Genomic DNA, 144,179 nt, shown 5'->3' with positions numbered 1-144,179 from the left:
GTCATTCAGTCACTTAGGCTTTTATATATATATAGACTAGAGGCCCGGTACATGAAATTAGTGCACGGAGGGGGGGGTGTGTCCCTCAGCCCAGCCTGCACCCTCTCCAATCTGGGACCCCTTGAGGGATCGGGCCTAAATGGGCAATCGGACATCCCTCTCACAATCCAGGACTGCTGGCTCCCAACCACTTGCCTGCCTGCCTGCCTGATTCCCCCAAACCACTTCTGCCTGCCATCCTGATCACCCCCTAACCACTCCCCTGCCAGCCTGATCAACGCCTAACTGCTCCCCTGCCAGCCCGGTCACCCCTAACTGCCCTCCCCTGCAGGCCTGGTTGCCCCCAACTGCCCTCCCATGCTGGCCTGATTGCCCACACCTGCCCTCCCCTGCTGGCCATATTGTGGTGGCCATCTTGTGGTGGCCATCTTGTGTCCACCTGGGGGTAGCCATCTTGTGTGTGGAGTGATGGTCAATTTGCATATTACCTCTTTATTATATAGGATACTGAATAATTATGTTGTATACCTGAAACTAATATAATGCTATATATCAATTATACCTCAATAAAAATAATTATTAATAAGGAGGCACAAAGCAGTTCCTATCTGTCTATTCAATGCAGTGGCAGCTCTGCACCCTTTTAGGTATTTGTGCTCAGACCACCATGTGCATGAACGTTTCAGTTCAGGTAGACAGAACCACATTCCAGAGGCAGATTCTGTCAGCCTTTGAGTTGGCATCAGGCCACTATAAATCCTCCTAAGCCAAACAGCTGGACCTGGGATCATTTAGGAATTCAGCCCCAAGTGCCATCCCAACAAATGTAAACCATAGGCTTCCTAATTCTTACACCCTGTGTATGCAAGAGTGAAAAGTGTCTCTGAAATATTTTAACCACTCCACATTTCTTTAATGCCTTTCATATTACCCATGAAAGTTCCCTTTAAATATTCCTCTTGCTGTTTAAGAAGCCATCAGTTTCACCAATGGGAAAAAAATGTTGGATATTCACTATTCTGATTTACACAGTTTCAAGTATAGATCAAGATCTAGCTACTAGGAGCACTTGCGGCAAACCCTCTAGAACTGTACTTTCCAATATGGTAGCCACTAGTCACATGGGGCTTTGGAGCCCTCCAGCTAGGTCAAACTGGGATGTTCCATAAGATACACACCAGAATTGGAAGACTTAGTGCAAAACAAAAAAAAACAAAATATTTCAATAATATTATATTGTTATATGTTAAAATAATATGTTGTATATATAAGTAAAAACTTTGAGTTAACTAAAAGTTATTACACAAGTTAATTTCACTTGTTTGTTAACTCTTTACAGGTGACTATTAGCAAAGTTAATATTAAATATGTTGCTTACATTATATTTCTATTGGAAAGTGCTGCTCTCGAGTATAGAATATGAAAGTCCAAACTAGAGTGCTTGCTGGTCTTCCCTGGACTGTATGTAGTTTAACTTAAATAGTATGTCCATCACATCAAACTATATATGGCAAATGTTTTCAAGTATATTGATTGACAGATTGCCTAACAAGACAAATAAAGTCTGTACTGACATGGGAATTTATATTCTCTCTGGGGTAGACAGAAAGTAAAAATCAGAAAATCACAAATGCTGTGCAGAGAGTCGAAATGGTGTGCTGTGTTAAAGAGTGACTAGGCGCTACTTTAAATTGGATAGTCAGAGAAGGTCTCTAAAATCACATCTGAATGACACCAAGGGGCCAGACATGCAAAGATGGGGATGTGCAGAGGGGCAGGGGGTGTTTCAGGCTGAGGAGACAGCTAACGCACAAGTTCAAATGTGAGAATGAGCTTGGCTTGAGGAGAAAGTGAATAATGCATAAAGATAGTATTATGGCCATGGTATTCCATAAGATCTGAGATCTCTCCCTAGGAGACCTAATGAAATACCACGGACCCAATAGATGGAGAAGGAGAGGGGCCCTGGAGAGCTCTTATATTTAGATATGGACTGGAGAAGGAGACATCCACAAAAGGGGAGAAGAATCAGGGGATTTGAAGGAAAAACTAGGAGTGTGTGATATCATAGAGGCCATGAGCTGGACTATTTCAAGAGGAGCAAGCAGTTGTGTTAAAGGGTTAGGTCAGCCAAGAACAGTGACTACTGAATGCTATCGCATGGAAGCCATTGGGCATGTTACAAAAGCAGTCTCATGGGCACTGAGTTCTAGTCAGCCCTTGCAAGCATTTTCTTCTGTGATGAGAACAATGTTGGGTCTGAGAAACAGTAGACGTGGTTCAATGTAGGTAAAGTTGAGCATGCTGTTGCTGGCAAGGGAGGGAGCGAAAGTAGATGGACAAGGTCACATGGCAAAGGGTATCTTGTGCTATAATAGAGGGGAGGGAAACTATGAAGGGTAAGGAGCAGAAGAGCATAATGATCAGAGATAAGAAGAAAGAGAGGGATGAGGAAGACCAATAGGACAGCAGGTGTATTTCATGATAAGAGGCAGGTATACATTCTCCCCATCACAGACCTCGTGGAAAGTTCTCAAGAAAGGATGCTATGGAGAGTCAGTAGTGCAGAAATCCTTTGTAGATGTAGACCAACTTAACAAAAAACAATTTACTTAATGTCCAATTCAACAAAATTTAATTCACCAAATGACCAATTCATTTAATTCACCAAATTTTTCAAAAAAGCCAAAAAGTTTTTATGTAATCCACTAAAAGCTAATTTGCTGAAAGCCAAATTGCTAAAATGAAACTGCTGAATGGCCAGCTCATAAAATTATCAATTCATCAACAATTCTATATTATACAATTTATAGTATCAATGATAAAATTGGCAAAGGATATGGATAGGTGACTCATACAAAGTAAAACCCTAATTGACTAAAAGACATATAAAGAGATGTTCAAATTCACTAATAATCAAAACAATGCAAATTTAAAGAACACGGAGATTCTACTTTAAATATAGCGGGATGGTAAATACTATACAAGCAACAGACTCTCAGCTTAAGGTTAACTTACAAGACAATTATTTGAAAGTACTGCTGAGACCAACATCTGTGGAAGGGAGTGGGGAGGGAGCAGGAGACATGAGCTACATTGCTCTCTCCCCAAAAAGCCTCAGCCATCCCCAGAGAGAACACAAAAGCTGGGGTCTCCTCAGAGTTGACCTAGGATGGGGCTAGAAGGTCCAGTCATCTATCTATATCCCCTCAGTTGGACAATTGGTAGTTGTTGTTTTTTCCAGCTGAGAATATTCCAGTACTATTCCCAGCAGCTGGAGGAATAAGTTCTGAAGGGGGATCTGAGAGTCATGCAATTGTAGGTTGGACATTGTCTTTATTTTTAAAATTTTGATAATTTGTACATCATGGATTTTTTGGCATTAATATTGATTTTTAAACTATTGCATTAAAATATTATTTTAATTACTAAACTTTTTGGCATTCCCTTAAATGTTGCCTCTCTCCCCTCACCTTAATCCCAGCCCTGCTTCTGATGGTTGTGCCAACTAGTTAGCCATGCACAAAAGCAAGCTGGCAGTACTGAGTGACATTGCACGTGCACATGCTGTATGTGGCAGTAACCTGCCTCCTGGGTGTGTACCCCAGGAAAATGGTCTCATCCCTCTCCAAGGTCACATGTATAAGGATGTGCATCAGAAAATTGTTTTATGGTAGAGGAGAGCTGGAGACAACCTGGAGGTCCATCACTAAGGACTAGTTAGTAAAGTGGGCTGGATACATCCTATGGAATACTAAGCAGCAGTTGTATGCAATGATGTACAAATATCAACCTGGATAGATCTTTAAAACATAGAGTAAGAAAGAGAAGATTGTATGTGTATGAGTAAAAAATAAATATGAAAAACACTACTGAGACTACGTACATTTTAAGGACATAGAGCAAACACATTAGAGTGAGTCCCCATGGAAGCAGGGAATGTAAATGGTACTGGGAATGAAGGCGGACTATATAAAATAAAATAAAATGTGACAGTGACTTTGTATGGGTCAATGATGACACTATTTTATGAAGTAATCAGAATGATTAACTCAATTGACTATACTGTAGGGACTAAAATAAATATAATTGATTTTTAAAATTTAATAGCAAATTATGTTATACTAGAGGCCTGGTGCATGAAAATTCATGCACTGGAGAGGGATCCCTCAGCCCGGCCTCCCCCCTCTCACAGTCTGGGAGCCCTCAGGGGCAGGAGGCAACCCAGCGGTCAAGGGAAGGCAACTCCCCCATCACACTCCTGCTGCTGCCACTGCTGGTAGCGCAAGCCTCAGCTGGCTCTGGTTACCTGAGCCTCAGGCGGCCCTGGGCGGCTGGGCAGCCACCACCTGAGGCTTGCCTGCACCTCAGGCCAGCCCTGGGCAGCTGGGCAGCCGCCATCTGAGGCTTGCCTGCGCCTCGGGCCAGCCCTGGGCAGCTGGGGCGCTGAAGGGACTGGGGGACTCTGGAGGCAGGTGCATGGCAAGGCCAGGCCTGCCTGGGGGTGGGCCCAGCCTTGCCACATGCCTGCCACCCTGGCGGGGCTGAGGGGACTGGGCACTGCCATCTTGTGGCTGTGGGCCCTGCCATCTTTGAGGGTGGGGCAGCAATTAGCATATTCCCTCCTTATTGGCTGTGGGCAATGCCATCTTTGTGATGGCGTGAGGGTCAATTAGCATATTCCCTCTTTATTAGATAGGATGAAATGGTTTCAAATGCCTTCAAGGATTGTCTGCTTGCTGTTACATAAAATTGTAGTTTAGAATTAGTTTTAGGTGTGTCACAACTGGTTCACCCCAACTGTTTTGCAACAAGTTTGTCAATACAGCTCAACTGAATTTCAATTCTGTGTGTGATGCACATTTCAGACACTAATGATTTCTCAAGTGCTTGAAATACAGGCAAAATATATTGAATTAGCTGATTCACATATCTGTGAATTAAGAGATATACAAAAGGCAATAAACTGGGATAAGATGTATTGGGGTGGAGAAACCTGTTCTAGCATTCATAAAAATCCTTGTCATTAAAAATGCATGCAATCTAATTTGAAATACCAATGAAAATTCTCATTCTCCAAAGTCATTGACACAGAATGTAGAAAAGTCTGGAATATACTGAACTTTGGTCACAGAAATACAATTAGACTGAACTAAAATGAAGTTAAACCTAAAACAAAGTTAAATTTCAAACTCAACTAATATTTCATGAAAATCTTTTAAATCTGCTAAAAATAACTAAATCAAAAAATCAATGAACAATTATGAAAAGAAACAGGTTCATTGACAAATAAGGCAAATTTATTTGAAAAGCTGGCTCATCGTTTGGAGATTTGATCTTCAGTGAATTGACCTGGAGTATAAGGAATTAATCATTTCCTCTTCCCTCTTCACATCTGCCTTTGACATTCATTGCAATTGTGGGTGCCTGGATCAAAATGCTGGGGCGGGGGCGGGATTGGGGGAAGGGCAGTGAGATTGGCCCCAGATCTCTTCATTTTCCAGGGCAGCCCAAACTACCAACTGGCAGAATTTCAATACAGCCCCATCTCCCTGAACCTGATTGCAGGAAACCAAGTGGAAAAAATTAACCTTGGGATGAATCCAGTCCGCTCGCAGCTGCAGCCCGAGTGGCCCTTTTAAAAGCACACATTTGATCATGCCACTCCCAGCTTAAATCATTTCAAGGACTCGGGATCAAGTTCCAACGGCATCTCAGGGCTTACAAGGCCCCTAAAGACCAGCCTGCATCTCCGACCACAACAGAAGGCCCCTCCTTTCCCTCACTCTCCTATTCCCTATGCTCCAGCTGTACTTGGCTCTTAGTATTTCTCAGGTGCTCCAAGGCTGCTGGGTTTTTCTTCATCGGTGCTGTTCCCTCTGCAAGGAACACTCTCTTCCTATACCTCCAGCTCCCACATGCCTGCCTAGCTAGCCTTCTACCCCCAGGCGCCTGCTAGCTAATCTTCATGGCTTTTGTTAGAATGGTTTCCTCCAGGAGGACCTAAATTAAGAAAACTGCAACCAGTACTATGGTACTGGGAGACAGTTAACCCTGGGTCTCTCACACTGATGTACGTCCTGCAAGCAGAGGGACTCATTGCCCTCTGTTCCAGACTAACTTTTCAAAAATGTTTATATAGCAAACAATCTAGGAAGATTGTATCTGCCTCAAAAGCAAATGGCAAGGATGCTTACAGCCCACTATAAAATATCGGAGTTCCTTAAGAAACCCACTACTCAGGCTTGCAATAATCTGGGCCTATCCATGTTGCCCCCATCGAACCTGGAGGCAAGAGAAACCGACAAAAATACTTTGTTCATACCGTGTACTGAGCAATGAGTAGTAACAAGGTCCTTTGTCTCTGACCCAGGGGCCTCATGACTTCTGCCAGCATCCATGAAAATGTGAAACTTGTTGGCTTGTGAGTAGCATAAAAACTCAGGCCCTTCTTAGTTCTTGGCAGTAAAATATGAATGTTAATTTTTTGGTGTAGATGGTTGTATTGTAGTTTACCAGGATTATGTCTTTGTTTGAAGGGAGTAGACACTGAAGTGTTTACAGGTAATGGGGTACCATGTGGACAAGTTACTGTTAAGGAACAAACTTGAGACTTTTCTGTATGTTTAAGATTGTGAGTTTTTTTTTAAAGATTGATCACTGGGTTCAAGTGATATTAGCCTGATCCATCCAGTAAAAAGTTCCCCATTAACACTTTTTTAAAAGAGACTTTTTAGAGCAGTTTTAGGTTCACAGCAAAATTGAGCAGAGTTCCAATTAAGCCCCTGCCTCCACATACACAATCTCCCCTGTTACCAATATCCTGCGCCAGAGTGGTACATTTACCACAAACAATGAACCTACATTGATACATCATAATCATAAAAGTCCATATTTTACATTAGGGCTCACTCTTGGTGTTGTACATTCTATGGATATAGACAAATATATAAAGACATGCATCCACCATGATGGTATCACACAGAGGTGTTTCACTGCCTTAAAAGTCCTGTGTTCCACCTCTTCATCCCTCTCCCAGCAACCACTGATCCTAACCCCTAGCAACCACTGATTCTTTTATTGCCTCCATAGTTTTTCCTTTTCCAACATGTTATATAGGTGGAATCATACAGTAAGTAGCCTTTTCAGATTGACTTCTTTTACTTAGTAATATGCATTTAAATTTCCTCCAGGTCTTTTCATGACTTGATAGCTCATTTCCTTTTAACATTGACTGAATAGATTACAGTTTATCTATTCACCTACTTGGTTGCAATTATTAATAAAGCTGCAATAAACATCACTGTGCAGGTTCTTGTGTGGATGTGTTTTTGAATAAGCAATTGTTGGATCATATGGTAAGAGTATGTTTGGTTTTGAAAGAAACTACAAAAGTGTCTTCCAAAGTGACTGTATCATTTTTGCATTTCCAACATAGCAAATGAGTGTTTCTTTCTCCTCATCATCTCCAGTAGTTGATGTTGTCAGTGTTTTGAGTCTTGACCATTCTAATAGGTGTGTGGTGGTATCTCATGTTGTTTTCATTTTCAACTCCCTAAGGACATATGACTTTGAGCATCTTTTCATATGCTTCCTTGCCATCTGAGGTGTCTGTCAGGTCTTTTGCTCATTTTTAATCAGGTTATTCATTTTCTGTTGTGCAGGCGTGGTCTCCAGTTGTTTTCTGTTCTTCCTTGACCTAAGTCTCCTCCTCAGCTGGGCCTCAGTTGGTAATTCCTGATGAATGTTCCCCGAGTTAGTTGTATTTCCAGTCTGGCCCTAGGAGGAGGCACAAGAAAGAAAGGTCTGCCTATTTGGCTGCCATCTTCCTGTCGTCCCTATGCGTTTTCAGGTTATTCATTTTCTTATTGTTGAGTTTTAAGAGTTCTTGGTGTATTTTGGATAACAATCCTTTATCTTTTGCAAATATATATATTTTGCAAATATTTTCTCCCAACCTGGGGTTTATCTTATTCTCTTGACCATTAACTTTTTATTTAATTGTTGTGGCATCCATTGACTATTATTGCCTAGATCTAGTATTTCAATAGAGATTCCAAAAACGCTGATTTTCTAATTCAATCATTCTTTCTGAATTTATTTTGTTATTCTTCTGTAAAGAAGAATTTTCCCTCATGAACTGTTTGGTTGCCCTGAAATGAAGTTTATACAGGCAAAGCAGGAAACAATATTTGATCCTTTCAAAGTATTGATTTGTTGCCCTAGGAGTGACCAAATAAATTTGTTTAGATTGTTTGTTCACTTTAGATGAGCTCATAATATTTATACTGTTTTCGACCCATTGCCATCATTATTCCTTTTGATGCTCAAATACCCACCTCAGACCAGTGTAAGCCTTTCAAGATAAATCAAGTGTCTTTTTGTCATGATTTTATTAGTCTTTGATTGCTTCCTTGCTTTGGGCATAAGAAGATGTTACAGGTTCATCTTGGACATTTCTTGCCCAGGTCTGAAACCAGCCATTTCTCTAAGGAATTTTGATGTCTTTTAGTAGAAAATTGTACTTAATATTAAGAGGCTGCAATCTAAAAGCTAGTGGTGTTTATTGATACTGGGTTGTCATTAATTCCAGCCTTTTCAACAGTTAGGGCTAGAGCATATGCATCCAATCACGAGTTCATGCTGGTATTTACAAGGTTTATATAACTTTGATTTTTATCCTTTTTCCCATATACTGAAAACATCAGTTCCTAACAATTTTAACACAATTATTTATTTATCATACACCCCACTATACCATACTTATAATATACAACATGTATATTATAATGGTTTTAGAATAGCAGTACTTCAATAAAACACTTAGTAACACTAAATTTACTGAATGCTGTTAAACATTTATTTGTGGTTCTTATTTGTCCTTAGAATAGACCTCACTAGGGCTGTACAGTTAGAATAGTGGATTTGTCATATTTTTTTAGGGTGATCAACTGCCTTGGTTTGCACGGGACTGAGGGATTTCACCAAATCTATGCTGAAAACAGAACAGTTCTGGCCATACCAGGAAGGTTGGTCACCCTACTTAAAGTGATTCTACTGTGTGTGGTTAGCTACCAACTTGACATAGAGTTAAGTCCATTTGTTTCAGATTGCTTTAAAAAAATGTTTTCATTGATTTCAGAGAGAGGGAGAGATAGAAACATCAATGTGAAAGAAACATTGATCATGTGAGAGAAACATTGATCGCCTGCCTCCTGCATGCCCCCACTGGGGATTGAGCCTGCAATCTGGGCATGTTCCCTGCCTGGGAATCGAACTGGAGACCTCCTGGTGCATGGGATGAGGATGCTCGGCCATCTGAGCCACACCGGCTGGGCTGTTTATGATGGCTTTTCATTTTTGAGGACTTTATTTTTAAATTAGTTTCTTATGTAAAGCATTTACACTGTTCCAAAGCCAAAATTACATGATTAGGCTCATTTGGAGAAGTCTAATTTTCATTTCAATCTCCTTTTCATTCCTTGTCTCCCCCTAGAGGTATAATTTTCATTAGTTTTTAAATTTGTTTGTTTATACTACCTCTTTTTGAAAATATAAGCAAGTACCTGTAGTGATATCTCCCTTCCTTACACAGAAAATAACATTCTGTGAATACTATTTCCATACACTGTTTTTTAAAAAATTTTTTGTATACCTAAGTAATCACACTTGCCGTCCTCAGAATGGCCCTAAAACTATAATTCCAAAATCGCGTTTGGGGGGCCGGGGAGGGATCCAACAAGCCAAGGACAGAATGATATGAATATGCCAGGTTAAGTGGGAAGAAAATTCCTAATTTTCTCTGCACAGCACACCCCTAGCATTACCTACTCAACCCCAAATAGCTTTTAGAAATTATTGCTGAGCTCAGACCCAGGGCATGTAGAGATTTAATAAAATGATGAGTCTCAGATGGTGAGAGGAATTGCTTTCAGCTTCCAGCTGCTGAGGATGGGAAACGGGTGATGAGAGGGCAGCAGTAAGGACCCTCTCGTCGGTTCAATGTCGCAGTACCAGAGCACAAAGTGCAATGCATGTGCACTGCTCAGCCTTCTGGTGGGCTGGGGCACATGCAGGAGTCAGGAGCATGTGTGAGCCGCTTGCTTGGTTGTGTGACATTCTACCCGGGAGCTCTGCATACAAGGTGTGCCCAGTAGCATCATAGGAGGAAGCTCTTAGGGGCTGGAAGGTGTGATTTATGAGATCCAATGATTTTCTCGTGAGACACCAAGCTCACCTCTCAGAAAACCGAACCCTGCAGCGTGCAGACTGAGCACAGGCCATCCGTGACTGCCAGAGTGTTCTAGGCAGGTCTGCCCTGACATGAGGCTCACACTGATGGCTGTCTACCTGGTACAACTTAAGGAGAGCCACAAAGTCCCCCTGCCCTCCCACACTTCCCTCTTATAGGACCTGCCAACCACCCCTGTCCTTCCACTTGGAAGGACATAGTCTCTTAAGCTCTCTTTGACAGCAAAGAAGGACATCATCTCTTGAAGGTCACCCTGTAATGCACTTTTGCCAGGAGAGAGGAGATAGGGAAACTCTAACCATATCCAGTAGATTGCATGTGGAGGTAGAAGGAGCAAGTGGTTAGAGCACAGCTCCAGGAGACGGGTTTGCATCCTGGCTCTGCTATCCTCTATAGCAGTGGTTCTCAACCTTTCTAATGCCTCGACCCTTTAATACAGTTCCTCATGCTGTGGTGACCCCCAACCATAAAATTATTTTCGTTGCTACTTCATAACTGTAATTTTGCTACTGTTATGAATCGTAATGTAAATATCTGTGTTTTCTGATGGTCTTAGGCGACCCTGCTAGCAGTTCTCAACCTGTGGGTTCCTTACAAGAGGAAGAGGGAGATCTGAGACACAGAGATACAACAGAGAGCCATGTGAAGATGAAGTTAGAGGTTGTAGTGATATATCTGTAAGTTATTGCCAGCAACCAAGAGAATCTAAGAGGAAGGCACAGAAATGATGCCTGGATTTTGGATTACTGGCCTCTAGAACTGTGAGAAAATAATTTTTGTTGTTTTAAGTCAAGCCGATGGTAATTTGTTACAGCAGCCACAGTAAACTAATACAGAACATTAAGAGCAACAAAGCTGGTAAGCAGTATACATAGCAGGAGCTCCATAATCGCTAGCACAGATCACTTAACTCTTTTAGAACAAGAGAGACAGGCAGAGAATAGGGTATATCATCTGAATGAAAATGGTGGGGGCGGGGGGGGGGGGGGTGCGGAGCAAGAACCAGGGAGGGAAGACAAACTTCCACAGCTTTACAAGTTTTTCTAAGATCATCCATTCATTATCTACTGCTGTTTAAGTATGCAAAAGGGAATACAAGCTGATTCTTGGCTTTAAAGAGCTTATTATCTAACAGCAAAAGCAGATAAACAGAAAATCTCCCTGAAGTATGGCTGTCATCTATGTACTGGTGACTCTAGGTGGACTTGATTACCTCCAGAGCTACAGAATCACATAAAGTTGGGTTCGAGCTTCGCATCCTCACCTTTCTAGCTAATGAGCTTGAGTAAATGACTCACATCCATGAATGCCTATTTTCTTATGTGTAAAGTAAGCTGAGGAGTATTTGCTTTTCAGGTTTTTAAATGAGAACACGTACTTAAGGCACCCAGCCTTGTGCTTGACACGTGGAAGTGTTCAGAAACATTAGTTCCTTTGCCTCCCCAGGTGTTCTTGCCAGGATACCTAATAGGAGCTTCAAACTGAACATGTTCCAAAGCGACCTCCCTTCAAAACCTGGTCCCCCGACCCCCTTAATTTTCTGATTTAATTAATGGCATTACCACCCTACTCATTCTTCCAAGTTCAAACTTAGAAATGATCTTAAATGCTTCCCTTTTTTGGCCCTTGCATCCAGATACTCACAGATCTTGCTGATTCGACCTCCCTAGAGCTCTTAAATTTATCACATTCTTGCCAGCTCTGCTGCCACCGACTTCATGTGGGCAGGTATCATTTCTCAGCGTCCTCCCATGCATCGCTCTGCTCGAGGCTAACAACTGTGCCCCAGCCCCCAGCCCCCACCCCCCAGTCCTTTCTCTGCTTTACCACTGGAGCTATGCTCTTCAAATCTGATCTTGCTATACTGATGTTTTATATCTTCCAATTGTTCCTGATAACCAAGATGGAGCAGAAGTCAGGACCAGCATGCACTCTGAGAACATGGGAAACCCAGGAGTCTTAAAGATAGGCTAAATCCCAGACACCCACATGCCCGATGAGGCGGAAATAAGGGACCAAAGGTAGAACAGAGAGCCAGACTCAGACAGATTCCCTGTCCCACCTGTCTCCTTCCTGCGGGGCCGAGTCTTGAAGTAATTGTAGGAAATGGTGCTGTAGGAGAGTTCAAGCAAGATTATCCTCCGCTCTCTGAATTCGAGACTGGAACCACAGAGTCAGGTTTAAGTAAAAGGAGCAGGGGAGTTTTCCAAGGTTAGGAAGCTGCTGTGATCTTCCCGATTTTCTGAAGCCTTAGGTTTCAGGACAAGCTTTTGGGAGTTGTCAGCTGCAACAGCTGTACATGCAGTGAGAAGTAAGAACATATTTTCCCACCTGCCCTAAGCAGGACACTCCAGCCACAATTCTTGCAGTTTTCCAAACACATCCCAGTATTTCATACCTCAGGGTATTTGCATGTGCTATTTCCATATTATTTTTTAAAATTGTTACTGTCTTTCTCCATTAGAACAAAAGCTTCAATGAAAACCATGCCTGGTGCATAGTAGGTGCCCAATAATTATGCGCTGACAGAATGATGCTGCTCCCTGTCTTTGGAATACACTTCCTCCTTGTCCGCCTGGGAAACTCCTGTCTGCTCTTCATGACTCAGGCTCCCCTTTGCCTCTGACAAAGTTCCCTGATGGTGCCTCACCCAGCCTCTCCTAGCCCACTGCCTCCTGTGGATGCTGTCGGTTTCCTCCACGTTCTCCTAGGATTGCTCGTCTTGCCATTTATAATGGCGTCTTCACAAGCCCTTCTCCTCTGGACCATGAATCCCAGAGGGCAGGGGCCACGTCCTGCTGTCTGAGGGCCCAAGTTCCTAGCACAGGGACAGCCGCGAGCACCTTCCCTAATGCAAGCTGGGAAACAGACAGGAAAGCCCTGGAGAGTGTGGGGAGATAAGATCAGAGAAGCATTGCCAGGAGAGGGAAGGCTGACAGGAGAGATTGAAGATGAGCCTTTAAAAGGGACAAGAGGACATTCCAAGAAAGAATAAGACATTCCAAGCCCGACTCCAGCGAGTCTTTGGAGAAATGTCCTACTCCTAAGTACTGGGCTGGCCAACCTGGGTCCAAAATCAGGCAGGTGGGAGGATGATAGCACCACCTAAGGACCCTTCTGTGTTCTCCACCTGCTGCCCGCAGCCACCCCACAGGCCCTCCTCAAAGCCTGGGCCCGGAGGGTGGAGGAAGCGCATGCAAATTGCTATTCCAGGGGCAGTTTTGCCTGCCAGCAATTTCGGAAACCGCACAATGGAAGTTTTCAAATAGATGGTTTCAAGTATTCACAGTGTAATGAGATCAAGACTCCAAGACTTCCAGCATGTAGCACAACAGGAAAAATATCACTTATGGCAGGCTCACGAATGCTATTTGCATAAAACTTGAGACCTGGAATCACACACTCCCTATGCAGTGAAAACCAAAAAGGCCTGTCCTAGTTTTTGTTTTTTCTGGATGGTTGGCATCAGGTGAGTGAGCCTTCATGAGGAGAGATTTCTCTCAAGCTAGAGAAAGCTACCATAATGGATTCCTAACTACATGAATGCATTCACTCAGACATTCCCTTTATTGCGCTTATAAATAGGAAATGAAGCCTTTACTCGGGAAATACAGCCTTTCCACTGAAACTCTTTTACAAACCTTAAATCTCTGCACACCCACTGACACACCCTTCACACCCCACCTTCATAGCCACCCACCCAGCCAGGCACAAAACATGGCACACATATGTGCCCAGGAGTACATGCAGAGTGTGTGCGCAGAGCCAGCTGGGGTGCTGGGAATGCCTGCAACACTCATTCCCGGCTGATCTTTAGGCTCCCAGGGGTACAACTCTGCTGTTCATTTAGAGGAAAAACTCCCCTAAAGAGTAAACTTTTCATTAGTAAATTGCACGAGTTGGATTAGATGAAGTTTGAAGTCCCTTCCAACATTGTAGAATTGGCCATTTCCTTCCTTCTGCTGCCTCCACCTTCCCTAACCTCACAACAGGGCGAACAGTTTGGTAAAAAGCAGGTGTAGCGTTTACTGTGTAAGGACCTTCCAGGGCTTTGGCGAGGCGCTCGCTGTCTTTTCTGCTAGAGCCCTCCAAGCCTTGCTCTCCATGGGTGCCAATTGCCCCTGCACTCACGGAGTTGGATAAATATAAAATAAATTGAAATCCTATTCTGGACGCTTAATTCCCTTCCTAAGTGTTTCTGGAGGCAATGGGTTTTCAAACCCCTCGGTTTGACTCACTAATGGTAAAGGCAACTCAAGGTGGGGCCACACTTCTGGACCTCAGAGGTGGTCAGGACCCCTGCAAACTGCGTGACTGATGGGGGTTGGGGACAAAGCGGGTGGGTGGGGACTTGCAGAAGGTGAGAGGGCTGCAGATTGCTCAGGAAGGAGCCAGGGAAGGTGGTGTTAGGCTGCGAGGAGCATGGGGACCTGAACATAGGCTCCTTCAGGGCTGCGGTTGCCAATGCCACATGGCCTAAAAATCCCTAACCTAGTGGGGGCCAGACAGGGGTTGTAGATTCAAAAGCCTGCCAAGGACAGTGGCATACTTGTGTGAGGCCTTGTTCCTTGGTGCTGGGGAAAGAGCAGGGGGAGGCCTAAACTGTGGACAGCAGGTGCCTGGCTCCAGCCAACTGTTGATTTTAATGCACAAGGACTCAGCCCTGCACAGTCGTGAAACTAGCTCATTTAAAATATTAGCAACTAAATTAAACTTAGAATAGTGTGCATTAGGAACAAAACTCCTTGGTGGGCCAGATTTGGGCCTCCAGTGGGATTTGTGCACAAGACCAGCGTAATTAAGGACATTTCACCAGGGGTGGGAGAGAAGGGCCTGGCCTGGGAAAGCGATGTGGGGAGCTGTTGGAAGACAAGTCATAAAACTCAAAGAAAAAAAAATACACACCGAAAAGGGAGGGAGACCAAGAATATTTGGAATAATGGAAAGGCTTGGCTTCTTCAGGAAAATTGTATGGTCAGGGTCCAGGGACACATGCTATCCCAGGGTATACGTCCCTCTCTGTGATCAAATATGATCCACTATGAGCGACTCAGGGGAAAAACTCCCTTCTTCAGGAATCATGAGGCTTAAAAGAAATTACTGCTAATTTATAGCATAAGAGAGAAATTAACTCAGAGAAAGACGAGAATAAATCAAAATACTGAGTTATAGAAAGAGCTAGCCCAGCTGTTTCAGGATTGCAAGAAACTGAACAATGCTTTCAGGAGACCAGACTGAAAACGCAAACCTGGTTAGCCACAACTTGATTCACTACAGAGGGCAATTCACTCCCTCTGTAGTTAAAAAAAAAAAACTCTTTTAAATGGTGGGCTGATGTGTTGTCTAATCATGGGTGGGTGAGGGATATTACAAATGAAGTTGGCTGGGAAATCAATATTTTTTGAGCATCTACTATCTGCCAGACCCTGTGTGGGTGCTTCACATATGACAACTGCTTTTGCTACACACAGCATCCTTATGAAGTAGGTAATTCTTATCACCCGATTTTACAAATGAGGACACTGAGGTATGGAGTTATCCAATGTCGGGAGCTAATATTAAGTGAAAGAACTTCTATTTAAGCGAATCTATAATAATAAAAGTGTAATATGCTAATTAGACCAGATGACCTGCCAGATGAAGCTGCAGAGGTGGGGGGGAGTGGGGGGGGAGCCCCTTGCAGAAATTTTGTGCATCAGGACTCTAGTTCTGTATAATAATAACAGCAGCCAATACTTCTTTCCTCTTCCCAAGGATCTTTGTATGACCTCTGACCTATCACCTTTTATTATTAGCTCCAGCCCGTTTCAAAAGGATTGTGAATATTAAATGAGATAGTGTGTACAAGCACATAGCACACTGACCTGCTCAATAAGTGCAATTACGAGTTGTCATTAATAGAAGTAACTGGGTCTGGCATTCAGAAGGCTCTGGTGACTGTAAGGGTGATAGACACGAGGAAGGGCCACAGACTGCAATGGATTGAGAAGTGACTGGGAGATAAAAAAGAGGAGGGTAGACTACTCCACAGAAAAGTTTGGTGCTGTGGTCTTGTTCCTAAGTACAGTGTTTATGCACAACTGTAAGCCCCAAATAAATAGTAGGTTGGAGGAGGACATATGGAAGCTTAGGAACCAGACTGGAAGTAGCACACAGCCCTTCGACACCACTCCCATTGGCCAGAGCTCAGTCACATGGCCACAGGAGATAATGAGAAACGAAGTCAGCTTTGAATATATTTTATTGATTTTTTTTTTTAACAGAGAGGAAGGGTGAGGGATAGAGAGTTAGAAACATCGACGGGAGAGAAACATCGATGAGCTGCCTCCTGCACACCCCCTACTGGGGATGTGCCCGCAACCAAGGTACATGCCCTTGACTGGAATCGAACCTGGGACCCTTCAGTCCGCAGGCCGACGCTCTATCCACTGAGCCAAACCAGTTAGGGTGCGAAGTTAGCTTTGAAATAAGGAAAGAGAAGAAAGACATTTTGGAGAACAGATCCTTCGACCGTCATCCTCCCATAAACGTATGAAGTGTGGGGATTTAAGACATTAGCCTCTCCATCTGTCACGGTGTGGATAAAATAGAAAGACGTGACAATTGGGTTCATTGGTGTCTTTTTGTCTTTTTCACTTCCAGTGTTTCTGGTAGGCTGGTTTGTACTTACGATCAAAACTGATAAATGCTGATAGTTAATTTAGAGTTCTTTACAGGTTCCTGTAGACCTCTCTCCTTCCCCTCAACTTTATGATTGAAAGACAGGTGCTGAAAACTAGAAAGCCAGACAGAGGTATGGATTCAAACTCTTTCACTTCCTCACTCTATGGCCTAGGGCCACATGCGGCTCTCCAGCCGAAGTTTGCCGACCACTGGCCTAGGGCACGTCAGTTAACCTCTTGGAGCCCCAGTGACGGGTTCTTAATTATAAATTAAAAGTGCACACATCAACTCCACTGGGACATCTATCCCCCAAAAGTAAAAGTCATTTCCTACATACAATCCAGGAGGATTCATTTCAGAGATGAATTGACATTGTTTACACAGGTTGACAGGGTTCTGTTTGGGGGCTGGAGGTGAGGAGGAAGGAAGGCTAACTCAAACAGGCCATCAAAGCGTCACACTTGAATAGGGCCATTTTAGTGAGCCATCTATCTTTCCTTGAAAGTTGATGGAAAGACCAATGTATCTACAAACATTGTATTTTTTCACAATTTCCAAGTTACTGGTAGTCTGTCTAAATTTATACTCATTTTGTGTTTGAGTCAGTTCTTAAATTAAGGTGCAAGGCAGGGCATAGACTTGGAGAACTGGATTATGTACAGAAGAAAATCAGTGAAACTAGTGAAATATGAACTTGGGGTATATTTTTATTTTCCAAGTCACAGCAAGTTCAGTGATTTATTTTTCATTAACGATATAGCACTGATTTAATAAGAATGCAAATAAATACTTCAAATATTTTTTATGTCCTCAATCATTCTGCGTATTGAGAGCAAAGGGAGTGGTAAAATTGCCTACACTACTACAGTTCTTTTCTCCCAAGAGATTCTAACATTGTACTAATAATGCAATTTGTCCTGGACAAAGTGAGGTGATACTGAAAACATCCCAATAACTGAAAACACTGAGGCCAGAAGAGGTACATTCCCAGCTTGTCAAATATTAGGTACAAATATTAGCTACATCAGGTCGACTAGGATTTTCTGACTTCCATCCTGTAGTTTCATGTGTTCATTCACACACTCATTCATTCACTCATTCACTTACTCTTTCATTCACTCAGAGAACACTAAGGACATAGCAGTCCTAGGGGCTGTGAAGAACACCAAAGAAATGGGAGACAATTGTCAGAGTCAAAGATCATAATCAGTTTGAAGAGACAAAACCAATACAGCAAAAGCAAAAAGCAACAAATCCTAGTCCAAATGATTAAGTGCCTGGAACCTTAGTCAGAGAAGTGCTTCAAGAGCTCAGAGGGCATCCACTTCAGTGTGAGGTGACCTGTCAAAGGAGGTTTTGCAAAGAAGGTGGAACTTGATCTTGGAAGTGAAGACAAGTTTCGTTTTGTTTCTAACTGGGTGGGGGGTGAGGTTGAAGTGCGTAGAGGTTAATAATGGTTAAATTTGTCAAAGAGGAAAATTGTGAGCAAAATAGCAGGAAGGCAGAAATGAACACAATTTAGTCCATTTTATTATTTTTGTGTTAATCCTCACCTAAGGATATTTTTTTTCATTGATTTTTTTTTTTTTTTTAGAAAGAATGGAAGGGAGGGTGAGAGACGGAGAAAGAGAGAAACATCGAGGGGTTGCCTCTCACACCGACGGGTGCTGGGGATTGACCCTGCAACTGAGGTACGTGCCCTTGACCGAAATCAAACCCGCAACCCTTCACTCGGCAGGCCGATGCTCTAACCACTGAACGAACTGTCTAGGGCTGAACACAAGTGATTAAGAGACAATGAGAACTGGTTTGATTAATGAACATGTCTTTTGTAAAGGAAGTAGACAAGAAAAGGGAAAGAAAAGCTAGGAGAAAGGAGATGAGGGTCGGTTGCACAGCCACTCACTTGGCATTCAGAACCCATTTCTATTGCCTCCTAGCATATATGTGCACTGCAGAAGCCAGAAAGCTCGGGGGGGGGGGGGGGGGGGGTTGTGGATGATAATTGGGTTCCTCCACCAGCTGGGCCAGCTTCTGGGCATGCAACCCGTGCAGTTGCATAGGGACCCTGGCTCAGAAGGATGCCAGGCTTGGTTTAATGCTCTGCTGTCATGGTCTTGAAACCCTGAGTAATTTTAGCTGCGAACTTGTGCTTTATAAGTAAAGGCCAATGGAATGATGGAGCATGTGTATGAGCAGCGTAGATACACACAATATGGGCGTCCTCGCTGTTTCTTGCTGCTTCATCCCATGAACACAGAATCTGGAGGACCTACAACGTGTGGGAGTTCAAGGAAACTCAAACTAGTACACAGTTAGTGTCTGACTTACACAACTGAATAAGCAGGGCTGCTCTCCGCCCTGAGAGGCCACACTTGCCACTCGAGACAGAACTTCCTTGGAACACAGAAGGTCAAGGCATTCTAAGAAACACGAAGTACCAAGCACCCTTATATCACCTCCTTTCTCCTGTCATTAGCCAACCACTTATGCTGAAAACGAACGTGTGCGAGGGAAGGCAACCCAAAGTTCCTTTTCTTTTCTGTTCTTTCTTACTCACCAGTAAGCTGAAGGCACAGAATTTTAGTGGGATGTGTGCATGTCAAAGAGTGAAATAAAAACAGCTGAGTTCGTCGTGTGCAGTATTTTCATTGTTCTGATAAGAACAAAATGCATATGCATGCACAAGCTACGAAATACAAATTGTGTGATTTTGGTGGTTCTACTTGCAAATTAAAGGCTGTTGTATTTGTATTTGAAACTGGCATTCCACAATGTAAAATGGTAAAACTCGTGCTAATAATTTAAAATTTTAATTTTGCCTTTCTGAGAAAGATATTAAGTAGCAAATAAAAAAAAATACTGAAAGTTGAGAGAAGGACTGCAGAAGAAAGGAAAAGGCTTTATATTTTAGTACCTTTAGCAGCACTTTTTTCCTTCTTTCTGAACAGGATCCTGCATTTTCACTTTGCCCTGGGTCCCACATATTATACAGCAGGCCCTACCCACCGCTGTGATTTCCTGGTGTGAGATCTGGAAGGCAAAACTGGTGTAGACGCCATCCTTCTTCCGTCTCCTGCTTTCACGACTTACCTGCCACTGCCTGAGGCCAGCCATGGCTGGCGGTTTGTGTTACTGATGGATAAAGAAGTACAAATTGGGCCCTAACTGGCTTGGCTCAGTGGATAGAGTGTTGGCCTGCGGACTGAAAGGTCCCAGGTTCGATTCTGGTCAAGGGCATGTACCTTAGTTGTAGGCACATTCCCAGTAGGAGGTGTGCGCAGGAGGCAGCTGATCGATGTTTCTAAATCTCTATCCCTCTCCCTTCCTCTCTGTAAAAAGCCAATAAAGTATATATTTTTTTAAAAAGAAAAAGGAGTACAATTTGGTTGTTACACCATAGTCATGGGGATGTAAAGTACAGCATAGGGAATATAGTCAATGACATCATAGTAACTACGTATGGTGCCAGGTGGGTGCTGGAAATACAGGGGGGAAACGCTATGCAAAGTATATGACTGTCTAACCACTATGCTGTAAGCCTGAAACTAATACAGAATAATATTAAATGTAAACTATAATTGAAAAATAAGAGTAATTTTTTAAAAAGGCAAATAATAATAGTAATAATGGGAATCTTAGAGTAAGGTTTAAATTATTTGTGGTTCCTTACCTATTGCAAAGGTAATTCAGGGTTTTGAGTTTAATACTTTTAAAAATTAATTTTTATTGAGGTTAATACTTCAGTATAATTTAATGTTTCAAATAGTGTATGCCTTTTATTTTATTCCTCACTCTGATGAGAGAGAGAGAGAGAGAGAGAGAGAGAGAGAGAGAGAGAGAGAGAGAGAAAAGACATCCACGTGAGAGAGAAACATCAATTGGTTGCCTCCGTACACACCTGACCAGGGATCAAACACGCAACCTAGGTATGTGCCCTGATCAGGAATGGAACCCACGACCGTTTTGGTGCATGAGACAACACTCCAACCAACCGAGCCACCTGGCCAGAGCTAGTGTATGCTTCTTAAACAATGAAGATATAATCACAAGCCATAAAATTCACCTGTGCAAAGTGAACAACTCAGCAGTTTTTAGTATATTCACAAGGTTGTACAACCATTACCATTATCTAATTCCAGAATATTTTTATCTTTCCAAAAAGAAACTCTATAGCTCTTGGCAGTCACTCCACATTTCCTCCTCCTCCAATCCTTTGGCAACCATTATCTATTTCCTCTCTATGGATTTGTCTATTCTGGACATTTTATAGAAATGAAACCACACAATATATGCTGTTTTGTGACTGGCTTATTTTACTTAGCATAATGTTTTCAAGGGTCATTCTTTTTTAAAAAAATTATTAAAGTACAGTTAACAAACAATATTATCTGAGTTTCAGGTATACAATGTAGTTATTCAACATTTGCATACCAAGGCTCATTTTTCTTGTAGCAGGTATTAATACTTTATTCTTTTTTAGGCTGAATAAGATTCCATTGTATGGCTAGACCACATTTTGTTTATTCATTTACCCATTGAAGTATAAAGTTTAAATGAAAAGAATAATCCCTTGCTCCATTCTCTTATTCTCCACCCCCACCCCCTTTCTCCCCAGAGGAAGCCACTTTCTACTCTTTTACTTATTTCTCCTGCTATGTACCTCCCTGTTTCCATATATCATCTTTATACTGCTATTTATATATAATTTTGTTATTTATTATATTCCTACTTTAGAAGATAATCGTGTGTCATTTTGACACCTCCACACATACCTATTCTTTCTCCTTCCTTTTTTAAAAAATATAATGGACAATTTTTGGTTAAATCAACATTAGCAGTTAGATTGCTGTGACCATGTACATTACTGTTCACTGCTGAGCCAAGAGTTATATCATCATTACTCTTGCTTTTCTGAACCAGGAGAATCAACTCTCTTCTTGATCTCCACATGCTGGAGTGCCACAGGGCCTAGGCCTTGGACCACTTCTTTTCTCTGTTTATACTCATGCCCTAGCCATCCCAGTGGTTTTAAATATTACCCAAATGCTTATGACTCCCAAATACACATTGCCATCCTCGTCTTCACTTGAATTCCAGACTCATGTTGCCCACTGCTTACTTGACATTTCCACTGGTTGTCCAATGGGCCCCATATACTTAACTTGTCCAAAATAGAACTCCTACTTCCCTTCCTCTGGAGCCACAACCTTCCCATCTCAGGAAATAGCACTCCATTTTTCCAGTGGGTTAGGCCTCAAAACTTGGAATTATCCTTCTCTTTCATACCTTATATCCAAACCACAGAAAATTCAGTCAACCCTACCATCACAACATATCCATAATCCAACCACTTCTCACCACCTCTGCTTTTACCATCCCACATCCAGGACACCATCATCTGTCACCTGTACTGTTGCAATAACACCCTGACTGGCTTCCCTACTGCCATCATTGCCCCATTACAGATAATTGTTCACAGAATCATCTGTGGCCAGAATCAGCAACCAGAGTCATCCTTTTAAAACATGGATCATATCCCATCAGTCCTCTGCTCAAATCTCTCTAATGGTTTCCTGTCTCACTCAGATAAAAGGTGCTGTAAGATCTGGCCCTGCAGTGTTTTTGACCTCTCCTTCAGCTCTCCCCTGCTTGCTCTGTTCCATCAGCATTGGACCCCTTGCTATATATGGAACTCTTTAAGTTCATTTCAACCTCAGGGCCCTTGCAATTGCTATTTCCTTACCCAGAATGCTTTGCTCTTCTATAGCAGTAAGGTGCCTCCTACAATTCTTGTAGGAAGCATACTTCCATGATTTCATCTTCATAAAAAAGAAACAGCATGTGGCCAGTTGGTTTCTGAATTTCCCCTAGGCAAACAGGATGTGAGGAGGGTGAGGATGGGGCAAGGGTATGAGAACTGTGCACGTGACTAGTAGCACATTTTCCAGGAAGATTCCCCTAGACCAGTGATGGCGAACCTATGACACGCGTGTTAGCACTGACACGTGTAGCCATTTCTGATGACATGCGGCCGCATGCTGAGGATGAAACATTTGCTGCTCCTGAAGATGAAACATTTGCGACTAGAGTCTTGGAGTTAGTTTTTTCCTCAAAGTGACACACTACCCGAGTTATGCTCAGTTTTTTGGCGAAGTTTGACACACCAAGCTCAAAAGGTTGCCCATCACTGCCCTAGACAAAGGGAGGTGGAGACAACTAGAAAAGGCCTCAGCCCATTTTTAAAAATAATCCAATAGGAGACAATAAGACCTAGTCAACATATAGGATAAAATGTAAACTCCATAGTACTCAGCCAATGAGGAACTGGAGCAGGGACTCTCACGTAATAGGATAAATATTGCCTGTGCTAGCTAATTCAGGTGTGCCTGTACCAACGGACACCCACTTTGAGAATGTATTAAAAGTCTCGTTTTCGCCATACTTCTGTCTCTGAGTCCATTATTTGAATTCGGACAGGTGAGCATTTCTCACAATTCTCTAATGACGTCCCTGCTCAAATGTCATGTTATTGGATTGGCTGTTCCTGACTAGTCCTTATAAATTAACATCCTGCTATGACTCTCTCTATACACCTTGTCTTGCTTTATTTCTCCTCACAGTATTATCTTCGCCTGTCACATTATATATTTACTTGTTTGTTGTCTATTATTTTCCCCTAGAAGGCAGGGATTGTCTGTATCTCCTCTGCCTAAAATGTGCTTGGAATACAAGAGGCATTCAGTACATATTTGATGAGTGAATTAATTAATTAAAAACTCAATAAATGCATGTATTCAATCTACAGGTTGAATTTGGAAGCAGAACTTTATATTCTGCATTTAAAATTTTATGTAATTTTCTCTCATACATGTTTCCCTAGTTGGTACAACTCTACGTTTAAGCCTCATTCTCTTCCACTAGACTGAAGGTCTTCAGAGGAATTCTCTGGAAAAGAGGAGACCCTCAATAAAATGTCTGTGGGACTGTAACATCTTAAGAATTTAAAGAACTAATGGGTATAGCTACTCATCCAGGTAACATGTTGCTCATCTCTCAGATACAGTACACCAATGACAGAAAATTCTACAACATCTTTCATCTATTTATTCATTTAACCCAGTGGTCGGCAAACTCATTAGTCAACAGAGCCAAATATCAACAGTACAACGACTGAAATTTCTTTTGAGAGCCAAATTTTTCAAACTTAAACTTCTTCTAACGCCACTTCTTCAAAATAGACTCGCCCAGGCCGTGGTATTTTGTGGAAGAGCCACACTCAAGGGGCCAAAGAGCCGCATGTGGCTCGCGAGCCACAGTTTGCCGACCACAGATTTAACCATTCGATCTGGTAAGTATTAGGCACCATCTCTGTGAAGGTTTCTAGATCCTAAATACTTTCTATTCTTGTATCTAAACTACCTGCCCTCCCACTTACTAATCTAAAATGTTCTTTCTTGTTCTGACCTCAGTGGAGCTGACAAATAGCTGAGTACCAGCATCTTTCTAATCCATCCTCATCCCTTGGCAACTATTAAGACATTCCAAGATGCTCCTTGCTGATGTCTCTCAAATTTAAAATGAGGGCACATAGGTATTCAAAATAGAGGCCCTTGACATTTAGAATACAATAGTTCCCCTTATCTGTGGGGGATACATTCCAAGATTCCCAGTGGGCCTAAAATTTCTGGTAGAATCAAATCCTATATATACTATGATTTTTTACTATACATACACACATTTTCAATTAGAGGAAGAACTTTATGGCTTCTCTTTGGAATATTCAAATTGCCAGCATCACTACTCTTGCATTTAGGGTCATTATTAAATAAAATAAGAGTTATGTAAATACAAGTGTAGTAGGAAGTTAGACAGACATGAACAGAGCAAGGATGACAGGCTAGGCACAAAAAGTCACCAGAGTGGAAAGCTCTAGGTACCTAGCAAGGGTGGGACCTCACTGTTAGGGTGAGGTTTCCTCCCCTAACATATCACTGGTCATGCAGTTTGGACCCCCTGACCTTTCCTTCCTAGAGATCACATATAGCCTCAGTTGTATTTCAGCTCCAGGTCCAGAAAAGCAGCAAATCCAAATAATACCAAGGCTGACCTCAGGAAGAGCTGCATTGGATAATGACCCCCTGCCCTGGTGCTGACCAATCAATCAGTGGAGGCCTAGACCCTGAAAAGACATACCTGGGAAACTACTGAATAGTCTATTGAAGTCTTCCCCAAGGACCTCCCCTAAAATCTCCACCCTTAAAACTCTTAGCCCAGGGCGCTCTCCCTCCCGGGAGCATGGCTATACCTCCTCCTTCCCCGCCTCCCAGAAGCATTACTCTTACCTTTCTCACTCCCAAGCTCCAGGGGCCCTTCCTTTAGATCTATAACTTGTTTCCTAAGCCCATTTCTTCTACAGATTACTTCTGTCTCTGTGATTTTCCAAATAAATGTTCTCTTATAGTTTGAGACTTGGCTCTGAATTCTTTCTTAGCCTAAGATGACCAGATTTTAACATTGGTAAAGCGGGACACCATTGACCTGGGGGGGGAGGGGAGGGCGGGAGGGTCTTTTTTTTTTTTTAAATATATTTTATTGATTTTTTACAGAGAGGAAGAGAGAGGGACAGAGAGTTAGAAACATCGATGAGAGAGAAACATCGATCAGCTGCCTCTTGCACACCCCCTGCTAGGGATGTGCCCGCAACCAAGGTACATGCCCTTGACCAGAATCGAACCTGGGACTCTTGAGTCCACAGGCCGACACTCTATCCACTGAGCCAAACCGGTTTCGGCCTGGGGGGGCGGGGTTCTTGATTAAAAATTTGGTCTATATTGTAATCGCTTTTGGTTTTCTTGAGAACCCGCAACCCTTGACCGGAATCGAACCTGGGACTCTTGAGTCCGCAGGCCGACGCTCTATCCACTGAGCCAAACCGGTTTCGGCGCTTTTGGTTTTCTTAATAAAAGGAAATTCACTTCTTAGATCATCATTGAATTTGCATCCTCTTTTCTTACTCATTATGTTAAAAATCTAAAAAAAATGATTTAAAATTATATTATAAATTATTATATACATATTGCTTAAAAACACAGTAAGTAGGTACATAATTACATAAACATATTTTATTGTTAGTTTATAAATTAAATTAATTTGATTGTTATAAAGTAACTATATTTTAAAAATTATTTTAATCCTATATTTCTTTCTAAATAATAACAATACTAACTTGTATTATTTTTCCTCTGAATTTGCCGTAACGTAAGTCGTAAGTGTCACTTTCAAGGCCGGCGCTAGACTTTTTGCCACCACTATAAAATATAAATAATACGAGTGCTGTCTGCTAAATTCAAGAAAATTTATGTATTTATGAAATAAATAAATAAATTACTTACCTAAATTATCTGAATAGCTGATTTGTAATGACATCACTTGTTTAACTAGCTTACTAGCACGCAGTACGATGTGTATCGTCTGAGAGACAGTTACAAAATGTTTTTGTTGTTGCCAATCCCAAAAAATGCCATTGTTCATTAAGTCCAAACAATGGTGGTCGAATTCTAACAACTGATCAACAATGCGAACTTTGATAAACAGTTCTCGATAATCAGTTCTCAACAATTATTTGTTATTATTAAAGATTAACATTATAAAATTAACAAAAATAATATAAAATTCATATCCTGGCTAAATAGCCACGTGGCCGCCGAAAACCGTATATTCCCTTCCCGTTCTCCCACCGTTCCCTAGCTTGTCGTGCATTCTTTCCAAAAATCGGGACTTTTTTAAAATGCCGCGGGACTCGGGACAAATTGTTAAAAATCGGGACTGTCCCGCCAAAAGCGGGACGTCTGGTCACATTATCTTAGCCAGAACTCAAGTGCCGAGGTTCTGAACCCAGGTCCTGTCTCACCCCATTGGCCTTGTGCAGGGTAGGGAAGGATGGTGACAGATTTCATCATACTGCTCAGAACGATGCACAATTTAAAACATGAATTGTATAGTTCTTTAATTTTCCATTTAATGTTTTCCGATGGCTGTTTATCGTGGAAAATGAAGCCGCAGGCAGCGGAGGAACATGGCACCTTCCCCACCATTTTCTTGGTGAGTGACATGCCTGGTTGTTGGCTTCAGGTTAGGCATGCGCCAGCCATCCTTCTGCAGGGCTGAAGTTCGGATTGGTGGACTGGTTTTGTAGACAATGGGCACGTTTTTATAAGTCACGACACCCGAAGAAACTCACATACTTGGAAGCAATGTGTGGTAGTGTGATAAAAGAGGGGTAATATTTTATGTGGGGAATTTGAATTCTATTCAGCTGGTAGGGAGCAATTTTAAAAATGTGGGGAAAGAGATGAAGCCAAGTTGGAAACAATGCCCCCAAGTCATACAGAGGGTGCTTTGTAGTCAGGTCTTTAGAATTTTCTACAGACTCACTGGGCTCACTCTACATTCTTCCAAACTCCTCGCTTTAGTTGGAATGAAAAAGTGTCCTTGGAATGAGTTTCCTGAAACTCTGCTCTGTTGTGTAAACAAGCCTGTTTTATAACAAAGCCTCTTAGATGCCTTTTACCACAAGGCCTTGTTTTTATAGGTCAGAGGTCAAAGAAGGAAGCCAGGTACCAATCAACATTATTGTTTTGCAACAATTATTCACTATTTTTGTAAGCATCATTTTTATTTCCTAACGAAAAGTACTTGCAGAGTAAAGGTATGTTTTACTTCAACAAACAGGCAAAAATTCATTCTTAAAAAACACACATAAACAAACAAGAAAAAAACTGAGCCTAATTTTTTATCCCAATCAGCGAGTCTTTGAAGCTGTAAACTCTCCTATTGTATTTAAATGATCCAGTTTGCACATGCAGGTGCTACATACATACTCTGTCATCTACAATTTGATTTGCAACCAGCTTTTGTTGTTGTTGTTGTTTTGTTTTGTTTTGTTTAGCAGGCTGTTTCTGAGCTGTTATGTGAAAGGAAACTCTAGCCACCCATTTGCAAGTGGGGTCTTAGGACAGGAAATGGGCTCATCTGTCTGGAAAGTGAGCAGGGACTTAGGATATAAAACTGATTGTGACAGATTCCTATCCGGTGCATTTGCCTGTGAAGTGACCCATTCAGCTGTAATAAGGTGAGTTACTGCCTGTGGCCAGACTGTTGGAAGATCTCGCTGGAGTCACTCTGGACACAGGTGGGGTGAGGGTGGGGCTGGTTCCTGGTACAGCTCCTGGGTTAGACTAGGGCTTTCTTTGTTTTCCTCTGGGAGGTTGGCTTAGGCCTCCAGAACCTGTTTGTGGCTGGTTCTCCTGCCAGGTGATTTGTCCTTGGGAAGGTCTGGGCCCTGAACACAGGGACAGCTCAGGACCCACACGATTTGTACCTTTTAGCTGATGCTGCATTTCTCCAGATAGGCATAGCTTTTCTTAAAAATCATGTTCTCCCGTCAACCTTGTCCTTAAAATTTACTTCTCTCTCTCTCTCTCTCTCTCTCTCTCTCTCTCTCTCTCTCGCTCCCTCTCGCTCTCTCTGGTATTTTCAGAATTCTGTGTTCATTAACCTAACTTCTCTGTTCCCTACCTTACCCATAAGCTCCATACCCAAGCATTCCACCCACCTGGTGCCCTGAATTTCCACATGAGCCACATGTCTTCTTAGCAAAGATGGATGTAGGTTTGGGAATCTTCCGGATCAACTCCCTCAAAGTAGGTGTGCAGTCAAGTCACCCATCAATATCAGCTCAACAAGCACTATGTTGGGTTTTGATGGAGATAAATGATCAGGAATAGAAAAGAATCAGCTTCAAGCAGTTAAGTAACAGGTAGGTGGCTGAAAATTCCCCTCTTAATTCTACCATCAACTTCCTGTCTGACCTTGAGTTTCTAAGACTTATCATAAATACAGAGAACCTCTTAGATAACTTCCCAGAGCTATTTTGAGCAATACACATTAATTAGTTAAGTAATGCAGTGATTACAAATCATTTTGTAAATGCAAAGTTTTATTTATACTAAATAATGCTCTGCATGACTTACTAAATGACTGGAGTAGAAACAACAGAGAAAAGTAAATTTTTTCTATAATAATACAGGAATTGGCAAAAGTAGGTTTACTGTTGTTCATATGGAAAATAAAACAATAAATAATAATGCAAGAATAAACTCTGTTTTGTGTTCTCACAATTTTAAACCTACTTTTGCCCACCCCAGATGTATATAATATATATCTTCTTATATAATAATAAGAGCTAACAAATATTAAGCTTTTATGTACCAAGTGCTAAGGGCAAATTATCTTGTTTAATTTTCCCAACAACCCAATACATTTTAGAGATGAGATCATTGAGGCACAAAAAAGTTAAATAATTTCCCAATCTGGCAGCCAGAAAGAGCCAGAACTAGGGCATGAACTCCAACAATTCATTTCTGTGGCTGCTCTTACCCACTCGGCTGTAATTCCCACCTATGTGTGGAAGTCTCAAACCACAGTAGAAAATCTCGGTCATTCTGTTTCATTAAAATCTTCAGTTATTGGATGACATAATAATGAATAATTAACACTTGTTGAACTCTGTATAATTATACATATTAAACCAGTTAACTCTCACACCAACCCTATGAAGTTGGTACTGATATTATTCCCAGTTTATGGGTGAAGCACAGAGATGATAAGAAACTTGTCCATGGTCACAGTTAGCAGATGGCTGAGGCTGGCTTTGACCCTAGGAAATCTGGATCCAGAGTTGTGCTCTTTATCAATGAGTAGCCCAGTCAATGACTGAAAGTGTAGAGCAGCAGGTAGAATCCTGTTATTAATTCGAAAGACTAGACTTGTCCACGAAACTAACTGTGTGATCTTGGGCCTCAGTTTCTTCATCTGTAAAATAGGTGTTTTCCAATGAACCTGCCAGCTCTGTAATTCTGTACTTTAGCATGTCTGGAGAATGATCATTGCAGCTTCAGGAACAAGTGGGTAGCAAACATAAAGATTTTAGGAATTTCAAGAGACAGAAAGTTGACCCAGGTTTGGAGTTTCATTCAGCAGCCCTGGGACACTTGAATCCAGAGGAGCTAGTGAGACTTTCAGGAGGCAAGAGAATGGTGTGGTGATTCCAGGGGGAGTGAGAACTGGTGTAGGGTCTAGAGACATGGTAGAGAGGGAGGGGCCTTGGAGGATTCATCTAGAGTAAAAGGTAGAAAAATGTGGGGGGTTTTAAGTACAAATTAGCATTGCATTTTGTGAATTTGGAGATGACATTGGAAAAGGAAGAGAAGTCAGAATTTTATCACTCTTAAACACAAGTCTCATAGTAAAGGCAGCATGGGAAGAAAGAGCCTAAGGGGAAGGGGATGGGACAGATGTGGGTTTGCTTCTGGCTGCTGCCACTTTTTAGCCAGTCCTCAGTAAGTGCCTTGATTTTCTTCTTGGTAAAACAGGGGTCACACTAACACCGAGTAGAGACTGCTTTCTATCCCAGCAGGCCAGGAGTGCTTCTCTTCCCACCTCCACCCCAAACCTGAGAAAGTCAATACCCAATTAATTCTTAGCAGTGATGAAAAGCTTTGATCTTAAAGAGGGGTGAAGATGTTCTATCTGTCCCTGATTTTTCTTTCAAGTTGCTTTAGACTTCTCGGAGAGCTTGACCCTGATCTCAGAGACAGAGGAAAGGGAACACAGGGATAAGCAGCAAAACAAGCAACTCCAAGGTATAGGAGATCAACTTGCTCCCAAAGGTAACACAGTAGGGTTCCGCTAAAAACGTCCTAATGGGAATTTCCCCCTCTAAGTCCTGACTGACTTCTCTAAAGAGAGAGCTAGTCAGAGGCGGAGACTTCATTATACCTCTCAGGGTTTGCCAACCGGCAGAAAGAGCTGTCTTAATGTTACTCCAAGGGGAAAGTGGGAACAGGTAAGGGTATCACATGCCTAGATTCAAAAGAGCCTCCTGCATTATTTCCTGTTAATTCTGTAACAAATTACCTTGAACAATGGGTTAAAATAACACAAATTATTACCTGATGGCTCCGGAGGTCAGAAATCTAAATAGGTTAGCAGGCCAGCCTTCCTTCTGGAGGCTCTGGGGGAGAACTCATTTTCTTGCCTTTTCCCAGCTTCTAGAAGCTACAGGTTTCTTGGCTCTTGGTTTTAGATTACTCCTATCTCTTCTTCTACCTTCCCACCCCTCTTATAAGGCCTCTTGTGATTACACCGGGCCCACCTGGATAACCCGGGCTACCTCCCTATGTCAAGGTTCTTAATTTAATCACATCTGCAAAGTCCCTTTTGCCATGTAAGAGAACATACTCAGAGGTTCTGGAGATTAGGACGTGGGCATCTTTAATGCAGACCATTATTTAATCTACCATATTACCTACGCTTTGGTATCCAGATATCTGGCTTATCTCCTTATTAACTCTGTAACTTCAAACAACTCACTTTTCTCTAAGCCTTGCTGTCCACACGTGTAGAAGGGAAGTAGCAATATTTTACACGATTCCTTTAGGGCTCATAGGCGTCATCTCTATAAAATGTGAGGGCTCACAGTGTTCATCTAGGTGAGATGAGGGCGCATGGGGTAATCTGCACACTGTGCCTCGTGTGGCAAGGACACGGTAAATGTTAGTTTCCCTCCCCACTCTCTTGTACATGATGAATAGGCATGTTGGAGTTAAGGATTGGGAGAGGGCACTGGGATACTTGGCAGCTGTAGTGGAATAAATTCCTGGGAAAACAGATTTTGAGATTGAGATTTGCATGCAGGAAGCTTAGGGGGGAGTGGTCTTAGGATCAACACCTGTGAGGTGTATGGGAAGCAGAGGGAGAAGGTGGGCTGCAATGAAGATGCAACAAAGGCCTCAATCTATCCAATGGGGAACTCCAAGTTAGGATGAGGGCTGAGCTTTTATGTCTCTGCATCTGGTCATGATATGTGAGTTGCCCTGGGGAGGAGCATGATGTTGACTAAGGTAGCTCACTCCCACCAAGAGTATCCCTGGTTAGCACTTCCATCAGCTGGGGGATGTATGCCCCAGCCCTACAGCAGGGACCTAAGGAGTGCACCACGGCACCCATTACAGCAGCCAACCCTCTTGCTTTACGGAGTGAGGACTGGAGAGAAAACAGATGGTAAGAGTCCTAGCAGGCTGTGTAGCTCAAAAGCTTAGAGGCTCAGAGCTTGAGCTTCCAAGCAGGTAAGACTGATTTTATTCAAATCTTAGTTCTATTTCTTCCTGTTGTATGATTTGGGGAATTCACTTAGCCTCTCTGTGTCTCAGCTCCCTCGTTTCTAAATTAGGGGGTAATAGCATTTCTCTCTTAGAATGGTTGTAAGGGTTAAACAGATAGTCATTGTAGAATTCTTAGCACAGTGCCTGACATCTGGTGGGTCCTATATATGTTAGATTTTGTGGTTAATACTATTCTCACAATCCCTTTCCTATTTTATCCTTTTGACCCAAATCCAAATGTTTAACATGTGAGCTGGAAAGGAGAGGGGAAAATCCTACAAGAATACTCATCATGACTTAAGACATATCAGTAAAGCCAGGGGTGGGAGCTAGGATTGGGGCTTAGAGGGTGGGAGGAGGGGCAATCCCAGAACTAGGTTGCTTCAGTGAGACTCCATGCCACTACCTAGCTGGATGACCTCGAAGGGTCATTGTGAGAACTAAACGGGATAATGCAAGTAAACCTATAGGGACACTCACTGCCTGCCACATAGTAGGCACCATATGTATTTGCTATTATTCTGATACTACGACAAATCCAAAAGGCATCATTAAGGGAGAAGCCCTTGATTCAGACCTTGCAGTTTTCCCAAGAAGTTTAAAACACTTGATACATCCCACCGAATTCCTGAATTGGCCACAAACCCTCTGTTGCCTCTGTTACTAGGTTAACCCTTTGCTAGCACCGATCTCTTGGATTAAGTTCAGTCATTTCCAGTTGTAACAGGGTAGTCAAAAGGGGTGGTGTTGTCTTTAGTGTGAGGTGGGATTGGATGGAGAACAGCGGTTTAGGAAAAAGGATTCTAAGAGAATGGATGTGCTTTGAGAATCAAGGTAAAATAAGCTGTGGTAAGGTAGACTGCACTCTTTATGCATTATATGACCTTTTCTCAATTCTTTTTTCACCGGGGAAGTTAAAACCTGAGGAACTTGAAACAACCCAACCCTAATAAATCGGCTATTTTCTCTTGCCTTAGAAATTCTCCCATTTTCTTTCTCCCAGTACCAGCCCATGCTGGAGAGGGTTGCAGAAGATGTGAATGATCAGAGTAAAGCAGGGAGCACACTATTTGGATTGGGAGACAGAGTGGGTTTAAGAGAACAAACTCCCTGCAGATGGCCCAGGCTCCAGGCTGAGAGGTCCTGCCCCTTCTCCGCTCTCCTCTCCTTGCTCCAGTCTCTGTCTCATGTTGAAAAAACATCAGATATTTACTTTGATTTTCCTCTTCAAATGTGCTTGGTTCTCAAGCCCAGCTTGCTGGAGACACGCCCCACTGGGCCCAGGCTGGCATCACTGGGTTTCTACCACATGGAGTAAAAAAATATATCTAAATAAATAAGCCACAGGAATCTCAAGTCACAGAGCAAGTGACTTTGTTGGACTCATTTAAACTTTCTCCAAGACTAACACCTCATGAGTTTTTATTTGGTTAAGCGTTGCCATAAAGTTTCTTCTCCAATGATGGTGTCAGGGTTTTTTGTTTTGTTTTTTTAGCAAGTAAGCAATAAAACAAACACACAAAGTATTTTGATAAGAGGAGCGGTCGTGCTGTTCGTATCTTTCAGAATCCAAAGAATTCCAAGTTTTTGGCATTAAGGCAGACACTTAGCAGACTGGATCATGCCCTTGATTTTTATCTTTGTGGACGTGAAGTCACTGAAAGTCGGTTCACAAAAATGTTATTACTAGGCCAGAATGGACCGTGCATTTCCTGCACTGACTTTTCATATCTGAAGGCCTAGCTGACTTTAACCTTGTGTTTTTATTCCCCAGAAAGAAAAAAAAGAAGAAGAATAGGCAAACAAGGAGAGCCTGGGGCTTGAGGACAAACCCCCTAGACAAAATATATCTGAAATCTATGCCCGTCTTCCATCTCCAATGTCACTATCCTTGGGCAGTCAACCATTACCCTAATTTATCTCCCTGTGTCAATGCTTGCCTGACTTCGGTGTGTTTTTTGCACACACAATGGCCAGGGTGATTTCCAAAAGTGTAAATCAGTTCATGTCACTCCCCTGACTAAAACTCTCTGGTGACTTCCCCAGCAAGTAGGGTAGATCCGAAGTTCTTCCTACGCAAAGTTTTCACTGTGGACCCGTGGCCCTGTTTGTCTCCAGACTCTACCCACTGTCCTCTCGCCCCACTAGAATTCAATTCTGTAAGTAAGCTCTTTCAGACCTCAGGACCTTCGCACATGCTGTTTCCTCTATTTAGAAATCTTGCCTCTACCCTATCCCCTTCTCTCAAGTGACTCTCTCTTTTCATTCTTTCGACTTCACCTTAAATGTCACTTCCTCAGACAGAAGTTCCCTGACTACCCTGTTTAAACCAGGTTTCTCATTCTGGTCATTAATCTCTGTGTTAATTTTGACATAACACTGATCATGTTTTGTCATTATTTTATTTATTTATTTTTTTAAATCTTTATTGTTGAAAGTATTACCTATGCCCCCTCTTTCCCCACATTGACCCCTTTTAGCCTGCCCTCAGCCTCCACACCAGGCCTTTTCCACCCCATTATCTGCATCCATGGGTTATGCATATATGCATACAAGGTCTAAATTTTTTTTTTCAGATTTATTTTGTTTCCTGCACTTGAATGCATAGGGCTAAAATTATGTTTTTCTTGCTCACCATTGTATCCTTTCCGTCTAGCAGGGTACTTGGCACAAAGTAGGGACTCAACAAATATCTGTTCAGAAGAAACACTTTATTCTTCTAGGGGGCGTTTAAACACGGCTGCATTTTCCATGGAGTAATCTGCTTTTAAAGTTTTTATTTTATTGAACTCTATATGACTTGCTAAAGTGTCTGTTAAAATCATCTAGTCCTAAATTTCTTTGAGATTGTTTCCATCCCCTAATTCCTCATGTTTTCTCATTTCAACCTTTGTGAATTCCATGAATATAAGTGGATGCTAGAATGCAAGCATCATTTTGTGTTTCATTCAATGCTGAATCTCCTCTCTGTGCTTGGCCCATGGTAAGCATTGTGTACTGCTGTTACATAAAAGCTATCCAAGGTGAAAGTTCTAAAGTGACTTAGCACTGAAGACTACACACCCACAGAGCAGTGATTCTTATAATATTGATTTTGCCAACTAATGGATTAGCCAGTAGTGTCCCACAGAAGTGTATTGTGTGACATGGGTAGTATTTTAAATCAGCTGCCTCTGTTTAAAAATTGGGATTTCATATAAAAATCCCGACACCAACTTTTCTTGCAAAGCCAGAAGATCTAGTCACACCGGGTCCTCCATCACATGGCACAGTGGCTGCAGCTGGGTAGCACCTGTCCCTTTTGGAGGTCCGTGTCCTCTCGGGTTGCTTTTTCTAACAGTCTGTGTTGACCCAAGAATCCTTCCCCATACAGTCATTCTGAGAATAAAAGTTGGGGCTTTTAAAACTAGATAAATATAGAATTTCATCAGAAAACCCATCAGAAATGAAGACCCAACTCGGGGAATATTTGTGCAAGATTGAAATGGAATTAGGCCTGATTAGTCCTTCAGGGAGTTGTTCAAAGCTCTCCGCAAGTGGTGCAGTAGGTGATGGCTGGAATAAAAATGATTTACCCTGGAGATTTTCTGTGTTGCTAAATTCTGGGCATGGAGTAAGAAGCTAAACTGATTTCTGCCCCTTAGGACCAAGCTAACTAAGCTCGTAAAAATTAGTCAAGGGTGCCATGTCCCCAACTTGTAAAGAAGGGAGAGGCATCATTTAAATATGTTGTTGGGCCATAGGCCTTGAACATTGGCAAACAACTACTGACAAGACAAGTAAGTCTAAGTGCTTATTCTTTCAGCTGGTGATGAGTGAGCATCATCACCACCAATGAAACCTGAGTTTTCATCAGGACATTTGAAAGGAAGTTAAGCCCCCAAACAATGTAATCAACTGTTTGAACTTGATAAAAAGAGGCTCCAGATACATTGGATCAGGAAATACTTTGGCCATGTCCGTAATAAGGGTCAAAATAACAAGTGGTTTGTGAGATCTAGATACGAGTTATTGGCCTCAGTAAATCTGGGCTGATTTCAGAATGATAATTGTTTACTATAAGCATTTTGCATTTAGAATTTTATTTTTTGTCACTCTTCCCTTATTGTTTTGGTCACTGTGGAAAAAACTAGGCCTGATGTGGGTAAAAAAATCCAAGTACTGCAGAGATGTATGATTTAGCTTCATAATTAGATACATATTTGGAAGTGCTACTAATTGTCCCTTAAAATAAACTGGAATGTTATGAAAATGGATGCCACAGTCTAAAATTACTCATCTATTTTGAGATTTAATTCATAGCTTCCACTTAAATGTTTACTGATGATAGTACAAAAATAAGAACTATTAAAATTATAAAATATTTAAGGATAATTTATAAGGAATTTATCATTCATGATGTAATTAACTAATTCATTGCAACTGTTAAAGTTTCATACCTGAATAAAAATATCTCACACCCAGCCCAGCAGGCTTGGCTCTGTGGTTGAGCATTGATCTATGAATCAGGAGATCACGGTTTGATTCCCAGTCAGGGCATAAGCCCAGAGTGTGGGCTTGATTGATCCCCACTGTGGGGTGTACAGGAGGCAGCCAATCAATGATTCTCTCCCTTCCTCTCTAAAATCAATAAAAATAAAAAATATCACACCCAGCAGTACTACTGAAAACTAAAAGTTTTACCACAACAGAACTAGCCTTTCTTCTCACCCCTCCCCGCCCCGCCCCCCGCCGCCCCATAAAAGTTGAGAAAACAAGAATCTAGGAAATTGGAAAAGAACACTTTTTAAAATGTATAGTCACTTACTGGAAGTGTGTAATGCTCCATCAATCTTGGAAGGGGGTTAATCTTGAATTCCTGGTCTGGTCCACATTGGCCCCCTGCTAGGGAAGCTGTGTTTTAGAATCATCAAGGATTAGCAATGGGGCTTATTAAAAGTATACATGTCCCTGGAGCTTTGGGTTGCTAGAACCTGGAAATCTGTAGTTTGTAAGGTGTCCTGGATACACCCGATGGTCACCATGTTAAGAAGTACCGGTCTTGCCCTAACCAGTTTGGCTCAATGGATAGAGCATCGGCCTGCGGACTCAAGGGTCCCAGGTTCGATTCTGGTCAAGGGCATGTACCTTGGTTGCAGGCACATCCCCAGTAGAGAGTGAGCAGGAGGCAGCTCATCGATGTTTCTAACTCTCTCTCCCTCTCCCTTCCTCTCTGTAAAAAAAAAAATAAATAAATAATAAATAAATAAATCAATAAAATATATTTTTTTAAAAAAAGAAGAAGTACTGGTCTTGTTCTAAAGGATTTGGGAGTCACCAGAGGAACCTGAAATGGACCTGACATCCTGTTGTCCCTCAAACTCAAGTGGGCCTGGAAACTCATGTTCTGAACCAGGTACTTTGGCCCCTACCTCCCAATATTCTCAGTTTCAAATGCGTGAACTGAGGTGAATGATTACAAGGAAATTGGCTGTCAGAGGATTTGGGTTCTAGTCCTCTTTTTGCTTCCAACCAGTTGTGTGCAATCTATTTCATCTGCAGCATCACCATCTGTAAAAAAGAGGTGGGCCCCAAATTGAGGATTGCAAACTGGTGGCCCCAGGCCACATCCAGCCCACAGATTGATTTTTCTTGGATCTATATGATGTTTGAAAATGAATTTCAATTAGTTTCCAATAGGGAGATTTACCCCACTAAATCTAGATTTTCAGCTTTATTGGAAAATTTGAAATTCTGGACAACCGTGGGTCCCTCATCCTTACCCAGCAACTATTGCCTCGGGAGAGTAGGATTAATTCCTCATAATAAAAGCCATGAACTCTTACATTCCTACACTAGCCAAGTTTCTCACCCACCAGCCTACAAATGGTGGAGCAGGTAACTCCTGCCTCAAGGCCATTTTCAATGCCAACACCCCTTGATTATCTAGATTGCTAACTCAGGGCGGATCCTTTAATCAGGCCCGTGCCTGTCCGTTACCTCTGCAGTTGCTCATTTCTTCTTAATTTTGAGTCAGGAAAGACATTTCTGCTGTCCCCTTTTCAAGGCCTAGGGCAGTGGTCGGCAAACCGTGGCTCTCGAGCCTCGTTTGCCGCTCTGTTGACTAATGAGTTTGCTGACCAATGTCATATACTACCCTTTACCTCTTTGCACACAATATGCCACAATTGCCTAGTCCTCACAGCTTCCAACTACATGGTAACATTTAGTCTAGTCCAGTGGTCGGCAAACTCATTAGTCAACAGAGCGGCAAACCGTGGATCGCGAGCCACATGTGGCTCATGAGCCGCGGTTTGCCGACCACTGGCCTAGGGAATCTTGAAGGAAGAAGAGAGTAGGAGCCTGAAGGAATGTGGTAGCTGAAGGAATGTGGTGGCTACTGCATCATCAAGGATCCAAAGAACTGAAATGTCTGTGTTTATAAATTCCTAAGCACAATATGCCCAAGTGGCCCTTATTTAGGCTGAATGTTTATAACACCAGTTTATGTGCAGTTCCACCAAGAATAAAGACATTGCTAAATTGCCAGGTTTTTGCAAATTATAATGAAAATTGTATGTCACTGACTCCAAAATCCTTGTAGCAATATAATAATTACTGTATGACTGGCATTACAGCAAGGAAGTGGTTTTTCTGGGAAAACAAAAGTGGGAAAAATTCTTTTAGCTTTTTCCGAAGCATCTTCAGCCTAAGGTGGGACGGTTAGGATTGAGGAACTTGGAAATGCTATTGAACTAATATATAAACCTGCTAATGAATTAATCAAATCTCACAGTTATTGGAGGGATTGGCGTATTCAGGATATGTTTTGCACACCACTTCCACCTAAATTCCCTTCATAATACATCCAATGTAAAGAGTGGACAGGGTAGATATTCACCTCAACTTCCCAAGGCAAATAGGGGTCAAAAGGGTACTCCCTATGATCACTTAATTCAATGAAACATTTTTTAGTCTCCATGGGCCTGATTTTGTTATAAGAGATGGATAAAATTTGAGCCCAGAAGCTAGTGTATGTTACAGATACCTATGCAAGTGACAAAAATACCCCTTGGATGTTTCCACTGTTGAGAAATGAACAACGTGCTATGGGCCAGGGAGGAGGGTATCACTTAGGCTGGATCTAGGATAGTCTGAATTGGGTGAAGTGAGAAGGAGCACTTAGGCAAAGGGCCTGACAATAGCAACGCGTGTTTGGGGAACCCTGAGTGGTCTGCTCTCACTGGATTGAAGATTCTTGAGTGAAGAGAGAAATAAAATGGAGTGAGAATTGGCAAGGGTAAGGCTAGAAAGCTAAATTACAGCCAAATCGAAAAGGCCATGCTAAGGCATTGGCACATTATTTTTAGGTAATGGTGACAGGCATGAGATTTTCATACTTTCATTTTAGAAAAATAACTCTCCCTGTGGTGTGCAGCAAGGACTAGAGAGGTGGTGTGGGGAAGAGGCAGATTTATTTTAAGGTTTCTTACTTGGGTTTGTTGTGATCTCTGCCTTAAAAGATAAAACGTCTATTAGTTTATATTTTGTCCAGTGGTGTAGTTTAATGTTAATTTAATGTTATATTTGAATAACAGCCATCCTATTAAATTGAATTATTTTCTTAAAGTACATAGATATCATTTTATTCTAATATACTCCTTCATTAAAAGGTAGTATAAGTAAAAAGATAATCGCAGTTCAATTATTTAAGGATTTCCCCCTCCTCTTCATGACTTTCCTGAGCCTTTTCCTCTTTCTCCTCTTTTCCTCTTTCACTGTATTTTAAGCTGTTTTGCAGTAACTTTGGGGCAGTATTACAAAGTCTGGGTATGGAAGCTGGGATGCTAATTTTTCAGATACAGTTTGGGGGTCTGCATGACCCTCAATATCCCTGTTCTCTTTTGCTACAGAGAGCCGAGAGTGCCGTAAGACATACGGGATGGAAACTATCAAGTCAAATGTGATAATAAGCCAATAAACAAGAAATCTGATTATGTCAAGATGTAGGAATGAAAAAGGCATAACCCACTAAGAAGGGGACAAAACATAGCATACATACTAATATTTCTAGTATGCTTTACATTGGTCCATTATATGTAGACCTGTTTCAGCCTCATGGAAAATAGATGCTTTTCAGTAGAGTCTACTAATGACAGGCCTTTGGGGATTTTGAAGGGAAAAGGGAACCCTTATGTATAAAATACAATTACAGCCACGTGAAATATCTTATTGCTGGGTCTGGTATTATTTCTCTACTCTGGTGGAGGCATACTTAAATGTTCAATTCTCGTAAAATATGGAAAATGACAGCTGATAAGGAATATAAGGCTTTTCATGAATTTCACATAACTTGGGACACATTCTGCCCATTGATATGCGTGGCTGAAGGAAAAAATGCACAGAATGAGGAAAGGCTGGATTAAATAGTTTTATTATTTGGCTAGTACTTTTATTATTTTGGGGAACTATTCGCAAACTGCTTTGTTAATATTCCTATTGAATATTATTTTTACTAATTATAACTCAATGTCATCTTAATAAAAATAATACAGTCTCAGAGTGTTTCAGCTGTTAAGATGGCAAAGAGCAGTAAGTACACTCACAGAATTCGCATTTTGAGCAAAGAGAAGAAGAGGTGGAGCCGAGGAGACCTGCCTGCGAGTTCCTGCCGCGTGTCGGTGACGGAGGCGAGGGCCCTACTGCAGTAAGTCTCTGTTACGGAATCAGAAATCCACAGCTAACTCACGGTTCTCTGCTCCTTTCCTATCAACACACTGTAGTCAAAGTTAAGACCTCCGGAGTCAGACAGGCTTGGGCTGGAAAGCTGCTCTGCTATCGAACCTTTCCATGCCTCAGTGTCCGCATCTGTAAAATGGAGACAATCGCTTAGGGTTGTTTGGAGCGTTAAACGAGATGATTCATTGGAAGCAGGGTTTATCCATCTTGGCACTATTGATATTTGGGGCTGGATAATTCTTTGCTGTGGGAGGGTTGCCCTGTGCACTGTAGGCTGTTTAGCAGCCTCTCTGGCCTCCATCTGCCAAATGCCAGTATCACCTCCTCATGCTCACCTCTCTGTAAGGCGTGACAATTAAACATATCTCCAGTTATTGCCAAATGTCCCCTGCTCTCCCATCCTCAACCAATAATCTTAATAAGGTACTTGGCACATGGTAAGTGCTCAAAATATATTATTATTATTATTTTGAATTGCTGTTATGGAGCAGAAACTTTGTGCTTCAAATTCTCTGTTTTCTTTCCTTGGCCTTCATAAGAATGTGCGGATACATGGTCAAATGGGAGGAGTAGGAAAAGATGAGCCACAAACTGTATAATCAGCTCCTGACCCTTTTGTTAAATGGGGTGATTTTTTTTTTCTCTGTCACTAGGGAGAAGGTGACCCAACCCTTGGATCTTTCCTGCTATTTTTCAGATTTTGCCAGGCTCTGCAGATGCCCGAGTAAAGAGAATAGTGTCACTTGACCAAGCCTGCTGTAAGAGAAAGGGGGAAAAGCGAACATGGTTAAATCATTCGCAGGCTATTATACATGTTGCGCTCTGGTGAGCCAAGCTGTCTCTAAAAGTAATTTCCGTGTATTTCCTCACCTCTCACCTTCCACCATCGCTATTACTTAACCCACTGACCCAGATAGCTGCTTATTAACATTTAATACATGTTGAAGTGTTAGTGGGGTTTGAACAAAACATAAAGAAGTTTCTGGCTTGCTTTTAGCTCTTTGCCCTTGAACCATTACATGAGTAATTCTTTAAAGCTCTGCACTGCCATTGCTATACCCGTGGCATGTCTTTTCTTTAAGATGAAAATGGACAGTTTATGAGAAGAGTCGGTCCCCCGAATGCATGCAAGCTTTCACTCATTTTGCAAATGTTGATGAGCTCCTATTATGCTGTATTTTCTATGCTAGGGAGGCTCAGGGAGCAGACCAGGTGGCTGTTTCCTAGTAGCTTGTGGTGGGCGAAAGCCAGGGAGGCTGGGGGGCACACAGGTAAATGGGCGATGACAATACAGCCGTCAGCCGTGTGCTGCTTAATGATAGGGATACAGTCTGAGAAACACATCGGTAGGTGATTTTGTAATTGTGCAAACATCATAGAGTGTACTTACAAACACTTAGGCTGTAGGGTCTAGCCTACACACCTAAGCTGTATGGCATAGCCTATTGCTCCAAGGTTACAAGCACGTTACTGTACAAAACAACACGGGATTAAATCAAGCACAAGAGAAAGTGAAGATAAACATGAGCTGTATGAGGCTGCTGCAGGCGTAACAAAAGTTTTACAGCAAACTTTTTTTATAAGTAGGAAGAGTAAAACAATGATAAAAAGTAGGGCACAGCCCTAACCGGTTTGGCTCAGTGGATAGAGCGTCGGCCTGCGGACTGAAGGGTCCCAGGTTCGATTCCGGTCAAGGGCATGTACCTTGATTGTGGGCACATCCCTGGTGGGGGGTGTGCAGGAGGCAGCTGATTGATGTTTCTCTCTCATTGATGTTTCTAACTCTCTATCCCTCTCTCTTCCTCTCTGTAAAAATCAATAAAACATATATATTTTTTAAAAAGTATGGCACAGTAAATACATAAATCAGTAACACAGTCCTTTATTACCAAGTATCCTGTACCGTACATAGTTGTGTGTACTGGCAGCGCAATAGATTTGTTTACACCAGCATCACCTCAAACATGTGAGTAAAGTGTTGCACTACGACATCACTAAGTGGTAGGGGTTTTTTCAGCTCCAGTGTAATATTATGGGACCACACAGTCATATATGCGTCCACTGCTGAGGGAAACGCAGTTATGCAGCATGACTGTAGAGTGGGAAGTGCTAAGCCACAGGTGTGTCAGCTGTCACGCCAATTAACATACATGGTGGAGCCCATAACTCAGTCTTTGGGGCTTAGAAATGTTGCCTCTATTTAAAAATAAGTGAAAAGAAAATGATGGCCACTACCCTCGCACTTCCTAAACAAATAAATAAATTATGTCACACTGATGAGAAAAAAATTCAGTCAAGGGGGGAGCCTGAACATTTGTGACATCTGACATGCGTAGCCCTGGAATATGCAAAAGTACCCAGGACGGGAAAGTTTAATTTGATAATAAATGAATATTTATTCATTTCTAAGTGCATTCCAGAAAATACTTGACAAAGCTAAACTTGGCAAATAGCCACTTTTTTGTTTCTAGTTTTTAAATTATAAAAGTAAGACATGAACATAGTTGAATCAAAGTTCAAACAATGCAGAAAGAAGGAAAAAGGAAGACGTGAACTCCTCTATTTACACTTCCCTTCCCCAAGTACACCCCCTTGCCTAAGATGAATAGTGACCATCTGGGTGTGTATCCTTTCAGAGATGTAGTTATATAGTTGGTGAAACCGTGTAAAATTGCCGTTTTTGTAGGTCAAAATTAATTATCAGCACCTTTGTAGAATGCCACTTATTTATTTAACACATTATTCTGTGACTTCCTCTGTTTCATTAACAACTTATCTCTAAATTCTGTGAACACATGGAGATCACTTTTATTTCTTTGGCACATGACAACTCTAAAAGGATTATTTAAAAAAATAATCTTGGTCGAAACCGGTTTGGCTCAGTGGATAGAGCGTCGGCCTGCGGACTGGAGGGTCCCAGGTTCGATTCCGGTCAAGGGCATGTACCATGGTTGCGGGCACATCCCCAGTAGGGGGTGTGCAGGGGGCAGCTGATCGATGTTTCTCTCTCATCGATGTTTCTGGCTCTCTATCCCTCTCCCTTCCTCTCTGTGAAAAATCAATAAAATATATTTTAAAAATATATAAAATAAATAAAATAATCTTGAAATGATAGGTTCATACCACAAAGAAGAGGAGAGAAGGAAGATGGTAAGGCTGCTGGAAAAACTACTCACACTATGCTAACATTTGAAAAATAAACTGGCTGCCGGAGGCCAGCCTTCCCAGAGGGCCCAGTTCTTTCTACGGTGTCCAGTGTGAATGGTTAAGAAGCTTTGCCGTTTGCAAACAAAAGCACGCCCCCATCCTTGTCACTGTGCTGGGCTGGCTCTTGCTGCCTCATGTAATTTACCTTTTCAGCCACCCAGCAATCTCCGACTGCTCTGTGCTGGGCTCCACGCTGTCTGGGAGAGAGGCTGGCTGGCTCCACTGCCCAGAGGCCTTAGTCTGCAAGTCAGACTAAGTTTTTTGTGTTAACAGCAAATGTTAACTTCGTTTCTGATGACTGCTGGAGTCTTAGGATAGTACCTAATTCTTCTAGATTGTTGTCTAGTATAATTTTTCATAATTGCAATTTTTCACAATAATGTCCCCGGTGGAAGCAGCCCTGATGTATGGTCAGAAAACTTGCCTTTAAATGCCTGCTCCATTGTTTATTAAAACTGATAGACGTTAGCTTAATCACGTCTCCTCACTGAACCACAATTGGTTTCAGTAGCTATAAAATTAAGATAGTAAAAAATATCTGTCATTTATTGTGTGCTTACTATATGTCAGGTACTGCTTTCCGCAGTTTACATATTAACTGATGTAATTGTCATCACAGTCCTATGAGGTGGTTGTGACCCTATTCACACCCCATTTTACAGATGAGAAAACTGAGGTGCAGAGAGAGATCACATAGCTTGGGCATTAAAGGAATGAAGGCAAGAGCTATAATGCTTGGAGAAGGGTAAAGAAGATATATGAAAGGTTTTGGCATCTCTTTTTGGCTACCAGGGCAAAGAGTTGGTGATTTCCCCCCATCCCCCTTCTAGTATTGAAATGAGTTAAAGTAGAATTAGGTAGTTAGGGTGAGGGTTGGAAGAAGGGGGAATGGTAGAGCTAGCTGAAACAAACAACGAATGTGTTTTGTAGGAAATAATATGGTTTTTTTTCCTTGGGAGTGAAAGAACCATCTTGCAAAAAGGCCAGGAACCAATCGGAGAGCGGCACCGGTACCCAAAGAGCAGGCCTTTAGCAGATGTAAGGGGAAGAGCAGAATGCTTGGGGGCAGCCCATTTGAATCTCCCTTGGGAGCGGGGAGCCTGTGTTTGTTTACAGTAAACTCCTGCCTTGTTTGAACTGTCTCTAGTCCTCGGCTTCATTCTTCAACCCCAGGAAAAATTCCTGCTAATCTGTTCCCGTATCAGTGTTGCCCCCAAAATCAGAGAATCATAAGCTTGTAGAACTGGTTGGAACCTCAGAGACTGTCAAGGGCAAAACTCTTGTTTTAAGAGAGGAAGATGCTGGGTCCACAGCCTTTAAGGGACGTGGGCAAGGGACAAGCTTGCTGATGGGGGGGAGGTGGGGGATGAGGCAGGGGACGGGGGCACATAGATTTTGCTACTCATGGCCCTCAGGTATTCCCATGTTTTTTCCCATTTGGTTAAATACTGTTAACAACTTTAAAAAACTGTTTATTGTGGAGAAAGTTAAGCTTCTACAATAGTATAATGGGACCCCATGTCCCACCACCACCTAGCTTCAACAGTCATCAACCACGTGGCCAGTCTGGCTTCATCTAGATTTCCACCCACCCCCCACTCTCCAACCCCCACGGGATAATTTTGCGGGAATCTCGGGCATCTTGCATTTCATCATTAACAATGCATATGTCTCTGAACTATCAGGACTCTGTTTTTAACAGTAGTACAATAGGATTACCACACCTTACAATAAAAGTATTACTTAATAACACCTTTTTTTAATAGTTGGTTTGCAGCAAGCAAGTTTTGAACTTTCAACAAGTGCAGAGCAACGTGGAGGACTCAGGGATGGGGAAAAGCAGTCCCTACCCTTTGGTTCTGAACAGTCGGGTATGAAGTTGAAAGCCTGCTGCTGAAGTGGAACATGCACCGTGGTGCAGAGGGAGGCACTTGCTCCCTGGATGCCTGGCTTCTAAGCCTACCTCACCCACTACCCAGTGACCTTGACCCATCAGTGCCGTTCTCTGCTTATGTGCAAGATGGGCTAAGAGGCCGACCTCAAAAGGCTGTTTGGAGAAGAAATGGGATAATATAGGCATACACTTAGATTAGCACATGAAGCATCATAGTTACTCAATAAACATTACCTGTTATTGTGATATCTCAACATGGTCATGACCCATTACTAAGTCATAAAGGCACTTCATAGGAGAAAGGTGGGTAGTTCTGGTTATTATGTCACTAATAATAATACATAATAATACTTATTATGGATGATGATGATGATTTTGGTCAGGATTTATTTTTTTAATGTGCAAGTCAATTAAAATTAATTGACTTTAATTGTTAATTATAATTAATTTGCAAGTGTTTTTGCACTCATTCTCGCACTCTCTCTCTCTTGCTCTCTCGCTTTCTCTCTCTCTACTCACACCCACCTCCAAACGGAGTTTGGAAGGACTCACTTCCAGCAGCATATGTTCAAGGTATTTCTTTTCTAAAAGACCTAAGGTATACAAGAGATCTGATTCCTAATTGATATGGGATAGCAACAGAGCGGTTACTACAATCTCCATGCTCAGGAAAACCATTCATCCTGGATTGCTTGGTTCATACCTGTTGTCCCCTTTTGCTCCCCAAAGTGTCCCAGTTGGGATGATAAATTATATGATCACCCTACCTATACCCAACTCAAGACATCAGGCATGGTTTAAAAAACATTTATCTCTTGCCTACCCCACTCCCCCCTCCCACCCCTCTGCCACCTCTGCCCCATTCCACCAACCACCCAGACCTGCCCTTCTGTACTTTCATCTCCACAGTCAGTTTAACTGCTGGAGGCCAGTGGATACGCTATGACTACAGCTATGTCTGTTGCTGGGAATAATTTACGCTACAGCACTGGTGTAACAAGGGCCGTCCATGCTCATATTGTTACCCTTGCCACAGTGGAAATAGTTTCTATCAATCAAGAGTTGGGGGTGGGGGGTCCCTAATCTGAGCTCATTTAGTTGCAAATTTTAAGAATTGCACATAGATCAAACAATTCTACTCCCTCCCTCCACCAATCAGGGTGCCTGATTTATTTGTACTCTTTTTGTGTTAAATACATTTTACTCCTTCTATTTATTCAACCATTTAATGCTTTTAATCTTAAAGCAAGTTTTTCTTATTCCTGCAATGTGACTTTGTCAGATTCTAAGGAAAATGTAAAAAGGTGAAAAGGTCATGGCACTCAGTATAAGATTAAAACAGATTTGGATTATACAAATTTATGACAACAATAATAATTTGTAAAACAAACAAAAAAGAAACTGGGTTTCTTGAGCCAAAACGAATCCTGATAAATAAAAGTCACAGGAAAAAGCAGCCAGATGCACCGCTGGTCAGTAATTTCATTTTGCAGACACGCGGTACCTACTGTGTGCAGGGCTGTGTCTGGGGCAAGACCTTCCGTTGAATTACAGCACAGTGTCTTCAAAGAATATTTAGTGGAGAGGCTATGACAGGGTTACAAATAATTCTACCATAAGGCAATGAGAGATATATGACCTAAGAGATGTCAGCCCTGTGCCGTGGGATTTATGGGACACCAATGTGACTCTGAAGTTTAGAAAGATTCCTAAATTCTGGGAAGGAGCATGGATTCAGATAAGAGGCCCTATCAAGTTGTTATTTATTTATTTTTGTACAGTGCCCCAGGCATGGGAAGTTCTCAGCAATGGTTGTTGATAATTATGACAAAGTAATCTTTTAGTGTCATATTTTAACTCTAGGGTTTTTAAATGAACCCCATACGCTTCTTCCGTTTCTCACTGGACTGTCCCTGTTGTTTTTCTACTGTCCGTTCCTCCATCTTGGTTTTAGATTGTGTTTCCATCTCTCCCTTTCAACCCTCCTCTGCCTCCAGCTGGGCCTTTTGAATCTCCCTCTTCTGGTGCTTTCACTTCATCCTACAAACTGCTCAGGGCTCTCCAATCTCCCCTTGGTCTCTTGCTTCATCCCCTCCTTTCTTATTCCACTAAATTGCTTGAAAACTTATCAAACAATGAATTCTTGGATTCACCTCTTCACTTGTAAGGTATTTCTCAACCCATGGCAGCCCGAATTCTGGGCCTACAAACTGCGTGTGTGTGTGTGTGTGTGTATATGTGTGTGTGTATGTGTGTGTGTGTGTGTGTGTGTGTGTGTGTGTGTGTGTCTGGGTGTGAGAGTGGGTGTTTAGTCACCAAAGATCTCCAGGTCAACTAGGTAAGTGAGTTATTACAGTAATTAAGCACAGGGGCTATACAGTCAGCCTGCCAAGGGTTTGAATCTTGACGTAAATTTGTTCAAGTTACCTAACTTCCTCGTGCCTCAGTTGAAATTGGGCGACTAAGAGTACCTCCTAGGGAGAGTTATAGTGAGGATTAAATGAGTTAGTGTGTGTAAGGAATTTAGGACTGTTTAGGTGCTGTCTGTTTTTAATCATGATTACAAACTCCAATCAAGGCATTCCCATCCTTATCTAATTTGACTTCCCTAAGAGATAGGATACAAGGAAAGACTATTTAAAAAATATATATTTTATTGATTTCTTTACAGAGAGTAAGGGAGAGGGATAGAGAGTTAGAAACATCCATCAGCTGCCTCGCAACCAAGGTACATGCCCTTGACCAGAATCGAATCTGGGACCCTTCAGTCTGCAGGCCGACGCTCTATCCACTGAGCCAAACTGGTTAGGGCGAAGGGAAGATTATTACTTTCCTGGAACTCTTTTGCCACAGTCCTCTTGGGTTTCACCTTTCTGAGTCTGACCTATCAGGATCCTTTGTGGGATCTTTTTTCTCCTCCTTGTCTATTAAATGAGGTTGTTTCCCTAGGTACTGATTAGCCCTCTGCTTTTCTCATGGTGTACTCTCTCTCTCTCTGGAGCGACCTCCTCCAAATCCTACAACCACCTACCTCTTGCCTGACCCTCTGCTGAGCTCTAGGCCTGCATGTCTAGCTTTGGAGAAGTTCATGAGCACCTCAAACCCAATAGACTCAACTCCAAATCCTTCCCCTTCCACTACAAACCTAGTTGCATGTCTTGCTGAAGGGATACACATTGCACCAGAAATTGGTGCACCATGCTAGAGTCCCTCTTCCCAATCACCTTCCCCAATACTGTTAGTGACGAAGGCCTCCTTAACATCGCTCTCATTCACACCCCCACCACCACCACCACCATGCTCACCACCACAGACTTAATTCCGTTCACATTCTCCCAGGGATCACTACATCAGGCTTATTATTTTCTTCCTGCCTCAAGTTTTGACCCCTTTCAACTCATCCTTCACTGAGCTTCTCACATCTGGCCAGCAGCCCAAAGTCCCCTAGTGACTCTTCATAGCTCAGGAGGTGAAGTTCAAGTTTCTTGGCGTGAATGGCTCTTGTTTATCTCTGTGGTCTCCACTCTCCCGGTCCCCAACAGGCCTTGTTTTTCCCTAACTGTGTCACACTCCTGTGGTGCTTCCTCTTCCTCAGGCTTGTCAAGCCTCCCGCCTTTGCATGTGAGCTTCCTACCCTTGAACACTCTCCTCCCTGCTTTGCCTTCCTCTCCTCCTGATCCCTCAGAATCTAACTGCCACCTCTTTGGGGAGCCTTATGAAGTCACAGCACAATCACTTAATGCTCCTCTGTGTTCAAACATTACCCTGTGCATAGAGCTCTATTAGAGTATGTATAACAATGTAATCTTTGACCCCCTGTCTGTGTGTCTTTCTCATCTGCAAATCCCATGAGGGCAGCATTTGTATTTTGTCTAACTCTGCACTCCCTGCACCTCTGGTAGCACATCTGGCACAGAGATGTTCAATAAACACTAAATGAAAGCTTGAACTAAGAGCATACATCACCTTTCAGCCTCACAAACTGTGAGATGGTTATTGTTTGTATAGTCTATTCACTTCTCCCATTTTATGGACAAAACACTTTCAAATGGTTACTGGGAAAGCAAGGACTATTAAGTAGCAAACTTGAAAAGGATTATACCTTTGGTATAGTAATTTCACCTCTAGAAATCTCTCCTAAATAAATAATCAGAGGCAGGAACATTTTATTCACCAAGATGTTCATCACCAAGTAATTTATGCAGAAAAAAAAAAAAACCCTGGAAAAAATAGAGAAATAATTAAACATTCAGAATTATGGTGCATTCAATTGGACATTATACTGCCATTATATGTTATGTTTTCCAAAGCATTTTTAATGGTTTGGGACAATGCTTATGTCTTGTTTAATAAAAAAGCTGGGTAGAGGAGGAGGCTCAGGTGCAACTTTCTTCAGTCCTCCCGAATCCGGGTTCATCAAACACCAACTGCCTCCACCACACTGCCGACTTTTGACCCCAACGAGATCAAACTCATATACCTGAGGTACACCGGTGGGGAAGTGGGTGCCACATCTGCCCTGGCCTCCAAGATCGGGTCCCCTGGGCCTGTCTCCCAAAAAGTTGGTGATGACATCGTCAAAGCAACCAGTGATTGGAAAGGTCTGAGGATTACAGTGAAACTGACCATTCAGAACAGACAGGCCCCAATTAAGCCCTCAAGGAACCCCCAGAGACAGAAAGAAGAAAAAAAAAAAAACAACCCCAAAAAACATTAAGCACAATGGAAATCCCAGTTTTGATAAGATTGTCAGCATTGCCCGACAGATGCAGCACCGATCTCTAGCTAGAGAACTCTCTGGAACCATTAAAGAGATCCTGGGGACTGCCCTGTCTGTGGGCTGCAGTGTTGATGGCCGCCACCCTCATGAAATCACAGATAACATCAACGATAGTGCTATGCAATGCCCGGCTAGTTAAGAACTACAAAGGAAAATGTTTCAATTGAAGGTTATTTGACAACCAAAATAAAATTAAATTAAATAAAAAAGTTGTGTAGAAAAGTAGCAAATATTATAGAATCTTAAATTATGTAAAGAAAAAATCTCCTTAGAAAAAGGAAAAAAGACTTGAAAGAAACATAGCAAAATGAACACTTCAGTAATTATATCTTGGGTGATTTTGTTTTGTTTCGTTTGTTTTCCTTTTCGGTGTTTACTAAATTTTCTACAATGATCATTTTATTGTTACAGTCAGAAATATAAAAAAAAAAAATTAGAGATTCGGGCTGTGTGAGACTATAATGAACATCTTTTGTTCTATTTGTGTAGCACCATCCCTCCTCCTCCTGGTGAGAGTACATCAATTTGGGGGCACCCATCCCTCTCCATTAAGAATGGCCTCGTGATGTGGACAAAGTAGACCCCAATCCTGGCTACAGGGGTGGGTATGTCACTTGGCCAATCATCATATTCTATCTGGCTTTAATAACTGCTTCCAGATGGGCATGTCACTTAAGCCAAGTCAGTGTTTTTATAGGAAATGTTCACAAGGGGTGAAGAGCTTTGCTTACATTGGTACTAATCCTATGTAATAAAGGCTTAATATGCAAATTGACTAGTAGGCAGGGGGGCGGGGCCAGCTAGGGGCAGCACCAGGCCAGCCAAGGCAGGTGCCAGTGGGCAGAGGGAGGGGACTGTGATCAAGGGGCAGCGGGCGACCGGTGGCAGCGGAGGGGCAATCCGGGGGTGGGGCCAGCTGCTCGCCAGCTGGAACCGTTCCCCAATTGGCCCGCTGGTTGCCTCCTGCAGAGGGAGGCCAGACTGCAGCTTAGGCCTGCTTCCCGAGGAGTGGGCCTAAGCCATCAGTCAGACATCCCCAGAGGGCTCCTGGGTTGCAAGAGGGCGCAGGCCGGGCTGAGGGAACCCCCTCCCATCAAGTGCATGAATTTTTGTGCATGGGGCCTCTAGTCTATATATATAAAAGGCTAATATGCTAAGTGCCCCTCCCTTCATCCGGCTGGTTGCTATGATGTGCACTGACCACCAGGGGGCAGACGCTCAATGCAGGAGCTGCTGAGCTGCAGTGACTCGGTGGGTCTTGGGTGATGCATCCCAAAACCAGAGAGGAGAAAGCCCGACTTGCAAGGGCCACGTGATTCCACCTTCGGCTGTGGGTTATGTTTTCCTGGGGCACTGTCGGCCTGAATCTGGTTTACTGCACACTTGCGTTTGCATTCTACACCCTGTACTATGGCAACTTTGCAGAGTGCCCTCTTGCACTCTGGGACCCCTCTGGGGATGTCTGAGAGCTGGTTTCGGCCGGATCTCTACAGGCCAGGCTGAGGGACCCCACCTGCCGGAGGGACCCCACTCACTCTGCAGATGCCTTTTGAGCCACGGTGCCACCCCAGGTGCAGCTGGCCCGGGAGGGACTGTGGGAGTTTGGCTCCAGGGCATGTCCGGCCTGTCTGGCCCAGTCCCGCCCCACCGGCCACCTTCCAATTAATTTCCTTTCAATGTGCATGAATCCGTGCACCAGGTTATTAGTGAGCTATAAGCCTGGAGCTGCTTAAGTGTACACAAGTATAGGGAAACAATACAGGAAAGTACAGAGATTGTTCTCCAACAATGCATGTGTACACACACACACACACACACACACACACACACACCTTTCAAGGCCTGATGACCTTGAGTTCCTGAATCTAGGGAAGTCTGGAACACTATCATTCCTAGACTTTCCAGTTATAAGAGCCGACACATTTTAGGAATCTTGTTTGTTTGCTTAAGTCAGTTTAAGCTAGGTTTCTACAAGTTCCAATTAAGAGTTAATATAATTAGCCATGGCTGGTTTGGCTCAATGGATAGAACATTGACCTGTGGACTGAAGGGTCCCCAGTTGGATTCTGGTCAAGGACGCATCCCTGGATTCCAGGCTCCATTCCCAGTAGGGGGCATGTGGGAGGCAGCCAATCAGTGATTCTCTCTCATCATTGATGTTTTTATCTCTCTCTTCCTCTCCCTTCCACTCTGAAATCAATAAAAAAAAATATTTTAAAAAAAAGTTGTTTTAAAAAAAGAATTAATATACTTATGAAAATAAAAAATATAAGGTATAATTCATGAAAGGGTCCAGGGCTATCACAAAACAGAATACAGAACTGGGCCTACACACCCTACCTGAGATATAAAACATTTCCATCATTGCAAATGTTTCTGTTGGACATGATCTAAAATATTTCATTCCCATAGCAGTTCACTCATAGTGACTTCTAGATGCCTTCTTTTAGTACACAGTGGCAGGGAGTATTATTAAAAATAGCTAATAGCCCTAAAGGCACAGGGACTGGAGGTCCTCTCCTGAACCTGGCATTAAACCTTTATGGATCTGAGATTTGGGGTATCTCAAGAAAGGGGTTGGAGTGAGGGGACACTTAGATATTAGGGGAATGGCATTTTTCCAATAAATACCCAAGGATTTTAATATTCTAACCGATATGGCTAACTTGGTGTGTACTGGCTGCACCTAAGTCCTGTTAGCAGATATTATTAGTTTCTTGTTTGGGTAACTGCCCCTCCCCATCCCCCCAGTGTGATCCTGTAGGGAGGAACGTTGTTTTATAGTTGTTGTAGGTCTTGTGCCTACCTAGGTGCTCAATAGATGTTTGTTGAATGGTGAATATGAAAGACAGTCCAGCATTGTTTAAGTCCCTATTCTGGTATTTTTTTTTTCTGATAGTTTCCTGCCTGGAATTAAATTGCAATATGGTCTCTTTTCACCCACTCTTCTGAAAAGACTTTTTATCCTTTCCAATATCAGTTGATTGAAGAAGAAAATTGTAAATTTTCTCTCTCAGGCATATTGTTGATATTTTAACTCATAGTGATTTTTTTTTCTCACTACAAAATGGATTTTAGAAATAAATCAAGATCCCAGAAACTTATGATTGCTTTGAGTGGTAGCTTTTATCTCTGCCATCCTAAGAGATATGGTCCAATGGCCCAGAACACAAACAGAGAACTTTGAATTTCAGTTCTCCCACAGCTGTATGATTTGAACCATTTGCTAGGACATTGGGGTGTGGGTTCCCACACTTGACTGTAAAGATTGTGGTAGGGCCCACATCTAACTATTAACAATGGTACCTTCGGTGCCTAGTGCCTCCTTGTTCACAGTAGAAACTGAAATACTTATTAAATAAATAAATTTACATAGAAGCAATCATACATATTGACCAAGTAGAGATAATTTTTAATCGATTAGCTTTAAAAATCATTTCTCTTAAACAATTTAGGTCCTATCAACATCAAACAGGAGAGCTTTTAATATTAAAGTGTGTGTGTGTGTGTGGGGGGGCTGGTTAGTTATAATTTTTGGATGCTACTTTAGAGAAGAATTTAGGTGTATCGAAATTATTCAATTGCTTTTTCCTGTTTATTTTCCATTCTTAAGCTCTCTGGAGGGATGTTTTACTTGTTTATTAGACTGCATTGGGAAAGTTCATCAGACCTGAAGTCAGTCTTAAAATGCCTTTGTTTACCCTCTATTAGCTGTGGGACTAAAATAATCAACGTATCTGCTCTACTTCATAAAGCTGTTACAAGCCTGAAATATTATTCAGCGTCAGAAAGAACTAGAAAACCCTATACAGATACTGTTGTCACCTTGGATAAAACACTGCCTAGGCAGTGGAACCTGGCTTAAGAGAATCATTTTACTATAATTTTGCTCTTGGTACAATCTAGGGCAGTTGAGAGGAACCCTGAGATCCCCACCCCTCTAACAGTCGCAGTCAAATGTACGCGGAAGGAGAGGAGAGGAGGGGAGAGAGAGAGAGGAGAGAGAGAGAGAGGAGAGAGAGAGAGAGAGAGAGAGAGAGAGAGAGAGAGAGAGAGAGAGAGAGAGAGAGAGGCGCCCAGAGGGCTTAGCAAAGACTTTAGTGCAAAAGGGCTTTAAAAACTCAGGCTCCCAGAACAAACTTCACAAGGCACCCCCCCTCCCCCCACTCTGAAGCCCGTCCCAAAAAGGGCTCAGCAGGAGCTTGTGGGGCGGAGGCCACTCAGACCAATAGAAACCAACTGTGCTCGTCCAGGTTACGGAGCAGGTGGAGAAACTGAGCATCAAGAATCACAGACGCTCAGGCTCAGCCTTTCGTCGCGGGGCCAGGTGTCACCCTTGGTCCCCTTCGGCTAACAGGAATGGAGGAGAATATCGAGGCCCCAATTCCACCCCCTTCCCCCAATCCAATCCGGTCCCTGCACCACCTTGGCCGCCAGTAGCAAACCACCTTCTCCCTCGGGAGGACGCTCGAGGGCCGGGCGGCCGACCTTTATTGTCTGGGGGAGCACCTGCCAGGTGGCGGGCCCGTGTCCTAAGAGGAGCTGGGTGCCCAGCTCCACAAAGCACCCCCTCGTCCGGGAACCGCCTCTGGCGGCCCGAGCACAGCACAGGGGAGGAGAGGTGGAGAGAAGGGGCTCGGGGTCGGGAGCGGGAAGCAAAGGCCGGCGTGCCCTCCTCCTCCCCGCGGCCTCAGCCCCCGATGTTTAAACCGGGCGAGAGAACTGGGGCCAGAAGCGGACCGGAGGGAGCGAGATCTGGGCGCGAGGGAGGGGCGCTGGAAGGGCAGGCGAGGAGGGGCGCCGAGAAGGGGCGTGGCCGGCGCGCAGGGGGCGGGCTCTGGGAGGAGGGGCTGCTCTCCGCGCTCGCGGCTCTGGGGGCTCGGCTTTGCCGCGCTCGGTGCACTCGGGCGCGAGCTGGAACCTGGAACGGAGCTCAGGTCCCAGCGCAGCCACCGCGATGAGAGGCGCTCGCGGCGCCTGGGATTTTCTCGGCGTCCTGCTCCTTCTGTTCGGCCTCCAGACAGGTGGGCGAGCGCGGCGGCCCCGGGGCCGCGCCCCCCTCCGCTGCCTGTGCCCCGGAGAGCTCCAACTCGCTGGGGGTGTTTCGGGAGAGGTGGCCGCCGGCTCCCAGTGCCCGTGCGTTACAGCCTCCTTGAAAGATTCGAGGCGACCCTGGAACTCTCCTGCGTCCAGCCTCGCTCACCTGCGCGAGGAACCGCCCGCCACTGGTGGTGGTGGTGGGGGTGCTAAGCTGGGGTCTCCCGGGAACGAGGGCAGCGAGGGGGCGCCTAGGCGTAAGCGAGGTGCAGGCTGAGGGCGCAGGCTGCGTACTAGTTTGGGGTTGCTTTTGTGCCCTTGGGTGCGCGGGCGCAGAGGCGGGCGGTCGGGGGTTCGCACCCAGCGTTATCTCCGCCGTGCGAGGCGCGGCCGCTGCTTCCTTTTGTTAAAAGTTGAGCGTGTGTGACCAGCCCCCGGGAGGACCGGCCCGCGGGTTCTCAGCCGCGCCGAGGGCAAAGTTGGAGAGCCTTTTCTTGGCTCGGTTGGCTGCCGCTTTCTGACCGCGGGCGTTCTTTGTGCCCCAGAGCTGGGGACCGATCCGCTGCCGTCTCTGCCGGCGGCGTCATCCGTGGACACGAGTCGGAGGCGGCGGTGTCCCCCCCCCCGGACACCCTGGTTATGCTTTGGCGCGGGGAGCGCGCGCGCGCGGCGTGTAGCTCTGGGGCCGGACCCCGCGAACCTGGAGGTGGCGGCCACAAGCAAGGACAACTTGGGCAGGGTGTATAGAAAGCAGCCGCTAGGTTGCAGACTTTTTGCTTCTGGAAATCCCATGCCGGGAGGCTCGCCCGTTTCTGCGGAGGGGCCGTTTCTTTCTCGCCACGCGCCTCGGAGCGTTGGCCGCCTGCTCTCAGGGCTGGCAGGGCCACAGCGCTGGGACACTTGGGTCCCTGACCCTGGCTGCCTCCGGCGCCCGGCCAGAGTGCCCGGCCAGGCTGGCGGGGCTCTGCGAAGCCCCTCCAATCGGTGTCTGCGACCTGGAATTGCAGGTCCGTTTTGTGTTTGGGAATTTTGAGATTTGCAGCACCCCCTCCCACGTGATATCTATACTTAAAGAGAGCCGCTTGAGGTCGGGGGTGGGGATGGGAGGTTGGAGTGGAACTTGCAGCAAATCTTGGATTTTTTTAAAGCTGTTGTGGAAATCCGGTTATATACGCTTGGGAACTTGGGTGCTAAGGTGGAGGAGGAGGATTCGCAGGCTCCTGGAAGCCAGCCCCCAAGCAGATTCCTGCCCCTTCTTCCCCTTTTCCTGGGTGTCGCTGGTGCGAGAGAGTCAGTGCAGGTCGCCACCCATGAAGACCCGCTCTCTCCCAGGTCACTTTATTTTTTTTTTTTAACGTGAAGGCTACTCCGATGATGTAAGGTTAGAAAGTGAGTCTGAACTGGAATTCGGGGGCTCCAAAGGGAAGCATCGCTGTGAACTATTGTGGGACTCCCTGGACTGCTGCTCAGTTTTCCCATAAAGTCTGGAGATGCAGCCTCCTGCTTCCCGATCTTGCAAGGCATTGTGAGGGCTTTCCTGTGGGGGAAGAGGCCTGGCGTCTGGACCCTGGTGAGGTAGGAGGGATCCGGAGCCAGTGCTCAGATTCCTGAGGCATTTCACCGCCTCATGCCTTCGAGTGATCCTGACATCTTTGTGTCTTGGCACTTTACATTTCAGTAAAGATCCGTGAATGGGACCTCCAGGAGGGCACTAGAAAGGCAAACCACACCGAATAGTTCCCTTTTAAAAAACGAATTGCATTATTAATTGCTTCCTTCTTCCTCGTAATTAGCCTGCTCCATCCAATAGATTTTGGCAAAGGGGATTTTAAGGTCTGGCTTGGGGAAGGAGGCGGGGGCCGTGGGGTGTAGTGACAAAGCCTTCTGCTGCCCTCTGTTTTTTTTTTTTTTGTTTTTTTTTTTCTCAGCGAGGTATTGGCTGTGTGCCCTTGGCAGGTCGCTTCAATTCTGGGGAGCCCTCAAGAGGACAGTGAGGCAGCCGCATCCGGAAGGGTCCTTTGGGTCTGGAATTCTCCTCTTCCCGTGTTCTCGGTGTAGACTCGACACCTTGTCTGACCTCTTTTCCCTGATTCCGTTCTGCCTCCTTGAAATTCCTCTGCCTCTCCTGGCCACAGGGACCATTTGGTGGTATCCTCCTAGTCTACCTCCGGCTAACGCAGGGGCATGTGGCTTGTGCCGCCCTCTCCTCGGTCCACACGTGCCCATCTGCAGTTTCGCTTTGAGGGCTAGGAGGTGCCAACGCTGCAGGACCCGCCATCCTCTCTCCTCCCGCAAGTATTCACAACCCCTGTGCCCAGCAGGATGAACCTGCGAGGAGTACGTGAATCATGCCTTCCCCTCCCTCTGCTCCTGCAGGTGGGAGACTATCGATCATCCCCAGCAGCTGCACACATTCTGGATGATTATCCTGTTGGAAAGAATCTGATGGCCTTCTAAAGGGATCCAAAGAAGTCATTTATCCCCACTCCGGTCTTTCCCAGTCCCCCACACGTTTATTCTTACGGTTTTATAAATCGTGGAGGCCCTGTCATTGGTACGCATTTTTTGTGGTGCCTGAAATTCACATTAGGCGTACAGTCCATCGTCGTTGATCTTCATTGGGAAACGGTGAAGCTCTGTATGGGGGCCTTCCCCTGACATCGCCAGTCCTCTCAACAACAAGCCCAAGAGGCATCATCCCTACCATTTTGCAGCTGGAGGAACTGGCTGGGGATAAGTCAGTTCCCCACAGAGTCAGCAGCGAGGCCTGAGGTTAGTCCCTCAGAAAGGAAGAGAAGCTGTCACTAAAATGATGGTATCCGTTGAACAGTTTTCCATCCCCCATTCCAAAAAACAAAAAACGGTCCTAGCGTTCTAAACTTGTGGCATACTTGTGAAAGAGAAAACCCTCCGTAACGGGGTCCTAGCATTATGCCATTGACCCTGAATGAGCACGATGCGCTGTAAGGGCAGGGCTACCACTCATAGCTTTTATTCTCCAACAAATTCTGTGGGGGAATGTGCCAAGTATTTTGTGGCTTCCCTCTGAGCACGTTTATGTACAGATGTTGTTGTGGTGATGGATTTGGCTGCTGTTGTTGACAGCCACTAGAAGTTGCTCGTAGGATTTTGACTCATTTCCTTAAGTCTTCCCCCAGCTGATTAAAGAAGGACAGCAGGAAATGAGCTGCAGGGTCCTGAGTGGAGTTCTTGAAGCTGGACCTGCAGTATGGGGACCCCTCAAAGGCAGTGAATTTTCTCCAGGACGAATTTAGTTTTTAACAGTCGACAGGTTAGGACATGGAAGTGCTTTATTTTGCTGTGTTCGTGTGTGGTGACTTTTACAGAAAGGGATTGAAAGATATTTGAAGGAATCTTAAGTAAGCAAAATTTCCTATGCAATCTCTGTAATTTGGATTTCTTTCTTTTTTTTTTCTTTCTTTTTTTTCGTGGCTGCAAATCCAGAGTGGGGAGGGGCCTACAAGGGAGTTACGAAGGTACAAGTTTGTAGGGTAAATCATTGTTGAGAGAAGAGGGCACTTGTGAGTAAGCCTGGCTTAGCACCTCTTGATTTCTGATACTTTGGACATGAGACAACTCATCTTTTGACTTTAGACTCTTAATAAATAAAGAGAAGTTGTAAGCTGATAGCCCATGGACATGTTTTGTTTGGCCCACATGATGCTTTTTAAGAAAACATTGAGGCACTATTAAAAAAAATATGGAGAATTTATATCCAAATCTCTTGAAGAATTGGAAAACCGTCCCTTTAGATAAGACCTGGCGCTAAATGAGTTTGACATGCTTGCTCTACCAGTGGTCGGCAAACCGCGGCTTGCGAGCCACATGCGGCTCTTTGGCCCCTTGAGTGTGGCTCTTACACAAAATACCACGGCCTGGGCGAGTCTATTTTGAAGAAGTGGCGTTAGAAGAAGTTTAAGTTTAAAAAATTTGGCTCTCAAAATAAATTTCAATCGTTGTACTGTTGATTTTTGGCTCTGTTGACTAATGAGTTTGCCGACCACTGCCCTAGGCAATACCGCTCTCTACTGCCAGTCCTTAGGCATTAAGGCATTTAGCTTGGCCTTGGTAAGCCCAGGTGGTACTACACAGCTACCTAGTAGAAGGAGTACAAGGCCCAAGGAGTGAAACAACCTTGAATTAGTCTGCTGGCTCTGCAGCTAACAGTTTTGTAGCTTTAGAACAAGTTGCTTAACCTGCTGAACTTCACTTTTTCATCCTAGTTTTTTTAGCTGTGTGACTTTGGGAAAGTTACTTAACCTCTCTGTGCCAGAAATGTGTTGCTACATATAAAGTTTTTAGAATGGTGTTGCCTGGCAGGCTCATAGTACAACCTTAATATGTGTCAGCCATAATTATCTGTAAAATAGGAATTATTATCATCCCTAAGATGGGAATAATGTCTTCACTAATATGATTGCCCTAAAGATTAGAAAGAGAGTCTTGTAAAGATGCTTGGCACAGGATCTGGGATAGGATAGGCACCTAACACATGTGTAAACTCCACTAGTATGTAGAATTTGACTGCTTCTCTTTTTAATCCTCGTACGCAGGTACCAATAAGTACTAACTTGACAGCTTATAAAACGGAACAAACTTTTAATTTTTGTCTTGAGTTTTATACAGCTTTTGACATAACAGTTGGGCAGCACTAGTTTTAGAGATTGACCAGGTCTCGGGGTGGGGGAACGAGAAGATTTCTCCAATGAAAGCATTTATACCTGGACATTTTTCCATTCATCGTATGCTTACATTTTGGTTATGACACACTTTTGTTAAATCTCTTCCATGGCATACCTTTCTGTCAGCTAGATTTTCAACAGTTTTTGCAAATTTTAAAGTTTAAGTTGAATTGATATTTAGGGCCAGTGGCATTAGAGTTAACAGCTTGGCCTCTGAAATTGACAGCTCGGGATTTTATTCAGTTCCCCCACTTGCCAGGTGTGTGATCTGTGAAATGGCATGGTGGCATAGGGCTCCTGGAAGGAGTAAATGAGTTCTGCTCATGCAGGCTTAGCCCAGTGTCCCTCTCGGGGCCAGCACGGTACTGCACCAGGAGGCTGATTTTATGTTCCTCTTTCAGCTTTCTCTCTTATTAAAAAATGGAAATGGTTTTAAACCAGATTAACTAGAAGTATGTTTTGGTATTAAAATCAAGTATATACATTTAATGTCTAGTTTGGTGGGCTTTTTTTGTTTTTTTTTTTTAAGCTGATAGTTAGTGGTAATGCATACTTCTCTTCCTTGCTTTTTATTTAACCTTATTTGACCTGCTTTCCATGAAAGGGGATACAGATTACTAGATAAAAGTTTAGGAGGGGGAAGGTCTGTAAATGGCCATTTTCTCAAGGTGAATAAGTAAGTGTAGCTTTCCTGGGCCCCCTGAGCCCTATTACCTTGAAAGCTCCTTGAGGTCAGCTTTTCTGTGACTGCCTTCCCTAGGAGTGAGGGGCCTCGCTGAACTTGTCCGTTGCTCCAGGCTGGACACTGAGTGGTGCTCAGTAAATATTGGTTGAACATCTCTCCGCTTCTCCAGCACTTGCAAAGCACTTTGAACGCACGCAATAAATGCTCAGTAAACATTTCGGATTCAGTTTAACAAAGATTTTATCAGTCTCTATGCCTTGGTCCTTGCAGGGACGCCGGGAATTGGCTAGGGATGGGAGAGGGACAGGTTAAGAACACAGCCATGGATTCAAAGTAGAATTGGTGTCTTAAGAAGTGGAAGGAAGGGGGAGGCAGGGGGAGAAGGTGGAGGTGAGCCAAGGCAGGGAGAAGGACTCCTGCAATAATGTCAACATTTTAATGGGAAAAAAAAATTAAAATAAAATACAAACAAACAAGTGCAAAGTGCTTGGGCAAGATTTAAGAGGAGAGGTGTTTCCGTCTTGGTGGGTGGGTGATAGAAATCCGGGATCAGTAGAAGTGTCCATGTGGGAGATAACATTTGAGATTAATTTCTAAACCTTAAAGGAGAGCGGGTAGAGTGTCTGTAGTTGAGGCTTCAATTGGAAAAAGCTACAGAAAGAGAGAGCAAGACATTAAGATCTTATTTGAGGCTTGTCCAGTCTTTCTCTTGGTGTGAGTTGGAGGGGAAGAGGCCGGAAAGGTAGACTCTGCTCTAGCCTCAGGGAACATTTAGTGTTGGGTTTGGTCCAGATTCTAAAACAAGCTTTGAAGTCCAGGCCAGCAGTGGTCCTCGGCCTGTGTTATTAGTCCAGGGCTCCTCGCTCCATCATTCCATCCAGGTAAGCCCTCTCCACAAAGGTTCCGAAAACTTGGACACCCCCAGTAGGCAGCTGAGACTAAGGAAGGGATGTGTGTTTAAATTTTAGTAAAATACACATAATATAAAATTTACCATCTTAATATCTCTAGGTGCACTGCTCAGGAGTGCTAAGTACATTCACATGGTTGTGCAACCAATCTCTGGAACACTTCAGCCTGCAAAACTGAAACTCTGTACCCATTACTTCCTATTCTCTCCCTCCCCCAGCCCCTGGCAACCATCATTTTACTTTCTGTCTATGCATTTGAATACTCTAGGGACCTCATATAAGTGGAATCATTCAGTACAGGCAGTCCTTGAGTTACGTCGGACTCGACGTACATCGTTTTGTGGTTACGTCTCCATCTCCCATTTATTTATATAAAAAAAAAGTCCTGTCATTTTGACGTATGTACATATGTGCTTTATGTTTTTTTATTATTTATTTACCACAAGTAAAGGTCAGGAATTGTTATCTTTCTTTTAAATTTTTTTTTTGCTGTTTCACTTCATTACTGCTGTGTATGTGCTCCATGTGAGTGACGTAGGTGCTTATGTAGGTGGGTTCCGACTGACGGCGAAAATCGCATTACTCGCGCCGTAGGAACGGATCTCCGACGTAACCCGAGGACCTACACTATTTGTCTTGGTGACGGGCTTATTGCACTTAGCACAGTGATTTTCAGTGGGTGTGCCGCAAGAAGCACACTGGTGTGTGCCGCAAGCCTTTTTAAAATATGCAATACCTGACTAGTCAGGGGCACTGACCTCTTTTTCCTTAGGTTGTCAAATAAAACAATGACAGCATCTAACACAACAACAGCCATCCGGTGTGAATAAATAAAAACTATACCCCTTTTTTTATTATCAGATTGTCAAAAAGTATGTTTTTTTGGCGTGCCACAGAATTTTAGTCATTAGCTTGTGTACCACGAGATGAAAAAAGTTGAAAATCGCTGACTTAGTATAATGTCCTCATGGTTCATCCATGTTGTAGCCTGCTGTATGTCGATGCACGCGTATGTCGACACCACATTTTATCCATTCCTCCATCAAGGGGCACTTGGTTGCTTCCCCCTTTTGGCTGTAATGAACAATGCTGCTGTGAACAGGAACATACAAATCCCTAAGCGAGAGTTTCTTTTCTGAGGGACCCCTCTTAGGGTGGTGGATCTCGTGGCCGAGGCAATGAGTTGGTGGGGAACTGGGCCCAGGGATGACCACAGACTCTAGATGAAGGAGCGAGGGCCTGGGTGTTAGGGCGCGGGCCCCGGAAAGGAGAGAGGGCACATAAGGGATGGGAGAAAGACAAAGGTGGCAGACTTAATTCAGTTGGCATATTACAGGCACCTTGGATGTGTCAGGCACCAAAGAGATCGAGGGAAGGGGAACGGGAGTTATTGCAGGTGTGGATAACTGGGAGAACTGGCGGTGAGGTGGAATTAACGGAAAAAACAAACAAACAAAAAAGCCAGGAGGAGGAGCAGCCCTGGGGTGGTGGAAGGGTTTGACGCTGGACTCTGCTGTGTGTTTTCATTGGTTATTCACAGGCTGCGTGGACTGGAAACTCAGTTCTGCAGGTGGTAGACACACGTGAAATTCTTCCTGGGGTCAGGTCCGTGTGAAAAAATAAAAGCTGAACCCCAAAGGTCACGGAACATGGCTCTACGGTAGGATTTAGGGATTATAAAGAATTGTATATTAAAAAATAAAAGAAAAAGAACAAAAGGATTGTGTGTTGTGCAGCAGTGATATAATAAAAAGTGAATTTTCATGAGGAGAATACATAGCAGGAAGATACAACCCTGCTTGTATTCTCTGCATTCGGCCATTTAAAAAGTATGTGTATAGGTTTCGTCAGATAATAAAATGGACATTCTGGACATAGAACAGGACATAGAGTTAATTAAAGCTTTGGGAAATGGGTCCTTTGAAGGCAACTTAAAGAAATTGGATTTAGTAAGCCTGGAGTAGATAAGGTGAAGGAAGGTTTAGTGAGTGACAGTCTTCAAATATTTGTAGTATGTGAGTGAAGAATGGGACGAAATGAGAGTAGTTTAAACTGCCCCAGAAGACAACTGAGATTTTTTTTAAAGGAAAATTCTTTGATTGGAAGGGTTGGAAAAGACTTCATTGCATCATAGGGTCTTCGCTGCAGGTACGAGGAAAGCCGAATCATTTTCATGTTGAGATGGTTAGGTCCTGCCCACCTCAGTTGGATTGATGACCCTTAAAGGGCCTGCCTGAAATCTTTTTTTAAAAAAATAGCCAGCTCTTTTTCTTTTGTCACTGCTTTGGCTGTGGGATAGAGTGCTTCTCATAAATTCTGGGTAGACGCTAACATGATTCACTACTCTCTTCACAATTTTTGGCCATATTGAAAATAGCCAATAAAGAACCCACAACCTGAAGATGGGTTATTGATCTTTTGGGTGTGTGTGTGTGTGGGGGGGCGGGTAGTGTCTAACCACAGAATGAACCATGCAACGGGATAGCTTAAGCCGAGTGCCAAAATAAGGAAAAAAAAAGTAGGAAGTCCGAGGTCTGGAGAAATCCATAATCTGCTGTAATTAGCCTTAACCTGAAACTGATGTGCGTTCTGTGATCGCCTAACTTCTTGATCATTTTGAGCGAGAGCCGGTCATGCTACGTGGAGGCCAAACGTGGAGGCCGAGAGATCTGTAAGCAAGAGCCCTTTCCGCTTGATTACTCAGGAATGGGTTCTTCACTCTGTGGCTTACCCACCACCCCAACTTTCCTTTCCCCCTCTCCTCTTTCCCTTTGGTCATGTCATGGTCATGGCTCAGGGACACATGAAGTCAGCCAGCGGTCCAGTAGGGGGAAGGTGGTAGGAACAAAATGGCAATCAATAGCTTTGGTTGTTGACATCATTTTGCCTGTTCTGTGGAAAAGTATGATGGAGTCTGAGACGTGATCCCTGCCTTTTCTGGAGCCTCGGGTCTGTGGGAAGATAAGTGCTGGGGAGATGCTAAGGTAGTAAGATTTGTAATCAGATTTAAATCATAGTCCTGGTGGAGAAGCTGGGAGACATTCACTCCCAGAGGCTGGGAGGGATGGGCCTCACTTCTTGAGCTGAATGGCTGATTCAAAGGAAAATCTGGGACCTGAGTTCATCTTGAGCGGGACAGGAATCGGTCCAGGCGGCAACAGCACAGGCAAAGGGTCACAGTCCCTCAGAAGACTCCTGTAGAAAGAATCCCTGTGGAGACTAGTGGAGGATGAGATGGGATAATTTTAGGGAACTCGTGTTTATATATTCTTCCATAATTGTATTTCCGACAGTGCCATACGTGATGTGATTTGTGGTAGTGTAATGTGGTCAATTAGTAACGTAGAAATAACTTTAAAAGATCACACTTTTGTATGTTTTACCTACATTGTATGCGCAATTCAAATCCAGAGCGGGTTGGAGAATATGTACTTTGTGTTACTTTTAAGTTTAGGGCTAATTACAGTGCCCACCCTGCCTACCCCTTCACCCCCAGCTGAAATAACAGCTTTTGTAGATTTAACATCTGATAGTGGCCATAGATGATCTTTGACTCTACTTATTAACAGATTTTAAATATTTAGTTAAATGATAAGCAGGGTATGTAGCAGTCTGCATAAATTCATTTGCTACACACACACACACACACACATACACACACAAAACAAACAAACAAAAAAGACAAACCAAAACCAAGCCAGCAACAAGCAAAACCCCCAACCCTTGATAAAGGCCCTGTGTGGTTTAGGACCATGGTTGGCAAACTTCGGCTCCCGAGCCACATGCGGCTCTTTGGCCCCTTGAGTTGTGGCTCTTCCACAAAATACCACGGCCTGGGCGAGTCTATTTTGAAGAAGTGGCGTTAGAAGAAGTTTGAGTTTAAAAAATTTGGCTCTCAAAAGAAATTTCAGTCGTTGTACTGTTGATATTTGGCTCTGTTGACTAATGAGTTTGCCGACCACTGGTTTAGGATGTCTTGAGACCATCCTGGGTTCCCCAGGCTTGCATTAGGAAGTAATTAGGGACACTGGTTACTGCTCACTGCTAAGAGGCTGTTTGGGGGAGGCACAAGCCTGTCATTTAAGGAAAAGGTGTGAGTGATGACACTTGCCAAGGAAAGCCTTGCTCTTGATCAAGGAGGAAAAATAATAAGGAAAATGAACGAGGAGAAACCCTTACTCCTTGTATCTTGTTTTAGTGAGGTGAGCCATCCAGCTGGCTGCCTTTGGGTTTACCCCAGGTGAGTCAGGTTATGTCAGAGGGCGTTAAAAATTCAGAACAACCCAGGGCTGCCAGTAATTTACATATAATGGCCTTTGTAGAGCCTTAAGCAGAGGAATTACTTAGCAGAGGTAGAACAATGGAGGTGTTAACACAAAGAACTTTGGAAATGATTTGGTGTCTCTTTTTATTGGAAGGAAGTATTTATAGATAAAGATCTAAGGTAGGTTTGGCTTCCAGGGAAAACTGGTGGATTTTAAAATTGTGATAGGTGGAAGATGGCATTGTTTATTATTTGGCTAGTGAGTTGTTGTGTTTTTTTAAAAAATATTTTTATTGATTTCAGAGAGGAAGGGAGAGGGAGAGGGAGATAGAAACATCCGTGATGAGAGAGAATCATTGATGGGCTGCCTCCAGCAGGCCCCCTACTGGGGACCAACTCCGCAACCCAGGCATATGCCCTTGACCGGAATCAGAACCCAGGACCCTTCAGTCCGAAGGCCGACGCTCTATCCACTGAGCCAAACCGGCTAGGGCTAGTGAGTGTTTTTAAGAAAACAAGGCTTAATGTTTTTAAAAGTTGAGGAGTAGTCTATTTTGAAAGACTATGGGTATTTTTAGAGTGATAATTTTTAGATTGTAAAATGTTTTAGATGTGTTTCCAGTGTAATTTTCGCAATGTAGATTCCTCTTTTTTTTTTTAATGGCTGATGTTGAATATGTACCTTGGGAAGATTTTCATTTTAAGAAATGGCCTGGTAAAGCCACACGGGTCTGCCTTTAGGCTTTTTTGTCGTTAAATTAAAACAGGATTCTTAATCCAAAATATGTCTTTAGAATAGCCACTTGAAAATGGTTAATTGGGATATTTAAATGTTTTTCTACTTATTTTAATGTAGTCGGTATATTTACTGCGGGGAAATAGACGCATTTTTAGCTTGACTAAAATGCACGAGTTTCATAAAAAAGAACCACCTCCCCTCCTGCTTTTTAAAATAAACTAGCATATGTAGAAGGGCTTGTGCATTTTTTTTTTTTAGTAGATCGGAATGCGCAGCCTAATTTACATTCCAGCATTTTGAAGGGACATTATTTAGCACGATCACCTCAGTTTCAGAATGACTGCCTTCTACAGAGAGGCTGGCCCTGGGAGTGGACGTGTGGATGGGGACGTGTGTGCCTGCCATCAGGTGAGGCAAGCCCCAGGCAGGGCCCCGGCTTCTCTGTGTCCTTACCTGAGACCTGGAGCCGCAGCGCTGGCCCTGCGTCTGTGGTGCTTAAGATTTACAGCTTCACTCTGTGTTCCCTTCTTGTCCCTTTCACACTGACCCACTACCAGGAATTCATAGATGTGTTCACAAATACGTATTGAAGCATCAAGGAGGCTTATAGCAGCGAGCACACCGGGCAAATATCCTTGTCCTCTTGGGGCTTATGGTTTAGTGCAGCGGTCGGCAAACTCATTAGTCAACAGAGCCAAATATCAACAGTACAACGATTGGAATTTCTTTTGAGGGCCAAATTTTTTAAACTTAAACTTCTTCTAACGCCACTTCTTCAAAATAGACTTGCCCAGGCCGTGGTATTTTGTGGAAGAGCCACACTCAAGGGGCCAAAGAGCCGGATGTGGCTCGAGAGCCGCAGTTTGCCGACCACGGGTTTTAGTGAATTCCCTTCCTTTCATGAGCCCAGGCCCACAAAGAGCCCAGCAAAGCGGGGGTGGGGGTGGGGGGTGGGGGAGGCCTAGGGTCTCATAGAAAGCAGCTTAATTTAGCTTTATTTCAGTTCTGTATTATGGTTAATTAAGGAAGGGAGCAGAGAAAAGCTAGGTTTCACAGGGTCAGGAGGAACTGGGCTCAAGATGGGAAAGAAGGTCCAGAGAAGGCAAACCGGGAGCAACAGGGACGGGAGAGAGATGGACAGGGACTCGGTAGGAGCTTTTTGAGGTTTAAGTCCTCTCTGCCAGGAGTCCCGCCCTTGGAAAGGCTGAGCATTCTCCCTCTGCTCAGCTGTCGCCTGCTGCAGCCTTTGCAGCTCCTTGAGCAGGTGTTCTGATGGAGGATTCCCCAGAGGGGGTTGCACAGTGTGTGCCATCGGGAGCACAGACAGGTGTCTTCGCTTTCAGGACTTCCTGGAGCCCTGAATGTACCCTGCCCAAGTGGTTTGTTTGGAACCATTTTCCTCAGAAAGTACCAGAATGCCTTTTCACAGCTGAGAGAGATGCGTCAGGGGTCCAGGCTGCATGCCCTTCAGTATGTCTCCAAGGGCCGGAGGGTCTGCACCTCCCTCCTTTTTAAATGGTTTCCTCTCCGTCTGGTTAATACCTGACCATCTTTGGTTTTAATAATGGGTTCAACCCATAGCACTTTGTGTCTGACAGAGTGACATTTAGCCACCGCCAGTCATACTGTGCGTCACGTGTCACCTCTCCTGTCACTGTAGCTGGCCCGGGTGAGGGGACATCAGGTTGAGGTCATCTCACTTTTTACATGTTAGCCTTAGGGGGGCCTTTGTGGGGCCCATGAATGATAAGCTCTTCAGTTTCACATCAAGGACTGTCTCCCCAAATAACAGTTGACACTTGAATTACTCAGGACTGGAAAGGTCCTTCTCTGTCAGTTGTTGGGGGGCACGCAGTTAGGACTCTTGCTGCCTTTGGTACTGTTAAGAAGGAACCGAGGTGAGGAGCCTCCAGGGACAGGAAGTGGTAGCCTCTTGAGTGAAGGGCAGCTCTGGGTGAAGGCGTTAAGGAGGGTTCCTCAGCTGCAAGGACTTTGATGAAGCTACCAGCTTTAGTTATAAAGTAGGGGTGCTTAGGAAACCATATCCGATGCTTGAAAGTACTTGCTCTAGGGTTGAAGAAAGGCTCTAGTGTTTCTAAGCCAGAGATTTTTTTTTTTTAATCTAGTGTAATCATCATTGATAGCCATTGGTTAGCACCTATTGTTTTGGGTGAGACTTTTGGTGCCTAAATTTAAATAGGCTTTGTTTAAGTTTGCTATCAGTTGAGACTAGGGAATAGTTTTTTTTTGTTTCTTTTTTAAATAAATAAATAAAAGTAGGGGACCTAGTATAACTTCCAGGCTATTCCATGGGTTGTTTGAAAACCTATTACCAGGCATTATTTTTCAAGATGGAGGAACTGAACTTCACATTAACTTAAAAAATATATATATTTATGATGGGAACATTTCACACATAGAGAATAGTGCAACAAACTCTTATATACTCATCATTCAGATTCACCAGTTGGATCAACAACAAATCTTTGTGCTTTACCTCTGTCTACTTCATCCTCTCATTATTTTGAAGCATATCTCAAGCATCATCAAATTTTATCTGTAAATATTTTCAGCATGTAGCTCTAAAATACAGAGACTCCCACCCTTAAAATAACAATAATGCCAATGTCATACCCTCCCAAATCAATATAACTCCACAGTGTCACTGAGTATTCAACATTCACATTTTCCCTATTAAAGTAAGTATAAAATATATACAAATATATAAATGTTTTATATATCCAAAAAAGATCCACATATTGCAGTTGATTGATATGGCCTTTAAGTCATTTTGTCTTTACAGGTTCTATTCCCCTATTTTTATTGAAGAAACTTATTTGTCCTATGCAGTTTTTTAGTCTGAATTCTGCTGATTGCATTTCTTTGTTCTCTGTATTTCCTATAAATTGGTGATTTACTAGTAGAGTTTTGATCACAAATTTTTTTATTCACACAGCATACAGTTAACCTATTTAAATAAACACAGTTTTACTCATTCCCCACCCCCCCACCCCTTTGGCAACCATCAGTTTATTCTTTGTACTGTGGGTCTTTTTCTGATTTGATTTTTTTTTTTAGATTACACATAGATGGTTTTTTAAAAACAAGACTACTTAATAGATGGTGTGTTCTGTTCAATTTTTTTCTCCCCCCCTTTTTTTGTATACCTTTGGGCACTTAGATTTGTATTTTTTGTTCTAATGGTTGACTTTATATAGATAACTTTATATAATACCCTTGGTTGCTCCTTGTAGGATGGTGGTTATTTTCTACTAGAGGCCTGGTGCATGAAATTCGTGCACAGGAGTGGACATCCCTCTCACAATCCGGGACCGCTGGCTCCTCACCGCTTGCCTGCCTGCATACCTGATTGCCCTTAACTGCTTCTGCCTGCCAGTCTGATCACCCCCTAACCACTCACTCCCCTGCCAGCCTGATCGCCCCCAGCTGCCCTCCCCTGCTGGCCTGATCACCCTCAACTGCCCTCCCCTGCCGCCACCCGCCTCCTCTGCGAGGTGACAGAGATGCCAGGACCGGCCTCCTCCGCGCCACGCAGAGATGCAGGACCCCAGGTCTCATCACGAGGAGCAGCCACCGGGCCCTGCCTCCGCTGTGCGCGTGGCCATCTTGTGGCGACGTCACGTGAGGATGTGACACCACCTAGGCTTTTATACTATAGGATTAGTTTTCTACTTTGAGTAACATTTAAAATAGCTAGTAGCTTGTTTTTCCTCTCTTTTCTCCCCCTTGCTTGTGATTTGAAGATCCTTTTATTCCTAGTCACTATAAGGCAATCAGCAAGCTTATTATGTTTTTCAGGTATGTACTCCTTCCTCCTCTAATTTTTCTGATAGCGGTACTAAAATTACTTTTTCAGCATATATAGCAATCACATGCTCTCCTATTTCTTTGTTACCACCATTTAATCTTCATTCTACAGGTAAATATATACTTAATGCTTGCCACTAGTCCTTAGGTCTTGTTCTTGACATTTTGGTTTTCTGACGCACATCCTCTAACAGATGTCTTAGGAAGCCCTCATGGGATGTATTTTCTGAATTATATGTTTACAACAAATTGTCCATAGCCTTTACGCTTAAAAGTTAGGTAGACTGATAGATAAATCCTTGCAATCTTTTCTTTGCTCAAGTCTCTTTACTATTTTACTGTATTGGCTTTTGCCATAAAGTGTTGTCAAAGTCAGCTGACAATCTGATTTTCTTCCCCTCGCATTTAACTTGGTATGTTTGCCCAGATACCCAAAGGAATGTTTTTTACCTTCATTCTTTGAAGTCCAGTAGATTTATAAAAGTGTTGGTTGCTCTGGGTTGATTTTTTTTCCCCCCAGTGACATGATGTGCCAATTTAATATCTAATTTCAAGTGTTCTTTACTAGTAAAGTTTTCTTGAAGTATAGCTTTTGCTATTCTATTCTTTGTTGACTTTAGGAACTCCCATTATGTGTATGTTAGATCTTCTTTGCCTGTCTTCTATATCAATCACTTTTCCAAATCCTTTTAATGTCTTCATAATATGTTTGAATTTAATTTTTTCCCTCCTTTCCATCTTACAGTTCTTGTAAGACACTATTTTATTTGCTCTTTTAAAAATATATATATTATTGATTTCAGAGAGGAGGGAGGAAGGGAGAGAGAAGGAGAGAGAGAGAGAGAGAGAGAGAGAGAGAGAGAGAGAAACATCAATGATGAGAGAGAATCATTGATTGGCTGCCTCCTGCACACTTCCCACTGGGGATCAAGCCCGCAACCTGGGCATGTGCCCTTGTCCGGAATTGAACCTGGGACCCTTCAGTCCACAGGCCAACGCTCTATCCACTGAGCCATACCAGCTAGGGCTATTTGCTCTTATTTTATTTTTATTTACTGTTCATTTCTAAAATGACTTTTTAAAAAAAATATTTACTTCCATTTTCTTTATTTACTTCCAAATCTTTATTTTCTCCAATCAGCTCATTACTGATTTTTTAAAATTCTGATTTATGCTGTCCTTTTATAGCTTTTCAAATTCATTGAATTTCTTTTAGCTCATTTTGAAGTATTAGGTTGTAGTTTTCATTCATTGTGTCTTTCTGGCATGATTTTATTGTCTATACTAGGGATGTCATTCTGTTTCTTATTTTTTCTTTAAATAACAGTTTGGACTTCACTGTGATTCTATTCTGTGGTTTACTCTGAGTTTTCCTGTATTTTTAGTAGGGCCAGTAGAGCTTTTCTAGCTTCACAGTTCTAGAGTGCCCACTTCCATTGTTTTCACAAAGTGGTAGACAAGATGGATTCTACTTTTCTACATCCTAAGATCTTATTCTATTTTTGTTTCTATTTTCACCACCCCCCACCCCCAACCCCTCTTGAACCTTCCCTTTGTCCCTATTTTGCTCATCTTAGACTCATCCCCAGCAGTTTCTCCTCAGTATGGAACTGTCCTAGTTTGTTAGTTCATAGGGATCAGAACTCCCCTACCCCAGCACATTAGACATGGGTAAAATCCCCTCTGCACTCGCCAGTGAAGCGGAAACCTGCCAAGTCCTGTGCCCGTTTATGTGGGTCTTCTCAGCAGGCCCTCTGGGCTCTCCAGCGAGTACTTAATGGCAATTCTTGAAGCTGTTGGTAGCGTGTCCCCACCTCCTCATACATGGTTTATGGGAATGAATACCTTATCACCTCATCTTGTAGATTGTGTCCTTTTTGGTTCTGCTCTATTTGTGTGTTTTAAGGTTGGGTGAGGGTTGGGTTTGGGAGATTCAATAATTATGCTGCCACTACCATCTTGCCAGAATCTGTATGGACTTTCTAACATAAAACTTAGTAATCTCTGAGTCTATCAAATGGGGACCAACGTAGCAAAGTCTTGACACATTAAATCCCTGGTAGTTGCCTTTAAAAAATAATTCTCTTTCAAAATAGTTATTAAAAATGTGTTGTAGAGAGAAAAGTCAGTGGTCATAACGATCTGAAAACGGAAATTGAATATTGTGGCCTATGCAGCATTAGCTTTCCAAGCTGATAATATTAACGACAAAAGGTTGAAATCCTCTGAATGCGAGGGAGCTTATAATCTGAGCTAGTGTTTCTGAGGAAAATGTATAAAAAGTGACGGATTTTTGCCATTGTTTGGTGTGATATTCCTTGAGTTCTGAGAGATAATAGTTTAAAAGCTTTAAACTAGAACTATTTTGCTTTGAAAGCTTTAAACCTCATTTATATTTTTAATACCATCTATTAAAGATAAAATCATTACTTAATTAGGTGCATTTTTCCCTTTCAGCTTTTTCCCCCCAATGAAAAATTTGCATATCTCTAATTATAGTGATTTGAAAAAAAAAGTGCTGCCAGGGCTTGACATAATATTAATTTAGATTTCCAAAAATACTAAATTTCCTTCCTCCAACTTGAGTTTCCTCCAATTGGCCATTGATTTAAATTACATACTTAAAGGTTACAATTTTAGGATAGGTCTCTTTCCCCCGCTCCCCCCCCCCTTTTTTTTAAGGGATAGCCATTATTCTAGAGCCATATAAGGAAGAAGTAAAACTTTCTCAATGGACATATTGGAAACTTTTTTTTTTTTAATTCTGGAAAATACAGCAAGATCATTTTCAGACATTCGTCTTGTTTTCTACAGAGTGAGAAGACATCATCTCAAACCTGGGGCTGGTCATTAGGAATTCTTTGCAGAAGGGTAGCAGGCTTAATGTATCGCTCTAAGTGAATGTCACCCACGAAAAATTAAGGGAAAAGTGAACGCTCATTAAGCAAATTGACCAACAAGTGTTCTAATGAATGTTACAACAAATTTGAATAAACTAATTTTGTCCATTAGTGTGCTTTTAGACCAATGTGATTGTTTTGGTCTAATTATTTTTTATTTTGTTTATTCAGAGGTGGAATGGCTGCAGAATTAACTGTTGCTTGCATTTATCTGATTAGCAATTTAGGAAATGGGTGAATGGTATGGGACTGTTCACCAAGGAATGGCGGGTATTGGATGGGGCTGTGTGCAGGCACACTTACCGTCTAGGAGCGGCCTGTGCTGTTTTCGCTGTCTCACCCACGGCACATGGGACGCAGGCCCTCCCTGGATCAGCACGGGCTGTGGACGTGGGCTCTGGGTGCTCAGACGCAGTGCACCAGATTGGGGTCTGATGTGCTGCAGAAGTTGTCTTTGCCACCCAGTGTCACTCTTCTAGAGTCCTGTCGCTGTGACTGGTGAATTCTGCAACATTTCCCACTTCTAAAGCTTTGGGGATTCGAGAAATCTGTGCCCGGGTGGCTGCCAAAGCTTGTCAGGGGGGACCCAGTGCGAGGCCGATTTCTAGGTGTAAAAGCCAGGCAGATTTGTTCACTCAAGACAATCTGTTTTTGCAGGTTTGCTTTGAGTTCCAAGATTACAGATACTGGTGAAAAATATTTTCTGAGGCACTAATGCCATGGATTTCTTCTGGCAGCTGCCTGTCTTGTGGGGGAGGGGGGGACCCTGGTTATCCATGTGGGGCCTGCAGCAGCGGCGGCATCACTCGCATCCACCTTGGACTCCTCGGAAATGCACGCTCCCTCCCCACCCCAGAGCTAGTGAAAAATCGGAGATTCTGGAGCAGGACCCAGCAGTCCATTTTGACAAGCTCTCCAGGTGACTCCGGGACCAGCTAAAGTTGGGGGGCCACCCATCCAGAGTGTGAAAACGGCTGAGCCTTTGTCTCCGCAGTGGGCGGTGAGCATTAAAAAGTTAAAGCTCCTGTGGTCTCTTGAGCGGCAGAGGAGGGTGCAGCTCTCAGTTCTCCTTCTGCTGCACTGAGAAGATAGATAGAGTTTCCGTTAGTCCAGACAGGAAAACAGACAACTGCAGTACCGTGGGACCGTGCCTCGGTGGAGGCTGCAAGGAGCCTTCAGAACACATGCGTGTGCGCCTGGGAGAGGGGACAGGAAGGCCCCTCGGGAGGTGGTTTTTAGAAAGGACAAATATGATCCAGGCTCCTTCTGATTCAAACCCAGAGCTCTCAGAATAAAATGTGTGCCTGCGGATCCAGTGCAGGGCCTCCCGTGTTTCCCTTTGATCTCCCTTTTGCACACACTACCTGCCCTATCGATTGCTCTCAGTGCTTCTTACTCTTTAAAGGGGTCCTGCTCCATCCAGCACGGCAAGGGGCACCCCCTTCCCCCCTGGTCTCCTAGTGCACTTCTGATCCCAGCTTAGGTTTCCTTTCGACCCCGCAGGGTAGGTCAGGTCAGCTCTCCTTGTGCAGTGTGCTTCTGTGTACTCAACACATTGTAATTATATAATTGTATAATTACTAGTTCATTTCTGGCGTGGGGGAGAGACCTTGCCTTGTTCAGCTCTAGCGGGGGAGCCCAGCACACAGCAAGCGTTCAGGAAATATTTTCAGAAGAGTGAATGAATGATGGAGGGGAGTGGGGGGGCAGTCCCATCTTTATCCCTATGTTATGGGGCTGGTTAACGTATGAAATTTTGATAGAGATGTCACCTAATGAGTTTTGTTTGCAGGAGCAATTGCCACCGCCATGCAGTCCTATCACAACGAAAGGCAAGTTCCTTGCACAGTGGCAGCAACATTTCATAACTTGGTTCTAATTTGGGGTCGGGCCTCTGGGACACCCCAGAGAAGTTCTTGAGTGATATTATTCCAAGGATGATGTGAGGAAAGAGAGAAGACCTCTGCTCTGGGAAATGTTCATAATGCATGGACCAGGAGCCTGGCAGCCAGAGTGGTCATGGCGGCACCTGGGAAGTTTTCAAGGAAATGTCCTCAGCTCCCTCAGGGCTTCCTAGAAGAGTTGCTGCTTGCAGCTCACAAAGCTGATGTTGGGGGATCGTCTTCTTCCCACCCACCCACTTCTAATGGAAGAGCCAGGTGCACTTCTCTGCCGTGTTGTAGTTCGTTTGCTTCGGCTTGGAGAAAGCTAGAGCTTTTCATTCCTGTTCTAGAACGTGAAAGCCTGGGGTTAGCCTTCCAGAGGCAGCAGCTTCAAGGTGGGGCGTCTGTCTTGAAATAAGACACCGAGTAAGCCTTGTTGATATTTAGTAGAAAGATTGCCAATAGCAAACACATGTGTAATTTATAAAAATACATATATTGAGAGTGAGGACTCAACTTTTTTTTAAAGATAGGGGTTTCAATGGGAATATTGCTTTCAGTAGAGGAACTGATAATCTGTTGACTAATTTGTGTAAATGAGTTGATGGTTGTGGGGTGTTTTTTGTTTGTTTTACGTTTGGGGTTCAACATAGTCTTTTAGACCTGTTGTAAACGCCTGTTAGAGTAAGTGAATATGATGAACACGGTAGATGTTGGAACTGAAGTCATCAACACCACTTCCCACTCGGTGTCACAATAGCCATCATCTGCTGAGTTGGCCAGGAGTGTTGATGGCATGAGTGGCTATAATTTTAGTGCCTATGCCCTTTATTTTACTTATCTTTATTAGGTGCCGTATTCCCTCATACTTCAGTCATTCCACATCCCCCCTCCACCCCTCTGCCTTCCTGCCCCATCCTGGATCCCAGCGTGGCTCTCATCCTTTCTCGGGTACTCTCTTGCCTACCTTTGCTACTGTCGAGCATGGTAATTGCAGCAGGAGTAGTAACAGGACTGTTTATGGATTGCAGGCTACACAAAGGATTGAGAGATGATGTAAGAATCCTGAAATATTTTAACCCCAATTTATAGATGTCAAAACTGAGGCTTGGAGAGGTCAAGTAACTTTCCCAAAAGCTCATAGCTTGGATTGGAATCCATGGTTGTCTGGCTCCAAACCCCACGCCAGTTTTTTTTTTTTATATTCCTGTTGCTTTAACAGCACCATCTTCTCCAGACTCTGAGCTTGTCTCAGACTTTAAAATACTGCTAAATAAAGTTACAAAAGTTGCAAGAGTAGTACAAAGAACTCCAGAAGACCCTTCACCTGGACTCTCTAATTGTTAACATTTTACCATATTTACTTTGTCTATGTATATGTGTGTTATTTTTTCTGAACCATTTTGAGAGTAAGTTGCTAACCTCCCACCCTCCCCCCAAGACCAATTCCAAGGAAACTCAGCTTTGTATTTAGTGAGAGCATTGAGGCCAACCAGAATGAGTTTCCTCTTCTGCCCTCCACCCAAGTGTGGCCTTCCCCCGTCCAGGGTCAAACCCCCCGCCCAGGGTCAAACCCCTCCTGGGAGGTACACTCTGAGCCTCTTGCTCTTCTCTTCAATCTTAGCCCTAGTCCTTTAAATTCAACTCAGACCCTAACACTCACCCACTGCCTTCCTGGAGATTGGCTCTCTCTAGACCCTATAAAAGCGGAACCTCTTCTGTGGCAAAGTAACACAAAGGCAAAAACATAAAAAAAGGGCTCCCTGTGGGTTTCTACCTGTTCAGTGAAAAGGGGAGAAAGGGGCCTGGCCTCGGCTTGTTATCCGGAGCTGCAGCTAAACTGTTTTGCTCCAGCTCGTGCAAGTCTGTCTGCAAGACAGTTATCAATGCTGGTAACCTTTTCTCTGGCAACTGCCTCAGATAAAATTCCTTTTTATTATTATCGCTATTGATACTTTTGTTTTTACTTCCGTTTGCTGTCTTGTGGCTATAAAATGACATTTTGAAAGTGTAAGTAGAAGGAAAGCAAGCATTCTATCCGTTCTCTGGAATGGAATGGAGAAGGTGCAATTATCTGACGGGTCAATTAAAAGCAGGATTTAGAGTATATCCACCAGTAACATGCATTGATTTACCCATTATGGTGAGAATTCGCTTAAATATCTGTTTAAGCCAAGTAGGATTCCTAGTGTTTCTCAGAACTAGAAAATCAGAGCGGCCTTCCAGCAGTGTAGATCACATTTGAAGACGGATTTTAAAGAAGGCCTCAGGCAAACAACCCAAGTGTCAGAATGAATGGATAAACAGAGGTGTGGTATATACATACAGTGGAATATTACTCAGCTTTAAAAAGGAAATTCTGACACATGCTGCAGATGAACTTGGAGATATTATTCTGCGTTAAGTAAGCAAGACACAGAAGGACAGTTATTGATGCTTCCACTTGTATGAGATCCCCAGAGGAGTCAAGTAGATGGTGGATGCTGGGGGCTGGCAGGGGGTGGAGGTGCCAGGCGTGGCAAAGGGGTGAGTTATTGTTGAATGGGCAGTTTCACCTTGGGATGATGAAAAAGTTCTGGCGATGGATTGTGGTAATAATGTTTGCACACCTTTGTGAAAGTACTTAATGCCACTCAGCTGTACAATTAAAAATGGTTAAAGTGGTAGACTTTATGTTAGGTATGTTTTACCACATGAAAATAATTCAGTGCCTAGTTGGCATCTATTTAGGTTTGTGTCTGTAAATGCTGACTACCTGGTCCCTAACGGCATGGCATTTCACTGGATGTCGTTAGCATGCGATGCTGCAGAATCAGAGCGAGAGCTTATGGGGTCAGGTATTTTTACTTCCTAAGGTTTTCATTTGCCGCTAGCACAACCTCATTTCCTGCCAGCACAACCTCATCTTTCCTCCTGAGCCTGGGAATTGACATTTTGAGCAATTCTCAGTTTCCTGGTAGGAGGAAATGGTAGGGTGATTAGTTGGTGTTGGAGTGCTGCCCACTCTCTCCACACGTGTGCAGGACAATGCTAATGTGGAGGCAGTTTACACCTGGCAGGCCCTTCTGTGATATCTTGTAAGGATCTGGCTGCAGCCCTCCTCTCTGGAGTGTGCAGCCAGGAGGGTCCTTTTTGGAGGTGAGACATGCACACACCAAGCTCTTCCTTGGTGCTTGGTAGGTCTGAGGGGAAAGCTGGCCTTTGACTAGCATAGCTGGCCTTGGCCATGTTCATCTTGCCTTTTTTTTTTTTTTTTTTTTTAATCCTCACCCAAGGATATTTTTCCCATTGATTTTTAGAGAGATTAGAAGGGAGAGGGAGAGACAGAGAGAAACACTGATGTGAGAGAGACACATCGATTGGTTACCTTCCCCATGGCCTGTCCAGGGCCAGGAGCCTGCAACCGAGGTACGTGCCCTTGACCGAAATCGAACCCAGGACCTTCAGTCCGCAGGCCGATGCTCTGTCCACTGATCCAAACCGTCTCGGGCTCATCTTGCCTTTTTACTTTGTTCTTTAGTCCTGTAAGTTAAGGAAGTTAATGTTGAAAGAAGTCAAGAGCTCCCCGACCTGCACCCCTAACTTCGTAGAGAGTGTGGGTCTTGCTCTGGTGTTTATTAGATTTGAATCCTCGTGCTTCTTATCTGGTTCAGGTTTCAGTAAGTGCTTTCCAGAGCTCAAAACATGGGAACCTACATATTCACAACAGGACCTGTTCTGGGCTGTTGGGAAAAACCCACTGGAAATGAGAAAGTTCCTCTTTGCTGCAGGGATGGATCCTAATATATCGTGCTTGTCAAATCCAGTCCTTATCGGGCTCCCCAAAGACCGACTTCATAATGGCAGATAAAGGTTTTCCTGTCTGTACATATCTTTGGCTGAGATCAAAAGGGGAAGTCCTGCTTCCTCAAACATGGGCTTGTCTTTTTCTTAGGATGAGTGAGTAGGAAATATATTAAGTAGCCTTTGCTGCTGGCGACGTGTGCATGTCTACAAGAAATTTTGCAAGATAATATACTGAGGGGGGGGGGTGTCCTTTCAGTGTTGAATGATACGTTTATCACGGTTGTTCACTTTATAAGCTGTAAGAGCCAGGCATCAAATTCCATGTTTAGGTCTTTATTCTAATTCTGTGTTCAAACAGTAGTTTAAAAACCAATAGGCGGTTAGTTATATTAGTTATGTCATGAAAGAATCACTGCTATTAATTCTCACCACAAATAGTGTAGTACCTTTCATGTCCAGCCACTGGATCTTTAAAAGGGGCTTTATCTTGACCCTTTTATGGCCGAAGTGTTTGATTACAGATCCTAGAATCTTAGCGCTTTTGATGGCTTTTACTGGCCTCTTTGTAGTTTTTCAGAGGGGGAAACCGAGGCCCAGAGAACCTAAGTGACTTGCCCAAGATTTAGAACCCCGAACGTCCCTATGTCCCCATCATTGCGTGTCTTCCCTTCCACCTTCCACTAACTACTTTAGAGTAAAAACATGCAGTTACACATTTCATCGAAAGTGTACAAATATTAGGTACTTTGGCAGACACCAAACGATCACTAATTTTTCCCTCCTCCACCCTGAGGAAAGCTTTGACATCTTTAGAAGACATTGATTGGCAGCTTGAAGCTTTGCTGTCCAGTCCTCCTAGTAAGTTTCCTTGGAGGCATGTAGAACTTGATCTTGGCTGTGCTTTTCTGAAGGCAAAGCAGCCGGAGGGCGTCTTCTCTTGCCACCAGATGGCATGCTTGCGAATCGGGAGGAAGAGGAAAGCATGGAGGGTTCAACTGCAGAGAAGCCCCCAGGGGGGCAATGTTGAGGGATCTGAGTGGGGGGGGGGGGGAATGCTTTATAGCAGAGCCTGAGGTCTGCATGGTTTTCCCAGGGATCACAGCAACCGCCAGAAAAGCAGCAAATGCAAATGCCACAGGAAAGGTGTGCTCAACCCAGGTGATTTATTAGCATTGCGTTTGTCCATGTGGTTAGAGCAGAAAATAGAGGGGCTGACTGGGTCCCCGGGAGGAAACCACTCTCCGCAGCAGAGGCAGGAAGGGGCCCAAACCACAGATGAATCCACCCAAGCTGAAAACCCACAGAAAGGTGAGCGGGCGAGAAGGTGGGGTGGGAGTGGCGCAGCCTGTGACCCTGCCTCCCCCGAGAAGGGCACCCCATTTGCTGCGGGACATCCCTTTCTAGCACCAGGGAGCCTGGTACACCCACTCTTCCCCCAGTGTCTGTGGGAAATGTGGTTCCCCTAGCTGCTTCGTGCCGCTCATGCTTTCCTGAAAAGAGCAGGTCAAAAGAAGGAGGGCCTTAAAAACCGGATTTCTCCTGAGCCTTTGATGCCTTCGAGCCACATGGGGTCATGTTCCTCATGGCCACGTTCATCAGACCGAAGGCTTAGGAGCTTCCAGGCAGGCCTGCTTCGCAGCCTTCTCTGCTAGTCACCTCTCTGTCCCTGCTTCCCATTCCTTTCTTCTTTATTGTTCTCCCTGGCTGCCTGCCTCTGTGGATGTTCATCTCCCAACTCTTCATCCGGGCCCCTGTGTGCACCACCCGTGTCTTCCCCTCTGCCATTAGCCACAGCCTTCCTTGATCACTGATTCCAAGAGTTCCTCCCCCTCCACCTCCTCTTCCTCCCCTCCCCCTCCTCCCGCCCTCCCTTTTCCTCCCCTCCTCCTGTTCCCCACAACTCGCCCGGAAGTTGCTGTCTCCAACAGTACATGTAGTCAAGCTCCTCTCCCACATCCCACAACTTGCAATACCATCAGAGGTTCTGCTGTGGTTGGCCTGGGGTGGGGTGGGGTGGGGCAGGGCTAGGACATTGCCATTCTAGTGTGCAACCAGGGATGCGTGTGAGAGATGTCAGTTACCTGACTGTCCCTCCTCGCTACGGTCAGTGACACCCCTCCTGTGTGCTTAAGACTTTGGGGCGGGTTCTCTGTCTGTTTCTGCTCCCCTGCCTGCTGCCACGTCTTCGGAGATTCTGCAGTCCATCTAAAAGGCCCTCTGCACCACCTAGCCTGGACTTTCCTGGTTCTCACTGCCATCTCTACCCGACTCTAGCCACCTGGGGCCGTGTCTTGTCCTTCTCTGCCCCTTTATCCTTCGTATTCTTCACTCCCTCCCTGAGTGACTTCATGGAAAGTGACTCCATTACCACCCCCTGTGAGAATGTCTGTGGTCCTGGCCTCCCTTGTATGGCCTTCTCCCCCCAGCCCTAGCAACTTCTAGCACCTTCCAGCTGCCATCCGCTGGTCCACATGTCTCTACATTTGGTTTTCCTCCTCCAATCTGTTGGCACTCATCTCCCCATCACGTAAACAAAAAACAAGGATCTCTTTCCTCCTCCTCCTTTCTTCTTCATTGCCCAGATCCAGCCCATCGCGAGGCCCCCTATTCACCTAGTAACCACCCATCTCTCCTCTTGGTCCCCACCACCTCTGGCTTATGCTGTCATTACCTCTTGTCCTTGTCTCTAGTTCCGTCTGTCAGTACTATCCTTCACTGCTTCCAGAGGGCCTCCCCAAAACATACGTCAGTAGATCCCCATCAGACGGGTTCACCCTCTTACATGACAGAGGAGGTGCCACTGTGGTCCTGGCCTTAGTCCCTCCTGGCCTCACACCTCTGTGCTGAAGCGATTCTGAGGGAGGCTGTGACCGTGGAGGCTGTGACCGTGGAGTGCTGTGTTATTAGCTCTGGTGGTCCTCCCATCCAGCAGACCTTTCTCTCCCTCTGCCCCAAGCTCGGCCAGGTCACACCATTTTCTAATTTGAGCTCTAGGAATGCTTTTCTGACCCCTCTTCCTGCCCACCGCCTCTGCTTCATTGTGTGGCAATTATCTGTGCCACTTCTCCCCCACTGGGCTGGGAGCCCCAGCTTTGTATTCCTGGTCCCGGCTCCACCCAGGCCAAATGGTAGGAGCTCAATTACCATTTCATCAATGAAGACCCTTTCAGAAGTGCTTGCTTTGTTACTGAGCCATCTCTCTCTGCCACTAATGACTAATGCTCCAGCTTTTATTTCTCTCTCCTTCCCTTCGCTTCTGTCAATTAGTTCATAATCTTTACACCAACACTGCAATGTGCTTAAGGAGCTGCTTTTTCAAATATTTTTCTGTGGTGAAGTCCTTGTTATTTTGTGATTTTTTTTTTTAATCTGACTTTCAAATGGCAGATCATTTACAATGGTATATTGCTTGAAACCGTAAACTGTCTCAAATATTGAAATGGATTTTGTATGATCATTAAATATCTGTACCTAATACCTGTATGAGACCTGGCATGCAGATAGAATATTTCTTTCTTTTTTTTTTTTGAAACACTAAGTACAAATTTGTGTTGTACCAAGGAATTGTTCTCTTCAGGCACCATCACCAGAGTATTGCAGTGGGAAACTTAAAATGCAATGAGGAAATCATGTCAAATACCTATTATTTACCTCATGTCTAAATTTGAGTAGATTTTAATGAGTTCTATCCAGATAAGGACTTTAATCTCTGTATTGCAAGATTAAAGATACATCTGAACTCTCTCTTACCCACAATCCTCTGGGAATAAAATGATGAATCCAGATTCACATGATTCATTTAGGACTGTTCTCAAACTTGTCCATGGAGGCAGTGTTCAAGGCTGGAGGTAGTCGGGATTTAGGTGGTGTGTTTGGGAGTATGTAGTTGTAAGGTAGTTCCAAGTTCTTTGAAAGCTCATGGTTTGTTTGTTTTTTCCCCTGAAAAAATGCATTTTATTTTACTTTCCATTTTATGCTATATAATGTAATATAAAAGAATGCTTAAAATTATTTGTCGCTGAGTGAAACTGACCTTTAAGAAAGTGAGTTAGAAACACCATAGATCAGAGAAGCATGCTCTGTAAGATGATGTCCCAGATGATCTTCCCCTATCCTGTACCGCACATTTCCTATATATGTAGTCATTCCTTCACGGAGCTCTTACTGAGCATGCTCTGTATTCCTGGTGTGTGAGGATTTGAGACTAGAGATGGATACAGACCTTGCTTTGGGTTATGAGAGCTCACAGTTGTATGTGTGTGTTTGTGTGGCTTTTTTTTTTTTTTGGGGGGGGGGGGTGGTCCTTATAGTACCTGCTTTTTCTGAATCACTTACACCTTCTGAGAACTTTGCCTTTGCCTCTCCCTTCCTTGATTATACCTGCCAACAGGACACATGCAAACACAAAGTCTGCAGGCTCAGCTTTCACAGCCTCTCCCCCTGGAGCTTTTTATGGTCCTTTCAGGCAGAAGAACCGCTGTCCCTGTGAGTCCTGGGGACATATTCATCAACTTTCAGTATTTTTATTTCATTTGCATTGAATTTGTCTTCTACACAAGGCTGCCCATCAGCGTCTAGTTCACTGCGGTGATAGATGCATGTTGAAGTGGCAGACTTGCATGGCTATGGTGGCCTGGCCGCACCACGGTAAAGTGGGGACCATCTGGGGTTCTCCATGGCTTCCTTCAGTGTGTGTGGGTGATCCAGAGTGGATTTGCACCTCCCTGCCACTGGGCAAGAGCATTTTAAGGACTTGAGTAGTTTTCACTGAGCTCATAATCCTGCTTCCCCCAGCTTTATTCTATTTTCAATATCATCTACTGTTTGAAAGCCTCATGGGTGTTGTGGGCAATTACTAGTATCCTTCCATCTTGCTTTTTTATCCAGTTTATTCCTATGGGGATATAGAAGTATGTCAGAAACAGTAGGGTATACAAATCATTAGCTTTTTTATTACAAATTGTGGTTAAACAGTACATGAACCAAAGAGTCGTTGAACTCCAGTGGAGTTTTCAGCTCTGCATTAGTCACAGTTCTTGCCCTACTTCCCCAAAACTAGAGGAGGCCCCTGTATGTGGGTTTGCCTCCCCACCGTTATTTTGCTTGATTCCTTACATTTGTGTCCAAAGGACAAAAGGTTTTGAAATGACTTCCTTACCTTTAAACGCAGTTGTAAATCAGTCTTTGCAGCTTTAGGCATTTGTGAGGGGTGTGAAGACTTGGGGGGGGGGGGGTGGGGAACTGCTGAGACTCTGGATTGCAAGATTAAAGATACATCTGAACTCTCTCTTACCCACAATCTTAGCCCCTACTGAAGGTGACTGGGGAGCACCTGTGCTCAAGCAGGTCGCTCCCTCTTACACACGTCAGAGAACCTTCGACAGTCAGAAGCCCAGCTGGACCAACAATCTGTCTTTTAACCCACAGGTCACAAAGAAACACAGGCATACCTATTTTATTTTCACTTAAGAAAAGACAGATGAATGGCTGCGTTCTTTTTGGTGGAGAAGTAAAACCTTTTCTTTGAGTTTTGGTTATCTGAGTTTGGGTTTTGACTGATGGGAGTTCTGAGCTGCCGTCCTCACCATACACCACACCCAAAATGCAAGGTCTGCAGTTTCTAATTTCAGTTTCCATCAATGCAGTGCTTATGAAACAGCTGGAATGTAGGCTCCCTGTGTTTGTGAATCGGAGGCCCTCCCATAATCCTCTAGTGTTTTACTCACATTTAGTTGACAGTTGTCTTTTTTTTTTTTCAGTTGAGCCATCTTATAAAGTGTTTCTGAGTTATCAGAGACTTCACAGCTCTCCCCAATGCACACACTCATATTTCATCAGTTTTTATAACATGTACTTAATTTATACTAGTACAAAGTAGTGTCCAGTCGAACTTCCATAAACAGGTTTGAGAATAGAACGAAATGACTCAGGTAGTGTGAGTAGAAAAGCAGAAGTGTTTGAGAGAACCTGATAGCCTTGGACGTTCAAAGTCTCCTGGCCAGTAGTGGCCAGTGTGGTTTTAAACGTCGGTTGTTAACAGAGCTCCTGCTAGAAATGGCGACTTTGTAGAAGGCGATAGAGAGGTGGGAATGAAGATGCCATTCGTGCCCCCTCACAACTGAGTGGAACAAATAAAAATGATGACAAAGTAAAGTTTTACATGACATGGTTTAAAACAGAGGGGCTCACGGAGGCTGATACTGGAGGTTAGAGGGATCCGATGAGAAAGAGCCAAGATAGCTGAGAAAGTTTGAGGCTTCAATGGGCCTTGAATTTTAAAAAGTGTTGGATTTAAAAATTTTGGCTTTTCAAAATTATGCTAAAACCTACGTAATATAAAAAGTACCATTTTAAATGTCCAAGTCAGTGCCATTAAGTACATTCACGGTGTTGTGCAACTGTCACCACTATTCATTTCCAGAATTTTCTTTTTTTTGTCATTCCCAACAGAGACTCTGTACCCAGTAAACTCTCTATGCCTCCCTACCCCTAGCTCTTGGTAATCTCTATTCTATTTCCTGTTTCTATTAATTTGCCTTCATATAAATTCCACTTCATATATGTCCTTGTGAGTCTGACTTATTTCACTTAGCATAATGTTTTCAAAGTTTACTCATGTTGTAGCATATGTTGGAATTTAATTCCTTTTTATGGCCGAATAATATTCTGGTGTATGCATATACCTTGTTTAGTTTATCCACTCATCTGTCTGTTGAACTTGGGTTGTTTCTACTTTTTGACTATTGTGAACAATCCTATATAATAAAAGCATAGTGTGAAAATGGTCCTCTCGAATGGGAGTTCTTCTGGGAGTTCGACCCAAGGGGTGGGCCGGCCCGGGAAAGAGAGGGAGGCCCCGGCGGCAGGGGCAGCAGGTGGCCAGGGGAAGGGAGGGAGGCTCTGGTGGGGGTGGTGGTGGCAGGTGGCTGGGGGAAGGGAGGGAGTACCTGGCTGGCAGCCGGCAGCTGCTGAGGACCCTACCAGTGCACGAATTTTGTGCACTGGGCCTCTAGTACTGCTATAATAAACATGGGTGTGCAAATACTTGTTGGCATTCCTGCTTTCAGTTCTTTGGGGTATGGTTGAATTTTATGCTTGTGAAAGGCTCTGGAGGGTATGTTGGCATATAGCTTGAATTCTTATTAAAATCTTGCATTGCTGACTGGTCCCGAGTGCCCCTTGCCTGCCTTGTTTTTGCTCTTTGAGTACAAGGCCTGTCTTCTAGGTTCAGCACTGAGGAAAGTACCTGGATAAGTACTTGCTGAATAGTTCCTGGAGTTCCTAGCTCAGAGCCATCATTGACTATAGCTGGTCCCCAGAGTGGTGTGTGTGTGTGTGTGTGTGTGTGTTTGTGTGGGTGTTTTTTTGGTTGTTGTTGTTCTTGTTGTATTTTGCTCATTAATTAACATGTGTTCAGGGAACAGAAAACAATTTTTAATATTAGCCCTAGCCAAACGTAATTAGGGAAGTACATTGTCTAATGCAAAGAGTCCTGATGTAGATAAAACCCAATTTAACAAACATGTGTTGAGAACTTGCTATATACCAGACACATTTCAAAATATGTAATTTCAGACCAATTTCAAAACTCAGCTGGAATGCCTTATTGGTATTGGATTTTAAATATAATGAAGGTAGAAAGGTAAGTCTGTGTGTACACACTCACTCTCACCTTTTAACATGAATCTCCATAGTCTTTTTTTTTATTGTGAGAACATTATAACAACATTCAAGATAGTTTGGGAAAAAGAGAATAAGTAATACCCACAGTCTCTCTTTAACATAAGCTCTATTTTCATTTAAATAGTGTGAGTTTGAGGGTTGAACTTATAAATAATTTATTTGGAAAATAAAACTATGAATGCTGTGGTGGTAATGATTTTAAAAATTTATTTTTAAAAACCCTAGGCATAAAGCATGAACTGGTGAGCTCGAATTTGGAAGCTCCCTTTTTGCAGGTATCCATGGTAGTATTGGTGGATGAACTCAGCCACTCCCTTTGCTCAGTGAAGGTGCAGAGTTGACCTCTGTCCTCTTTTGGGGCTTGGACAGTGGACAGTGGACATCTGTTAACAGGGGCTGGGTGTTTGGGAACCTGACCTCCTGAAGGTCTTCTATCTGTCAGGGATCGAAGGAAGTGCTTTTATGACTATGCTAAAGAGGGAAAGTACAACTTCGAATTCTTACTCTGAGGGCTCTAAGACCTGGGAGTAGGTAGATAAACACAACTGTTGAGCATCAGCGTAAACCGTGTGGTTGATGGGGCTGGACATGGTGGTGGGGTTTAGTGAGGACAGGTGATTGTGACCTGAAGTGGTGAGGGGACAACATCTATGAAGACTGGGCTATTCCACATGGCAGGTTGGTGAATTGGCAGAGCAGGCATTTCCTCGGGCACAGGCAGGAAAACGAGCATGCCAAGAATAAGGAATGTTTGCAGGACCCTTAGCCAGCATCCTAAGGGTCTGTCTTCTTAGAGAGGCAGGTTGGATCCAGAGGGAACAGGTAGCAATGAATTTCAAGGAAGTGCTTTGTAAGCTGTACCTGATGTCAGTGTTAGCTGCTGTCTCTGGTAGGGTTTTTGAGACTGGGTTGTTGAAAAGGTGGTGTTTTCAGCTGATGGATCTCAGGGTTACAAAATAGAATGAGTTGGGGGTCAGGTAAGAGGCTGGAGTCATGGAGACCTTTCAGGAGAGGATGTTATCTCTCTGTGAGGAGGTCCATGAATGGCTACGGTGGGGTGGGGCAGCGGGAGTAGAAAGGATGTGTGGTAGAGATTTCAAAGGAGAGCTTGCTGGGATTTGCTGCCAAGGAAGGTAGAAGTCAGGCAGGAATCCATTTGGGAAATGATGGAACTGTGCACATCCATAGGAAGTGAGTAAGTCAGGACTGATTGGAAGGATATGAAGAGGTTCTATTTTCAGAATAATTGTGCCAAATATTAATCATGTGTTTTCTATGTGCCCAAGAACAGTTCTGAGTGCTTTACATAACAGCCTTATGAAATAGGTGCTATTAATGTCCCTACTTTACAGATGAGGAAACTGAGGTAGAATTGACTAGTAACTTGCCTAAGTATTACATACTTAGTGGCAGAGCCAGGATGCAAATATAGGCAGTCTTAATTCAAGAGCCAAGCTCTTACCTAGTATGCTTTACTGCTTCTCTGTAATAGCTAGCACTTACTAAAAACTACTCAGTCCTGGGTTAAGCTCCTTGCATGTATTTATTGCTTTTAACTCCCATAATAACTCCCATGAGATGAAGGTTTTTTTCCCCATCATTTTTCAGATGCATAAACTTGGACACAGAGATGTTGAGTGACCTACCTTAAGTCACACAGCTAGGCCTTGCCTATATTGGCATGGTAGGTCTCCAGTAGGCAGCATTATTTACTTGCCTGGATTGCAATATCTACATATGTCCTCAAGATTCAATCATGAGAAAATTGAATTGATTGACATGTTTGGGATATAAATGCTGGAATAATTTTTGGATTGAACTTACTGTCAATGTCATTCATAATCACTTGGAACTATCTTAATTTAAAGGGGGTAAATAATTGAAATGATAGTGTCTCTGTTGATGGCTGTGCCTGTTTTCATTATTTAATACTCTGGATGACTTTGAAAATAATCCCAACCACTTCATTTCCATATTCTGACAGTTCCATTTAGATGTTGAGCCTACTGGGCACAGATAGTCTCGTCTACAGCACTTACCATGTTGTTGGTGCTTAATAACATTTTTTATTACAATTGACCTTCTTGCTATCTTCTACACATCAAGGCTGCCGATTGCCTTCTGATGTGGGGTGTACTTTGCTTGACGTCATGGAGGTACAATTGATGCCATGGTTGAAAAGCACCCAAATGAAATATTTGTCTGGACAACAAACTGGACTTGAGACTGGTCATCTGTAGACACCTGCAGGGGACAGTTTCCGCCCTTTAGAGCCCATTCGGTCTGTCCCTCTTCACCTCTTCAGGGATCTTACTTTTTACCTTCAAATGTCAACAGGTCTTTGATGTTCTTTCCGTTGTAGCCTTTGGCTACAGACCTGTTTCTCTGCTTCCTCTTGCTGTAGCTCTCCAAGGAGAGGTCTATACGTGCAGCCTTTAACCTTGGAGCAAACAAATTCCCACTCAACTGAAATTGTACCCTTGGATTTCCTGTGGTCTCTTCTAACCAAATTTAGGGACTTTTGTTCACGTTCATCCCCTTTGATCTTGTTCAGCATCTGCCCTAGACCCCACCTTTTCTTTGAAACCTCTTATCTGTTGCCTTCCTTGCATCTTTAGCCTTTCCCCTTTCTTTCTTTCTGGTGGTCTTTTTTTTTTTTTTTGGTCTCAACTCTTTTCTACATCCTCTTAGTTGGAAGCGCTCTCTAAGGTTGGTACTCAATGTGTTTCTCTTTGTTCCACAAGCCCTTTTCCTTGATGATCTGGTCCCAGTCTTTTAAATGTACACATTATTGCTCTGCTTCCACCACATGAATTTCAAGTCGTAGAGTGAGAAGTCCATCTACTGCCCAGGCAGCGCCTGGGAGCAGGTCTGTTGCCTCTCCTGCCCCAGTCCCTTTCTGACTGCGCCTCCATCTCCCTGCCCCAGCCATCCTGAACTTGCAGAGGGTTTCCTGGTGTGGCTTCCTCTTGCTGCCTTTGCCTCCCTCCAGCCCCTTTCTCCACCTGGCTTGAACGGCTTCAACTCCTCCTTCAGAGCTCAGGTCGGTTCTTGTCTCCAGCCTTGCATGTGTGTGGAGGGGACACCCATACTCTGCACACGAGCCACTTTCTCTTGAGAACCTGCGGAAGTGATTGAAAGCCCTCCCCCGCCCCCAGGGTGTTCTGTTTTTCTCTTGCCTCGCCCACCACACCCAGGGACCTTTTCTTCTCTCTCCCTCATTCAGGTCACCCATGACTCGATCTTTTGTATTTTTAATTGCACTATAACCTAGAACCATTAACGGGTTCTTCCTCTGACAGAATATATTTATCTTCCTCTTGAGTCCCAAATCCTTAATGCAGGTCCTTATCACTTTTGCCTCCCTGAGGACCAGAGCTTTTCACCGATCTCCTTGAATCTAGGTGAGGTTTGGTATCTCACAGGGCATGCCATTTATCTACTGAGAAACCTGTGGTGACTCTACATGGTCTCTGAGGCACATTCCACCTCCTTAGCCTGCTTAGTCTTACCTCCCATGGTCGCCACTGTGCTGTCTTCCACCTCCTCTTGATATTGTCAAGGTTCAGCCCATTTCTTCCTTTTTCTTCAGCTTGTAGCTGTGTTTCACTTATTCTGACACTTGAGCAGTGTGTTGAAGCTCCGGAGTTAGGTCCCCCCGTAGAGACCACAGGTCACCCTTACATGGACTTTGTCCCAGCACCTGGCATGGTGCTTCTGCAGATTGTGAGAGCACAATTAATGAACAGATGTTTGCATTTATGCAACAGGTGCATGAATGGATGAGTGAATCGGCTGCTGTGAGTTTTCTAAGGTTCAGGCTTCACATTCAGAGTCTGAAGTTTCCATCTTTAAACTACTTTCCTACCAAAGAAACCTATGTAGACATTAGGTTGATTAGTCTGCAACCCAACATTTGCCATGAAACAGCTCGTGGTCTGATCTTTACAAGGGCATTTTTATTTTCTGCCTTATTGTTTGAAACTCATAAATAGTTCTCCTTTTGATGACTATCACCATATAAGGAGAACTACATAGAAATAACCGAATTCACAAGTCTTTAAGAAAAAGCCAAGCTATGTCATGGTCATGTGCATTTTGCCAAAAAGAGTGACGGGCCAATGGTTGTTTTTTTACAGTGTGGGATTTTGCTTTTGTTGTTTTTAAGCCGGTGTCCGAGGGTTAGCATCATCGCAGTGGCCCATATTCAGAAAGGAAACTTGACCCAGCTGTGTGTTTGCCCCAGAGAAGGCCATGGCATCCAGCTAGTCTTGGCTTACAGCACCAAGTATTACCTCAACACCCAGTGTTACCTCAGGATTCATTGAGGATTGCAGAAAATAATTTAATTTTCTAGATGAACAAACTTTAAACAGAACTCTCTCAGACTATAAATAGCAGGGCAGCTTTGTCCTATTTTTATTGTACACAAAAGATGAAAATCAATATTGGAAGAGATGCTTTATTTCGCCAAGGAAAAAGATCACACTCAACAACAATTCCCATTTTTTTCTTGGCAGGCTCTTCGCAACCATCTGTGAGTCCAGGGGAACTGTCTCCACCATCCATCCATCCAGCAAAACCAGAGTTAATAGTCAGTGTTGGCGACGAGATTAGGCTGCTATGCACCGATCCAGGATTTGTCAAATGGACTTTTGAGACCCTGGGTCAACTGAGTGAGAAAACACACAATGAGTGGATCACGGAGAAAGCAGAGGCCACCAACACCGGCAATTACACGTGCACCAACGAGGACGGCTTAAGCAGTTCCATTTATGTGTTTGTTAGAGGTAAATGCTCAGCTTTCTTTGATGCTGTGCTTCAGAGAACTTAATATCCTGTTCTTAATTATGGATGACATATAGATGACTGAGCCGTGGGTAAAATATTACTGGCTGGGACGAGGAAGCCCAAACCAAATTGTTCTTTGTTTGTCAGTTTCTCCATCTTGTGATACACAGTGGCTTTGGTTAGGATTCCAGCCGAAGGTCTGCAAGGCTGTGGCACTCTTCCTAATGAGATTACAGCGTGGTCAGCCCATTTGTCCTGGTGCTCTGGGTAAACCCGGAGGATAAATTAGGCCCTTTGGGAAGGCTGCATTTTAATGCCTTGAGATCTCAGATACTCCCACTTAGTAAAAAACACTTCAGGGAACTAAAGGTCTCCAAAGGCCTCAACAAGACTAACACTTCAAGAGGACTGACCCACTTTTAAGGGATAAACTCAGAAAAATTACTCAGTCGGCAAAGCATCCCGTGTCCTTTCTAGGTTCTTAATAGATGTCAGTTGATTCATTTGAAAAATTGTGACCTCTTAGAAACAAAAGAAAAATATGATCGTTGGTTTTCTATAACTCATTTCCTGTGATGAATTCAGTGATTCAGCTGTGTATCTTTGTCAAGAGGGGGTTTGGGGGCGGGGCTGGGGGTGGGGAGTGAGTACCTTTTTGTGTTGATGTAAAAACTGAAGCACTTGAAGCTTAAGAGAGACAGCCAGGTTATAAAGAGACATACAGGCCCACTTCTAGTCCTGGGCTGTACCTGGAGTGGGGCTATCATGGAAACAGGCCTGAGGAGGAGGCCTCTTCCATGATATTGTGGAAGAACAATGAATACATTTATCCCAAATCATAAACCTGAGCAACCTCAAGAGTCTCAGTTCCTCCCTGCAACATTTAATAAAATCACCTGCTCTGTCTTCTTTACCTAAATGTCATTAGGGAGACAGAATTGTGCACATTCTAGCTTTATCCGGGTGAGTAAGGGGACTCACATGGTCGCCATAAAGGGTGCCATGAAATTGACTCTTAGTTTGTATGTTGTCTCTCCTAGTTGGATGGCTGGAAGGAGTCCACATTGATAGGCCACAGCTCAGCCTCTGGGCATGGCTCCGTAGTTGTTGAGCCAACCTGTGCCCTGTTCTTTGACAGAGGGTCTCTGTGTTTTCCACGTGGTAATAAGCATTCTGCTTGTTAATAGGATGGGTAGACAACTGACTAAAAGGGGAGAACTGCCGAATTAGTCAAATCAGTCTCACAGAACTCACCAATTTTTCTTTACAGGGGAAGTCGTCCTCCATAACTTAGAACTAGACTTAATTATTACTGATTTAAGATGTTTGGATACTTACATAATCGAGGTTACAGCAATGTAGAAAATCAGGTCATTGTTGTAAGGGCCAGACTCAAGCAGCTGAGAAAGAGTAGATGGGAAAATAGCCAACTCTGGCCATAGACCATTGTTCACCCACCATGAAGTAATTTATTCACAAAATAAATGTAAGGCTGAGAGATACATAATTCATTTTGGAAAAACTCTTTTCCAAATTGGTCAAAATTAAATGGTGAGACGTATATTTCAGTTATATTAAATGGGTTTTTGTGGAACATCTTAATTTCCAGATTGGAAAGATAATAAAAAACAAATCTGTTGGCCCGACTGAGTATCTATAGTATCTGTACACAGTAAAGGGTGGCAGCATATGGTGGATACAGAATGAGGTTTGTCTTTGCTTATATGGGGTCCCAGTCTGCCTGAGGCTTTCCCAGTCCATCAGACCCCCTTTCACCCACAAGCGTTCTGGTTTAGATGATAAAGTATTTGCTACAGTATTCCCGAGACTCATAAACTCCCCTTGTGAGTTTGAAATTATTTTATTTCCAAAAGTTATACTTAACTTTTAAGGAGTTGAATAGAGGGAGGGCCCCATGCTATTTGTACCGCGGTGGTCGGCTGATAGTTTTCTAGATTCTATTCAGAAGCCAAAGATCCTGGAGACTGGGAACGCTGGAAAGAGCCCTCCCAGAGGGCTTAGAGCAGTGAGCGGCAAACTCATTAGTCAACAGAGCCAAATATCAACAGCACAACGATTGAAATTTATTTTGAGAGCCAAATTTTTTAAACTTAAACTTCTTCTAACGCCACATCTTCAAAATAGACTCACCCAGGCCGTGGTATTTTGTGGAAGAGCCACACTCAAGGGGCCAAAGAGCCGCATGTGGCTCGTGAGCCGCGGTTTGCCGACCACTGGCTTAGAGGAAGGACACCTTCCCCTGACCCTAAGAGGTGTTATCAGACAGCTTATTCTTGGCCAGTGCTCCTTAAAGTATTACCAGTTGCAGAAAAAGAGTGGTGGTTATGATAAAATATGAGTGCGCACACGTTGGTCTAGGTCAGAGCTGGGTTTGACTTCTGCCCAGCCATTTCCAGGCGACATCATTTTAGGAGAATCACTTTTTCTGAGCCTTCAGTTTCTTCATCTATAAAATGGGATAATGATAGTGCCCATCACGTAGGAGTATTTTGAGAATGAAATGAAATACATAGTGTGTAATGGTCCAAGCTTAGTGCCCTACACATGGAAAGTGTTTAATAAACATGAACTCTTACTTGTTAGTGTTATTTGGGTAAATCCTACTTTTGCCTGCAAAGACAAAAATTCAGCAGCCATTTGATCCACTGGGAATGGTTGTTAGGAAAGGTAACGTTTTCGATCCCTGAGAAGCGTTTTTCAGTGCCTGTGACCAGATTCAAATCACTGATTTTTTGAATATATTACAGATCCTGCAAAGCTTTTCCTTATGGGCCTGTCCCTGTATGGGAAAGAAGGCAATGACACGCTGGTCCGCTGCCCTCTGACTGACCCGGACGTGACCAATTACTCCCTCACGGGCTGCGAGGGGAAACCTCTTCCCAAGGACCTGACGTTTGTCGCCGATCCCAAGGCTGGCATCACCATCAGAAACGTGAAGCGCGAGTACCACCGGCTCTGCTTGCACTGCTCTGCGGACAGGAAGGGCAAGTCCGTGCTGTCGAAGAAATTCACCCTGAAAGTGAGGGCAGGTACGGGCCCTCGATTACTTCCCTCTGGGAGCCGGACCATCCGCTGACCGAAAGAGGACTTCTCTCTTTCCAGTGGTCCGTCTTAGCACAGTCAGGCGGGCAGCTGGCTCTTTAATTCCCCCAACTTGAAATAATGCCAGCTGCTTGTGAATTCCTTATTCCCCAGGGGACCGGCCCTTGACTGCCTTCAGCTGGGTGTGTCTCCCAGAGATTGGCATTTAGACCATCCTGGGGACAGTCATAAAACCTATTGACGTTAGGACATGCCGGTTTCATAATTGCACCAAGTGTTCTCTCCAAGAGAAACCCATTGGGAAGCTTTAGTTACACTGTTTGAAAAGATTAGCATACACACGTTTCACTCCCTTCTTTACTATTGATATATGGGCCAACTTTCTCCTCAGCTATTTAATTTTAATGCATTCTCCAACTAGTCATACTCCGAGGAGGAAAGTACCAACTAACCATGGGCCTCATTCTCATTGTGACATTATAGGTACATTATTTTGGTTGCAGGTAGATATTTAGATTTTTGTACTTCAGAGGCCATCTCACTCAACACCAGTTGGCAATCAGCTATTGAATCGTGTTTATTAAGGCTTTTGAAAAAGTACACTCCCTGGGATTAAGGGAACACTTGATTATTTAAGACCTGGGGTTTTCAGAAACGAGCAAGATACTATTTTTACAACACATGGGAAAGATGCCTGTTTGGTTAGAAGAATATAATTAGTTGTAGGTCACATCCTCACGAAACCGGCAGGGTTGTGTGAGATGAAGACGAAAGCTGCGTCCCCTCGCCTGGGCTTCTACCTGTTTCGAAGTAACATTGACCGGGAGCGGTCTGATCTCAGAGTAGACACTCCTGTTTTCCCCACTCAATATTAATGAATTTACTTGAAGGATGATGCATGGTTTAATTGTCGATGTCTTTAGATATGCAAGTAAGTACTACAGATCAGTTAGCACCATCCTTCATATTTTTACTTCAAAGATGCCAGAAGGAGCTGTGTGCGTTTGAGGAAAAACGGTAAGTAAAAATGTCATGCTTTGATAGGACGAATTATTCGAGGGCCACGTCTCTTTTTATTCTAGCCATCAGAGCTGTACCAGTGGTGACTGTGTCCAAATCAAGCTCTCTTCTTAGGGAAGGGGAAGAATTCACAGTGACATGCTCCATAAAGGATGTGTCTAGTTCCGTAGACTCGATGTGGATAAAGGAAAACAGCCAGGTGGGTGAACTGTTTCCTCCATTTTTCTCAATATATCATTCTCTGCATGTGGGAGATTTCCACATTTTTTAAAAAGTCTATTAATTGTCCTGGGGGATGGCTCAGCTGGCGTGTCTGTCTGAGGGGGGACTGTCTGGGAGTGTGTGCAGATGCATATTTCCCCCTTTCATAACACCATATGTGGCTGTGTACACTTATTATTGGTAAAAAGTACATGTCATTTTGTACATTTGTTTTAGATAATCTACAAGAGAACTTCAGAATTATGTTCTATGCTGTGTTGTTGTTTTTTTAACAACTTTAGTTAGGGAAATTAAAAAACACACAAAACTAATGGTTAACTGCATAAACACCTTGATTTTCAAAGTATGATTGATACCCTTCAGGCCAAATTATTTAAAATATTGGGAAGAGTTGCCAGTTTTTTCCCTTCCATATTTTAAAAAGAATAATTCGTCTCAGATATTTACCAGGAAGCTCTTTTCTCCCTCGTAAAGTGGCTTATCCATTTGAGAGATGGGTTTCTTTTTGTATGGATCTGATTTCCTCCTTTGAGGCTGATTACCTGCGATCAAGTTGCTAATGGTTTTCTATTTGTTTTAGTTGCTATTAATAAAATGGTTATCTTGAATCTGAAACATTCGGACAGGTTTACGTTCTCATTCATTTAACAAATGCGTATTGAATGTCTACTATATGTCAAACTACTATGTTAGGTATATCTTAAAATGAAATAAATTCTAGCCAGTTATACTTGAGGTTTTTTTTCCTCTCTAAATACTCATATTAATAGCAGGGTCTTTAAAATGTCTAATTTCTCTAATATTTTGTTTACAGTTTTCATTGACTGAGTTTTCCCAGTAATTTTTGTTTGAATAATCTTGGCCATCTAGTTAGTTAGCTGTCACGGTGATTTTTTTTTTTTTCTCAGTATGTATGTATGAATCACATTGGAAAAAAGAAAGGCTATATTTGTCTCCTGTTTCTCTTCTTCCTCATCATGCCCTGTATTCAACAATGGCAATTTTATGCCTTTTAAAAGAATTCTTTGCTAAACAAGTAACCATGGTGATTAGCATAATGCAAAGCATCATGATGGTATTCATGTGGACCTGTGATGGATGACACCTTGCTAAATGAAGCCTGCTGTGGACTAGAAGAATGGATTGTCCCATGGACTTGCTCTTTCAAACCAATGGCTCAGAGAAATAAGTTTTAGTTCCCATATCGTGTAATTTAATAAAAACAATGGCTTACGTATGGACTTTTGACTAACCTTCCTGAACACAATCCTATATTAATTGGCTTTTTATAATTCTTGATTTCAGATGAGAGAACAGTTTAGCCTGTGTGTGTATTTGAGCTTCAGCATAACTTGAAAATTAGCCTTTTTGAGAGGAGAAATTAAATTGCCCCAGGCAGTTTTGCTCTGAACCATTTTTCCCAGGAGCCCTGGATGCCATTCCCAATTAATCCACTGGCACTGGTAGATAAGCCTTCAGTGTTGGGAGCTCTTTGGGGAAATCCCAGTGTGCGCACCTCCAAGGGTTAAGGAAAACCAAATCACGTGCAAGCAATATGTAATGTGTGACTTGCAGATGGGGCTCGTGGCTCTGTGCCAAGGTTCATCTATGAATCTTTTATTGATATCCTTCGGCTTAATTTGGAATACTTAGCACTGCTAGCGCTATCAAATTATCTTTAAAATCTATAGTATTTGATTCTAACCATTTAGAGTCATGTAGCTCACAATGAAATAGAGGTAAACTGTTTTAGAGTTTTTGCAATTTTTTTGTTTTAAAATATAAGAGACTCTGAAATTTATTCAGCACTTGTAAGTCTTGGTTAGCTTTTCTGATGCTTATAAATCCATGTATTTTTACTTGCTTTTGATTATGATCTTCGACAGCATCCAAAATTACAGTCTTTGGGGTATGTGTCGACATTGCATCATTTACGTCCAAGTTGGCACTCACATGTTCAGTGTCCCTCTGTAGCTCCCAAAGGCAGACTCTTGGGCTCTTGTAAGAACTACAAGGAGAAAGATACCTGGAATCTGGAACCTGGTATATTATCTGTCCATTGTCACTCTGCCTTTGCAGAGGAGAAGTCTGTGACATGATGGACTGGGCAAGGTTAGAGAAAATGTCACTTCACCTCGCTATTGCATTTTTTTAACAACGGATCTTATGCCGTGAAGTGGCAGATGTCTGCCAATTAATTATCAGAAGAATCTCTTAGAAGGGAGTATTTTTAAATCTGCACAGTGCTCCTAACTGGAGAGGCCTTTAAAAACCCTTGTTCCCTCAGTCCCTTTTAGAAACAAAGGACTGGTGCTATTCTTGACTTGTCCAGGATCTCACAATTAGTTAACAAAAAGAAGGTTTCTTTTCTTTTTACTCAAAACATTCACCGTTGGCAGTCAGCATTTATGTGTGCTTATTTTAATGTAAAAAACTTTCCAGAACTATCCTAACATGAGAAAGAGAAATAGGTATAATTCCACCATTGTATATAGTAGTGCTGTGCATTGGAAATACAATATGAGCCTCCTGTGTAATTTTAAATTTTCTGGAGGCATATGACAAATAGTAAAAAAGTAAAATTGGTTTTAATGATATACTTTATTAGACCCACTATATTGAAAATATTTGTATCGTGTTATTAACATAAAATTACTAAGGGGCTATTTTACATTATTTTTTTTTTTCATTTTGACTTCAATATTTGGGACATATTTTATATTTTAGACACAGCTCAATTTGGATGAATTCTTTTGAAGTGGTCAGCATTCCAATGTGGCTAGTCCTTATAACATGCTATATTGCCTGCATTTTTCGTATTTCTTTTCTTTCTGTCCCCACACATCTGTATTATCATATGGTTGCAGTTTTAAGTTACACTCAATTCATGTTTTTTAAGTAATTGAAACATTTTCTTGTTTTCACATACTCCTAATTTTTATGCCTGGTGTACATTTAGTTCATCTGAGTTTTTACTATAGTAAACGTCTTGGAGCTTTTGGTTTTTGTTCAGTTATTTCCTTGAGATACATTTGCTGGAGTGATCAGGGGTATGAGCATGCTGCCAAGTTGCTGGCCAGAGGGTTGTTCTGATTTACAGGACTGTCAGAATGGCCAGACGCTGAGAGTTTCACCGCCGCCTGGCCAGCGAATCACCCTTGATCTCCTTCCATGTCAGTATCAGCTCCTATTTACTTTCTATTTTAGTTGTTATTTTTTCCATTGTAATAGGAATGTGTCACATTTCAGGAAATTTGGGAAGGCAGAAAGCTATATGCTGCTCCTTTTAATCTTTTCAGAGAACAACTATAGTTTGTTTTTTTCCCATGACATTTCCCACACAAGAAATCTCCCCATGTCTTGTCTTCAGACAAATAATAAGAGTGGGATGGTGATATCACAAGGGTAATTCACAACATTTTCTCTTCAGCTCATGCTTAAATAAGTTGGGGCTTGGTTTCAATGTGTATTCTATACCTCAGATCTCTCTTTGATGAGAGTTGCCAAATTCTGCTTGGTAAAAATTGTAGGGCGAATTTTCAAGTTAGTTGTAGACATTGTGATTCTCTTTTTATGCATGAACATAATATACATGCTAATAAAACAGAAAATTATTTTTATTAGCTATCTGTTTTTTTCAATCACTGGAATATAGAATAAAAAATACATAATAGGAAATATCAATATAAGTACGCTGACTCAATATAAAATATCAGTATTCTGCAATATTTCTTATATAGTGACTTCTAAGACTTGGCACTGTTAAAAATATTTAGCACTGCAGATAATTTGGAATGATGAATGCTATGGTTATTAAGAAATGAATTTTCATGTTTTTTCCAATCATTAATAATGACTATCTCTCAATATAATCCTGTAATATGAAGTGTTCCAATGACAGACTTGTCATGATGCTTTATTATTCTTACTTAAGTAGTGTATAATGAATGCTAATATGGAGAAGTTAATTGCTGCTATTTTTAATTTATCTAGGAGACATCCTGAATATAAAGTTTATGGTAATCTTTGATTTTTTTTTTCTCTCCTTCTGAAACCAGCAGACTAAAGCACAGGTACAGAGTAATAGCTGGCATCAGGGTGACTTCAATTTTGTACGTCAGGATCGGCTGACTATCAGCTCAGCAAGAGTGAATGATTCTGGAGTGTTCATGTGTTACGCCAATAATACTTTTGGATCAGCAAATGTCACAACAACCTTGGAAGTAGTAGGTAAGTATCTTTATGGGAATGTATAAATTACTGGCAGTAGTGAAAGAAGAAATTACTGATTTCCTTTTTATGTAAATGGAATGTTGAACGAATTCTTATCATTACTGAATGAATGAATGATGAATGAATGATGAATGAATGAAAATGATCATTGTAGCCTCTTCCAACTAGAGCACAAAAGCGAATTCTACCTGTTGAGTAGAGGGAAGTGGAAAGCTGTAACTGAAGTTGTTCAGACCTTTCATTCTCTATGCTACCCACCCCTACCCCCAAAACAAATAAAGTATAATTTGAGCTTTTTCAAAAATTCTTGTCCTTGCTGAATGACTTGAGTTTGGAAATTGATGTAGAATTTCTCTGTTGAGGAATGAAAATGCTTAAAACAAAGTTATTTCTCTGAATCTTTTGGTGGGGCTCCTCGGCCTTTTGGTTTCTTGTTTTATCACTCATGGCTCTAGCTCATTTGTAGCAGGAAGGGATGCATTGGGCTTCTCCTTCCCACCCCACCTCACCCTATTCTCCACCTTAGAGGTGGTTGCATGAACCTTCAGAAAGGAGGTCACAGGGACATGGGTTACTGGTTCTACAGAGCATAAACTGGAATATGGTAACCTGTGCCTCTAACCCCATCATATCTGATATACACATTGGTTTAGCCTTTTCTTCCCTACTCTAGAAATCTCACTAAATATGTATTTTCCAAGCATCTACTTAAAGAGAACAGAGTGTAGTGAAGTATTGGATGTTTTGATTTATGGAAAATAATGATTGTAAAATTACCTCATTTACACATTTTTTTGTCTTTTGAATATTGTTCAAATTTAATCTATTTTCTTGTCTTTTTAATGCAACCTTTTTTTTAGTGCTTGACTTTGATGAAGTACTTGTAGGGTGGAGAAATTCTTCATCCAGCAATAATAAAATGATGCATATCTGTTTTCATTTTTTTCCCTTTCTCCCCATATTTCTTCAAAAACTTACGTAGCAATGTTAGAGGTCTATGATTTGTCCCACGATAATCTCATATAATTTTGGTATTTCTGCCCATGTTGTAATTGAAAGGGTCTCTCCAGACTGAACATGGAAAAGACACTTTGGTTGCAATTACATAGAGTCAGCACAGAGAAAGAGTACTACTCTGTCCCTAAGTGTGATTGTGAACCATTTATTAATTTGAATAGAAGGCTATGCTTTTAAAATATTAAACTCAGTAAGTGCTAATTTGCTAAGTTGATTAGGGAGCATGTTGATATATCAGCTTCAGCCCCAGAAAGCAATTAGTAAGGATGTTTTGAGCATATTGTTGTATGTAATCAGATTTTTAAAAATCCATTCATCAATTTCCAAGAATATAACTGTATAACTGGAAAGACTTGTGGCTGAGAAATCCGAATCTGGTTTTGTATTGTTTCAGGAGTGGGTTCGGGTGGGACAAGACCAGGAAGAGACAAAGAGAAAAGTAATGTCTCCAGGGGCTGGAGTAGAATAGGATTTGGATACCACGTAGAGTGGTAGAGAGAACAAAGCTGTGTGACGGCCCAAACTTGGTTTTGAGTTGGGGCTCTGCCACTTAACTTTCTAATGTACCCTAGTTTCCCTCTGCCTGCATTGTCTCTTCTGAAACACAGCCATAAGTCCCAAGTTGTGGGAAGGAGAAAAGGCAGTAGATTTTATAGAAGTACCTGCCACAGTATTTGCTCTTAATTAAATATTAATGCATTATCAGATTCTTAATGCAGATGTACTTGAAAAAAAGTCATACTTTTATGTTATAACAACCCAGGTGGAGTTCTTTGATTCTAATAATTCTTACACTTCATGAATTTCAAGCTCTGTTCCAAAATAGGACATAAAACTATATTGAGCAAACCAGACTATAGAAAACTTGGAGGGGATTTTAAGACAAGTATTTTATACACGATGATTGTGAGAGATAGTTTTGTGCAGTATTGTCTATAATATTTGAATATTTTTTTCACTGTGTGTTTTAAATTTATAACCTTGAAAACCTGAAAATGTAGTGTAGCAATCAGAGGAAACATTTATTCCTTCAAAATTAACCTAAATTAGCTTAAAGAATGGCAGAGGAGATCGTTTATGATTCAGGAATTAGAAAAAAGGTGATGGTTTGCAGAGCCACATTCATTTGGATGCTTGTCCATTCTCACCTGAAAAATCCTTTTTCAATTGGTACATAAAACAATTGGACTCTATTTTTTATTCTGAATCTGTAGAAACTAAAGGGCACTAAGTACTGTGTTGGCTATGTTATGTGGGACTTCAATATATTTAACCAAATAGCACCAAAAAGAATGATAATTTTAAATTCCATAATTTTTTAAAACAATCAGAAAAATTTTTTAATGTATTTTATTGATTTTTTTTTTTTTTTTTTTTAACAGAGAGGAAGGGAGAGGGAGAGAGAGTTAGAAACATTGATGAGAGAGAAACATCGATCAGCTGCCTCCTGCATATCCCCCACTGGGGATGTGCCCGCAACCAAGGTACATGCCCTTGACTGGAATCAAACCTGGGACCCTTGAGTCCGCAGGCTGACGCTCTATCCACTGAGCCAAACCAGTTAGGGCAACAATCAGAAAATTAAAAATTCTTTTATAATTCCACTGACTTGATGTAACCATTAAGATTTGTTATATTTATATTTTTTAATGCAACAGGGTTTTATTTGTACATACAACTCATTCTATCTCCCTCTCTCATTCTCTTTCTCTCTTCCTCTCTCTTTCTCAATGAAAGTAGACACCCTAGGGTATGCTATAGTAAGAAGAGGTCAGCCTTAGCTTCTCATAGACCTATATTCAAATCTGGGCTCTCCCATTGGATAGCTAACCATATGGCTTTCCAGGACTTGATGTTTTCCATCTATAAGTTAGGGGTTATAGGCTTTCTCTTTCAGCATTGTGAGATTAGATATTTGTTATAATCTATACTAATAAAAGGGTAATATGCTAATTAGACCAGGTCGACCAGACAACTTCTGGTCCTCCTGCCTTCCTTCTGGACAAAGCCAAGGTGGCGGGGGCCGAGGCAAAGAGGTTAGGGGTGATCAGGCCGGCAGGGGAAGCAGTTAGGGGGCGATCAGGCCGACAGGGAAGGGCAGTTAGGGGCAAGCAAGCAGGCAGGCAGGCAGAAGGGTGGGGTTAGGGGCAATCAGGCAGGCAGGCAGGTGAGTGGTTAGGAGCCAGTGGTCCCGGATTGCGAGAGGGATGGATTGCGAGAGGGATGTCCGAGGGGTCCTGGATTGGAGAGGGTACAAGCCGGGCTGAGAGACCCCTCACGCTGCCCCTGCACAAATTTCGTTCACCGAGCCTCTAGTTACTAAATAAAATGGATGCTAAAGTACTTAGGGCAGTTCTTGGCACATAGTAAATATTCCATAAATGGTAGCTATAAAGATAATATTGGCAATTATTTTATTGTGTTATTTTTCAAGCTCTTCTAATATTACTATTATATAATTATATCTAAGGGCTATTTTATTTATTTAACCAGTTTCTTATTTTTTAAATTATTATAACTCATGTAAATAGCACTTCTTTTGTATGTAGCCATTCACCTCACTAAGAACAGCTCTCAAATGGAAACTGCAGGGTTAAATTGAAGAATAATTTTTTAAAAATCTACATTGCTAAGTGCTTTCCAAGAGTTGTGTCAGTTCACAGTGTGTCATTCAGTCTGTCACTTTTCCCACACTTGCAAAATTATTTATTTCAAATTAGTTTTGCTATTTTTCTTTCAATAGGATGGATATACTTTTATTTTTTGAAGCAGTTTTATTGCAGTTTTGCTATTTGTAGTAAGTGAAAGTGATTCCTTATTTTAACTACTAGTTTAACTAAATGTTTTTCCTTCTATATTTTTATGTTCTCTTTTTCCTGTTACCGAATTAATTTTACTATATAGACATTTAAAAATGTTTATGTATTCAGATTTTTCTTTTATGATTTTTTTCTTCTGTTGCTTCTGAAAAACTGAGAAAACTGCCCCACCCCACCCTGTAGATGTTTGATGGGAGTCAGTTCTGTTGTTTAGTTAAAAACATGGTTTGTTAAAATGCTGTCGTTGGTTCATCTGTAATATATGATAGATGAGATGACCAGAGTTTATTTTCCAAACGCAACATTTTTTATTGAGGCTGTCCTTCTTGATTTATGTCACCTTCTTATCAAATAAACACTTATATTGAGTCGGGTATGGGCTATTTAGTCCTACAAGTACTTTTTAACCTAATAAGCATCAAGACTAGTACTAGAAGATTTATAAGATGGTGATAGATCTTGAAATAAGAGAATTGCTGAAGAGGTAGAGATGGGTGAATAAACATTTCACATGTGTGTCCTTTCTTCCTTCATGACAGTGATTCTACAAGAGCAAAGTAAATGTCAAATGGCTAATTTAAATCCTCCCTCTCGTTATTGCCAGTTCATGTTGGAAATCAGTCAGCTATGTTTGTAATCCAACGACGAAGTTGTGTTTTTTGTTGGGTAGTTGTAGATAACGGTTTCTTTCTGTTTTATTCCGTTACGGTTAGACAAAGGATTCATTAATATCATCCCTATGGCGAATACTACAAGGTTTGTAAACGATGGAGAAAACGTCGATCTGACTGTTGAATACGAGGCATACCCAAAACCTGAACACCAACAGTGGATATACATGAACAAAACCTTCACTGATAAGTGGGATAATTATCCCAAGTCTGAGAATGAAAGTAATATCAGGTGAGAAAAGGGCCTTGCTCTGGGGATTTCCCATTTCCCCTCTTCCGCTGGCTTACCAGATCCCATTTCTGTGACCCAGGAATGTATGAGAGGCCATCTGGCCAAGAAGGAACTTCGGGGGTGCTTCCTGAAGCCCTCATCCCAACATTTCTTGTTGCCCCGTGTTTAGAGCGCAGAACAAAAGCCTGTGCCTCAGTTTTCTCATTCGTAAAAGAGAGGGTTGTTCTTCCCCGAAGTTCTGAGGATACTTCAAAGCACTGACTTCCATGTACGGGACTCATTAAATAATTCACTTCAGAGAAAGCGGAAAGGTAGCACCTTGAGTCATATTTTTTTAACTGTAAGAAACTAAGAATCATTGAGTAGCTCTGGGCTGGGCAGTGAACCAGAGCTCTTTTACATCAGATCTCTCGTTTGATCCTCAAAACAATTATAATAAAAACAGCAGCAGTAGCACGTTTTGTGTGAGCTGCGAGCGCCTTTTTCTACCTTAATGCTGTTCTAAGTACCTTTCATATGTTAACTCAATAATTTTAGTCCCACAAACCTACGAGTAGGCACCCTTATTTCCCTCATTTCTAGAGAAGAAGAAACTGGGTTAAGTAATTTGACTCAGATCAAAGGGCCAGTAAGAGGTAAGTGTATTTACACAGATAGAGTTTGTGTATTTATCCAGAGTTTGGGTATTTATCCAGTCAGGAGCTGTGGGCTGTGGTAAGAATGTGGGTGAGAGAGAAGGCTGTCCTGGGCCAAGGCTTAAGGGTTGGAGGGAAGAGGATGGATTTGGGGGGTGTTCAGGCTACTTCCTTACCAACACTGGGTGATTGCGGGGATAGGGGAGAGAGAGAGAGGAAGGAGCTGAAGAAGCCCGTAGGATCCGTCAGCCAGGTTGGAGGGTGAGAGGCAACCTCATTCAAGGAGATGAGGGGGCTAAGGGCTTGGGGTATCTTGAATTTGCAGTTGACGGTGGCATCTCGAGAGGTGATGTTCAGGTGGGAAGTGTCCTACCTAGGTCAGGTTCCCTAGAAGCAGAGCCGGAGGCAGGGGCTCTTAAGCAAGGGCTTCATTAAGGGAGACAGAGACATGCCAGGGAGTGGGGGAGCAGGGTGGGAGGGGAAAGGAGGAAATAGAGGAAGTGGGTGAGGTGAAGCTGAGGCACAGTCTGACCCCAGGGTGCTCTGGAGCTGGGCTTTTGTCCGGGGTCAGTCCCTCATGGGCTGTAGACGCGGAAGGCAGTCAACTTTCAAGGGCATCTAAGTGCCCAAGGGTGAGTGGTGGGAGAAGGTTGCAGGTGTGTGGGGCCTTATACCTGCACCTAGGCAGGGGGGATGGGGGCATAAAAATAGGTCTGTAGAGGAGGCATAGGCCAGAGAAGTCTGGACTAGAGGGAAAGGTCTGAAAGGGAGCAAACAGCAAGCAGTTCAGTGCAAGAGTGGATTGCCCAGGGAGCATGTGCAGTATGAGAGGAGTCTGAACACACTACTGCTTTTGTCCAGGTGGTTGTGTGGGTCCAGGGCTGCCAGGGCACCCCTTCTACACTGGATGGAGCTCATGTCAATGGCTCCCCCCAACAGTCATATGTGCTCAGTTGACACAGCCATATCTGGCGGCCCTGCAGTAAAACAGGAGCTTGAATAGCAAATATGCAGAGGACGCTCGGAAGAAGTGGGGTCGGAGGAACACGGGGATTTTGTGGTGTTGCAAGAAGGACGGTGAGGGCAACAGCATGGACCTTGCCTCGAGGGCCCTGCAGCGTCTGCATGGAGACAGCCTGCCAGTCTGGGGTTCATCCCGGCCAGTCGCCTTAAAGGAAAGCAGGGCAGGCAGGTTTAGGACATTGGTGAGAAGGCGGCTGTGAGGACAGCTCAGGAGGCGGGAGAGGCTGCCGTGCCTGTGGGGTTGCCTTTATGCTGAGAAAGCCTCTGTATTCTCACACAACAGGTACTTGTCCCAAATTAAATGTGTGTGTGTGTGTGTGTGTGTGTGTGTGTGTGTGTTTATTTGTTAATGTGGATCTTGTTAATACTGACTTAAAGTGAGCTGTTTTTCCCCAGATAGAAAACGGAAAGACGTGTAATCAAGGCGGCAGCCCACAGTGACTGGCTTGCTGTCCTCTCTTTGCAGATATGTGAGTGAACTTCACCTAACCAGATTAAAAGGGACCGAAGGAGGCACTTACACGTTTCTAGTGTCCAATTCTGATGTCAATTCGTCGGTGACATTTAATGTTTACGTGAACAGTGAGTAAAACTAATCGCTCCTTATCTTTTTACGTTTTTATTGTTTCGAGCTGTGGCTCGTGTTTGTAACAGCTGCAGAACCGAGCTCACTGTGTACTCTGTAAATAATGTTTCATGATAATTTTGACCTTAACAAAGACCCTGTGGTTTCGTGGTTGGGCCAATGTGTACGAAAACCCAATTCCTTGCCCTACATTTCACTGACCCCGGGACCCTGTCGCTCACATTCTGGGTGCTGCCTTTGAAGTGAGCAGAGGAGCCAGAGGAGTTGAAAATAACAGTTCTTTGGCCCTAGCCAGTTTTGCTCAGTGGTTAGAGCATTGGCCCACAGACTGAAGGGTCTTGGCTTCAGTTCCTGTCAAGGGCACATACCTCGGTTGCAGGCTCCATCCCCAGCCCCGGGTCAGGGTGAATGCGTGAGACAACCAATCCATGTGTCTCTCTCACATCATTGTTTCTCTCTCTGTCTCTCCCTCTTCCACTCTCTAAAATAATAATAATAATAATAACAGTTCTTTTGAGGGAACATTGTTGATTGTTGAAATGAGGATTCAGAGGTTGAATAGGAGCTGGACTGATACGATGCTTTCTGTTTTGGGGTTGTGACATGTTTTGTGTTGAGATTGTCCTCCCACTAAGATGATGCAGTATTGATCCAGCCCGGTGGGTCCCCACCGAGAACCACGTGGGTACTGTGGGCGAGGGGAGCATGATGTGGACGTGGGAACCTGAACTCCTCCTGCACCTTGCCCTGCTGTGGGCTGCACCCTCAACAGGAGAAGTGTCTTTGCACAGAGGCTGAGGCCAAGGGAACACATCACCAGCTGGGTTTTTTTCCAAGCGCAGGGCTTCCTCCTGGCTCTCCTCTGCGGCTTGTCTATACATCCAGGGACCTGCCACACCACACCAGCCAGGGGCCCAGAGGGTGGGAGGCCTCCAAGGACATGGAATTCTAAGGGAGTGGCCCACAGAATGAGCCATGCTGGGTTTGGGGGGTGATGAGGCATAAAGGGCTCCTTCCACTGTTTGGACTACCTGGAACCCTCCCTAGAGAACAACTTAGTAACTGCTGAGCACTTTGTGCGTGTCGGGCTGCCCTCGAGGAGCTGTAGGAAGTGTTTTTAATGTCACTTTCTCACTGGTGCTCAGTGGTGTGGGGGCTGGGTGGCCTGATCCATGTACAAATGACAGCAAACCGCTAGTGAGTAATCCTTGGGGTGTTTTTGATGGCTGCTCTGGAGTCTTTTGACTACGCCAGTATTTCCAAAATTGTGTCTTCTGAACAAGAGATGTGTTTAGATAAAGAGTCACATCTGTGCACTTAAACACTTTTCTTAATTATAGGCCTTCTCCGAATCCTTAATATGCTAAGGTGTGTTATGACTTCCCGGGAGGGGGCTGTGGGAGGGAGCTGATATCCCATACTTGTTTGACCGTAGAATTTCCTTTTCCAAGGGAATCATGTGAAGTAATACCTCAGTTCTTTGGAACAGTTTTGATTATATGGTATCTCATTAGTCCACAATTCAAATATTTCTCAATTAATTCAGATGTTAATCAGAGGAGCTGAGTGTAGTGTAGTACACACGAGCACAATTATCTGCTTCTGAAAAATCTTAATATTCAAGTAACTGAAGAGACGCTTGCAGGTAAATCAGTATCCTTGCAGTCATAATACGCATACTTTCCACCAACACTTTATTTTGGGTGCTTCGGTGAGTTAACACATCCATCACCTCACATATTGACCTGCTTTGTTTCATTTTGTGTGTGTTACATTTTAGTGTGGCGAATGCATTTAAGTTCTGTCTTCGCAAATTTCAGTTATGCACTACAGTGTGATCAACTATAGGTACCACCTTATACATTAGATCCTCAGGCCTTAAGCCTCTTAGAATGGAGAGTTTGGATCCTTTTGCCAACCTCTCCCTATTCCCCCACCCCCTTCCCCTGGCAACCACTTTTCTACTCTGTTCCTGTGAGTTGAATGTTTTTTTTAAGGTGACACATTAAGTAATGCCACGCACTATGTGTCCTTCTCCATGTGGCTCCTTTCACTTAGCATCATACCTCCAGTTTCATTTCTGTTGTCACAAAGGACAGGATCTTCTACTCTTTTAAGGGTGAATAATATTACGTTGTGTATATATACCACAGTTTCTTGATCCATTTATCCATGGATGGACACAGGTTGTTTTTATTCTGAATACCTGCAAGATATTGGCTATTCTGAATACCTGCAAGATGTAATGGTTTTGTTTCCATAAGTGGGTTTCTGGGATTCTGTCTATGGTAGTGCTGTTTCTCATTTCTCGAGGAATGTCCATACTGTGTTCCATAGCGGCTGCACCAATTTACAAGCATTCCCTTTTCTCCATATCCGTGCCAGCATTTATCTCTTATCTTTTAGATAATAGACATTTTAACAGGTATAAGGTGATCTCATTGTGGTTTTGATCTGGTAGCATTTCCAGATATGTATTATGAATTTTGGCAAGTGATGTCTAGGCTATCTAGATTATAAATAGACCTCTCTCCAATCTTAAAGGTCTATCCTTTAATCACAAACCTGCCAGTCGAGTGAGAGGGCTGTGGTACTCGGGCGGTGGTGGTGACAGGGACACAGGCAGGACAAGGAAGGCATAAAGAGCTAAGGCATAAAGGGCTCCTTCCACTGTTGGGCTGACACAGAACACGTGAAATGTGTAGCTAGACTGGCTGTCCAGAAGACTGCTGAACTGCACCGAATTAACTCTCAGAAGTCACCAATTTCACTCCGTTTATGGCAGTGTTAACAAGGGTTTGAAACAATTTAAGGAAATGCTAAATAATGTTTTATTTCTAAGTCACTGCATTGTATAATTAGCATGCTGTCTGGTATGAGCGATTATTCATAGATAATACAGTATACCCAACTCAAAGTAATAAATCACCCCGAATGAGGCCTCTTGATGAGAAAGCTTCCCTTTGACCGCATTTGCAAAATCTGGGCTGCCTTATATGGATTATCGGTCATAGTTCATTTCAGTTATGGGTGGCTAGACTGTCCTCCTTCTAGGGAGAAGCCACGGTAAGCCTACCGCCTTGCAAATAAAGCGCATGCCCAGCCTGCCATCTGGCAAAGGTGAGGACAGACCTGTCAAGCCGGCCACGTAGATAGATGGCTTTGGACTGCTTGCCAGCCAGCCATCTGGGTCACCCACCTGGTTGGAGGTCTCGGGGACCTTTTGTTACCAACCCTTCTGGGTCAGGGACCAAACCGAGGTCCTTCTGTTCAGCGGCGTTCACACCAATGGATTAAGAACTGAGTTTGGTCAAGCAGAGCGGAAGCTTTTATTTTTTTGATCAAGGGATGGAGAAGGGTGAGCTCACACTCGAATGGCACCTTCTCCTGGTCGATGAAGGAGCCTTCTGTATGTATAGGCTGTGGTGTGGGGTGATTAAATCCTTTAGGCATGTGTAATTAGTCTTCTGTTGCACTCAGCCCATTTTGCACACGTTGTTTTGCACACTGTGCCCTGGCACCATCTTGGTCTTTGCCCTCATCACCTTGGTCTTTGCCCTCATCACCTTGGTCTTTGCCCTCATCACCTTGGTCTTTGTCCTCATCACCTTGGTCTTTGTCCTCATCACCTTGATCTTTGCCCTCATCACCTTGATCTTTGTGCTCAACACTTTAATCTCTGCGCTCAGCACCTTGGTCTTTGTGCTCTGCCCTTCTTATTTTGTGGTCAGGAGTCTTTTTCAGTTCCTGTAAGCAGGCATAGCTCGTGACACAGTTTAGGTATTGAGAAACATTAGGGTCTTTGGGATGATAGCCTGGTGACACTTTTCCCAGATTAAAATAATAAAGGTGGGTTTGCCTTTAAGGACTGCTCGGTTTTGGGGCTTTGGGAGGGGCTGTGCCTTTCCAGATTCTCACAAACTGAGGGAAGTTACTAGAACTTTGCCTCTATGGAAGGGGAAAATGTTTCCCTACCTGTTAACCTCTCAGCCTTTCTATTTCCATTTTTTTTTAAAGATGATAGGACCTTCCAAACATTGGGGTGTCCAAACCATACTTGGGTTAGAGGCTAAAAGCTTTAAGACTCACAGCTGACACACTTGTCTATTGAGTTTTTGCTGGAGAGGCTTTGCTTTTTTAGTATATCTCCCTCTTTAGGTGGATTCTAGTAGGCATACTCCTGTATTAAACTACTGGAATTCTTACACGTTAAATAAAGCTAGTGCTAAGTAGAACTCCTTTTTGATTTATTTACCGTCCTTTGAGAATTTGCTGTAGGGCTACCACAGTAACTGAAATGAAGCTTGGTTTGTGCAAACATTTGTATGCTTGTGTTTTTAAATTAAAACACGTTTTTAAATTATAAAAAATGTTATGTGAAGGATAAAAAATATGCAAAAATAAAAAAAAACAAGCCAGTTTTAAAATATCCCTATTGCAGTATATTTTTTGAAAGACCATTAAAAAACTTTTTTTTTTTACAAAAGTGAGGTTCTATCTCTTTGTAACTGTGTTTTGGTGCTGAACAATAAATGCGTTTTGAACATCTTCCCACGTCATAAACTACTTCTTCTACAGCATCACTGTGGTCTCTCATTGCATGGCTAGCTTGTCATCTCTACCCCATGTCTGATGCAGTTTTGAGACATGGTGCAATGGCAGGTGGGACTCTGAAATGATGTGACTGAGTTTGGAGAAGAAACCCATCTGACTAAGTTTGTAATTACCTTGTTTAATCTCAAATGAGCCACTGCCTAAGTGCCCGGAAGTTGATAAGGTTATCGCCTGTCGCGATCTCCCATGCGGCTGTGTCTGTAGCATGTGTCATGCAAGGTGCACTGCGCTGGCTTTCAGAACAGCTCTAAATTAAGGAATACTTTTCAGAGCTTCTTAGGGGGGCAGTTACTCTGTGTACAAATAGCCCTTTGTCTTTCTACATTAATATGTTTTTTTGCATGTTCATTGGTGATAACTGACAGTGTCTGAACTCTTTTTATTTTCTGTTCCTGAACTTGAAATGAGTTTTTGTTCTTAAATTGCTTGGGACTTATGGGTGTTGTTTTTGATGTGACACTTTAATATCTCCTTCTTATGAAGAGGATCTCTGTGGATGCAAGAATTGCTATAGACATTTAAATTGGAGAAAGGGGGATTTCGTGGCAACCTACTTTTAAAGTAGAATTTGATTCTCTTCTCTTCTGAAAAAAATTTGAGGAAATGTAGCTCTGAACTAAAGAGTCTCACCCCCCGCAACCCTCCCCGCCCCGTCCTCCCACCTTGAGCCCCTCCAGTGTTGGTATCATTATTTTTATTTCATGGGTCATAACAAAGTTGGTCTGGTAGGGTATGTTGCTAATTTGAAGGATCTGTTTAAAGACCACACCTGTTAGAAAATCATTAGATCCTTTGTTGGTGTGATCTGGTTTTTTTTTTTGTTTTTTTTTTTCATGTTTATGGTGAAAAGGAGCAATAAACAGGTTTAGGTATGTAACCGTGTCAGTTTATGTTAGAATTGACCCTGAACTTGGGACCTACTTTTCTAAAAAACGCATGAGTAGTCCCTTTTATATTAGTGGAACTTCTGTATGTAATTTTTTTTCCAGTTGAGCCACATGTGTTTTTACATAAAATTAGCTCCTTCATTTACAAATGTAAGCAGAGTTACCTATAAGTTAGTGGAAATTTAAATAAATGTAAGAATAGGTACATAATCTTTCCGTGGGCACTGTGTCAATAACCCTTCTTTTCCACTTCTGGATTATGTGGTAAAATGAAGTCACTACTTTTAGAGTTGTATTGTGATCTGTGCCTGGGAGACACAGCCATGGGGCTCCTGCACCGTGATTTTGGCTGAGGGGGAGGGGGGGGGCCCTCTCCAAGTACTTTCATGACTTTTGGGGTTTGTTTTAACTTTATCTTAGAATTGGGCAATCATTTTGATGGCTGTTTAGAAACAGGGTTGTCAAACCATAGGCCAGATTCAGTCTGCTCCTGAATGGCCATAAGCTAAGAACTTGTTGGGAAGGTTCAAAAGTCATCAGAAGATGTTTATGAGACATGAAAATAAAACTAAAATGTCAGTGTCCCCAAGTCAAGTTGTGTTGGAACACAGATGTGCATATTCGTTCACATGTCTGCAGCTTTATTGGTGGTACAATGGCAGAATTATTTGTAAGAGAGGGACTCTATGACCCACAAAGCCTAAAATATTTACTGCCCCACCCTTTACATTAAAAGCTTGCTTAGCACTAGTTTAAAACATCACTTCCTTAGGAGAATGATTTTTTTTAGATGACAGACATTCTGTTAAAGATAGCTAGATACACAGGAGATTATAGTTGACATTTTGTTTTGTGCGTTAAACCAACTTTTGTTAAAGTGTCCATATGCCAGTCTCTGGCTATCTTTAAGAATGCACAAAACGAAATATATTTTCAAGGTATCTATTCTGAAGTTTTAAAAAAGTATAATGATATTTCTTTTATAAGTAAAAGTTAACCTGAGTTTTTCAGTACTCCTATTGCTGATTTAACTTTCTTTATTATAATGGTACTAGAGGCCCAGTGCACAAAATTTGTGAACTTGGCAGGGCGGGGGGGGGGTTGGGAGAGGAGGGGTCCCTCAGCCCGGCCTGTGCCCTCTTGCAGTCTGGGAGCCCTTGGGGGATGTCTGACTGATGGCTTAGGCCTGCTCCCCACAGGGACATCCTTAGCACTGCTGTGGAGGCAGAAGAGGCTCCTGCCACTGCCGCTGCACAGTGAGCCCGGCTTCTGGCTGAGCAGCGCTCCCCCCTGTGGGAGCACACTGACCACCAGGGGACAGCTCCTGCATTGAGCGTCTGCCCCGTAGTGGTCAGGGCACATCATAGCGACCGGTCATTCCGCTGTTCAGTCAATTTGCATATTAGCTTTTTATTATATAAGATTACAGCAGGAATGTAGATTTGATTTAGACCCAAACCAGGATAGTGACAGATTGCTACCAAGCACTGCTGTATTGCCATTCAACACCAGCAGACCTATAATTGGAAAACCAAATTCATCCCAGAAAACAACCAAAATGTTCATCGATGAATGCATGGATAAAGAAAATGTGGTGTATGCATACAATGGAATATTATTCAGTCATAAAAGAGAATGAAATCTTGCCGTTTGTGACAGTATGGATGGACCTGGAGAGGATTATGCTAAGTGAAAAAAGCCAATTAGAGAAAGATAAATAACCATATGATCTCACCTGCATGTGGAATATTTTTTAAAGTGAACTCAGATACAGAGAATACACCACTGATTGCGAAGAGGGTGGGTGTGAGGGTGGGCAAAATGGATGAAGTGGGTGGTGGTTAAAGGTATAAACTTCCAGTTATAAAATATATAGGTCATGGGATGTGTAATGTACAGTGTGGTGACTATAGTTAATACTGGACTGCATGTTTGAAAGTTGCTAAGAAAGCAGATCTTAAAAGCCCTCATCATAAGGAAAAAATTAGTTGTAACTCTTGATGATGGATGTTAACTAGACTTAGTGTGGTGGTCATTTTGCATTATATACAAATACCGAATTGATATTTTGTACACCTGAAACTAATATAATGGTATGTGTTAATTAAACCACGATAAAAATTCTTTATGATTCCTTTTCATGTAATCTTTTATTACTTGGAGACTTAAATCTGTGGGGTAAATCAGCAAATGGTTAGGATTTTTAATTGCATGAGCAATAAATTCTCAGTAGAAATTATAAGTACTCTGACAGCTGCCTAGAAGCCGATCAGCGTCGTTGGAGACACCAGAATGGCTCAGGTCCACTGTGCTTTGAAAGGAGAAAGGGGACTATTTTTATCTTCCCAGGAAACACATAACTTATACACTTCTTAGGCTTATCTAAACCTCCAACTTGGGAGGAATTAGGGAAAGTGTCATTTGGTGTCCTGCTGGTTGCAGAATATCTAAGAAACCATAGCTTAGACTTAACCTGGAGAATTACAGAGGGTTATGTGTCTTTAAAAGTAAAATGTATATTTAGTGCCTTACACAGTGCTTTGAGACACTTACAAAAATGCAGATGAGCCCAGATTTTCATTTTTTTAGGAATCAGATTTGTACCTAGCTTATTCTGTATGCATTAAACATTTTCATAGTGCAACTTATCACGCACAGCCCAAACTGTAATCATGCAACTTAGCCTTTTCAGAATGAGGCCTCTCATCACCAGCATTGGGGACAGGGCTGGGATTAGGGTGAGGCAAGAGAGAAGGCACCTAGGGTGCAAAATTCAAGGAAGTGCCCACTCATGGTGCCCACCCTGCACCTGCAGGACCTCGAGACCGAGTGCCTTCTTAAATTCTGCATCCGGAGTGTTTTCCTCGCCTCACCCTAGTCCCAGCCTGATCAAGGGTCCCTTGAGGGTACTTTTTAAAAAGCGCATTGCTAGGTTAGATCCTCAACCCATGCAAACAAATCTCCATGGGGGGGAGGGGCAGGCATCTGCATTTTTGCCTTTAGTTCTTTTGATGCACACTGAACTTTGAGGACCCTCTGAGCTTGGTTGGCAAACCTAAGGCCCAGCAGGAAAAATGCTGCTCCGCTAGCTTCAGGTTATGACTGGGACAGTAGCTGAAAAGTCTGCCTAATTAACCAGCACACGGGAGCAAGTAGGCCAGGCCCCGGCCGTTGTGTAACCACTACCAGGTGTCACGCTGGAAGGCTTGGACCGGGCAGCACTTATAACCAAAGCTAAATGTGATTGGTTATGTAATTTTGAGCTGTTCCAATTTTTTTAATTAAAAATGTTTTATAGGTTCGTTATTAGCCACATATTCATTGTAAACAAAAATGTTTTAACAGTAATTTTAAAAGGATAAAATAGAAATGACCCATAACCCTGTTACCCAGCGATAACCATTGTTAACATCTTCAGTATCCTTTCAGCCTTTTTCCCCCCCCTGTGGAGACAGTTGCACTAAAAGCATTAGGAAGGGTGAGTGACAAAAGGAATATTGGTCTGAGGAGAACTGTCTTATGAACTCACGCACGTTTGAGTCCTGTCTAGTTATCTTTGCTCTCCATGTGGTGTGGATCCCGCCCTCTCCACACTAATCTCAGTATTAAAAGGAATTCACGTGTCCCGGTATGTATGTGAGTTTCTTAACTGCGCAAAAGTAGTGGACACAGTGCCCCTACCCAGGAAAGTTGACCTTAGGCTATTTTTTCCAGGTCCCTTCTTGTGACTCTAATTGAATTCCTATGGAATATGAGGGACTTGTTCCTTTGGGGGAGACATAATCACTCAACAGCTCTTTCTGGGTCAGACTGTGCTAGGGGTCAGAGGTACACACGGACTGAGGAAGTGCAGCCTGGCGGGGGAGTGTCAGGTGTTCTAAAGTCCCGCAGGAATAGGGAGGAGGGACCAACCACCTTGGCTCTGGAGAGTTGAGCAGGTCTTGGAAAAGGAGGCGACACTGGAATTGAGTCCAGAGAGGCCCACCGAAGGCTACCTGCAGTCTCCGGCAAATAGCTCTCTTCCAAAGCTGCACTTTTTTGTGTTCTGTCCTACTTTCCAGTTTGATCACACAGTTGCCCGTGATAATTAAATGAAGCTTGCCAGATGGATGCTTTCGCAAGGCGATGGCTCGTTTTCTTGCTCTATTTGTGAAAGCTGGCATTGGGTCCAAAGTCTCAAGGATGCCCCTACCTTGAGATTGCTTTGGAGTGTCGCTCTCTCGTGTGTTTAGCCAAATGGCCAGCCCATCAGCAGGGCCAGGTTGAGTGACAGGTGGGTGTGCCATGCATGTGGACACTCTGATCCCTGCCAAGCTGTTTTTGCCTGCAAGGAGTTGAGGTGCTGAGAGGTTGTTCTACAAAGATGTCATGTATCAGTGGTACCTTCCTTTGCGGAAATAAGCTCCCGAAGCTTCTGACCCGTCAGTCTTTCCTTCTCACCACAGAGTTTTCCTATCAGCTGCAACATAATTGATGTCCAATTCCCACTTTATCAGATTAAAATACATACACCATTTCACACTTTCTTAAAGGAAGCAATTTTTAGATCATGGAAGAGAAAATTTAGAGTGGCAAATGTAGTGAACCTAATTGGTAGCAAACTTGATTAACCAAGGAGGGTGGGCACTCTGAACAGAAAAGAGTAACTGAGTCATTAATAATAGTTTCATTTCTGCAAATTGTTCTTAGTCTTTTATTCATTTCTGTGAATCATTCTTGTCCTCTGTCTCATTTAATTGTCACAAAATCCCTATGAAATGGGTACTATTTAATCAATGAGACATATCGATTGGTTGCCTTCCTCACACACTCTGACCCAATTCCAGGGATCAAACCTGCAACCCAGGTATGTGCCCTTGACCGGGAATAGAACCCAAGATCTTTGGTGTGAGGGTTGACACTCTAACCATTGAGCATACCAGCCATGGCATAATGAATGACCCATTTTACCCATGAGGAGACTTGATGGAGGCGCCCAGAACTGGCGAGTGTCGGAGCCGGTGTGCAGGGCTGTCCACCACACACGTGGCCTCCCGAGTTCTGTACTTACCTGGGCACTCGATGCTGCACCAAGGATCTGGGGTGAGCACATCACCCCATCCTTGCCATGCAGATGTTATAGTTTAGCTTGCTCATTCTCGAAGCGTTAAGACGCTTCAAATATGTTACTAATGGAACAACTGAACATAAGTTCATTCCTTTCCACTTTAGAAATAAATAATCTTGAGGATTTGCTTTAGGGCACCCTTGATTGAATATCCGTTGATGATTGTAGTTACACAGAAATGTCAAATTAGAGCATTCCTGCTGATATAATTTACTCTTTTGGTGATTGTACTCAGGTTTAGATAAATGTATGAATAAAACTCTGGGGCTGGTTTCCTCCTCTAATTTTGTATTTTGCATCTGAAGTAAAAATTTGGAGTTAAAAGCCCATATTGTATTTCACTCTTGTGTTTTGGGTTTTCTGTGAATAGGGTGACCCAGCTCCTTATCTGTACCACTTCTTCACCTCCTCCTCTAGGGAAGAGGGAATTCTTGAGAAAAAGAGAGGGGGGGGCGGCTTTTCTCTTCCTGTATTCATTCATTTCAGTCCCCACATTAACTTGAAATCCCGATGTTGGGAATTTTCACCGTTAGAATAATCGGGAAGTGTTAGTGTCTTCATTAGAAGCAGTCTTTCAGCTTCCCACTCCCTGGAAGCGGAACCCCTGCCAGGTGGTCCTGCCCTCCCCTTAAGCCATCCCCGGACCGGAGTTCTCAGAGACCCCCACGTCTGCAGGGTGCGCTGTTCTAACTGTGGGAGCCTTTCCTGGCCTGACTCTCACGAACCCCCCTCCCTGGACCTTCCATGCACTGGTTTGGATTCTGCCCTCGAGTCACATGTTCCCTCAAGGTCGTCTCCAGCCTCACGAAGGTTCTGAGGGTCCTGAGCGGAGTGAGTCTCGGGGCCGTTCTCCAGCAGTGTGACGTGTGGCTACTTCTCTTTTCCTGCAGCAAAACCAGAAATCTTGACTCATGAGAGGCTCATGAATGGCATGCTCCAGTGTGTGGCAGCAGGATTCCCGGAGCCCACAATAGATTGGTACTTTTGTCCAGGATCGGAGCCGAGGTGAGAGGATTATTTTTGTTACCACTTAGCATGCAGAAGGGAAGGACTGCAATTCAGCTGGATTTCAACTATGTCTTTAGATTCCCCCCCGCCTCCCCCCAAAAAAGCTTTGTTTCGAGGATTCTACTTTTCGGTCCATGTGGCTTTTGAGACAGCATAATTGCTATATTTTTCTTGGTAGACATTAATTTTGTTTGCTGAAAATGATTACTGAATGACTTCTCTGTTTTGGTGGTTATCTTTTTGGATTTATCATGCAATTGTAGCCCGCAGGTAGATAGAGCAATTTTCCAGGACAGAGTAATTAGATTTCCATTCTATACACAGGAGGTAATGTGTGTGGGAAATGTGGCTGTAGTTGTCGTGAAAAAAATTACCTCAGAAGTTAATTGCCAAGTTACCAAAAAGTAATGATCGTGCGGTTACAGCGTGCATATGGCGTTTGTCAGCTCCGCGTTCTGAAGCGGTTTTCTCGGTGATTAGGTGCCCAGCCCCTGAGTAGAGCACATCTGGCTTCGTGCTTCCTCTCCCCGAGAATCCACACTTAAGCCTTAAATCGTCCTTTCATATTACCTGAAGATGAAAATGGGGTCAACGTTGCTGTTTTTATCCAGCAAATGGTATTTTATGCTCGGGCTTTAAAAGCCCGGTGTAACATCACAATCGAATAGTGCGGATAATAGCAGAAATTTTATTTTTCATGGAAGAGACCTTTTTATCACAACAAGTAGGAAGAGGTTACATAGGATTGTGGTTTTCAGCTGAGTTTGAGTGGCATGTTTTCTTTGGGGAATACCATATCAATCATAATTTTAAGTCCATTCCATCATGGGCCATGTCATTTCTGTATTGCAATCATAGGGTTGGTTCAAGACCCCTGGAAAGTCTGCCCATAGCAGAAGAAACCCCGGTAATTATAGTTGGTCATTTAGCAATTATTTATGGTGCACCAACTGTATGCCTGACACTGGTCTAGGGAACAAAATACACCCGAGTCCTGGCCTTGTGAGCTCATGTTTAATGGGTGGAGATGGACAAAAGACAAAATAAACAGCTAATGCAGGCAGATATTAAGTGCTAAGGAGGAAGAAGAGCAAGGTAAGGAATGGGGAACTGCTAGGCATGTGGGGGTGGGGCGGGGAGGGATAATTTAAATAGACTCATCAGGGTCTGGCTCTTCAGGGTCTTTGGCACCTGGAGTCCATCCTGGCAGGACAGCCTGCACCTCCCGGCATAGAACCTCCAGTGGGTCCTCACTGCTGGGGTTTTGGGAGTTGCCTGTGGTCATCGTGTTGACCCAAGGCTTTCTTGCTCCATGCTTTTCCTCTTCAACCTTTCACTATGAGTTTATTTAAGGATATTTAAGTCATTTCTGTTTAACAAGACAGGGTGAGTCTAATCATCCCACTGTTACAGCTGTAGGAACTGAGTCTTGTAGATTTTGAAGTAACTTGTCAGGAGTCAACAGACTAGGTGTTTGAGTGAGGATTCAAACCCACACCTCACTCCTAAACCTCCTCTCTCCGTCTTCTCTTCCGTGGTGCTTTCCCCGTCTCTGTGCCACCGAGAAGGGCTCACTCGTCCTCAGACACTTCCGGTTGTCAGAGGAAATTTCCGGTTATGAACCCCTACCTCAGCTTGAAAAGAATGCCAAGCCCAGGGTGTTCCTGGAGTAAGTGTGGGCTGTTGTTTGCCTCCCCCTAGATGTTCTGTTCCCGTTGGGCCGGTGAATGTGCAGATACAGAACTCCTCTGTGTCCCCGTTTGGCAAGCTGGTGGTTCAGAGTTCCATCGACGACAGTGCCTTCAAGCTCAACGGCACGGTCGAGTGCAGGGCTTACAACGATGTGGGCAAGAGTTCTGCCTTTTTTAACTTTGCATTTAAAGGTAACAGCAAAGGTATATTTCTTTTTAATCCAATTTAAGGGGATGCTTAGGCTCTGCTACCATATCAATCATGATTTTTAAGTCCATTCCATCGTTGGCCATGTCATTTCTGGTAATACCTACATTGCACTGTACTGTCATCAAACTCACTATGTTTCATTCTGTCCTAGTCTGTTAATAAAGTGTATGCGGTAATTTTACCCATGTTACTATATGTATCTTACACATGTGGGTGCACATATCTATGTATGCATGCATGAGTGTACACATATAATGCATCATATATTCCTAATTGTTTTTATTTAAAAGGAGTAGAGAAGGAAAATGGGGGAATATAGTTTCCTTATATCCATAACAGAATTAGGATATTCTGAATTTAAACATTTATATTCCATTTAAAATCAGTTATTTTAACACATTGCCAGATACTATATCAGGAAGTTAACACTGCCTTTTATGAAGTCATGTTAGTGAGCTGTTTCTTTAACATCTTTAAAATTTGATTCATGAGTGACTGGCTCTCCTAACAGAAGTTAAATGATCCTTGTGGACACATTGATGAATTGGCATGACATTAGAAGACAAAGAAACCGAGCACCTACATTCTTAGGGCTCACTTTTTGTTTTCCTGAGTTGGCAAAGACGAGTGCCAAAAGTGGTGTATTTTCAGTTTTTGAGTAATGAGGGGAAGAAGTCTTACATTGTTCTGCACCATAGATTTTTTTTTCCAGACGGGGCAATAAAAAGAACACTTTAAAAGTGTTTTTCTCAGTGTAGAAAACTTGGAAAACACAAGGAAGCATAAAGAAGAAAATAGAAACCACCCATAAAGGACATTTCTTAAAAGTTGTCGAAGGAGGGAATTTGGTTGAAGTACAAAGTTCATTCAGGTGTTGCTTTTCATTGACCAACGGCATAAAATTATTTTTGTGCTATAGCAATCTCCAGCTCTCTTCCACAGTATCTGGCTCAAAATTATTTTAAAAAGATTCCCTTGAGAATAACAGGAGTAAGATGATAACCAAGGCAAGCAGCTGGGATGTGCACGGCTTTGAATCCCGCCATGGGCTGCGAGGTGGGAGGTGGGCGGTTTGGGGTGGATGGCTGTGGTGAAGACTCAGTCCTGCTGACAGGTTGTGATTCCACGCTCCTCTTCCATTTTAGAGCAAATCCATTCCCACACCCTGTTCACGCCTTTGCTGATCGGCTTTGTGATTGCGGCCGGCATGATGTGCATTATTGTGATGATCCTTACCTACAAATACTTACAGGTAACCATCCGTTCGTTCTCTGCCCTGAGCGCTGTCGTGATTGACACGGTGATCATTAAAAGAAAAGACATCTTTTCCTTTCTCCCCCACCCAGAAGCCCATGTATGAAGTGCAGTGGAAGGTTGTTGAGGAGATCAACGGAAACAATTACGTGTACATAGACCCAACGCAACTTCCTTATGATCACAAATGGGAGTTTCCCAGAAACAGGCTGAGTTTTGGTCAGTATGAAACGGGGGCTTTCCAAGGAGCCTTTTTGTGTTCACATAACAATGACTTTAGGGAACCCCAACAGCCTCCCTTGTCTTCTTCCACCCGAGGCAATCCGTGTTTTCCGTGCAAAGTCACCGTCTTTGGGAGACTTGGCATAAAGCACTTGGGGAAATGTATCTGAACGCACGTCCTTACTTCCATGGTTAAAATCACACAGATGGTCCTTTGGTCCCACCCACGTACTTGCTTGTCTTCCTTTCTGCAGGGAAAACCTTGGGCGCCGGCGCCTTCGGGAAAGTGGTGGAGGCCACAGCTTACGGCTTGATTAAGTCGGATGCAGCCATGACTGTTGCTGTGAAGATGCTGAAGCGTGAGTTTCTTCAGGCTACTGCCTGCATGCAACACCCGTTTGCCCAATTTTTTTTTATTTTTTTACTTTTGCTAAAATAAGATGTTTCTCATTTTAGCGAGTGCCCATTTAACAGAACGAGAAGCCCTCATGTCTGAACTCAAGGTCTTGAGCTACCTCGGCAATCACATGAATATCGTGAACCTTCTGGGAGCCTGCACCATCGGAGGTAAAGCCGCCGCCGCCTGGCCTTTGATGATCGGTCCGTGATTCCCCTCTCCCAGTTATTGTTCTGAAGACTGTCTATTTTAGTTTTATCATCACGGGTGGGGCAGCCCAGGACACACCTTAGTTGCTGCCCTGTATGTGTCCTCAACAGTGACCTCTTGCATAGCTCCAGAATGATGTCTCATCTCGCCCAGAGAGCTTTTCTCTTTATCTTGTAGGATTTATGTTTTTGCTGTCTCCTATTTAGTCACTCAATGGTTAATGTTCATTTCCATCCTATAATTAAATAGAGGCCTTTAAGCCTACCAGCTCTCAAATATACACCGAATGAGGCAAACACTTCACTTTCGTTAAAAATAAGTTTCCAATTCTGAAGCCTCAGTTGAGCCTCCCATCCCGGGTTTCATTTTGGACGAAGGGAACAAAGCCGTGTGAAAGGGAACTGTTCCCGGAGATCTGGAGCGCTCCACGGTCAAGTTGACAACTTTATATAATTTCTTAAAACAGGCCCCATAACCGTTGCTTCACCACATCATGAATTGTTCATGAGAAATTTCTGCCCAAGTTAATTAGTTGCCTGTTAACTTCAGAGCTGCAGTGTTAGGCATTCACAACACCAAGAAAATGTTCGACTTGGGAGCGCTCGGAACACAGGTGATGGTGATGCCCTGTCATTTCGGGGCCTCACCCATTTCCTAATGGGTCTCAGCTGGCTTTTCCACGTGGCTGGCTCTCCTGTCGTGCTGCAGTGCGTGCCATCATTTCCGTGATAATGTCACCGAGAGGGTGTGAGCCCCACTGTGTGTACGCAGAAGTGAATCCGCGGATTCATACAGGAAGTTTGAGAACAGTATAACCAGAAGTCACACCTGGCCCCAAACCACTCACACATTTAGGTTAGAAGGGGCTTGCTTGTTTAGTTTTATTCACGTAAGGCTGCCTTTTGATAAGCAATGTTAATACTTGGATTGCGTTGGTACTCAGTAAGCTTATCCATTGACACGGATTTGTCTGTATAGCTCAGCTCTCCCTAACCTTTTCTTACATGCTTGTAGGGCCCACGCTGGTCATTACAGAATATTGTTGCTATGGTGATCTTCTGAATTTTTTGAGGAGGAAACGTGATTCATTCATTTGCTCGAAGCAGGAAGATCATGCAGAAGCGGCACTTTATAAGAACCTTCTGCATTCTAAGGAGCCTTCCTGGTAAGACTGATTTCCCTAAACCGTCAGCTGTTGACAGGCAGTTCTGGGGTCATAAGGGTTTGCAATCAAGGCTGATTCTTTAAAAAAAAAAAAAAGTGAACTGAGGTACTTTGAGGTGCAAAATCAGAATTATTAAATCATTTAAATGTGATTAACGCTTTACAGAGTTCAAGTCGTGCTTTTAAAGATTCAGGTAGTCTTAAACTTAGATTTTTGCTGACATATTTTTCTTTAATGCATATTTAGTTTTTTCCTAAGCGTTTGTTCTGTTCAACGGAATGAACTCGATACCTGTTTCTCTTATCATGGCTCTGCTCTTGTGTGTCAGTCCATTTATCCTGTGGCGCTGGTACTCTATGCATCTTTACAGTGAGACACTGTTGATAGGAAACTGCGCAGGCTTGTCAAGTCGTCACAGTAAATTCCTTTAAAGCCTCTAACAGGACGGCAGAAAGCTCTGAACGTAACTGCTTGTAGGTTTCTCGCCATCTACCTCTAAATTATTCCTATATACCTAACCCTTTAAAAAAACAACAACCCTCATTCTGCTATAAAAAGGCACATTTAAAGAAATTCTGTACCTTATTTTCATCTCTTTCATCATTGGTAACATTCTGAATTTAAATGATGTGTAAAGAGCTTCAAGTTCTTCTAAGGAGAATTAGTGTGGTTTACAACCAGAATAGAAATCATCTCTGCCATGCCTGCCTCTTTTTTTCCAATTGTTAAGTCACACCACTAAAGAAGGTTTCCTGGATCCACTCAGCCCAGCAGAAATCCTACTTCTCATGACCTGCCCCTTATTCTTTATATTTCTGCATTTGTGCAGTGGGTTTCTCTTCTCCTTTTCATACGGTTTCCCCTGTATTGAGAGATGGCAAGACTATCGCCTAACCAAGCATGTCAAGCTCGAGGCTGGCGGGCCGCACGCCAAAGGAGCCACCAGCCGCGAGTTTGACATGCTTGTTAACTCCAGACCCTTAAGGAGACCTCAGTAAACTTGACTGATGGGCAGTTATCTCTTAAAGCCCTTTTATGTACCTGTGGCTAAGGTTTTAAACCCCAGGTGAAGCTTTTTACTTTTTTTTTTTTAATCCTATAAACTTGAGTACCATCAAGTGGTAGTGAAACACGATACCAAGCACCTTTTGTTAGTTCCTCCAGAGCATATGCTCTTTCTATGAGTAAAGGAGCCACTTTGCCTTATTTCTAAAGCTTTGATATCCTGTATGCATTTTTTAACTTTCTGAAATAATGGCCTGAATTGTTCAGTCCTGTGTGGTGTTCTTTGTGCTTTGGGATCCCATATGGGACGGGAACCATCCGCACATTCTGAAGGAGAGAGTTGTCATGGTGTTTCTATGCTAATCACAAGCAGGAAGTACTAGAAATCTTGAAGACTCTCCAGCCAAATGTTGCAGATTCGAGAGGTCCAGATGGTTCAGAAAATCATCCAAATTATTGGTGTTTATCTGAACCAAACTTGGTTTTTTTAAACCTTCTTCCATCAGTTGCTATATGTTAATGATCCCTGTCTTCTCCCCCATAACACGTCGCAGAAGCTCTGGTTCTTTGTCTCTTTCATCTTGTCTCTTGGGGCTAATTTAGGGAGTTTGAAGTAATGTGGAATAATGCTTTTTTGGCTCTGTTTCCCATTACATCTCCAGTGGCAAGGGATGGGAAATTTCTAAACTGAGCACCGTCTATGATCGAACACAAAAAAAGCCATCTAATTCCTAGGGATTGGACCCTAATGTTGCATGTTAAAAATTCACCTCTTAACTGAACAAGATTTTCTTCTTTCAAATTTGGCAATATTTTTTTTTTTTAATAAAACAGCCTGTTATGTAAAAAGGGATGGGGAGATAGAACCTGGCTCGTGGGTGTTCCCCTCACTTCCCATTTCATTCGATCATGATTTGATGGATGTTTTATCTCTCCCAGTAGTGACAGTACTAATGAGTACATGGACATGAAACCCGGAGTTTCTTATGTTGTACCAACCAAGGCAGACAAAAGGAGATCGGCAAGAATAGGTGGGTACCCATCACGTAATGAAATCAACTTCATTTACAGAGGATTTCTCAGACCACTGTGGAATATAACACCATTCCTGGTACTAACCAGTTCTCTTTTATAGTAGGGTCCAGTGGCAATGCCATTGGTGGTCAGTGACAGTTAAGGTTTTTAAGAGGGTGTACAAGGCCAGAACATGGGTTATTGTATCTAAGCATCCTAATGCATCTATGAAAACATATGCATATCAAATATGTATTTTGAATATTGAAATATATCACATGTATATTTTGCATGTCAAAATACGATATTTTTGTACTAATCACCATTCTTCTCCCCTGATGATTTTGTAAACTTGCCCAGGATTGTAAATATTACTTTGTGACTCAATATCTACCCGTCCTCAACACTGGGGAGGTCATTGGCCTGCAAGTTCACATCCGTTCCTTCGTTACCTTTGGTGTTACCTTTGTCACCGTCTTTTGTTTTCCTCGCCTTCAAGGTTTCAGTTGCTAAGAAAATCCTTCTCCTCTCAACAGGCTCATACATAGAAAGAGATGTGACACCAGCCATCATGGAAGATGACGAGCTGGCCCTGGACCTGGAAGACCTGTTGAGCTTTTCTTACCAGGTGGCGAAGGGCATGGCCTTCCTGGCCTCGAAGAACGTAAGTGGGAGTGATTTTTCAGAAGAGTCTCTTTTTCCAGAATGAAGCATTTTACAGCCATAGCTAGAATGCAGAGTGTCATTTTGAAGTGTGGTAACCAAAAGCAGAGGAAATGTAGTTTCTTCATGTTCCAACTGCTGTCGGTTTAGAATTCCTGCTCTCATTTATAAGACTTAAAGTGTAGTTTTCTGTCTACATGAGCTTTCTATGGATATTTTTTATATGCAATGAATTCATTTAAATCTTTTGGCTTTTAAGATATAGCAGCTATTCTTAGAGAATAGATAGCAATCTTATCAGCAAAAGCAAGGGGAGTACCTTACGTAGCTGCAGTGCTTGGTGGGGGCATATACTTGGGTTTTATTGATGTTAGACTAGTACTATCATTGCATGTATGGTTTATAAACTGTTGGGGGAATAGGGATCAGAGAGAATAATAAACATTTGGGAAAAGAATGGGGATAGGAAGAGAATGAGGGAACCAAAACAAGGAACATAGTCTCTGTCAGGGTGAGAGGAATTCCCTAGGAAGTGGGATGACCAGAATAGCATAAGGTCACAGATCCGACTTTTATGTGTCAATGGTGACATTTCCAAACAATTACCAAACTAGCGGAGGATATAGGGTGGCTGAAATAAAGAGCTTCTTCTCCCTGTGTCCTTGGGAGATGCCAAGTTGAAGTTGCAAAGACATTTGAGAAACTCCTCTATGAAAGGACATTCACAGTGAAGCATGCAAAATGAGTTTTCTTTGTAAAAAAAGTATGATACGATTATTTAATGTATTTTCCTATGAATGAAAGCAGCCCCAAGAAAGCATTTATTCAAGCTGGTTTTGGAAAGTGATTATAGTAATTAAGGTCCTAATGATGTGAAACACAAATTTTGAGCATCATTCAAGGCATAATTTAGAATACTTATTTTTGGTGCACTGAGTAGTTTAAATGTAAAGCAAAAGCATTGGATGTGTATAACATAAGCAGCACTCTAGTATTAAACATAGTTTTCACTCTTTAAAAGTTTAAAATAAATTTAAATGGCTTCTCCGCTCCCCTTCTCTCCTCCTGATAGTGTATTCACAGAGACTTGGCAGCCAGAAATATTCTCCTTACCCACGGTCGAATCACAAAGATTTGTGATTTTGGTCTAGCCAGAGACATCAAGAATGACTCTAATTATGTGGTCAAAGGAAATGTGAGTATCTACTCTCTCCTTGACAGTCCAGTGAATATTTTAGTTTCAAGTTTTTATAAGAATTGTTGTTTATGATTTTCATAATGCATATCCTACCTTTGAGAGACCATGCATTTTAGCCATCACATTTAGTGTACTTCAGCAAAATTTGCATGGTATGCTGAACAGCACAACTAACATTCCGATAATAGAATTCCTAATTCTAATTGTGTAATTATGGGGCATGTGAAGGAAGCAGAAATAGCCTTAATTTTCATTGTAGCCTGAGAATAGCAATGAACTCGATTTTGCTCCAGTGAAACAAACGTGGACCTGAAGGTCACAGCAGGAGAATTTTATTTTGAGATTGACATGCCATGTGAAAAAGATTAAAATCGAAGGTAACATACAGAGTTAGGTATAGCGAATGTTGGATCTGACAATCAATAGAGAGCTTATTAAATAGGTTCATAAGTTATAATTGGTTTATAGAACATAGTGATTTTATTTCAAAGTACTTTATTTCATTGCCGTTTTCATTGTATCGCAAACCCTTGGCATTAGAATGCAGTGTCTTCCCGTTTTAAGAGTTGCAGTATATTTTTGTCATGTTTGTCTGAGATACACTGGTTGGTAGAGTCTGAAACCAGAGTGCTTGATTTCCAGAGCAGTATCCCATTAGTATGGGAAGTCATGTAGTCCTGTGTCTATATTCTTCTGCATCTATTTTCCCAGACACATTTCTATAGTCCAGATTTATTCCTAGAGGTAACTTATGATAAGGTAATACTTTCTCCTTCATCATTATGGCATCTCTGTGGATTGGCTACACTTGACTTGTGTTTGTAGAAACAAGTGCTAGGTTTACCTTCTAATCAAAGCATTTCTCCCCTCCCTCCCTCCCTCCCTCCCTCCCTCCCTTCTCCTCTCTCTCTCTCTCTTAAAATAATTGATTTAAGAGAGGAAGGGAGGGTTATTGTATCTAAGAGGGATAACCAAGAAAATAATTGATTTAAGAGAGAGAGGAAGGGAGGGAGAGAGAGAGAGAGAGAGAGAGAGAGAGAGAGAGATTGATTTGTTGTTCCACTTATTTATGTATTCATCGGTTGCTTCTTTTATCTGCCTTGACTGGGGATCAAGCCTGCAACCTTGGCATATTGGGATGATGCTTTAACCAACTGAACTGTCTGGCCAGGGCCAACACATGCATTTTTAATCAGCCTCCTCCGAGGCTAGATTTCATCATTAGGAGCGTTAATGAGACCATGTTCTCTCCATCCTGGTGCACTGTTGAAAGGAAGAATGTAAGGTGGTTCTTTATCTAGGCCTCTGAATAGTGACAGTAGGACAAAAGGAAGAAGGTTGCAGCTCCTGGACCCAGTCTTGCCGAGTTCGAATCTGGTCCATCACTTAGTGGCTGTGTAATATTTGGCAAGAATTATCCAACACTTATTAACATTGTGTTTTTTTTTTCCTCTTGGGAATGATCCTGTCAGCTGCCTCATAAAGTTGCAATGAGGATTAAATCAATTAATATATGTAAAGTGCTTAGAATAGAGCCAGGCGCATTGTGGCTAATACTTATATGGCACTTAGTATTTCATAGCTGTCTTATTTGAAATATAAATAACCATGACAGTGGTGATGCTGCAGTTCCTTATTGCTTGTGATTGGTTGGAATTAACAAGGATGGGTTAGTTCCCACCAGCTTCCATATTGTGGGCTCCAGCTCAGGCCAGGTGAACTAACCAATCACAGATGTCACTTTCACCAGGCTACTGAGTAAGGAACATTTGCAGACAAGTTGAAAGCAATGAAACTCACGTAGCATGTGACTACCCCCAAATTTACATCCTCATCATCTGAGATCTCCTTGTTGTGTCAGTTTCTCTGGAAATCCTTTCATTTTGCGTGGGTTCTCCTTAAATTTTTGTGCCAGGGTTTCTTAACCTGGAAAATCCTATGGATCTTTTGTCAGAACATTGTTTTAAATGCACGAAATAAAATATGTGGGATAACCAAGAAAAGCAGTTAAATTGATCAAAATATTAAAAAGTAAATTTGTGATATGACAATACATGTACTTTGTTACATAGAATAAATAACATATTCTAAAAACTACTATAATTTCATGAATGTAAATACTGTGCTAGGATGACGATCTCCATGATTATATTGGTGACAAAGTCACAGGTTCTGCTCAGTCTACTGTGCTTTATTGCCTTCATTCATAATTTAAGGAAATACTAAACTTCATTTAGAAGTTAGTGTAAACAAGAATATAATCTCTTCCTTTCCAAGTTCACAGGCACCTGGATTCAAGATACTTGTAGATTGCAGGTTAAGAGCCCCCCTGTAGGAGTTTTAGAGCAAAATTTCAGGGGAGAGATTGGAAGAATTTTTTTTTCCCTATGGACTAAAATAACTTAAAGACTATGAAAAATTGTCTTCTTAATTTTAAACTCTAAATGAATTAAGGGTTGATTTAGTTTTCTATGGTAGATTAAGATCCAGGAATCCAGAACGCCTTTAAGAGGAACAGTCACGGAAAGTTAGGCTCTGTTTTAGCAGAAAGGGTTCAGGATGTGAAATTCAGCTGTTGAATTTCAGCCCTGAATCTGCCACTCACCTCCTTGGAATAGTCATAATCGTCATCAACCACTGCTATTTGTTGAGTGATCACTTATGCTAGACCATTTCTCAGCTATTAGGGAGTCAGGCAGGACTGGGGTAAGCACGCTGACCCACATTACCACATTTAAGCCACAGAACAACTCGTGACATTTGAAGTATTCTTTTTGTTTTACAGAAGAAGTTACAGAGGCTTAGTTACAGATGGTTTCAGTTGCATATTAAAGAAAAAGAAATACAGGAGTGCGGGGCCAGGCCTGTTAAGAGGCCCCGTGAAATACCCAGGGACCAAATCTCTCCCCTTTCCGTTTTTTTTTTTTCTTTTTTTAAATTTGCCTAATGGTGGAATATACATCTTTATTGATTTCAGAGAGGAAGGGAGAGGGATAGAAACATCGATGATGATGATGATGATGATGATGATGATGATGATGATAGAAACATCGATGATGAGAGAATCGTTGATTGGCTGCCTCTTGCACACCCACTTCTGGGGATCGAGCCCACAACCCTGGACATGTGCCCTGACCGGGAATCGAACCAGGACCTCCTGGTTCATATAGGTCAATGCTCAACCACTGAGCCACACCAGCTGGGCCCTTTTCCATTTTTACAATCCCTGGGTGTAGCCCTAGCTTCTTAGTCCAAGATGACCACCACTAGCCAGACACACCACATCCAGAAGGCAAGGCAGAGGAAAGGACAGAAGGACATGCCAACCGTATTTTCAAGTTTTCCTAAAGCTTCCATACAGCAGTTATAGCTTCCTGTCCCAAACTGAGCCACATGACTACACCTCAAGGGCAGTGGTGGAGGCAGGATTAGAGCCCAGGGCTGTCGTTCTCTGATGCCTGTGCTCTTACCCACCATGCTGTAGTGCCTCAGCGTCCCCATTTGAAAATAGGGATGGTATTCTTGTGAGCCCCCTATTTTGGAGGTAGTTGGGGTTCATCTGAAGTCACAGGGATAACAGGCTTTTGTGAGAGGCAGTCAAGTTCTCACCCCCAGCTCTCTGCAGGAGCCACATCTGTCGGAATAATTTGCTATTCAGTTTTTTTTTTTGGAGCTTCTTACTTTTTACATCGCTGAATCTGTTGTGCTTCCGTTGCAGGCTCGGCTACCTGTGAAGTGGATGGCGCCCGAAAGCATTTTCAACTGTGTGTACACCTTCGAAAGCGACGTCTGGTCCTATGGGATTTTTCTGTGGGAGCTGTTCTCCTTAGGTAAAACGCTGCTTGCCCAAGGCACCTTCATGGGCTCGGAGCATCTTCTTCAGGTTCTGTCTGTGCCCTGCTTTCTTACGATTAACACTGATTTGTGCCTCAGGAAGCAGCCCCTACCCTGGAATGCCGGTCGATTCTAAGTTCTACAAGATGATCAAGGAGGGTTTCCGGATGCTGAGCCCTGAGCATGCACCTGCTGAAATGTAAGGGCCCAGGCACTTTCCTGCAAATTAGTGTGTTTCCCCTTTTTTATTTTTATTTTTAAAGACAGAAACCCAGATGTTGAGGGTTTTCGAGTAGGCCAGTTTGAAATGCCACTTGGTTCCTGTGTAGGGCGTCCTGGTCAAATGTCATTTCTGTAGCTTCTTTTTATAATCTGTTGTCACCAAATACACAGAAAGTTTCGGCGGCAGCATTTCATACACAGAGTATGCCATGCAGTCTGTCCACTTGCCCAGCCTGGAGTTATTTTTGAGACAATTTGCACGGGATACGCCTGAAGCCAGGTGAAGGGCATTGAGGAGTGATGGCAAACGGCCCTCGTTTTGCAGGTATGACATAATGAAGACTTGCTGGGACGCTGATCCCCTGAAAAGGCCGACTTTCAAGCAGATCGTTCAACTGATTGAGAAGCAGATTTCAGAGAGCAGCAATCACGTGAGTACAGGCCCAGGGTCTCCCCTCCCTGTCCCAGGGTGTCCTCCTCCTCAGGCTCTGGGGGTGAGGGCGCCCCTTCCCACCCCTTCTCTCCTTGGCTCAGGTTGTAAATAGGATTTTGGATGGGAAAGGAGAGGAAAGGAAACAAGTTCTTTCTGCCCAACCCCCTGCTCTGAGCCAAAAGAAGGATGTGCGATGGGGCGGGAAGAGAGTGGAGGGCTTTGCATTCAGAAGTGTGGAAGTAGAAGTTTCCATAAGGATTTGCCACGGGTCCTCCCCCACCCAAATGCCGGTCATGGGGTCTGCATGGGCTCTCTCACATGTCAGGGCCATTCAGCCTCTGGAGGGTTGGGCTAATGTGAACTAGAATAAAAGCGTAGAAAAGACAGCTTGTTACCGCAGTGGAATGAGCTTCTGCTCAAACAAGCATAGCCAGAAAATGGCACAGAGCTGTGTGCCCACAAGCCGTATAGAATGCAGAGTTGTTTGAAGTTGGGAGATCCTCCCAGCGATTTGGGGAGGGAGGAAGTCAAAGCCCAAATCCATTATTTCTTCTGGTTTTAAGGAAGACAGCGATTCTTACTTTGACTCGGATTTTTTTCTAAGTTGCTTTTTTTTTTTCTGGATTTGTGCTTGGAGCTATCTTTCCTTTTCTAAGCCTACACCACTGGTATTTTGGGGCGAAAACTTGCTCTTCTGGGTGTCAAAGCTGGTCAGATGTCACTTGGTATTACAAATTAAACAGCATTTTCCACCCAAGTGCTTGTCTCTTAATGGAAGGGCGGCCACCGCTTTCTCAGTAAATTACATCGGCTGTTGGGTTGTAGTTAGCTACCTAGATTTATAAACCTTTTAAATAGGTTAGGGTAGTGCCTATTCTAGAAATGCCCAGAAAAGCACTCCCTCCCCGCCCCCATCACTTCCTACATCATCAGGCCTTGGGGAAAAGGAGGGGGAAACAAACTTGCATCTTCTTTTGTCAGTTAGTATGATTTGGGCGGTGGACGTCTTCAAACTCTCTTGTGTAAGAGTCCTCCTCGAGTAATTTGGCATTCCGAAGCTCCCACAGTGCCCCGTCGTCACTGTGTTCGGGGTGAGGATTGGTGTGTTGACTGTGGACTTGTTTCCCTCAGATTTATTCCAACTTAGCCAACTGGAGCCCCAACCAGGAGAACATCGTGGTGGACCACTCGGTGCGGATCAACTCGGTGGGCAGCAGCACCTCGTCCACCCAGCCTCTGCTTGTTCACGAAGACGCCTGAAGCAGAGCACGTGCCTGGGGGGGTCTCCCCGACACAGTGATCCCCATTCTTCTGGTTCCTATGACTGTTTTGTTCGACTTGCATCCTACTCCCAGAAAATGGACACCCCACTGTAGTCCCGTCTTTATGAGCACACTTTAGTGGCCGATGCCTTTTGTCATCCGCCCCTATCCTCTTGCCAGGCCAGGGTTCAAACTGCATCTATTCCCAATAGCAGAGTAGCTCCTGGTAAATACAACAACAACAACGAAAAATCTGAGTTGGAGAAAGGGAGTGTGAAATGGGCGTTAGGCACCTTGAGTCCTTTCTGAGCCTTCTCTAATTTCTGTTCGAAAAGGATGGTTGGTAGTGTATTTAAATAAATGGCAGTAGTCACCTTCAGCCCTTGTCGCCATCCATAATGACATGATGGTGCAGTGAGATTAGAAGCTGAAACCTAAGCCCCCGATGTGGAAAATAGAGTGTTACTGGGACAAAGGTCAGAAGTCTGTGAATGTCTGGGCTTAAGAAATCTCCTCCTTCATGCTGGGAATGAGACGTAGACCACGAAAAATCTCTTTCCAAGCCCGAATGGAGACTTGCTGCTGAGCCGTGAGCCTCCGTCCTGCTGACCTGCTTTCTGGCCAGTTTGCTGTCAGGGAGCTGGATTGGAGAGAGGGCCTCCCCCATTCACGTTGTATATACTCATCCCGCAATTGTACATGTTCATATACCTGAGGGGGGAAAACCCACAAGGTATCGTTTCTGGTTATGACTCTGCTCAAGTCTGATGTATGTAGAATAGATACAGAGCCAGGCAAGTGGGAAGGACACAGTGCTTTTTTTTTTTTTTTTTTTAAGAAAAACCATAATTGTTAAGCACAATCTTAAGAAAAATCTCCTTATGTAGCCGAGGAACTTGCTGTACAGATTCCCCAGAACACGCCTATAGCTTCAGAATGGCATTGTGCTCAATGGATTTGATGCCACTTGAAAAAGATTCACTGCATGACTCCGGCAGGAGTGAGAAAACAGCGCTGTCTTGGTTTGGATGCTTCTGTAGCAGGAAAGAAAATTTAGATTCAGGCTCCTTTGCAGACATGTTCTGGACACTGGGCCAGTATCTATATAAAGTGTGTATGTGTGCGTGCATGTGTGTGCTTACAGGCACATCTTTTGGGCGGTGTTTTTGCCCTAAGCCCAAGAGGGTCCTTAGTACCCAAGAAGTAGCTTGGCTTTCATTGTCCATACGGCTCTTCGTTCCCTTCACCTTGCTCTCCCCAGAAGCTCACCAAAAGCTCGCAGAGAGGCACGTAGGAAGCCGAGTGCCTAAAGTACCTATTTATTTGCAATCCACCGCCACGTAAGGCAGTCCATTATTTATACTCGACATACTGTACTCGCTCCTTAGACCTTAGTAATGCTACTCTCCCACTGGAATGTATTTAAATGCCACCCTTTAGGTTGTAGCCTGGATTATTATTCTTAGTTTACCTTCTCTTCCATCACTGCCCAACTACCAGAGGTCCATGTGGTACATGGCAAGGTTTGTGTGTTGTCTTGCAAGATGGAGGTATGCTGCCTTCGCGGTTTCCCCCTCCTAGCCCCGTAGGTGACGTTTAGAGAACTGTGGCCATTTATCTGGAAGTGACCATTTGCACTGGAGTTCTATGCTCTCGCACCTTTCCAAAGGTAACCGGTTTTGGGGTTTTGTCGTCAACGTAAGAGATTGTCGCTGTTTGCCATACTTGGAAAATTTCCTTTGCGTTGCTGTCCACTTTGATTAGAGTAAGAAAGTGGTTAACTGTAGATGTCTAGGTACTACTACTTCAGGGGCACTTCACTGAGAGTTTTGTCTTGGATATTCTTGAAAGTTTATATTTTTATAATTTTTTTTTTTTACATCAGATGTTTCTTTGCAGTGGCTTAATGTTTGAAATTATTTTGTGGCTTTTTTTTTTTTTTTGTAAATATTGAAATGTAGCAATAATGTCTTTTGAATATCCCCAAGCCCATGAGTCCTTGAAAATATTTTTTATATATATAGTAACTTTATGTGTAAATATGGAAGCAGTGCAAGTTTAAAGGATGTTGGTGTTCCATGTGTTTTTTTCCTGATATGTTGTCCAACTGTTGACAGTTCTGAAGAATTCTAATAAAAATGTAAATATATAAATCAAGTAAATGTTTTGATTATTTCAAGCTGACATTAAACTTTAAAGTGATAAGAGGGACATTAGGAAGTTTTGTGCTCAGTGTGCACAAGATCCAGGCCAGACTCAGATCACTGGGATTTACACACTTGAAAATTCAAGACATTTATTAAGGATTTGATATGTGCTGTATTTTCGTATCCTATTCTTCCAATTCATGGTCTCCATTTACAATGAAAAATAAATACAGGAAATGTTTGGAGAATTCTACACATCACTATGATTATTGCTAGGTTGACTCGTGGAATGACCATTTTTGTGGGCAAAATAATGGTCCAGTAGTAGCAGTTTTATGTGACTTCAGCTAATATAACGGGCACATTTCCTCCTACAAGAGACTGTCTCAAACATGAATTCACAAGATTGACATGAGTTTCCCAGGCAAGTGGTTTTGTATTCTTGTTGCTTGGGTTTTGAAGAGAGGCCAATTCAACTTGAGATGTTCCTGCTCCACCTTTCAGTCTTCACTTGCTTCTAGAACTGAGCTAAGTTCTAGCACTCGCTTGGAGGGAGGTACTTCTGCCTTTTAGTTCAGGGCCACAGCAGGGCTAGAGCATCGTTGGTGATCAGGAGGTCTTGTCCAGAGCAGCGGATCCTGTGTACAGCCTGTGAATTCTCCCAGCTTGAAACAGAACCACCCTGAACACGTAATCCTATTAAGAGTGTGTTAGGCACACAAAACACTATCCGTCTCCATTTCCTTATTGACGTGGCATCTACCCCTGCAGAAGTGTCTCTGAGGGAAAGGGAAGGGTGAAAGGTGACCTGTAATGAAGAGGAATCTTCTTAAGGGAGGGAATCGTGTGGCCAGGAACATGTCAATAATGAGTGAAAAACTGACCACAGTTCAGTCAGGTGATTTTCATTATTTCAGACAGGAATGAATGCTAACCACAAAACAAGTCATTTCTGAGTGTTTTTAGTGTCATTTGGATTTTTTCATGTGAGCGAAAGCTTGAGTTAGAAGCAGTCAACTGCCCCTGTACTTTTAGTCTGTAGTAGCTATGTCCCTCCCTAGCCCAGCTTTCGATAGCAAAGTGTAGTCCTGGCTCAAATTGGGTTCAAATGTTTTTGCTGCTCCTGTCTCTACCACTTGCTGCTGTGTGATATTGGGCAGATTAATCTTGAAATCTCAGTTCCCGTAATAGTGGTATCTACTTTGATGCACCGATATGAAGCTGTCAAGACTGCCTTGTTTGTATGCCTAATACATACATAGTGCTCAAAAGTGTTAACTTTGGTCATAGCTAATTAGTCTTAGTAGGAAGCAAGAAGATGCCCCTATGCCAGCATAATCAGTTGTTAGCCCATAAAGAATTATACAGCTGCCCTGGCCAGTGTGGCACGGTTGGAGTGGCATCCTGTACACTGAAAGGTGGTGGGTTCAATTCCCAGTTGGCACATACCTAGGTTGTGAGTTTGGTCCTGGTTGGGTTGCATACTACGGAGGGCAATCAATCCATGTTCTCTCTCTCACATTGCTGTTTCTCTCTCTTCCTCACTCCCTCCTTCCCTTCCTGCACTCTCTAAAATCAATTAAGCCTACCCTTGGGTGAGGATTAAAAAGGATTATACAGTCTAAAATTTGCTTCTTGTTTTTCTCTTCCATGCAAATGGTATTGTACTAGTTTGCTATGAAACTTGACTCAGAGATTTCTGTTTTATTAAAATCCCAACATTTTGACTAGGAATTTAAGGCTCTCTGTTCTTGTCCCAGCCTTCCTTCTGGGCTTTTTTCCCATTGCCATAGGCCCATTAATATACCCCACTCTTCTGATTCACATGTCTGTTCTTTCTCAATAGCCCCCACCTTTCTAGACTCCTGGAGATTGCTCTGAGTTGCCATGGCGCTCCATATTCCTTACAATCTATTCTGCCTGGTAATATAATTATTTGATGTCTGGTCTTATCTCCTTACCCCACTGTATCCAGACTTAAAAAAAAATCCAATCAACATAAATACCTATATGTTCTAGAGTCATTGGCTTTATTAATTACTTGTTAAAAAATGGAATTATCCAGAAACTCAGGTTCAACTGCACTGAGGTCATAAGAGGTTACAACTTGCTCAAGCTCACTAATACCTGGAGGCAGAATCTGAATCCAGATCTGAGTCTCTGTACTTCAGCGATGGCAAATATCTGGTCTTCCCATGCTGGTCTCCCCTCTCCCTTGTCCATGCAGCCATCACTCATCTCTCACAGTACTCTCCCATGGGCCCAAGACACGTTAGGAGTCTAAATCTCCAGGAAGCCCAGAGGAATCAACTGGAGTTGGTCTAAGGGCAAACATACCTGTCACTTTTACATCATTGCCAAGTTTCCATTTTCTTGAGGCACAGGTGTTCTCTATCTCAGCCGCTCCTGAAGCTGCTAGCACAGTGCTTCGTGCATGGCTAATTAATACACTCTGAATGAATAATTAAACATTCCATCGGCTTGGAGTAAGGGAAAGCCATCTGGGAGGAAATGGGTCCAGAAAAGATAGGAAATAGAAGAAAAAACACAACTTTCCCCCCAGAGTGGGACCTAGAGAGACCGCTGCGTTTCACACTCGGCATGAGGCTTTGAGGAGAAGGGAAAGGGGAACTGGGAGAGTCCTTTGGGCAGCCGGCACAGCTGCTGTGTGGGAAGGAGAAGTAAAGGAGGACTTAGGTGCATGGGGACGGGTGGAGGGGAAGGGAAAGTAGCAGAAGTTCTCTTCCTTATTCAGAAGGTGAGGAAGGCCTTGAAGGTAACAAGGAGAAGTCCTGGGCTAGAAGCTGAAGACTGAGGAGACTTCCCCGACCCCAGGCTTGACCCTAGGAGAGGGGCATCAGGGCCAGCATCTCCATGGGGAAACGCCCCCCAGGAGAGGTCTTGGGACCAGCAGGGCAGCCTTCCTTCGAGTTAAGTTTTGTAAAGGAAAGGATGTCAGTTTGCTAAGGCTGCTGTAACAAAGGACCACAAATTGGGTGGCTTAGAAACACTTATTGTCTCAGTTTTGGAGGCTGAAGTCCAAGATCAGGGTGTTGGCAGGGTTGGTGCCTTCTGAGTGCTGTGAGAGCACCTGGATTGCCTCTGAGCTTCTGGTGGTTTTCTGGTAATCTATGGTGTTCTTTGGCTTATAGGTCTCTGCCTTCTGTACATGCTGTTCTTCCTCAGTGTGTGTATCTATATCTAAATTCTCTTTTTATATAAGAACACCTGTCATATTGGATTATAAGCCCACCCTATTCTAGCATGACCTCATCTTAACTAATTATATCTGCGGTGGCCTTATTCCCAGATAAGCTCACTTTCTGAAGTACTGGGGGTTACAGTTATGACTTCAATATATGAATTTGGTGGGACCCAATTTAATCTATAATAGAAAATTCTCAAAACTCTGCATTGTAGAAGGTGACCTGGTCATCACTGTAGTCCTGAAATTGGCTTTCTAAAAACTCTAAGAAACTACAACAATAATCTCCAAGGTGTCAATTTCAGAGCACTCTTTTAGATTATTATATAAAATAGTGTCTAGAATAGTAGCAGATACTCAATACCTACTGAAAGAATGAAACTTCATGCAATGCGGACCCCTCTTCCTTGGAACTTGACTCCTTGCCTGCCCTCCCTCCTCGTCTCTCAGTTTTCCTCGGTCACCTCTTTAAAAGGCAGAATTCCAGGTGGGTCTTTTATTGTATTCTTTCATCTGACATGCTCTCACTAAGTTCTAGTCTATCTCATCTAATCTCTGGGATGTGGCTGTCACCTACCCACTGACAATTTTCAACTATGTCTCTGATATTTTCCCCATTATATAGACTGGTATTGCCAGGTAAAATAGGACACCCAGAAAATGTCTCATGCAATATTTGGGACACATCTGAAATTGAAATTTGACTGAAATTGAAATTGAACTAGGTATTCTTGCTAAATCTAATAACCCTCGTCTTGATTTTGCGTCTCTTCAGGTTAAGGACTACACCAATAAACCATTGAATGTTCAAGGTTTAGCATGTGGAAGAAAGGTAGAGTTTCAGTGATTGTAAATAATGGAGCAAGAGCCCTACCCGGTTTGGCTCAGTGAATAGAGCATCAGCCTGTGAAGCGTTGTGGGTTCGATTTCGGTCAAGGGCACATACCTTGGTTACAGGCTCCATCCCTGGCCCTGGTTGAGGCAGGTGTGGGAGGCAACCAATCGATACGTCTCTCTCACATCGATGTCTCTCTCTGTCTCTTCCCCTTCCTTCCTCTCCCCCCACTCTCTCCCTCTAAAAAAAAAGGAGGAACTTTGTTTTATTTAAGATTTGTAGGTGGCAAATCTTAGATTTGCTGTCTAAATTATTTCACCTTCATTCTTGAAAAATATTTTCACTGTATGTAGAGCTCAATGATGGCAATTATATTTTTCTGCACGTTTATTTCCACCCTCTGGTTTCCATTGCTGCTGTTGAGAAGTTAGATCAGTCTGTTCTTTTAAAGATAGTCATCTATCTGTTTTTCTTTATTGCTCCCAACATTTTCTTTGGTCTTTGTAGTTTCCCTATGATATATCTAAGCTTGAATTTTTTTTTATTTGTCCTTATCTGTGGTTCTCTGGTCTTCTTGAATTTATGGATTGATGTCTTTCATCAATACTGCAAAATGATCATCCCTTTTTAAGTTCCCTCTGCCCAGCCTGTTTCTCTTCTACCTCTGGGATTTAATTCAATGCATCTTACAGCATCTCACTCTATCTCCCATGTCTCTTAATCTTCCTTTTATATTTTGGTTCTTTTTATTTTCTACGCTGCATGCAAGGTAATCCTCCTTCAGCTCCTGTCCATGGAGAATATTTTTAGCATCTTTATTGAGGTATAATTAACATAAAAATCTACTCATAAGTGTATAAATCAGTTTTGTAACCATGATGCAATTTTTGAGTATTGCTATGATCCTCAACGTTTCCTTCATTCCTCTTTGCAGTTAATAGGTATTCAAATAATTTTAACAAACTAGTTTCCAATGATTCTTGACTTGTAAGATAACACCACATATTTGACTCTCTTGTAGTATGCACTCATTCATTGAGCCATTTATTTGCTCTGGGATCTTTCTAAATGCTTTGGTCATATAAATGACAGTGATAATCGGTAGTTTTCTTTGTTTAGATGATTATCAGTGATAATGACAATGGTGACACGATAATGATGATAGCTACCATTTATTTAATGCCTACATATTACTTTATTTAAGATTCACAATAACACTAGGAGGTAAGTATTATTTTTCTGCATTTACAGGTGAGAAAATTGCCTCTGAGTGGCTCACATCTTTCCTTAAACCTCATGGCTATGGGCGGCGAGGTTGAGAAGCAAGCTCTAGTTAGTCTGACCTCTGAATCCTAGGATTTTGAATAGCAGTGTCACCAATCCAGTTGGGTAGAAGCATGCCCTTTATTGGGTTTCTCTGGGATTTGGATGACCTTTTAGCCATTTCATTTCAAAAACACAAAGTACAGGAAGGGGAAAATCAAATAAACCACTCTGCCACTCATTATTACCAGCTTCTCCAAATGCTGGAGAGAATGGCAGTTGAAGGAAAAGTTAATGTGAGGCTTCGGAATTCACTGTTGATTTCACAGGTTCATGATCAGCCCACTCCCTTATGCACCATGTGAACTTCCCCACATCCCCCAAGAACATTTTTCTCTTCATGTTTCAAAGAACAGTCTTGTTCATTTGAGCCTCGTGAGAAAGAACTGTGTTTGCAGAGGGGGGTTGAGGTCTGAAGTGTAGAGAGGAGCATTAGAGAGAAAGAGAGAGAGCAAATCAAGAATTTCAGATCAGTGAGAGGGTGGGCGAAAATGCCACCTTTTCTTTGCTTCAGCAGTTGTTATTGTTGGTTAGAAATGAACAAGCTGTTGCCCATATGTCTCCTTCACTATCGATTCCACTTTTGTTGGTTAAATGCAATTCTTATGATGTGGGTTCTTCTATGAGGGGTTTAGCCTCACCAGTGCCGGGGTCCTCAGGGTAGATGCTCCTACGGTGAAATAAATGTTCTTGAGTGGCTCACCTGTGTGTCTCCGTCCGTGGCTGGCTTTGAAGTGAGCGTGCTTTTTCAAGCACAGCAGCAGGACTGTGGTGTCTTTTATGAGACTGACCTTTTTCTTTGTGGTCTGTGGCTTAGCAGACACTCGTGTTCTATAACAAATGAAGAATGAGGACAGGCAAAAGGATGTCTTCATGGCTGCTGGTCTCAGGATGTGAACAGATGTTCGAGAGCAGCTGAAAACCTTTGTGTCCACACAACAGGCCACCCAGCCTGAGTTCCAAATCTCCTGTATAGGGCATCACTTGCCTCTCATCAGGATGCATTTTACTCTTGTGGAGTGTTTGGTGTAGAAAATTGGTGTCGGTAAACTGACTTTACTGCTTACATCCATGTATTTCAATTGACATTATACATTAATATGGTGTGGAAATAATTTCTTGTTTTTAATTTTTCAATTACATTTTACATTCAATCTCATTTTGTATTAGTTTAAGGTGTTCAGCATAGGGTTAGATAATCATATACTTTACATAGTGTTCCCCTGATATTTCCAGTACCCACCTGGCACCATACATAGTTATTACAATGTTATTGACTATATTCCCTATACTGTACTTTACATCCCTGTGATTATTTTGGAACTACAAGTTTGTACTTCTTAATCCCTTCACCTTTTTCACCCAGTTCCCCAAACCCCCTCTTCTCTGGCAACCATCAGTCTGTTCTCTATATCTGAGTCTGTTTTAATTTTTTTGTTGTTAATTTATTTTGTTCTTTAGATTCCACATATAAATGAAATCATGTAGTATTTGTATGACTTATGTCACTTAACATAATTCCTTCTAGGTCAGAGGTGGGGAACATCCAGCCCTCAGGCCCTATAAGGCCTGATAAATCATTTGGTCTGGTCCTGCCAAGGCATTAGGGATGGGTTAATTAAATGTTTGACCAATAATAGCAGGCTAATTTTTAAGTTGATAATTTTGTATGGTCTGTGAATGATGTTATAAATATCCAAATGGCCCTTGGCAGATAAAAGGTTCCCTATCCCTGCTCTAGGTCCATCCATGCCGTCCCAATTACAAGATTTCATTCTTTTTATGACTTAGTAATATTCCATTGTATATATGTCACACCACTTTTAAAACCACTTGTCTATTGATGAGTACTTGGGTTACTTCCATATCTCGGCTATTGTAAATAATGCTGCAATGAACAAAGGGGTGCATATATTCTTTCGAATAAGTGTTTTGGGTTTCTTCAGAAAAATACTCAGAAGTGGAATCACTGGGTCATGAGGCAATTCTATTTTTAATTTTTTAGGAACTTTCATACTGTTTTCCATAGTGGCTGCACCAATCTGCATTAAGTGTGGAAATAGTTTTCATTTGCTGAGCTATCCAATAAGCAACTACATGGAGTGACTTTGTTGAGAAGGATACAAAGTCCCCAAACACATTCAGTGAAAAAGAATTCTGTCATTGATTAGTTATGTCTGCCTGGCCATAGCAATGGTGAATACAGCGCATGTGCTAACTCATATAGCACCTTATATAGTTCTAAGTGCTTTACATACATAGTTAATACTATCTGATCTTCTAAACAACCATATGCAATAGTTATTATTTTATAGGCATAAGAATCCTATATAATAAAAGGCTAATATGCAAATTGTCCCCTCAACTGGGAGTTCGACCAGGAGTTCAACCAGGAGTTCGACCAGGGGGTGGGGCCAGCCAACCAACCATTTACAGCCCTGCGCCCCCACCCCGATCGGGGCGGGCCAGCCGGACCCCACCCATGCATGAATTCGTGCACCGGGCCTCTAGTAAAAAATAATTATATTTTAAGGCATAGACAGGTCAAGTAACTTGACCAAGGTTAATAGCTAGTATGGGACTGAGACAGGAGTTGAATCCAGGGAGTCTAGCTTCAGAGTTTGCATTCTGAGCCACTGTGTCAAACTGTCTCCATGTATCTGTTATCCTATTGTGATCAAGGCAGACTACCTGAGTCAGCCTGGTTCAGGAAAGGCCTCACCTTTTTCCTGGCCTGGGATACAAGGATGGGTCTTCTCCACTGTGATGCTTACTAGCCATGAGCTTCATGGGTCTCTAT

General features: G+C 43.0%; 1 protein-coding gene and 1 pseudogene across 1 annotated transcript; both read left to right on the top strand.

Annotated features, from left to right (window-relative positions):
• The first annotated feature begins 46,903 nt into the window (after positions 1-46,903).
• On the top strand, positions 46,904-50,880 carry LOC129150509 (60S ribosomal protein L12-like; annotated as a pseudogene).
• A 4,780-nt stretch (positions 50,881-55,660) lies between these two features.
• Positions 55,661-136,016, top strand: KIT (KIT proto-oncogene, receptor tyrosine kinase). The gene is made up of 21 exons (XM_028143812.2): positions 55,661-55,765; positions 91,681-91,950; positions 94,720-95,001; positions 96,097-96,233; positions 100,315-100,486; positions 105,039-105,228; positions 107,353-107,468; positions 118,971-119,085; positions 120,790-120,971; positions 122,136-122,242; positions 122,337-122,463; positions 122,721-122,825; positions 122,923-123,033; positions 124,088-124,238; positions 126,183-126,274; positions 126,794-126,921; positions 127,993-128,115; positions 131,837-131,948; positions 132,052-132,151; positions 132,500-132,605; positions 133,739-136,016. The coding sequence occupies exons 1-21, from the start codon at positions 55,699-55,701 to the stop codon at positions 133,865-133,867; spliced, it is 2,922 nt and encodes a 973-aa protein (XP_027999613.1). The 5' UTR covers positions 55,661-55,698; the 3' UTR covers positions 133,868-136,016.
• The last annotated feature ends 8,163 nt before the right edge of the window (positions 136,017-144,179 follow it).

The sequence above is a fragment of the Eptesicus fuscus genome, chromosome 2, assembly GCF_027574615.1.
Source record: "Eptesicus fuscus isolate TK198812 chromosome 2, DD_ASM_mEF_20220401, whole genome shotgun sequence".
Classification (NCBI taxonomy): domain Eukaryota; kingdom Metazoa; phylum Chordata; class Mammalia; order Chiroptera; family Vespertilionidae; genus Eptesicus; species Eptesicus fuscus.
This window is presented reverse-complemented; position numbering and strand designations above follow the sequence as displayed.

Excerpts from the sequence above, each read along its gene's own strand:
- KIT (XM_028143812.2), top strand. The coding sequence starts at position 55,699 with ATGAGAGGCGCTCGCGGCGCCTGGGATTTTCTCGGCGTCCTGCTCCTT. Across the intron at positions 122,464-122,720 it reads CAGAAACAGGCTGAGTTTTG|GGAAAACCTTGGGCGCCGGC; the intron begins GTCAGTATGAAA and ends TCCTTTCTGCAG. Across the intron at positions 124,239-126,182 it reads CATTCTAAGGAGCCTTCCTG|TAGTGACAGTACTAATGAGT; the intron begins GTAAGACTGATT and ends TATCTCTCCCAG.